We start from the raw sequence: 144179 nt of genomic DNA, 5'->3' as shown, positions 1-144179 counted from the left end.
ATGGTCTGATTGGGACCTGGTTTCTCTTTTACAGTGATTTAGGAAAATATCAAACAATGTCAGGCTATAGCATTGAAAAATGATTTCGTATTGCTTTAGTTTATCATCAAGGAGTATTAACCGAAAAAATGTAAACATATCGTCCCACGAAGGAAATTCCATCTCATTTCTGCTACTTCATCAAATTCTATGTAAAGGTTCTATTAATTCCTGTACTGTGTCGTACTTGCTTTTTTTCTAAACTTAATCAATCAAAATGAACTGAGCCTAGTATCTCCCATTGAATGAAAATAAACATTCTGAGAAGTACTTATGTATTTCACTCATGTCCTGATCTCAACTCTACCCAGGTAAACATTTCCGACTAGCGTGAGAATATAAATGATAGAAAATCATTAAGAGAAGAACTATTCACTTGGTGCTAATGTTTGGAAAATGCAACACTTTGGATGTACAATATATCCACTTACAAATGTTTCAATCTCTCAACATGCTGTCCACCGGAATTTTATTTTTCAAAATGTATCAATGCTGACTCCATATGAGGCTACTCTAGATGTAGGGGTATATATAGCGTGCAGTTGTGGTGTTAGTTATTTTGGATTTCAATTACATTCCAAATACAGCTGCAGTGCTGAACCTGCACTGTGGCCTGCAGCCTTCAGGCTCCTGGACTGGCAGCAGCGCCGAACTGCCTCCGTGGCTGTAGACTCACTTTCGAGTTATCTGCCGTTCATGTTCTGTGTGTTATTTGTTTACCTTTGTATTGTTTGCATAATTTGTTCTTTTTTTCCCCCCACGCATTGGTTGTTTGATAATCTTTGTTGTATGGGTATTTTTTTAGTGGGGTCCATTGAGTTTCTTTGTTTTGTGGCTACGTGCAAGAAGGTGAATCCCAAGGTTGCATATGGTATACATACTTCGATAATAAATGCACTTTGAACTTTAAACCTCAAAGAAAGCAGTTTATGCTATCATCAAATGAATAACTGAGAGTGAATTTCCATTACATGTATACTCTAATAATAATAGTCATAATTTTGTGGTAAATAGTTTTTAATTTTTCATAAATATGTTCCCCAGCATTATAAATCAATAGATTTAATTATAAACACTGATAGAATCAGAATCAGAATCAGGTTTATTATCACCGGCATGTGACGTGAAATTTGTTAACCTAACAGCAGTTCAATGCAATACATAATCTAGCAGAGAGAGAAAAAAAAATAATAATAAATAAAATAAAACATAATAAATAAACAAGTAAATTAATTACATATATTGAATAGATTATCTTTTAAAATGTATATTAAAAAAGTGAGGTAGTGTCCAAAGCTTCAAGGTCCATTTAGGAATCGGGTGTCAGAGGGGAAGAAGCTGTTCCTGAATCGCTCAGTGTGTGCCTTCAGGCTTCTGTATTTCCTACTTATGGTAACAGTGAGAAAAGTGCATGCCCTGGGTGCTGGAGATCTTTAATAATGGACACTGCCTTTCTGAGACACTGCTTCCTTAAAATGTCCTGGGTATTTTATAGGCTAGTGCCCAAGATGGAGCTGACTAGATTTACAACCTTCTGCAGCTTCTTTCAGTCCTGTGCAATAGCCTCTCCATACTAGATAGTGATGCAGCCTGTCAGAATGCTCTCCACAGTGCAACTATAGAAGTTTTTGATCGTATTTGTTGACATGCCAAATCACTTCAAACTCTTATTAAAATATATCCGCTAATTTCTAGCTTAGTTCAGAATATTTATATTTATTCAATTATGAATAAAAATAAATAAAGCAAGCAATCAGAGCTCTAGAAGGACCAATAGACCTTTGAGTTTTCTCTGCCATTGAATAAAATCATGGCTGTACTGATTATTAGACACAACACCACTTTCCTGCTGGTCCCATGGCCCTTGATTCTCATACAGTTCTGTTTGATACTTCTTACTGATATGACACCTGAAGCTTTCTGGCTGAAGTCCTTTCAAAGATTCACAGGCATCAGAGAAAAAAAATTCTCCCCAACCCAGTATTAAATCAGTATCCCTTTATGTCCCTTTAATTTAATTACTTCATAATGTGTGATGCTGAATATTTCCAACATTCTCTGTTTAAGCACCAGAGTTCCAAAATCTGTAGTTTTTTTTTTCATTCTTCAATGATTTCCTAGGTGTCCCAGCTTATTGTTCCTTTTTCCTTCCTTCAATTTTGGGAAATAGATCCTATATTTAAAGATATGAAACATAAACTTTTTTGTGGGGGGGAGAAAAAATATTAGTAGTTCACTCTCGTTTATCAAAGGAAACTTGTAGTTAGTGGATGCACTGTCAACTCAAAGATGGATTTGGATATTCTACATAAGAAACTACAGATTATAGAATTATTTTTCTATACTTTCTGTAGTTCTACCTCAATAGAAGTAGTTTGATATGATAGAATATGTTGATGTTAGGAAAGAGGATCTGCTGGAACTTTTGAAAAACATTAGGATAGATAGGTCCCCAGAGATGGGCAGGATATACCCCAGATTATAATGGGAAGCAATCTTTTGGTGATGACCTTTGCATCCTGACTGGCCATAAGAGTAGTACCAGATGACTGGAGGGTGGACAATGTTATTCTTTTGTTCAAGAAATGGAGAAGTGATAACCCTGGGAATTATAGACCAGTGACTCTTACTTGATTGGTGGGCAAATTATTGGAGAAGATTCACAGAGACAGGATTTATGAGCATTATTTATGAAACATGGACTGGTTAGGATAGTCAGCATGGCTCTGTGAGGGGCAGGTTATGCCTCATGAGCTTGAATGAATTATTTGAGTGTATGACAAAACACATTTATGAAGGTAAAACAGTGGAGGTGTTGTATATAGATTTTAGTAAAGGATTTGATAAGGTTCCCCATGGTAGGCTCATTCAGAAAGGAGGCATGGGATCCAGGGAAAATGCAATTTGGGTGTATTGTGTGGATTCAGAATTGGTTTGCCCATAGAAGGCAGAGGGTGGTTGTCGATGGAACTTACTCTGCCTGGAGGTCGCTGATCTGTGGCGTTCCACAGGGATCTGTTCTGGGACCCCTGCTCTTTTTATAAATGACTTGGATGAGGAAATGGAAGGGTGAGTTAGTACATTTCCAGATAACATTAAGGTAGGTGGCGCTGTGGATAGTGAAGGTTATCGTAACTTGCAACATGACATTGATAGGATACAGAGCTGGGCTGAGAAGTGGCAGATGGAGTTCAACCCAAAAAGGTCTGAAGTGATTCATGTTGAAAAGTCAAATTTGAAGGCAGAATACAGGGTTCATGGCATGTTTCTTTGCAGTGTGGATGAACAGAGGGATCTTGGGCTCCACATCCATAGTTTGCTCAAAGTTGCAGCACAGGTTGATAGGGTAGTTAAGAAGTCATATGCTATGCTGGCCTTTGTTAGTGAGGGGATTGAGTTCAAAAGTCATGAGATAATGTTGCAGCTCTATAAAACCCTGGGTAACCTACATTTGGAATATTGTTGCTATTTCTGGTCACCTCATTACAGGAAGTATCTAGAAAGTTTAGAGAGGATGCAGTGGAGATTTATCAGGATGCTGCCTGGATTAGAGACAATGTCTTATGGGGATAGACTGACCAAGCTAGGGCTTTTCTCTTTGGAGTGAAGGAATGTAAGAGGTGACTTGATAGAGGTGTACAAGATGATAAAAAGTATATATTGAGTAGATAGCCTGAGACTTTTTCCCAGGGTGGAAATGGCTTGTACCAGGGGATATAATTTTTAGGTGATTGGAGAAAAGTATAGGGGGTGGGGAGAAATGTTAGAGATATGTTCTTCAGACAGAGAGTGGAAAAAGCATGGAATGCCCTGCCAGGGGTGATGGTAGAGGCAGATAGATTTGGGGCATTCAAGAAATTATTAATATAGCCACATGGTTGATCGAAAAATAGAGCGCTATGTAGGAAGGAAGGATTAGATTGATCTCGCAGTAGATTGAAAGGTTGGCACAACATTGTGGGCTGAAGGGCCTGTACTGTTCCTGCTTCTAGAAATAGGTTTGTCAAAATTCTGGGACTTCCTACCTAACAGTTAAGATTGCAGTGGATTTATAAAGATATCACACCACCACATCACCCAGGTAATTAAGGAAAAACAATAGGTACTGCTCTTGCTATCTATACAGAGAAGAGTAACAACATGGAAAATATGACATTATTTTATTATCTGTGGCTTCCATATTTTTTGCTTGAAGCATTTACTTGTGATCCAACAGATTTTTGTTTTGGATTTGGCTGTATATTAATAAGAAGGAAAAATTTGCAGTACATTCTTCATAAATCATTCTTTCAGGAAAAAATGTGAGTTTTTCCAAAATAAACTAAAAGGCTCCTTTCTGCATTCATCCTTAGCACCCACAACTACACATGCTTCTCAAGTGTAGACAATTCTTTCAGTAGCTTCTGCAACCTGCAGCAAATAGTTTTCATTTATAATGTATCACACGAACAACTGAGCTAATGCTATAGGTGCTCTTGTATGCAGAATATTCTCAATCACATAACATTTAAAATTAACACATGATTATGATCTACACTTCCTGGGTAGCTGCAATTTCAGTTTATGATGACTGAGGGTGAATGTTAAGCTGATGAATATAAAAGTGTGTGGTTGTGCATTTGAGGTCATTACTATCTATAGTAGATTGAAATTAGGTGACCAACAGATTTTCTTTTCAGTTTAAAACCATAGTAAATTTACACAGATTTACATATTTAAACCTCTGCTGTTGATACAAATAATCTTACAACATTGACTGAATTTAAATTCTGTAACTGTATTCTGTAGAATTTCTATTCTGTTTCCATGCCCTGGAGTTATTATTCCAAGGTGCATTTTTCTAGGTTTTAATGTTGCCTGCTGATATGATTGGCAGATTATTACCTTGTGCAAAAGACTTAGCAGGTGTAACGTGTGATTAAAGAATTCATTGCTGCTGAGGGAACTCCATAATTTGGATCCAAATGAATAAGTAGAAGAGAACAGTTATGCAAGTTACATATTATACTGTATATTAAAGGATAGAAGGAGAGCTATCCAAAATATAATGTTTAAGGCAAAGTTTTGATGTAAGAAAAAAAGACAGATTGAAAAAGAATTGCTCAGTCTCTGGGTTTATGAAGACATTGAAATGAATGAACAAGAGCCTTCTGGAGCCTCTTCAGGCACCATTGCAACATCCAAAGGAACACCACACCCAACAAAAAGCAGATGATGTGTGATCTATTTTTGGTCCAGATTCTGAGAGAGCTCTGTGAGGCAAGGTTTACAATACTTGCTGTAAAATCAAAAAGAAATTTAGCAGAGAATTGAAACTGGTCTTTTATTGTCATATGTTCTTATGGTCCGAACTGGGTAACCAGAACTAGCAGAGATGACGTGGTGGTTGGTATGGATCAGTTGGGCCAAAGCGCCTGTCTCCGTACTATAATAAATAATCAATACAGCCTCCAATGTTCACCCATTGATCCCACAGTAGTATTTGGAACTTACATTAACAAAATACCATTAAGTTTCAGATTGTGAAGAGGGTGGCAACATTGTCCTTCTATTTGGAACTGCTACCTTCTTTGTTTAGAAATCTTTGAAGACCTGATTTTCCTAAACATGCTCAAAGACAATTACTCACAGAATGCCACTCCACCGGTGATATCTAGCATGAAGACCAGGAAATACACTCTCTGTCCATTCATGTTAGAGAGAAGAAACAAGTATGGAGTGAAGATTAAGTGGAAAGTAGTTTCCTTTCTTTTCATTTAATTGCATTATATCTAAGCATTATAACAACATTTAAAATATTTAGTACAGCTTATGATTTGTAATAGCCTTTGAAAACTTTTGAAATTTTAAGTATACCCTATACATTTATACATATAAATCTTCAAATTGCTAAGCATGGGTGCAGGATTATTAGGCTGTCAACATAATCTAACAGAGGGGCTTTCCACTCACAGGCACAGAATATATCTTTTCCTACCTCTTCCATCACAGCATCTGGTGCTGCATCCCGAAATCTTTGGTCTCTCTACCATTCTGAAACACACTACAGTCCACTCGCTCAGTAAAGGACAAATGAGACCCTCATTTATCCTGCCACAAAAACTACAGGCAAGAAATAATTGAATGGTAGCGTAAGATGTACTAGAAAAACTCTGAAGGTCAGGAAGCATCAATGGAGGGAAATGGACAGCTACCATTTCAGGTTGAGACCATTCAGCTGCACCTTTAGCACCTGCTGGCTTGTTAAATTTGTTAAAAGGCTTTTGACAGCATCCACAGGGCGAACGTCTGGTGAAATCTCAGATCATATGGCATCTCTTCCTAAATTGTCCAGCTTATCCAGAGTTCCTATGCTAACTTCACCTGCACAGTTGTGGTCTGCAATTTGAGCTTTGAAGTCACGACAGGAATTGAATTGAATTGAATTGACTTTATTTTTTACATCCTTTGTATACATGAGGAGTAAAAATCTTAACGTTACATCTTTGTTCAAATGTGCAAAGTGCAATCATAGTAATTTATAATAATTTATAATAAATAGAACAGTCAATGTAATATAGAGTACACCCAAATCAGCGTGAGTTCATCAGTCTGATGGCCTGGTGGAAGAAGCTGTCCCGGAGCTTGTTGGTCCTGGCTTTTATGCTGCGGTACAGTTTCCCAGATGGAACAGTTTGTGGTTGGGGTGACTCGGGTCTCCAATGATCCTTTGGGCCCTTTTTACACACCTGTCTTTGTAAATGTCCTGAATAGTGGGAAGTTCACATCTATATATACGCTGGGCTGTCCACACCACTCTCTGCAGAGTCCTGCGATTAAGGGAGGTACAGTTCCCATACCAGGCAGTGATGCAGCTGGACAGGATGCTCTCAGTTGTGCCCCTGTAGAAAGTTCTTAGAATCTGGGGGGCCCATACCAAACTTCTTCAACCGTCTGAGGGGAAAGAGGCGCTGTTGTGCCTTTTTCACCGCACAGCCATTATGTACAGACCATGTGAGATCCTCAGTGATATTTATGCTGAGGAACTTAAAGCTGTTCACCCTCTCAACCCCAGATCCATTGATGTGAATAGGGGTTAGCCTGTCTCCGTTCTTCCTGTAGTCCACAACCAATTCCTTTGTTTTTGCGATGTTCAGGGAGAGGTTGCTTTCTTGACACCACTGTGTCGCAGTGATGATTTCCTCTCTGTAGGCTGTTTCATTATTATTTGATATTAAGCCAATCAGTGTAGTGTCGTCAGCAAATTTAATTAGCAGATTGGAGCTGTGGGTGGCGACACGGTCATGGGTATACAGAGAGTAAAGGAGAGGGCTTAGGACACAGCCCTAAGGGGCTCCTGTGTTGAGGGTCTGAGGGACAGAGGTGAGGGAACCCACTCCTACCACCTGCTGGCGATCTGATGGGAAGTCCATGATCCAGCTACACAAGGCAGGGTGAAGGCCGTGGTCTCTTGAGTTTCTTGTTGAGCCTGGAGGGAATTATGGTGTTGAATGCTGAACTGTAGTCTAAGAACAGCATTCTCACATAAGCATCTCTCTTCTCCAGATGTGCAGGGACGGTGTGTAGAGCTATGGCTATTGCATCGTTTGTCGATTGGTTGTGTTGTTAGGCGAATTGTAGGGGGTCCAGTGTGGATGGCAGCATGACCAGCCTCTCAAAGCGTTTGCCGATTATTGAGGTGAGTGCAAGGAGTCAGGCAAGGCTCTGTGGTATCGACGATATTTAACCTGGTGATTGATTGGGTTATGAGGCAAACAATGAAAGATAAGCAGAGAAGCATTAGGTGGACTCTATTCTCTACTTTAGATGACCTTGACTTTGATAATGACCTCCCATTACTATCACACAAATAGCAGCACATGCAAGAGAAAACTCAGCACCAACATACCTTTGGTGGACAGGTTGAACTCTGTGTCAGCCAGATAAAGACTGAGACCATGACTTCGATGGAGAGTCTCCTCCTCCCATCAAGGCATATGGTGTCGACTTACATTGGCTGGTTCCCTTACCCAGGTAGTATCGTTCAGCAAGATAGTGGGAGCAAGGACAACACCCAGCGCAGACTCAGCAAAGCTAGAAATGTCTTCAGATCAATGAACAACATCAGGAGGTCAACCAAGTACAGCGTCCACTGCAAGGTGAGGCGGTACCAGAACTGTGTTCTGTCCACACTCTTGTACAGGTCAGAATGCTGGCACATGACAGAGAATGACCTTGCCAAGCTGTCATCATTCCACACCAGAGGAAGATCCTCAGTATTTTCTGGTAAAGAAAGATCTCCAACCATGCCCTACTCCTTCAGTGTCACCAGGAGGACATGGTCATGGTCATCATGAGGAAATGTTGGAGATGCATTGGTCATGTGATGGGAAGGTTGGCCAACTCCATCATCAAGACAGCACCTCATTGGATCTCTGAAGTACAGATGAAATACAGGAGGCCGAAGACAACTTGGTGCCGCACTACAAAGGCAGAAATGAAGACCCTGAACCACACCTGGGGCACACTAGAGAAGACGGCTAAGGACAAACAGAGATAGAGAACCTTCATTGTTGCCCTAAACACCAGTGGCATATGAGGCATTTGATTGATTGAATCAGAAATTATTGAATTGAATTGACTTTATTTCTTACATCCTTCACATACGAGTGGTAAAAATCTTTATGTTACGTCTGCGCCTGAATGTGCAATGTGCAATTTATAGTAATTTGTAATAAATAGTATGTACAACAGGACAGTCAATATAGCATTGAAATACAATTGTGTCAGCATGAATTAATCTGTCTGATGGCCTGGTGGAAGGAGCTGTCCTGGAGCCTGTTGGTCCTGGCTTTAATGCTGTGCTACCGTTTCCTGGATGGTAGCAGCTGGAACAGTTTGTGGTTGGGGTGACTCGGGTCCCCAATGATCCTTTGGGCCCTTTTTATGCACCTGTATCTGTAAATGTCTTGAATACTGGGAAGTTCACAGCCACAGATGTGCAGATGCAAAATTCGCAGGAAAATAATGTGCCAACTCCAGACTTCCAAGCAGATATTTCTTGTTATCAGAGTCTCTGTTTAGAACTTGTTTGGAGTCTTATTATATTGCATGATCAAATATCATGCAATTATTAACCATACTAAATACGTAGCTGATACAGCGAGTTGATTATGAGGGGAGGAGCTGGATGGTGCAGACCGTATTGCTGCCTGCTACAGAAAGGAGTCAGAGTTGCTGTGCAGAATAACAGTGAGTGATTGTCTTGGATGTTTTTCTTGATTGCAAGACCCTGTTGGACATTGGTAATATAAAATAATGCAAGTCCGGTTCACTGGTTTATTGCGGAGACTTATTGGAGGGGGCTGCGTGGCATCGGTTGCAGCAAGAACTAGGCCTCCTACTGAGGGGAGGTGCCGGAGGCAGTGTGGCACAGCAGCCATGCTGGATTGGTGGCTGGCCTCTCCCATCAGTGCTGCCCTCTAGTGTTTATTCGGTGGAAGGCAATCTGGATTGCATGCGTGCGTTGGTCTGCAAACTGCTGAGCACCTGTTCTTGCCAACAACACCCATGCACCATCAATTTACAGGACATGTCATTCAGGGACCTGAGCCATATATTTGTTTTTGTGTGACTGTATATTTACTGCTGTCTTTGATGCGCTATACTGTACGTTACTTGTGCTGTGCATGACTGTTGATACTGTGTTTTGCACCTTGGCCCTGCAGAAATGCTATTTTGTTTGCCTGTATTCATGAGTAAACATTCATGTATGGTTGAACTTGAACTTCAACAGTGATGAATCTTTCCTTTCATTAAAGATTCATCATTTTTATGTTAAGACTAAAAGCCACGATACCAAGTACAAGGAAACCTGGATACTGAAGGGTATTGAGGTCTGGGCAAAGAGACAAAAAAAGAAGCATGTAATAGGTATAGGGAAGTGAAGATGGGCAAGGCCCATCAAGGGTATAAATAGTGTAGGAAAATGTTTTAAAAGGACATTAGAAAGGCAGAGAGGGTCAAAAATATCATTGAAAGACAGGACCAAGGTAAAAGCAAAACAGTTTTATAGTATATTAAGAACAGGAAAAGGGCACTCACATGGTGAAGAAGTGCTTTGAGTGATTGCTAGAATTAGCTCTTGCCTGAGCAAGAATCTAGACCTAATGTAATATGTTGACCACCACAACAGGTGCAATCTCATTGGATCTCCAGTCAGCTTTGGAGCACCTGGATGACAACAATGCATACATCAGGTTGCCGCCTATTGATTACAGCTCCATCACCCCCTCAGTACCAATCAACATCCTAGGCCTCTGTACCACTCTCTGCAACTGGATCCTTGACTTCCTCATTGGGAGACCACAGACAAGTCAGATTGATAAAGTATCTCCTTATCATTGATAATCAACTCAGGCACACCTGAAGGATGTGTGTTTAACCCACTGCTCTACTCTCTCTACACTCGTGACTGTATGGCTTGACCATATGACTGTTCAAAGTTCAATCTACATTTACTATTAAAGCACGTACAGTGTATGTCACTGTATACTACCTTGAGATTCATTTTCTTGCAGGCATTCACAATAGAATGAAGAAATACAATAGAATCAACGGAAAACTAAGATTAACAAACAACCAATGCGTGAAAGAAGACAAACTACACAAATGCAAAAACAAACAAATAAATAATGCTGAAAACATGAGCTGTAGAGTCCCTAAACGAGGTTGTGTTCAGTGTTGAGGTGAGTGAAGTTGTCCGTGCTGGCTATGGCTCAAATGTCATCTAGAAATTTCCGAATGGCACCACTGCTGCTGGCAGGATTTCAGATGGCAATGAAGGGATGTGAGACAGATCAGCTGGCTGAGTGGTGTCACAACAACAACCTTGCACTCGACGTCAGAAAGATCAAGGGAATGATTGTGATCTTCAGGAAGGGGATGGCGAGAGAACTCACACCAGTCCTTTTTGAGGGGCCAGCGGTGGAAAGAATGAGCAACTTCAAGTTCCTGGGTGTTAGCATCTCAGCCGACTTATCCTGGGCCCAACACATTGATGCAATCATGAAGGAGGTATGCCATTGGCTCTACTTCATTAACAGTTTGAGGAGATATAGTAAGTTCAAAGTAAATTTTTTATGGAAGTACATATATTTTGCGATATATTATCTTGAGATTCATTTCCTGCAGGCATTTACAGGAAAAAATAAAGAAATACATAGAATCTATGATAAACTACAGATAAGCAAAGACCAACAAACAACTAATGTACAAAGGAAGACAAACTGCCCAAATAAAAAATTTATACTGAGAACATGAGTTGTGAAGAGTCCTTGGAAATGAGTCTATAGTTTGTAGAATCAGTTCAGAGTTGTGGTGATGAAATTATTCACACCAGTTCAGGAGTCTGATGGCTGTAGTGTAATAACTGTTACTGATCCTGGTGGTGTGGGATCTAAGGCTTCTGTATCTCCTGTCTGATGGTAAGTAGGGAGATGAAAGCATGTGATGTTCCTTAATGCTGCTTTCTTGTGGCAGTGCTCCATCTCAAGTGTACTCAATAGTAGGGGGGGCTTTTGTCTGTGATGGACTGAGCTCCATCCACTACTTTTTGTAGTCTTTCCATTCCTAGGTATTGGTGTTTCCATATCAGGCCGAGGTGCAACCAGTTTGGATACCATCCACTGTATACCTTTAGAAATTTGTCAAAGTTTTTGATGACGTACTGAGCCTATGCAAACTTCTAAGAAAGTAGAGGTATTGTTATGCTTTCTTTATGATGGCGCTTACATCCAGTACAGATCCTGTATGTTAACATCAAGGATTGTAAAGCTCCTGACCCTCTCCACCTCGTTCACCTATGAACGACATGCCTCATGGACCTTCAGCTTCTTCCTGTAGTCGATATATCAGATCTTCGGTTTTGCTAACGTTGTGTGGTTGTTGTTGTGGCACTCTATCAAATTTCCGATCTCCTGTTTATATGCTGATTCATCACCAACATTCATCATCATCATTTCTGAATGGCTTAGGAGTTCATGAACACCATCTCACTATTCTTATGCATTATCTATCTTTCTGTCTATCTGTTTATTTATTGATTGATTGGTTTTAACTTACAGTAATTTTTATATCTTGCACTGCACTGATGCCACAAAACAACAAATTTCACAACATACTGTATGTCAGTGATAATAAACCAGGTTCCAATTTGGAGTAGGTACCACGGGGAAAATACTTGCATCAAGCCAGATGGTATAAGTGAGATCTGAAAGTTCAAAGTAAATTTATTATCGAAGTATGGATACATTATACAACTTTGAGGTTCACCTCCTTAAAGGCAGCCACAAAAAAAGAAACCCAAAGGAACCCTTTAAAAAAAGTCTGACAAACGTGCAGAGAGAGAGAGAGAGAGAGAGAGAGAGAACATACCATGTAGGCAATAAAAGTAAGCCAATAGCAGTTAGAATGAAAGTGAGTCCTTAGACACGAAGCCCGGAGCAGCCGGACCAGGCCCACAGCCTGAGCCTCAGTGCAGTGAAGAGCAAAGTAAACATCGTGGAGCAGTGAGCAGAACTGGCCCGATCCTCGTCTCTGGTCCCGACACCCTGACTTTTCAATCCATCTGGCCTTCAATCCTTCTGGCCTGCCATTTAAATTGTCCAAACATCGGGTTGTTCCTTGCTCTAGGCCCCGGGCCTGTCACACTGATATGCTCTGGGCCTGGACCCCGCTGCCACATTTCACTCCATACCTGACCTTTCCAAATCTGCCTGGCGCTTAGATTGATCACACTTCACACTCGGTTTAGGCGGACGGGCCCTGAACCTGACACTCCTTCGCTCCGACTTTTCTCCGCATTGTTCACCCCAACTTAATTTCAAATATGCTTCGACCTCACACCAATTTTGCCTCATGCTTCGACCCTTGTCTCAGCCTTGCCTTTGCTCACCTCTCCATTGTTTATCGCAATCATTTACTATAATTTTTAACAGAAAAAGTTTTATTAATATTTAGTTGTGTTTCTTATCTTGGAAACCACCAGTAAGATATTGCTTGCCCTCAGCAGTGTCATCTTAAAGCAGAAGAAATGAATACTTTTCATCAGTATTCACAGAGGATGTGGGCTTGGAGTTAGAGAACTCAACAAAGCAGGTAGTGATATTCCAGTGCAGGTCTCCATAGATAAAGAGGAGGTGCTTGGTGTTTTAGCGAGCTTAAAGGGGGTAAATCCCCAAAGCCAGATGAGATTTATCCTAGGAGGCGAGAGACGAGATAAGTGGATGAGTTTTTTAAAATCTTTGCTGACTACGTAGGTACCAGATAGCTGAAGCTGAAAAGGCTGGAAATTATAGACTTGTGAGCCTAAAATCATCAGTAGGGAAGTTATTTAAAAAAAAATCCGAGACCAGGATCAGTGACCATTTTGAAAAGCAGAGACTGATCAGATAGAATGGTTTTATGAAGGGCAGATCTTCTCTGGCCAATCTGAGTGAACTTCTTTAAACAATGTGTATTGATGAAGGTAGTGCTGTATATATGGCTTACATGAACTTCAGTAAGGCCTTTGAAAAGGTTCCCCATGAGGGACTCCATGAGGGTTCAAAAGATAAGGGCTCATAGGATCAAGGCAAGTTAATAAAAGGAGAGAAAGTGAGTTTGTACAGAGCTGTTTTAGTGATTGGCTGCCTATGACTAGTGGTGCTTGAAAGGGATTGGTGCTTAGGTCTTATTGCTTGTAATGTACATGAATGATTTAGATGTGGATGTTGGTGACATAATTAGTAAGATGCGGTGGAGCTGTTGACAATGTGGAGAGTGGTCTTAGGCTACAAGGTGATATCAATATGTAGTTGATGATGGAGTTAATTACTGATAATGTGTGATGCTGCATTTCTGGAGTACTGATGTGAGTAGAGAATACGGGACACCAGAAATAGTGAAGTTCTAGGGAGCACTGAGGAGCAGAGAGACATTGGCATGCATGTCCAAAAATCTTTGAAGGTGATGTGATAGATATTCACTTCCTGGTCCAGGGGGCCTCTTGGTTTTGCCAAGCTTAGCTTTCTAAACACAGCAATTGCCACTTTTAAGATTTAGTTTCTGTCAAAAACGGAAGACAGTCTTCAGTTTCTACAGTGTAAATGGTAAGTAATAATCTGACATTTGAAAAAACAGATTTGCAAACAAGCTCTGTCTGTAGAAAGCAGGATGCTGGGTCACTGCACTTGGTTTATCGCTGCTTAGGAAGTGCAGAATAAGAGAATGGGTTATTTATTTTGTCTTGCTTCAAAATAAACAATGCTGTTTAAATTGCGTATTCATGGAAGCTTGCAAAGCAGATGGAGGCAACTACTTAGCATATCAGTAACTCCTCTACCAACTGAGTCCACGTACTCAGAGAAGTCAGCTTTACAACATTAGTTGTGAGTAGCTGGCAGTTGTGTCTCCAAGAGGCTTTTAGACTGTTAGTGTAAAAAGGATATCTGAGGAAGTATATGTGTGTGAAGTCACCCAAGTGGCAAAAACCTGTATAAATGTAGAAAGCAGTTCAGGCTTATTAGGAATAGCATAAAGAACATCAAGAAGCATGAAAGAAATATGGGATGAGCTAGGGTGCATTTCTCTGGCTTGATTTCTGCAAAGGACGATTTGTTTGTCTTCATCATTGGTATATCTTTTTAGCTTATAGGAATGTAACTGTGTTTGGAAAATCAGTCAAGCTTTAGAAATGGTTTGTAATTTTGAAATACTTTATACATGGAAATCCTTTGAGTTTTAAATGTTGTTTGGATTTATACGTGTATCACTGAAAGTAAATGAACTGTGTTTAAATTATTTTGTTCGCTGAAAGTATCTTCTCCTTGGGCGGGGTGGGGTGGACTCACTGCTCAAATAGTGAGTATGAGCAGCTGAACTCCACGTGCAGAATGAACAGTAAAGTGAACTAGTATTTGAATCAGAAAATCACCGGCATGTGTCATGAAATTTGTTCTTAGTAGCAGCAGTTCAATGCAATACATGATAATATAGAAAAGAAAAAAAAGTAAATCAATTACGGAAAGTATATATATGTATGTTGAATAGAATAAAAAGAGAAAAAACAGAAATAACATATATTTTAAAAAATAGGTAATGTTCATGGGTTCAATGTCCATTTAGGATTCGGATGGCAGAGAGGAAGAAGCTGTTCCTGAATCACTGAGTGTGTACCTTCAGGATTCTGTACCTCCTACCCGACAGTAACAATGAGAAGAGGCCTTGCCCCGGGTGATGGAAGTCCTTAATAATGGATTTCGCCTTCCTGAGGCACCAATCCTTGAAGATGTCTTGGATACTACCGAGTCTGACTAATATTCACGACTTTCTGCAGCTTCTTCCAGTCCTGTGCAACAGCCCCCCCTTCTACCACCTCCCCTCCGAAACTCCGGGACAGTGATGCAGCAAGTCAGATTGCTCTCCACGGTACATCTACAGAAGTTTTCGACAAACCAAATCTCTTCAAACTCCGAATGAAGGATAGTCACACTCTTGCCTTCTTTATAGCTGTATCGATATGTTGGGACCAGGTTAGATCTTCAGAGATTTTGACCCCCAGGAACTTGAAATTGCTCACTCTTTCCACTTCTGATCCCTCTATGAGGATTGGTTCATGTTCCCTGATCTTACCCTTGCTGAAGTCCACAGTCATCTCTTTCGTCTTACTGACATTGAGTGCAAGGTTGTTGCTACGACACCACTCAACTAACTGGTATATCTCACTCCTGTACACCCTCTCATCTCCATCTGAGATTCTATCAACAATGGTTGTATCATCAGCAAATTTATAGCCACACAGTCATGGGTATAGAGAGAGTAGAACAGTGGGCTAAGCACACATTCCTGAGCTGCACCAGTGTTGATCATCAGCGAAGGGGAGATATTGTCACCAATCTGCACAGATTGATTGTGGTCTTCCGGTTAGGAAGTCGAGGATCCAATTGCAGAGGGAGGTATTGAGGCCCAGGTTCTGTAACTTATCAATCAGGATTGTGGTAATGATGGTGTTTTCCCTGAAGTTGAGGAGGTTCAGAGGGGGCATGACTAAAAGATATAAATTTATGAGTGGCATAGATAGGTTTGACTGCAGGGAACCTTCAAAGCTGAATTCCAGAGACTTCAGGTCAGGGTAACAAATTTAGAGGGGTCTGAGGGGAACCCCTCAGCCCAAGAGTGCTGTCCCTGGAATGCATTGGGGAAAGAGTGGTGGAAGCTGAAATACTGACAGCATTTGAAAAATGGCCTTATTAAGGCATTTCAGATTTCTATTGAGTCTTTATATAAAAAGAAAATCACATATGTTATTGACAAAATTCAGCTATATGGAGCAATTTTTTGAAATGCACTTTCGCAGCAATAACACAGTTTGTAAATCTGCAGATATAATACAGGATAGAGATAGAACAACTTCAATGACTATAAAAGGAGTGGTGGCATCTTATCTTTTGTTGTTTGATGTTGCTAAGGAAAACCAACTTCCTTTCCAGCAATGATGTCTGGAATAGTAATCAGCAGAGAACAATGGTAATCACGTCAGTAACTAAACACATTGCTGGCAGATTCTGGGGTTTATTTGCATAATTTTCCTAAGAAACTCTTTAACTGGATGGACTGGTTTTATTTCCAATGATCAATACTGCATGAAAAAGATTTTGATGTCCCTAAATATTGTTCATTTTTGAGGCAGGTAATAGATCTGGAGGAATGGTAATGAGCATAGCCAGTAGAAGAGTTATGTTTATCAGAGGGTTATTGGATTAAGGAGGAAAATTAAACTCTGAATCTGGAGCAACAAACAAAATGCTGGTGAAATTCACCGGGTCAGTCACTGAGCTCTGGCTGCCAAGCCTGCTGAGTTCTTACAGCATTTTGCTTGTTGGAACAAGAAGAATTTGGGTTAAGTTAGGGAGATACCTCTAGGGTTGGAGGGTGGAGAATGAATGGTGGGGTGATGGAACTAGGGCAGGTTGAAGTAAAGGAGGGATGGGGATGACTTTGGAGCAGGGAATAGAGCAGGGTAGGGATTGTGGTGGGGTAGAAAGGAATGAGGCTGGCAGTGTAGTGGATAAAGAGTGTGGGCTATAGGTAGTGGCAACACAGGTAGACAAGATGGTGAAAAAGGCATTTGGCATGCTTGCTTTCATTGGTCAGAGCAGTGAGTACAACAATTGCTTCAACATGTTGCGACTGTACAACCGATTGGTGAGACCACATGCAGTATCTTATGCAGTTCTGGTCATCTGGTTACTGGAGGATATCATTAAACAGGAAATGGTGCAGAAAAGATTCACAAATATGTTAGGACTGGAAGGTTTTATTTATAGGGATAAGCCGTATAGGCTGGGACTTTTTATCTTGGAGCCTAGCAGGCTAAGGGTGATCATATAAAGGTATATTAAATAATGACGGGCATAAATAAATTAGATGACCACTGTCTTTTTAGGGGATCCAAAACTGGAGGATATTAATTTAAGGTGAGAGGAGAAAGAATGTTGAAAAGACTAGATAGGGTGGATGTGGAGAAAATCTTTCCTATGGTGGGGTATCCAGATCTCGAGGGCAGAGCCTCAAAACTTAGGGGCAACCGTTAAGAACAGAGGAAAGGAGGAATCTTTTTAGCCAGAGAGTAGTAAATCTGTGGAATGGTCTGCCACAGACTGTGGTGGAGACCAAGTCTGTGAGTATATTTAAGGCCGAAGTTGATCATTTCCTGATCGATCAGGGCATCAGAGGATACAGGGAGAAGACAGGTGTATGGGGTTGAGTGGGATCCTGGATCAGCCATGATGGAATGGTGGAACAGACTCGGACTGAATGGCCTCATTCTGCTCCTATGTCTTATGGTCTTAGAATCAGAATCAGAATCAGGTTTATTATCACTGGCATGTGTCATGAAATTTGATAACAGCAGCAGCAGTTCAATGCTATACATAATACAGCAGAAGAAAAAAATAATAAATAAATTACAGTATATGTATATTGAATGGATTAAAAATCATGCAAAAACAGAAATAATATATATTTAAAAACTGAGGTAGTGTTTGTGGGTTCAGTGTCCATTTAGGAATCGGATGGCAGAGGGGAAGAAGCTATTCCTGAACCATCGAGTGTGTGCCTTCAGGTTTCTGTACCTCCTTCCTGATGGTAACTGTGAGAAAAGGGCATGCTCCTTGAAGATGTCCTGGGTACTTTGTAGGCTAGTACCCAAGATGGAGCTGACTAAACTTATGACCCTCTGCAGCTTCTTTCAGTCCTGTGCAGTAGCCCACCCAGACCAGACAGTGATGCAGCCTGTCAGAATGCTGTCCATGGTACATCTATAGAATTTTTTGAGTGTTTTTGTTGACATACCAAATCTCTTCAAACTCCTAATAAAGTATGGATGCCGTCTTCCTTTCTTTATAGCCGCATCGATATGTTGGGACCAGGTTAGGTCCTCAGAGATCTTGACACCCAGGAACTTGAAACTGCTCACTCTCTCCACTTCTGATCCCTCTGTGAGGATTGGTATGTGTTCCTTCATCTTATCCTTTCATCTTACAGACGTTTAGTGCAAGGTTGCTGCTGCGACACCACTCCACTAGTTGGCATATCTCGCTCCTGTATGCCCTCTTGTCTCCATCTAACATTCTACCAATAAATCAGCAAATTTATAGATGGTGTTTGAGCTATGCCTAGCCACACAGTCATGGGTATAGAGAGAGTAGAGCAGTGGGCTAAGCACACAGCTCTGAAGTGTACCAATGCTGATCGTCAGCAAGGTGGAGATATTATCACCAATCTGCACAGATTGTAGTCTTCCAGTTAGGAAGTCGAGGATTCAGTTGCAGAGGGAGGCACATAGGTGCAGTTTCTGTAACTTCTCAATCAGGATCTTGGGAATGATGGTGTTGAATACTGAGCTATAGTCAACGAACAGCATCCTGACATAGGATGGAGGTCCTTAATAATGGACACTGCCTTTCCAAGACACCGCTCCTTGAAGATGTCCTGGGTACTTTGTAGGCTAGTACCCAAGATGCAGCCGACTAAATTTACAAGCCTCTGCAACCTTGTCTTTATGAATGTTTCTAGCATATGTTCTAATACATCCCAAAGCACTGGAGGTATCACCAGCACTGTCTCTACAGAATTCTTTAAAACCTTCGGAAGGATAAGAAAATAATCATCAGTGTTCTCTGAAGACAATATTCCCAGCACTGAAGCCCTTAATAAACAGTCAATGTCAACCTAAAATGTTAACTGTTTATTCATTTCCATAGATGCTGCCTGACCTGCTGAGTTCCTCCAGCATTTTGTGTGTGTTCATCTGGACTTCCAGCATCTGCAGAATCTTGTGTTATTGAAGCACTCATTACAGTCAGTCAACTCTGTTGGGTAGGTCACCTCAATAAAAAACCTGACTCCCAAAACAGACTCTCCATTCCAAACTCTGTCACAGGATGAGGTTGCCAAATGTACAGTGGAAGCAATTCAAGGATGCTCTCCTTGCCCCCTTCAAGGAATGCAATGTCCCAGTGACTTAAAAGACTGCAGATTTTGGTACCTGGAGTAACACACAAACTGCTGGAAGAGTTCAGTGGGTTAAGTAACATCAGTGGGAGGAAAGACTGACCACTGACTCCTGAGAATTTCTGGTTCTTGACTGCTCAAAGTGGCAAAGAGTAAGCACTTTAAACTTTGGGTTGATGTCGTCGGGTCACTGAGAAGACCAGCTAAAAAAGGCAGAAGTACACCATGTTCAAAGCTACACATCCACCCCACCAAGCACCTCCTGTCTCAACACTTCCATTATCTTTAACTGTGGGTTCCACATCAGCTTTATCAGTCACCTGTCAATCCACATAAGGGGAGATGAGGCAGGTCATCCTTGATCCTAACGGACCGTCTAATAGACAGAGACATTAATGAAAAACATTGTTTATGCAACTAAACTCCTGACAGTGCTGATAGAATTAAACTGGAGTACTTTGAAAGCAGTATCTAAGTTTTCTTACATTTAAGGATAATTATTATCCTTAATGCATTCAAAATCAAGGTCACTAGCTTGATACATCAGCAGCATCTGGAATTAAGAAGCAAAACTAAAAGCAAACCATTTACAGTCAATACCTCACAAAGAGTTTCCTGTGGAGTCTCTGTTCTTTAAATGATGAAACAAGTTGGATTTTGTGTGGTATAGTATGTTCTTTAGCATACATTCTGCAGCAGCACAAATAAACCAGCATACTAACTATAACAAAAATGTTCTAAAACTTGTGAATATTGTAAATTATACCAAATTTTGTTGAGGACCAGTCTATATTTTTGATATGTTGGTAACAATAGTGCACTTGAAAAGTTATGTTTTGGGTAGTACAATTTCTTTTGTTATATTTAACATCACATAGGGTTGAGTTTTTATGGTCTTTTACTCATTAATTAGTTGTAAATGAGGATAAAAGTTGCAGCTATCTGGATTGCTTTGCTTTCTCATTGTTTTTCTTGGTCTATTGCACTGGTTCTCTTGACAACATTTTGCAATCTATTGGTTCTTAAGTGACTTCTATTATCCTTAACTGCAACTTCCCCAACACTAGGGTTGATATGGCTCTCAATTGCATCTACCCCAAGTCCTGTAATTCTGCTTTCCACTTCTCCAAAAAGGATAGACTTCCTTTTGAACTTGCGTTCCAGCTCGATAGCCCTTCAGACACAAAGGCTCATACTCCACAATTTCCATCGCCAGGCACACTTCACATATCAGAATTCTGGAGCATAAGACATAGGAACAGAAATAGGTCATTCAGCCCATCGAGTCTGCTCCACCATTCCATCATGGCTGATTCATTATCCCTCTCAACCCCATTCTCCTGCCTTCTTCCTGTAACCGTTGACACCCTGACTAAGCAAGAACCTCTCAGTCTCTGCTTTAAACTTACTCATTGATTTGTCCTCCACAGCTGTCTCTGACAATGAATTCCACAGATTCACTCCCTCTGGCTAAAGCAATTCCATCTCATATCTGTCCTCAATGGATGTCCCTCTATTCTGTGTATACTCTCTGGTCCTAGACTCCACATCCTGTCCACATACACTCTGTCTCGGACTTTCAGTGTTCGACAGGTTTCAATGAGGTTCCTTCTCATTTTCCTGAACTCCAGTGAGTACAGGCACCACGCCACCTGATGTTCCTCATGCAATCATTCCAGGAATTATTCCCTTGACTCTCCTCTGGACTGTCAACAATGCCAGCACATCTTTTCTTAGATAAAGGGCCCAAAACTGCGAACAATATCCAAGTGCAAACTGACCAATGCATTAAGTCGCCTCAACATCTCAGCCTTCCTCTTGTATTTTAGTCCAACGGTCCCCAACCAGCGGGCTGCGGACCGGTACCGGGCCGCGAGGAAACGATATGATTTGGCGATATGAGTCAGCTGCACCTTTTCTCATCCCGTCACGGCCACTGTTGAGCTTGAACGCACGCGAGGTCATTAACAGCGTGTCATCCATGTCAGCGCGGGAAGAAGATCAACTCCTTGAGCTTGTAAATGACGGCGGGCTGAAAAATATGTTTGACATAATGTGTCTGCCGGCATTCTGGATCAAAGTCAAGGCTAAGTATCCTGAGATAGCTACGAAAGCACTGGAAACGTTGCTTCCATTTCCAACATATCTCTGCAATGAATGCAACGAAAACTAAATTGCGGAATAGACTGGACATAAGGAACCCCCTTCGAGTATCGCTGTCTCCCATCACCCCTCGATGGCACCGTCTTGTTGCAGGAAAACAAGCTCAAGGCTCCCACTGATTCAGCGATATTGGTGTGTTGCAATGATTTTATATGTTCATACGGGGAAAATATGTGCTGTGTGTTTAATATCCAAACATTATTTAAAATGATGCTATTGACTGATAAGTGACTTATATAACCATATAACAATTACAGCACGGAAATAGGCGATCTTGGCCCTTCTAGTCCGTGCCGAACGCTACTCTCACCTAGTCCCACTGACCTGCACTCAGCCCATAACCCTCCATTCCTTTCCTGTCCATATTCCTATCCAATTTTTCTTTAAATAATATCGAACCTGCCTCTACCACTTCTACTGGAAGTTCTTTCAACACTTACTTCAAGCTCCCCCTCCTCCCCGATGATTGACTTATCACTATATTCATGCGAGGAAAATATGCGCTGTGTGTTTAATATTAAATTCGTTAGATAAACTCTTTTAGAAACGAAATTGAGTGTATTAGCCCCTTATTACCAATATTCCGGTCGTGATGAACACTCCCCCCCAAACAGAATCACCAAAAACGATTTGCAGAGAATAATATCGGCAGGTACACACATGCGCACTGGTGCCCGCGCAAGGCTTCATGGTCATTGTAGACTTTCTCGGTGTAAACACAACATATTTTTTGACTGCTACCCTTGTCCGTTGGCAACCCTACCCCCCCCACCCCGCCTCCCAGGTTGGCTGGTCCGCAAGAATATTGTCAATATTAAACCGGTCCGCAGCGCAAAAAAGGTTGGGGACCCCTGTTTTAGTCCTTTCGAAATAAATGTTTGCATTGCATTTGCCTTACTTACTGACTCAACCTGAAAGTTAGCCTTTAAGGATTCCTACACAAGGACTCCCAAGTCACTTTGCACTAATGATTTTTGAATTTTCTCTCTGTTTAGAAAATACTTGATGCCTTTATTCCTTCAACCAAAGTGCCAAAGTGCATGACCATACACTTCCCTGCACTATATTCTATTGCCACTTCTTTGTCCATTCACTTAATCTGTTCAAGTCCTTCTACAGACTCCTTGCTTCCTCAGCACTACCTGCCACTCCACCTATCTTTGTATCATCTGCAAACTTTGCCATAAAAATCATCAATTCCATCCTACAAAGCATTGACATATAACATGAAAAGAAGCAGTCCAAACATCAACCCTTGCAGAACAACACTTGCCACTGGCAGCTGACAAGAATAGAACCATAGAACACTACAGCACAGAAACAGGCCTTTTGGCCTTTCTTGGCTGTGCCGAACTATTGTTATGCCTAGTCCCACTGACCTACACTCAGGCCATATCCCCTCTCATCCATGTTCCAGTCCAAGTTTTTCTTAAATTTTAAAAGTGAGCCTGCGTTTACCACTTCATCTGGCAGATCATTCCACACTCCCACCACTCTCTGTGTGAAGAAGTCCCCCCCAATGTTCCCTTTAAACTTTTCCCCCTTCACCCTTAACCCATGTCCTCTGGTTTTTTTCTCCCCTAGCCTCAGTGGAAAAAGCCTGCTTGCATTCCTTCTATCTATACCCATCATAATTTTATATATCTCTATCAAATCTCCCCTCATTCTTCTAGAATAGGTCCCTTTTATTCCAACTCTTTGCCTCCTGCTGATCAGCCAATCCTATATAGAAACATAGAAACATAGAAAATAGGTGCAGGAGTAGGCCATTTTGCCCTTCGAGCCTGCACCGCCATTTATTATGATCATGGCTGATCATCCAACTCAGAACACCACCCCAGCCTTCCCTCCATACCCCCTGACCCCCGTAGCCACAAGGGCCATATCTAACTCCCTCTTAAATATAGCCAATGAACTGGCCTCAACTGTTTCCTGTGGCAGAGAATTCCACAGATTCACCACTCTCTGTGTGAAGAAGTTTTTCCTAATCTCGGTCCTAAAAGGCTTCCCCTCTATCCTCAAACTGTGACCCCTCGTTCTGGACTTCCCCAACATCGGGAACAATCTTCCTGCATCTAGCCTGTCCAATCCCTTTAGGATCTTATACGTTTCAATCAGATCCCCCCTCAATCTTCTAAATTCCAACGAGTACAAGCCCAGTTCATCCAGTCTTTCTTCATATGAAAGTCCTGCCATCCCAGGAATCAATCTGGTGAACCTTCTCTGTATTCCCTCTATGGCAAGGATGTCTTTCCTCAGATTAGGGGACCAAAACTGCACACAATACTCCAGGTGTGGTCTCACCAAGGCCTTGTACAACTGCAGTAGTACCTCCCTGCTCCTGTACTCAAATCCTCTCGCTATAAATGCCAGCATACCATTTGCCTTTTTCACCACCTGCTGTACCTGCATGCCCACTTTCAATGACTGGTGTATAATGACACCCAGGTCTCGTTGCACCTCCCCTTTTCCTAATCGGCCATCATTCAGATAATAATCTGTTTTCCTATTTTTGCCACCAAAATGGATAACTTCACATTTATCCACATTAAATTGCATCTGCCATGAATTTGCCCACTCACCCAACCTATCCAAGTCACCCTGCATCCTCTTAGCATCCTCCTCACAGCTAACACTGCCACCCAGCTTCGTGTCATCCGCAAACTTGGAGATGCTGCATTTAATTCCTTCATCCAAGTCATTAATATATATTGTAAACAACTGGGGTCCCAGCACTGAGCCTTGCGGTACCCCACTAGTCACCGCCTGCCATTATGAAAAGGTCCCGTTTATTCCCACTCTTTGCTTCCTGTCTGCTAACCAACTCTCCACCCACACCAATACCTTACCCCCAATACCGTGTGCTTTAAGTTTGCACACTAATCTCCTGTGTGGGACCTTGTCAAAAGCCTTCTGAAAATCCAAATATACCACATCCACTGGTTCTCCCCTATCCACTCTACTAGTTACATACTCAAAAAATTCTATGAGATTCGTCAGACATGATTTTCCTTTCACAAATCCATGCTGACTTTGTCCGATCATTTCACCGCTTTCCAAATGTGCTGTTATCGCATCCTTGATAACTGCCTCCAGCAGTTTCCCCACCACCGACGTTAGGCTAACCGGTCTATAATTCCCCGGTTTCTCTCTCCCTCCTTTTTTAAAAAGTGGAGTTACATTAGCCACCCTCCAATCCTCAGGGACAAGTCCAGAATCTAACGAGTTTTGAAAAATTATCACTAATGCATCCACTATTTCTTGGGCTACTTCCTTAAGCACCCTGGGATGCAGACCATCTGGCCCTGGGGATTTATCTGCCTTCAATCCCTTCAATTTAACTAACACCACTTCCCTACTAACATGTATTTCGCTCAGTTCCTCCATCTCACTGGACCCTCTGCCCCTACTATTTCTGGAAGATTATTTATGTCCTCCTTAGTGAAGACAGATACTTGCTGGTATCTTTCCTGTAATACCATGGGCTCTTATTTGATAAGCAGCCTCACGTGAGGCAAATTGTCAAAGGCCTTCTGAAAAGCCAAATAAACAACATCCACTGACTCTCCTTTGTCTATCCTACCTGTTATCTTCTCAAAGAGTTCCAACAGATATGTCAGGCAAGACTTTCCCTTAGGAAACCATGCTGGCTTCGACCTATTTTGTCATGTGACTCCAAGCAGCCCAAAACCTCGTCCTTGATAATGGACTCCAACACTTTCACAACCATTGAAGTTAAGCTAACTGGTCTATAATTTCTTTTCTTCTGCCTTCCTCCCTTCTTAAAGAGTGGCGTGATATTTGCAATTTTCCAATTCTCCAGAACCACTCCAGAAACTCTCCAGAAGCTAGAGATTCTTGAAAGATCATTACAAATGTCTCTGCAATCTCTTCAGCTATGTCTTTCAGAACACTGGGGTATGGTCCATAGGGTGCAGGTGACTTATCTACATTCAGACACTTCAGCTTCGCAAGTACCTTCTCCTTAGTAATAGCAACTACACTCACTTCTGCCCTCTGACACTCTTGAATTTCTGGCATACTGCTAGTGTCTTCCACATTGAAGACTGATGCAAAAAACTTATTAACATCATCTGCCATTTCCTTGTCCCCCATTACTGCTTCTCTCGCTTAATTTTCCAGCAGTCCAATATCCACTCTGATCTCTCTTTTACTCTTTATAAGGCAGCGGTCCCCAACCACCAGGCCGCGGACTGGTACCGGGCCGCAAAGCATGTGCTACCGGTCCATGAGGAAACGATATGATTTGGCGATATGAGTCAGCTGCACCTTTCCTCATTCTCTGTCAAGCCCACTGTTGAGCTTGAATGCACGCGAGGTCATCCATGTCAGCGCGGGAAGGAGATCAACTCCTTGAGCTTGCAAATGACGGCAAGCTGAAAAGTACGTTTGACATAACATCTCTGCCGGCATCCCGGATCAAAGTCAAGGCCAAATATCCTGAGATAGACACGAAAGCACTGGAAATTTTGCTTTCATTTCCAACATATCCCTGCAATGAATGCAACGAAAACTAAATTGCGGAATAGACTGGACATAAGGAACCACCTTCGAGTATCGCTGTCTCCCATCACCCCTCGATAGGACCCCGTTGTTGCAGGGAAAAAAGCCCAGAGCTCCCACTGATTAGCGATATTGGTGTGTTGCAATGAATTTATATGTTCATACGAGGAAAATATGTGCTGTGTGTTTAATATCCAAACATTACTTAAAATGTTATGATGCTATTGACTTATAAGTGACTTATATAACCATATAACAATTACAGCGTGGAAACAGGCTACCCTTCTAGTTCATGCCGAAAGTTACTCTCACCTAGTTCCACCGATCTGCACTCAGCCCATAACCCTCCATTCCTTTCCTGTCCATATACCTATCCAATTTTTCTTTAAATGACAATATTGAACCTGCCTCTACCACTTCTACTGGAAGTTCGTTCAACACTTACTTCAAGCTCCCCTGTCCTCCCCTGATAATCGACTTACCACTATACTCATGCGAGGAAAATATGCGCTGTGTGTTTAATATTAAATTTGTAAATTGAGTGTAATAGCCACTTATCACCTATATTCCGGCGTGATTAACCCCTCCCCCCCCACTGAACAGAATCGCCAAAAACGATTTGTAGAAAAAAATTGGCATGTACATGCGCAAGTCACGCATGTGCACTGGTGCCTGCGCAAGACTTCATGGTCATTGTAGTTTTTTTGTGGTAAACAACGTATTTGACTGCTACTCTTGTCCGTTAGCAACCCTACCCACCCCCCGCCCCCAGGTCGGCCGGTCCACGAGAATATTGTCAATATTAAACCGGTCCGCAATGCAAAAAAGGTTGGGGACCCTTGCGGTATATCTGAAGGATCTTTTGATATTCTTTAATAGTTTTGGCTAGCTTATCTTCATAATTCACCTTTTCTCTCCATATGTGTGTTTTTAGTTAGGATAAGAAGATCTTTCTGAATTTCATCCTCTATGCATGTAGAAAGAAATTGCTGAAGTTTACCTGAGAAAGTTAAGCATGTGATGAAAAGATACGAGTCTAGATATGGATTTCACCATTTTTGGTATGTTAAGTGTGATCAAAAATTAGTTCTAAAGTCAAATAAGAAATCACTAAAAATACAATCACAAATTGGGACAACCGTATTTTAATGAACACAATTCTCTATAAATATGAATAGAAAAGTAATCTAGCCAATAATATTAAAGAGGATACACCAAAAGTTTCTTCAGATACTTAGATACTTAATGTGTAAAAGAGAGGTGAGAGTGGATATTAGAATGCTGGAAAATGATACTGGAGAGGTAGTAATGGGGGACGGGGAAATGGTGGGCGAACTTCATAAGTATTTTGTATCGGTCTTTACTGTGGATGACATTAGCAGTATGATGGAAATTCTAGGGGTCAGGGGTCATGAAGTGTGTGAAGTTACCATAACAAGAGAGAAGGTTCTTGGGGAAACTGAAAGGTTTGAAGGTAGATAGGTCACTAGTTACTGGAATGGTTCTGGAAGGCTGGCAAATTGCAAATGCCACCCCACTCTTCAAGAAAGAGAGAGGCAAAAGAAAGGACAATTAGTCTGACCTCAGTGGTTGGAAGATGGTGGAGTAGATTATTAAGGATGAAATCTCAGGGTACTTAGAGGCACATGATACAATAGGCTGTATGATTTGCATGGTTTCTTTAAGGGAAAATCTTGCCTGGCAAATCTGTTGGAATTATTTGAAGAAATAACAAGCAGGATAGACAAAGGAGAATCGGTTGATGTTGTGTTCTTGGATTTTCAGAATGCAAGGTGCCACACATGAAGCTGCTTAACTAGCTATAAGCCTGTGGTATTACAGGGAAGATTCCTGCATGGATGAAGCTGTGGCTGATTGGCAAGAGGCACAGAGTGGGAATAAAGGAAGCCTTTTCTGGTCGGCTGCTGGTGACTAGTGATGTTCCACAGGGGTCTGTGTTGAGACCAATTCTTCTTTCATTATATGTCAATGATTTGGATGATGGAATTGATGGCTTTGTTGCAAAGTTTGAAGACGATGTGAAGATCGGTTGAAGGGCAGGAAGTTTTGAGGAAGTAGAAAGGCACAGAAGGACTTGGACAGTTTAGGAGAATGGGCAAAGAAATGGCAGGTGGAATACAGTGTCGGGAAGTGTATGGTAATGCACTTTGGTAGAAGAAATAAAAGGGTAGACTATTTTCTAAATGGAGGGATAATTCAAAAATCTGAGACGGAAAGGGCCTTGGGAGACCCTGTGCAGAATCGCCTAGAGGTTAATTTGCCGATTTTGCTCACTCTCCTGCGATGTTCCCTCCTTTCTCCATGACACTGAGGCTATGAAGATTGTCCTGCTAATATGGTGAACTGATACTGTGGCTTTGTGCCTGCTCTGGGCTACTCTGGGATTCAGATCTAAAGACATTGTTGCTCGATCTATTGTTTGCATGATTTGCATTCCTCTTCCCTTGCCCTGCACATCAGGTGTTGGTCTTTATTTTATTTTTTTAAATTGGGTTCTTTTGATTTTCTTGCTTTGTGGCTGCCTGTAAGCAAACAAAGTCTCAAAGTTGTATAATTTTTACATTCTTTGAAAATAAATATACTTGAACTTTGAGGTTGAGTCTGTTGTGAGGAAGGTAAATGCAATGTTGGCATTCATTTCAAGAGGATGAGAATATAAAAGCAAGGATGAGGCCTCACCTTTATAAATCACTTGTGAGGCCTCACTTGGAGTATTGTGGGCAATTTTGGGTCCCATATAATAGAAAGGATGTGCTGAAACTGGTGAGGGTTCAAAGGAGGTTCACAAAAATGATTCCACATTTGAACACGCAAACAATAAGAATTCTGCAGATGCTGGAAGTTCAAGCAACACACATCAAAGTTGCTGGTGAATGCAGCAGGCCAGGCAGCATCTCTAGGAAGAGGTACAGTCGACGTTTCAGGCAGAGACCCTTCGTCAGGTCTAACTGAAGGAAGAGTTAGTAAGAGATTTGAAAGTGGGAGGGGGAGGGGGAGATCCAAAATGATAGGAGAAGACAGGAGGGGGAGGGATGAAGCCAAGAGCTGGACAGGTGATTGGCAAAGGGGATACGAGAGGATCATGGGACAGGAGGCCCAGGGAGAAAGACAAGGTGGGGGGGGGAACCCAGAGGATGGGCAAGGGGTATAGTCAGAGGGACAGAGGGAGAAAAAGGAGAGAGAGAAAGAATGTGTGTATAAAAATAAATAATGGATGGGGTACGAGGGGGAGGTGGGGCATTAGCGGAAGTTAGAGAAGTCAATGTTCATGCCATCGGGTTGGAGGCTACCCAGACGGAATATAAGGTGTTGTTCCTCCAACCTGAGTGTGGCTTCATCTTTACAGTAGAGGAGGCCGTGGATAGACATGTCAGAATGGGAATGGGATATGGAATTAAAATATTTGAACAGTTCGTCATAGGAACAACATTTGAAGGCTCTGGGGCTGTAGAATTCAGAAGAATGAGGGGTGACCTCTTTGAAACCTATCGAATGATGAAAGAGCTTGATAGAGTGGATGTGGAGAGCATGTTTCCTTTCTTGGGTTAGTCTAGGACCAGAGGACACAGCCTCAGAATTGAGTGGTATCCTTTTAGAACGGAGATAAGAAGGAATTTCTTTAGCCAGAGAGTGGTGAATCTGTGGAATTCATTACCACAGGTGATGGTGTAGACCAATTCTTTATGTATATTTAAAGCAGAGGTTGATAGATTCTTGATTGTCAGGGCATGAAATGATACGGGGAGAAGGCGGGAGATTGGGGCTGAGAAGAATATGCGATCAGTCATGATGAAATGGTGGAGCAGACTTGATGAACTAAGTGGCCTAATTCTGCTCCTATATCTTATGGTCTTATAAAATCGAATTTCAGATTTCATATATATATTTGATTGGTGGGAAGTAATAACAATGATATTTCTACATTAACTGATGGAAAATGGATCATTACTACTAAAAAGATCAAAGATGAAATGACGCAAACACAAGAAAATCTGCTGGAAATTCAAGCAACACACACAAAATGCTGGTGGAACGCAGCAGGCCAGGCAGCATCTCTAGGAAGAAGTACAGTCGATGTTTTGGGTTGAGACCCTTCGTCAGGACTAACTGAAAGAAAAGATAGTAAGAGATTTGAAAGTGGGAGGGGGAGGGGTAGACCCGGAATGATAGGAGGGGGAGGGATGGATCCAAGAGCTGGACAGGTGATTGGCAAAAGGGATACAAGGCTGGAGAAGAGGGAGTATCATAGGACGGAAGGCCTTGGAAGAAAGAAAGGGGGAGGGGAGCACCAGAGGAAGATAGAGAACAGGCAAGGAGTTATTGTGAGAGGGAAAGAGAGAAAAATAAATAAATAAATAAATTAGGGATGTGGTAAAAGGGGGGGAGGAGCATTAGAGAAATCAGTGTTCATGCTATCCAGATGGAATATAAGGTATTGTTCCTCCAACCTGAGTGTGGCTTCATCTCGAAAGTAGAGGAGGCCGTGGATAGACATATCGGAATGGGAATGGGATGTGGAATTAAAATGTGTGGCCACTGGGAGATCCTGCTTCCTCTGGCGGACAGAGCGTAGGTGTTCAGCGAAGCGGTCTCCCACTCTGTGTCGAGTCTCACCAGTATATAGAAGGCCACATCGGGAGCACCGGACGCAGTATATTACACCAGCAGACTCACAGATGAAGAGTCGCCTCATCTGAAAGGACTGTCTGGGGCCCTGAATGGTGGTAAGGAAGGAAGTGTAAGGGCATGTGTAGCACTTGTTCCACTTACAAGGATAAGTGCCAGGAGGGAGTTCAGTGGGGAGGGATGAATGGACAAGGGAGTTGCGTAGGGAGCGATCCCTGCAGAAAGTAGAAAGTGGGGGGAGGGAAAGATGTGCTTGGTGGTGGGATCCTGTTGGAGATGGCAGAAGTTAAGGAGAATTATGTTGGACACAGAGGCTGGTGGGGTGGTAGGTGAGGGCAAGAGGAACCCTATCCCTAGTGGGGTGGCGAGAGGATGGGGTGAGAGCAGATGTGCGTGAAATGGGAGAGATGCGTTTGAGGGCAGAGTTGATGATGGAGGAAGGGAAGTCCCTTTCTTTAAAATAGGAAGACATCTCCTTCGTCCTGGAATGAAAAGCCTCATTCTGAGAGCAGATGTGGCGGAGACAGAGGAACTGAGAGAAGGGGATGGCATTTTTACAAGTAACAGGGTGGGAAGAGGAATAGTCCGGGTAGCTGTGATGAAATGAGATCATATAGTGGTGGTGATAGGGAGTTGCAAATTGGCTTGCATTGGTAAAAATAGAAGTGGGAAAATGTAATAGTAGCATTTAGTGGGGAGTTCATCAAAAATCACTTGTACTGAGAAAAAAATCAAAAGTTCCATCAGATGTGTGTTTTTAGTCAATTGCAGCAATCTCTTCTAATTTGCGGTTTACTAATTTGTTCCGACCTCTCACATCATCCATGAGGAAAGAAAATAAGGTAACCTCAACTGCTTGCTATTATTTTCCTGTCCAAATGCTAAGTTTTCACTCTTTGCTGTAAAACATGAGGTGCATTTAAAAAAAGGCATTTAATTCAACTATTCATTCTAAGATTTTCGTCCACAACTCAAAGAAGAGACTCTGGGAGACAATTCACATCCAACACAGAAATATTTCTCTTATGATTTACATATTAATTATAAAGACAACTTGCTCCTTGTCTAAAGTAGTACAGGGGACCTTTCATATTCATGTTGAGGGCTTTGTTCCAGCCAGCTCGGCTTGATCCCTGCTGGAGGCTCATTGCAGCTGCTGGAAACAAAAATTTGTCTGACAGTCTCCCACACCAATGGACATTTCCGCCTTGAAAAGGAAAGTAATTGTTTTACAAGGAGCTTTGAAAGGAACCATTTTAATGATAAAAGATTTTCTGACTAAAGTAAAAATACTCCTACAGCTCCCAAACAGAGACCACATTTTGCTGCATTCTAAGTGTTTACAACTAATTCTCACCATTGCTACATGACAAATGTGTTTACTGGTTACATCAATTTTTTTCATGAGATTACTTTTCTTTTTAAATCTTTTTATTAATTTTCCAAAATTATAAACAAAATGACAATATTGATACAGAGAGATTGGAATAAACTTATTGTTGGTAAACATGTACAAAAAAGATTTCAAATAATACAGGTAATAGACTTCCAAACTCTTAATGTAATTAATCATAGAGAAAAAAAGAAATAAAAAGAAAAAAATACAAAGAACCCCCCCCCGCAAAAAAACAAGAAAAACTGAGACTAAATACTAAACCCAAAAAAAAGCAAATGGAACAAAACAAGGCTGGACCATTATCTTAAATCGAACACGTTCAATAATGTCCTCAACTCCGCTCCTCTATTAATATATTTTCCTCCTCTGCCACAGGAAACAGTTGAGGCCAGTACATTGGCTATATTTAAGAGGGAGTTAGATATGGCCCTTGTGGCTAAAGGGATCGGGGGTATGGAGAGAAGGCAGGTACAGGGTTCTGTGTTGGATGATCAGCCATGATCATACTGAATGGCGGTGCAGGGTCGAAGAGCCGAATGGCCGAATGGCCTACTCCTGCACCTATTTTCTATGTTTCTATGTTTCTATTTTAAATTAATAAGAAGGATTCGGAAAGGTCAAATTACATCATATGAAAATGTTGAAATAAATGGTTTCCAAGTCTCTTCAAATTTGACTGAAGGATCAAAAATGTCACCTGATTCTTTTCTAAATTTAAACATGATATAGTTTGGGGAAACCATTGAAATGTGGTAGGAGGGTTGGTCTCCTTCCAGTTCAATAAAATGGATCTTCTGGCCATTAAAGTAACAAATGCGATCATCTGACAGGCAACTTTTCATTTAAATTACAATTATAGAGAGGAAGTGGAGCGGCTGCTGGATTGGTGTGAGAACAACCTAAATCTGGAAATATAGAAGACAAAGGAAGTCATTGTGGACTTCAGGAAGGTGCAGATAAATCATCCCCCTCTGGGAATGCATGCTCCTCTGTCAAGAGAGTTAAGTGCACAATGTTCCTGGGAATTCACATCACAGCTAACCTCACCTGGTCCCTTAATATCACGTCCCTGAACAAGAAGGCACTGCAGTGCCTCCGATTCCTAAGAAGATTGAGGCAAGCAAGGCTCCATTGAGAACATCCGAACAGGTTTCATCTCCATCTGGGATGGAAGCAGTTGAGCATCGGACAACAAGTCCCTAGAAAGGACTGTGAGACCAGCTGAGAGGAACATAGGGAACTCCCTAGCATCCAGAGGGGATATTTATCAGGACCAGTGCATACGCAGGAACTTATTATTAGTAAGGATCCCAGCCATCCATCCAGCATCCTCTTTGACTTTCTACCATCAGGCAGGAGACTACAATGCATAAAATCAAGAATGGTCAGGATGCGAAGCAATTTCTTTGCCAAGGTGATTAGGCTTCTGACCTCCCTATCGTATTGTATTCAAAGTGTCACTGGTTCATCTCTTCCCTACCTTACAACATTTAATGTTAATGGACTTTAGCTTGTTTTTTATGTGTGATTCATCTGTAGATTTTAATCCTTACCTTCATAAGTTTTGTCTGTTATGTGTACTACTGTGCTTCACACCCTGATTCGCAGAAACATTGGCTCGCTTCTACAAACGTTATATGGTTATATATGTTATATGCACGTATATAGTTAAATGACAATAAACTTTACTTGACTACTTGACAATGTGGTGCAATAGCGTGCTGCTTAAAATAGGAAATCCAGTATGGTTTTAGAAATAACAAAAAAAATTCACTTACACTTCTCTGAACACCCAAACCACGTGGACTATGATAATTCCAGTTCTGCGAGCTCATTTCATGGCCACACAGACAATATCACAAGTATAAACTGTGTTAATTTCTAACCTTAATTTTCATACCACATTGTATACAGAAGGAGCCTATTAATTTTCACATGCATAAGATTTATTGTGAAGCAATAATCTTTAGTATAATGTCAATGCATTACCCCCAACTCACATCATTTGAAATTATGGAGCTATTTCAAGCTAGAATGTGGTTGACAGAAGGAAACTAGAAATACAAACCTATGGAAACAAAAACTGCACAAATATTGTGTATCACAGGCATCTTAGCTTTTTAAGTCAGCATTATACTGTACCTAAAATTAATGCCTGGACTAACAAAAAAAAATCAGGATGGATTGTGTAAGTGACATTAATATATTAAGCAAAAATGTTCTTGGAATCAACAGCTGTGATCCCACATGACTGTACTGAACTGATCCACACCCTCTGCACCAGTGGGAAGTTTCAGGGCATCAATCAGTCAGGCTGAGTTTTGAGGCCATCCATGGGAAGTCCCTGACAGCTTTTGATGCTGAGGATGGTGCTTTCTCTCCTATTATAGCAGCAACTGAATTTTAGCAGCTTTTAAAATGGTATTTAAAGACATTTAACATTTACTGTAATTAGAATAATGAATTTTTAAAACAGATCTTAAATCTTTAAAAAAATATAAAGTAACTTTATTAAAAGCAAAATTAATAAATAAATTAAAAAGATAAAAGATAATGTAACCTCTATGCAACCATGAACACCACAGTAGTGTAGCAGTTATGATGACAATATTGTAACTTGGGCCATTCTGGAGTTCAAAGTTCATTCCAGTGCTGTCTGTAAGGACATTCTCCCCGCGAACTGTGTGAACTCACATTTTATTCACTATTTTAAAATGATATTTCTAAAAGATTCAACAGTCTGAAGACCTACCAGTTGGTAGGTTAATTAGTCAATGTAAATTGTCCTGTGATTAGGCTAGTGTTGAATAGATGGATTGCTGGGCTGTGGCTCTAAATACATAAATACATAAATAAATAAATAAATAAATAAATAAGACCATAAGGAGCAGAATTAGGCCATTTGGCCCATCAAGTCTGCTCCGCCAGTTCATCATGGCTCATCCATTTTTCCTCTCCGCCCCAAACTCCTGTCTTCTCCCTGATAAATAATTTACACCACAAAGAATTTAGAGAATTTAGGAATAACTAAAATCATGACATTTATGTAAAATTAAAAACGCAAATTTAAAAATATTTAAAGATATAATTTGATTCTCCTTTTAACGTATAGAACTGGAATTCTGTCCAAACTCATTAGGATCTCAGTTTCTACCACAGGTTTGAAATGCAGAACTAGAGAGGTAAATTCCCAACATAATCCCCAGAAGATTAGTCCAACCACAAGTTTTCGTGTGGAATCCCACACATAATAAACGTGCTGCCAAATGTGACTCAGTAAATTTCAGACTTTGACGTGCAGATGTATGACCATTATAAGAGCCACTGGCTTAACTTGCCTCATTATTAATGATTACATTTTTGAGTGTTTCTTCTCATTAACATTTATTCTTTGATCTTGTGAATAGAATAGGCAAAAGGTGGTCAGAATAGTGGGGGGTGATTACAAAGAGGAGTTGGTAAAAGAAATGCTCTCTCCAAATATAACTCACAAGTGGATTTTCTGCTCATAATGCAAACTCACATTTTATCCACTATTTTAAAATGATGTTTCTAAAAGATTCAAGAACAATGCAGTTAGGTTAATTATACTTGTGATTAGCACACTTTAGGTTGAGATTTTTTTTCACCCCTCCAAGACCATACAGCTGGTAAGAACCGCAACATGTTTCATTCTAAAATTAGCAGCAGGGAAAGACATCCAAGTTATACAACTCATGCAAGTTTAATAATCATGACAAGATTGAAGACAACCCAAAGCAAATGTTTTCCTTTTCAAAACTCAGAAGATATATGCTATTCAGGTGAGTGACCCCGGCACAGCTCTTTCACAACATGTACTCAAAGCTTGTACAATTTGTTCCCAAGATTCTGCCAAAAATCATCTGGGCTCTTCCACTGCATCAGCAAATTCTATTATTTACAGCTGAAGTTAATCCTCACATGTTAATGAACAAAAAACTGATTCTTTACACATTTTAGATCTGTAACTGCAGTGGAAACTAATTGAGAAACTTTTTTTCCTGCTTATCTAGAACATGAATTCATAATACAGTAGCTCACATTGAAATACATTATTATGTAATTAAATGTCCACACCCTCAATGACTAGGTTTTTTTGGCTATCTAAACCAGAGTTCAGTGTTCTATTCCAATGAATTTTAACAAATGATTTCTGCTTTAAATATATTCATTTGTTTTCATACAGCTCCTCAGTTACAGCCTGTATGAAAATGAATCTCAGGGTTGTATTAAGGACATACATGTACTTTTTGATAGTAAATTTACTTTGAACTTTGAAGTGACAGAAAAGTTGTGTAACATCAAAATCCAATAAAGTCAAATTCAATGCAAACAAAACAACCTTGTAGAAGTCTACCCTTTTTTTTAAACAAGCAATGGAGAGTCATCCCTGTAGATCACTAAAATTAAGGAAGACAGGTAAGAATGCTTTTGAATGTGTATGCCAATGGAGCAAGGTGAGAATATTAATGCAGAATGTTTGAAGGGCTTTTGGTTTTGGTGCTAATAAACAGTGAGCATACTTGCTGGTGTGGCTCTGCAACTGGACTGACCTCATGGGATCTCCTGAGATCATCCACTTTGTAGCTCCTGGCACAGATTTATTCTGCTTTTGGGGATTGGTGCTAGGGTGGTGGAAAGGCCGGAAAAGGTTCAGGAAAATTGTATTGCAGTTGCAGCTCTTCAAAGGCAATGTTGCTGGGCAGAAAACTCAACATGGCTTGAATGTGAGGTAAGATAGGCCGCTTCCATTTTCAACTTGGAAAGATGAGGCAAGGAAATGAAGATATGTTAAGTAGTGGACATGACAAAGATATTTTGTGACGCATCAGCAGCAGCAAGCCATCACACCTGAGAGGTATACCCTACAGTTTAGTAATGGGGCTATTTCAATCGCTATATTTTAGGAGAGGCATTGACACTTAAAAATGTGTTTAACTGCTTCACTGGCTTTGAAATTTTTGTTGGAACGATCAAATGTTTTCATTATGCCTTGGGAATAGTCAATCCTTTTTTATTCCATAGCATACTATTCATGCTATTATAATTACAAAGATTGGAGTCTATGAATAAAATACTGAAGAAGTTATCACACTAGGCCAGAACCTGATTCAAGGGCAAATGAGGGAAGAGTTCTACTTCAGTTCTTTTGAGAGTAAACATATGTCAGAAGCCTATGAGGGAAAAGAGGGGAGAAATCCATTGGGTAAAGGGGAGAAAAACTGTAATGGGGAGAGAAAGAGAAAGAGGAGACAGAGAAATGGAGAGAGAGGGGAAGAGTAAGTGCTGAGGGACAGAAAAAGAGTGAGAGAGAAGAGAAGGGGTACAGAAATACAATATATTGAGGAAGATAGACATGACTATACCACGTAATAAAACCATGTGAATGCTGTTGAACACACATCCCCTATTTCTGGGACAATACTGGGCAAGATTCTCCATGCTGGTCTTAATTATCCTCAACTCACAAAAATATCATGGTGATTGGTAGGATCCCGCTGTCTTCCATCTTCAAGGCTGGACGTGCACTTGACTCTTGGTTGCAAATTCTTAATGAACTGAGGTACAGGAATAAAGACAGAAATATGGTGGGGTAGGAGTGAGAGAGAATAGGTAAAGCGAGAGTGGAATGAGAAAGGGGAGAACTAGAAGCAGGAATTAGGAGGGAGTCATGAAAGAAGGGGGAAGGGAAGGAAAGGAAAGGGATGAAAGAATGTAAAGGGGAAGGGAAGAGACAAAAAATCGTGGCTGATGGAGAAATAGACAATGAAAGGGGAGGAGTGATAGAGGGAGGGTGAAATGCTCTGGTTTGGTCATTGTTAGGCCCAGATTTGGGTTTTTGGATTTGTTCTGGAAACGCAATCATTGGATCTACTCAAAGTCAAAATATAAGGGTTTTAGTATATTAGAGAGTTTAGTATGATGGGGAACATGCTGGAACGTGGAACTAAAATTAAAATCCAGGTTTAAGAATAGCTTCTTCCCCTTTGCTAACAGTCTTCTGAGCCAATCGTCTCTTTCACATCCCCTTCTACCGTGTTCTTAAACTTTTAATTCTACCTCTCTCAATTATTTTATTAATGTCAATTTTGCATTTTTTACTACTTTACATTGAAATATGATTTTTGTACCATTGTGCTGTTTTACACTCAATTTATATATTTATTATTGTATTTATTGTTATCATGTATACTGTTTACTCTGTGAGCTTTATGCGAGTGAAGAAATTAATTTCACCCTGGTGTATATTACAATAAACTTATTTGAGATCACATCATCCACGATCTTACTGTATTATAATGCAGGTTCCAGAGGCCCTTGGGATTACTTCTGTTCCTATTTCTTATATGAATTCATCTGTATATATATGTTCAGTAACTTTCTAGTTCTGTTTTATGAAAAGAGAAGCAAAAGCCCAAAAAACTATTTTCAGCGCTTATGTCAGCTGGCTTATCAGCAAGTAGTTGTTTTTAGAGAGCAGGGTAAGTTATCTCCTACAGGTGCATCCTGTAGGCTTGCATTGTTTAAAGCACATACAATAACATCGGAAGGCCATCCGTCTAAAATCAGAAAGATTTGTTGAGTCATTCTTCCTTAGCAATTCCTCACATTGGACATCATTGGTTTGCCAAATAAGGTTTTGTTTCATTATTTGCTAACTTCTTCTGGGAAACCACACAGCATAAAACATAACAGATCAAGTTAAAATGCCAAAGTCAACTCCAGCCGAGATGCAAAAGGTGCTGCAGTACATCATTCAACTCCTTTATGGCCCAGTTTTGCATTGGGAGGCTTTTCGAATGTTATTTTGTTCCTGCACTCTGACGTTAAATGTACCCCCCATTTATCTTGCTTCCGAGTATCATGAGGCTAACTGTCATCTCCTCTGCTCTTGAAATCATGGAATTATGTTGCAGTACAGTTCCAAGAAAAACCAAAATGTCAAGCTTCATTTATATTAATGTCTGTCCAGGCGCCATAATTCTTAATGAGATGTAGATTCAGAAGTTCTCAGACACCTTGTGCAGAGGGCTTACCATACCTGGGGCATGTTTGCAAGAGGGAATTGTCACATCATTTCAGCATTAATCCAGCAGCCTGAAACTGCGTTCACCAAGTACAAATCCTCACCAGTTTCCATTCCTGTGAGTTGTTCATAACTTGAATAGTTTGCAAGTCAGAAATGTGGCTGCAAACAGAGTTCCCAGACAGCAGAAGATGTCTGCGTCACATGAAGCTGGTATAACTCAGTTCCAAGTGCTCCTGCCACGTTTTGTCACCCTGAAAACTTATCCTTTTTAATGTTTCTTAATTGTACATATGATTTTTTTGTGTTCTATCGCTGAGCCGCAGTGAATCATCTGATTGGCCTATCAGAGTTCTCTTTGAGAACTAGTTGACTTGATCAGCATTTCTGATCTACCTATTGTTCACCATTGCACTTAATAAAAAAAATCCATGCACTTAATTTAAAAAAATCCATTCCTTGAGTCTCGAAAACACTTGGTTCTATATACAATCATGTTGGCCATTTGTAGTCTGGGAAGGACCTGAAGTCATTGCAACACAAGAAAGACTGTGCATGCTGGAAATATGGAGTAGCACACAGCATTCTGGAGGAACTCAGTGAGGCAGGCTGCTTCTATAGAGGGAAATAGACAATCGACATTTCCTTCCTCTGGTTTCATTCCTCACTTTTGTCCCTTTATTCCTTGGTCCACTGATCTCTTTTATCAGATTCCATCTTCAACTATTTCTCATTTCCACCTATTGCCTCCCAGCTTTTGACACATTCCCAATCGCTCCCTCCTTCAGAAACCACTCATACTTGAGAAAGTTGTGAAGCCAGCAAACGGTAACAAATTTAATTTAAACTTGGGTGTGAAGTTCTGCTTTCCTTCCCCCAGCTAAGATTTTGGCATTCGATTTGAAAGACTAAAATTCCATTTGCAATAGAAATCCTTCCAGCGAACAAGAGGAAGAGGTAGCCAATCACTTCCCTTCAGTCTACTCCAAAAGACTACGTTCTGGCTGATCCAAATTTTAACTCCATGTATCTGCTTTTTGTCCTTATCATGAACTCCCACAGAGTGATGACTCTGTGATTTCAGTCTCTAAGGCTAACATGAGAGTATCCTTCATGAGACTGAGCCCACGGAAAGTATCTGTCCTGGAGAGAATACCCGGCCAAGTACTAATGACATGTGCTGATCATCTGGCTGGAGTGTTCACTGATATCCTCCACCTCGTGCTTAGGTTGTCTGAGGTGTACCTAAGCAACACACATCAAAGTTACTGGTGAACGCAGCAGGCCAGGCAGCATCTCTAGGAAGAGGTACAGTCGACGTTTCAGGCCAAGACCCTTCGTCAGGACTAACTGAAGGAAGAGCTAGTAAGAGATCCGAAAGTGGCAGGGGGAGGGGGAGATCTCTTACTAGCTCTTCCTTCAGTTAGTCCTGACGAAGGGTCTTGGCCCGAAACGTCGACTGTACCTCTTCCTAGAGATGCTGCCTGGCCTGCTGCGTTCACCAGTAACTTTGATGTGTGTTGCTTGAATTTCCAGCATCTGCAGAATTCCTCGTGTCTGGGTTGTATCCACCTGCTTTGAGCAGGCTTCAATTATACCAGTGCGTAAGAAGGACGTGGTAACCTGCCTCAATGACTATCATCCAGTAGCACTTACATCCACTGTGATGAAGTGCTTTGAGAGGTTTGTGATAAAACATATCAACTCCTGCCTAAGAAACAGTTTGGATCTGCTCCAATTTGCCCACTGGCACAACAGGTCAACAGCAGATGCCATTTCATTGGCTCTTCACTCAACCTTGGAACATCTGGAGAGTAAATATGCGTACATCAGGATGCTTTTCTGTTGGGGGCGGTCTTTTATTGATTCTATTGTGTTTCTTGTACTTATTTTGCATGCCTGCAAGAAAATTAATCCTAGGTTGTAGGTGGTGACATATATGCCCTTCGATAGTACATTTACTTTGAACTTTGAACTTTATTCTTTGATGTCATTGCCCAACAAGCATATCCCAGCCTTCGAAAATTTATTTGACTCAATATTCTTCATCTTTCAAGCAAACAATAGTTTCCAGTATCTTTTATGTGGAAAAACTGTTTCTTGTTGTACACTGGAAAAAAAACCCCTTTTATTTTGACTACTCAGAACAAGTAAATGATTATATATATTCTACTGATCAATTATGAGGACTTTGATCAGATTGCCTTTCAATTGTTTAGTCAGGTTATAAAAAAATATGGTTCTTATAACATAATGCTTAAGTCTGGAATCATTCCCATGTGCTCTTGCATGGTGTGATGTGAATGAAAAAGAAGCAAGAGATAAGAATAGGTTTGCTCTAGTCAAAGCTTAGTGAGTATACGGTGTCAGCTTTAAATCTTAAACTACACCATACTACTTTAATTAGTTCATGAGCTGAAGGGTGAAGGAGTTGTGGGGAGAAATCCTGTGTGAATGGTGATGCAGAGCACAATTGTACCAAAAAGTTAACTTGAAATCAGAATGAGATCAGGACCTTATACCACACAGGGAACATATTGAAGTTTTGCAACAACATGAATAAACAATAAAGGGCATAGTACAACACAAACAGGAAAGCGTACCAGACGAAAAGGGACGATTCTGTTTGTATGAATACCTCTTCACAGCAGTTTTTGGGGGGAGTAATCTACAGATGTCATCGACTGTGTCAGCCTATTAGATCGGGTTTCTGAGCAGAATTTTACTGAAGTTTTCTTATTTTTAAAAACTAGTGGGGGTGGTGTGGGCAGGAAACCGGCATCTCATTCATCTCTCCATGCATCCACTTCGACCTTCATAATTTCCACTGCTCCATTGTCAGCCCTGGGATTCCTCATGGTGTTTAACCACATTCAGACCACACTATTTCCAGCAGAAATTTCAAATGAGAAATGCTGCTTTAAGGGATCAAGCCATGAAAACTTTTGACAATTCTCCTATGACTCACGATATTACACAACCTTGCAATAGACTATAAGTCTTATTGTTCATGCACACGTTGCCTCACATAATGTACAAACATGAAAATCATTGCCAGTGACAAAGAAAAATTAGTATGGGACACGTGCATCTTCAAGTGAACATGAATTTCAAAGCCATTTGGCCATGCTCCACAAAAGCATTAAATTGAACCTTTAAAATAGAGCTATTGTTAGAATATTAACAAGCAAAGGAGTATTGATTTTCATAAAGTGCTTATTGTTTCTTTCTCTTAAAGGTTTTAATTCTGTCTGACTGTCCAGGTACCATATCCGATGCGGACTTTGGTGACCATGGTTTTCCATATAGATCTATCCTTCGTTTTTTGGATGTCTTCCATTTCCTCGATGTGTAGCCACCTGGCTATGTTTTTGATGTACATAAGCCGAGGTCTTCCTCTAGGTCTAGTCTCCTCAATCTTTCCAGAGAGTATGAGTTTTTCTAGTTCATCCTTCTGCATGATGTGTCCTAGGAATCTGAGTTGTCTTTCTCTTATTGTTGGTGTGAGTGATCGAACTGCTTGGGTTCTTCTGAGAACTTCTTCAAGGTTTTAATTATTTGCTTGAAAATAAGTTCTTGCAGTTCCAACTGACAATACCATCAAGCAAGTTTACCATGAAAGACATCACTGTCAAAGTCACCCTATCCTCACCACAGTAGTGGAAATGCTGTTCATCTTTTCTCGCTCCAGTCCAAGAGTGCTTTTGCCAGTAGCTCCAAATGGGGAACCATAGGAAAGTTCAGCTCAGAGTCTCCCAGGAAACTACATCTGGGTGAAGTGCATCCAGTTGTAGCTCCTTGAAGACCATGTTAGGGACCTGAGACAGCAGCTGGATGACCTTCAGCTTGTATGGGAGAGTGAGGAGATAATCACTCAGAGTTACAGGGAAGTGGTCACTTCTAAGTTGCAGGAGGCGAGTAGCTGGGTAGTTAGGAGAAGTGGAAATGTGAATAGGCAGTTAGTGCCCCTGCGGCCATTCCTCTCAATAATAAGTATTCTGCTTTGGATACTGTTGTGAGGATGACCTTCCAGGGAAATACCACGGAGACTGGGTTACTGGTACTGTGCATAGTTCCGTGGTGCAGAAGGGAAAGAGGGAGAAGAGGGGAGTGGTAGTAATAGGGGACTCAGTAGTCAGGGGAACAGACAAGAGATTCAGTAGTGGTGAAGAAGGCAAATGCAATGTTAGCATTCACTTTAAGAGGTGTAGAATACAAGAGCAAGGATGTGATGCTGAGGCTTTATAATGCACTGGTGAGGCCTCTCCTTGAGTATTGGAAAGAGTTTTGGGCTCCTCATCTAAGAAAAGATGTGCTGCCATTGGAGAGTGTTCAGAGGGGGTTCACAAGGATGATTTCAGGAATGAAAGGGTTATCATATGAGGACTGTTTGATAGCTCTGAGTCTGTATTTGCTGGAATTCAGAAGGATGAGGGGGGGGATCTCATTGAAACCTTTCGAAAGTTGAAAGACCTAGACAGAGTAGATGTGGAAAGGATGTTTCCCATGGTGGTGGAGTGTAGGACAAGAGGGCACAGCCTCAGGATAGAGGGGTGTCCATTTAAAACAGAGATGCGAGGAAATTTCTTTAGCCAGAGGGTGGTGAATTTGTGGAAGTGATTACCACAGGCAGCTGTAGAAGCCAGGTCATTGGTGTGTTTAAGACAGAGCTTAATAAGTTCTTGATTGGACATGGCATCAGAGGTTATGGGGAGAAGGCTGGGGAGTGGGGCTGAGGAGGGGGAAAAAAGGATCAGCCATGACTGAATGGCGGAGCAGACTCAATGGGCCTAATGGCCTAATTCTGCTCCTGTGGAAATAATTAGTCATATTCATTTGTCTCACTGCTTGGCTGGCCTTTTACTCCCCCATATTTGTTCCAGTTTTGGCTCAAGTCAGTATCATAAGAAAACCCAGTGTTGTGGGAGTCAGATATATCTTCTCTCATTTTCACTCATCACGTTGATCATTCCATGTAAATGATGTACCACGTTAAACAGTTACTTACTACCAAGTTCATGGCAATCAATGCCCATCCGCTCATTAGTACTTGCCGCATCAATATTTAAATGTCCACCCATCCAATGGACACGGACCCCAAGATTTCACTGATCCTCCACACTGCCAACAGTCTTACCATTGATATTGTATTCCGTTTTCAAATTTGACCTACAAAATGAACCACTTCACACTTATCTGGGTTTAACTCCATCTGCCACTTCTCAGCCCAGTTCTGCTTCCTAATAATAAAAATTTTATTTTTCTTTCTCTCTGCTAGATTATGTATTGCATTGAACTGCTGCTGATAAGTTCACAAATTTCACGTCACATGCCGATGATAATAAACCTGATTCTGATTCTGATTCTATCGATGTTGCACTCAACCTCTGACAACCCTCCAGATTATCCACAACACCCCCAACTTTTGTGTCATCAGCAAATTTACTAACCCACCCTTCTACTTCTTCATCCAGGTCATTTATAAAAATCACAAAGAGGAGAGGTCCCAGAACAGATCCTTGAGGCACACCACTGGTCACCGACCTCCATGAGAATACGAACCATCCACAACCACCCTTTGCCTTCTGTGGTCAAGCCAATTCTGGATCCACAAAGCAAGGTATCCTTGAATCCCAAGCCGCCTTACTTTCTGAATGAGCCTCACATAGGGAACCTTATCAAATGCCTTACTGAAATCTATTTCCACTACATCCACTGCTCTACCTTCATCAATGAGTTTTGTTACATCCTCAAGGAATTCAATCCAACTCGTAAGGCATGACCTGCCCTTGACAAAGCCATGCTGACTACCCCTAATCAGATTATGTCTCTCCAAATGCTCATAAATCCTGCCTCTCAGGATCTTCTCCTACAACTTGCCCACCACTGAAATAGGACTCCCTGGTCTATAATTTCCTGGGTTATCTCTACTCCCTTTCTTGAACAAGGGAACAATGTTTCTAACCTTCCAATTCTCTGGTACTTCTCCTGTCTCTATTGATGATGCAAAGATGATTACCAGAGGCTCAGCAATCTCCTTCCTCACTTCCCACGGTAACCTAGGGTATATCTCATCCAGTCCTGGCGACTTATCTAACTTAGTATCTTTCAAAAGCTCCAGCACATCCCCTCATTAATGTTTATACACTCAAGCATTTTAGTCCACTGTAAGTCATCCCCACAATTGCCTAGGTCCTTTTCACTGATGAATACTGAAGCAAAGTATTCATTAAGTACCTCCACTACCTCCTCTGGCTCCATGCACATGTTTCCACTCTCACTCCTGATTGGTCCTATTCTCAGAAGGCTCATCCTCTTGCTCTTCACTTACTTGTAGAATGCCTTGGGGTTTTCCTTAATCCCTCCTTCTCATGACCTCTTCTATCTCTCCTAATTTCATTCTTGAGCTCCTTTTTGGCACCCTTGTAATTTTCTAGAGCTCTAACAGTACCTAGTTTCTTGACCCTTTCATAAGCTTTTCTTTCCTTCTTAACTAGATTTTCTACATCCTTTGTACACCTGCCTCAATGGAACATACCTATAGGATTTAGAAAGAGATGCAAATCGATGCCAGCACCCTCCACCTGGCCCTCACCCACCTGGACGAAAAAGAAACGTATGTTCAAATGCTGTTTATAGACTTCAGTTCAGCATTCAACACAATCATTCCTCAGCACCTGATTGGAAAGCTGAAACTGCAGGGCCTGAACAGCTCACTCTGCAAATGGTGTCATGGTCCGGTCTGTGAAGTCCGTATTCCCGTTCATGGTCCGGTCCATCGACCCTTGCTCTAGGTTTTCCTGTCTACCCTGTTTCTGTTCTTGTTGAGCTCCAATTGAGCCAGCTGATGCTTGTTGGGGCTGGCTGCATAAATACCTTCAGAGACCAGGGCGTGGCCGCTGGATTGTTCTTGTCATTACCCCTTGTATCCCTTCCTCTGCCTTCTGTTTCCTCGCCTGAAGCCCTGCCTTGTCTTGCCAGTAACTCTCGCCTCGCCTGAAGTTCTCATCTTGCCTTGCATTGCCTGAAGCCTTGCCTTGTCTTGCTGGTAACTCTCGCCTCGTCCCGCCTGCAGTCTTGTCCTGGAGACTCCAGCCTCCTGTCTAGCCTCAAGCCTGAAGACTCCAGCCTACTGCCTAGCTTCAAGTCTGAAGACCCCAGCCTCCTGTTTCCTGCCAAGCCTCGCCTCAAGTATCTAGCCTCTAGCCTCAAGCCTGAAGACCCCTGCCTCCTGCCAAGCCTCACCTCGTCTCTAGCCTCAAGCCTGAAGACCCCAGCTTCCTGCCTCCTGCCAAGCCTCGTCTCGTCCCTAGCCTCTAGCCTCTAGCCTCTAGCCTGAAGAATCCAGCCTCCTGCCTCCTAGCAAGCTTCGCCTCTCACCTCAAACCTGAAGACTCCAGCCTCCTGCCTCCTGCCAAGCCTCACCTCGTCTCTAGCCTCAAGCCTGAAGACCCCAGCTTCCTGCCTCCTGCCAAGCCTCGTCTCGTCTCTAGCCTCTAGCCTCTAGCCTCTAGCCTGAAGAATCCAGCCTCCTGCCTCCTAGCAAGCTTCGCCTCTCACCTCAAACCTGAAGACTCCAGCCTCCTGCCTCCTGCCAAGCCTCGCCTCTAGCCTCAAGCCTGAAGACTCCAGCCTCGTCCTGCCTGCCTGCCAAGCTTCGTCCTTGCCTAGTTCTGGGGTCCGAGCCAGAGACAAGACCCAGGTACTGGATCCTTGTCCAGTCTCTGGTTCGGAGTCCAAGCCCAAGCTCCTAGCTCTCTCGTCCAGTCCTGTTCCGGGTTCCAGGTTTTCGTGTCCATGTCCTTTCCCTCACCCTGTATCCTAGTCCTGTCCCTAGTACTTCAGTGTCTGTGTCTTGCACTTGGGTCCATTCTCAGCCACCACCTTATGACAAATGGATCCTAGACTTCCTGACTGGGAGGCCTCAATCAGTCCGGATCGGGAGCAGTGTCTCCAACACCATCACACTGAGCACAGGGGCCCCCCAGGGCTGTGTGCTCAGTTCACTCTGCTGACTCACAACTGTGCAGCAATACACAGCTCGAATCACATCATCAAGTTCGCCGATGACATGACCGTGGTGGGTCTCATCAGCAAGAATGGTGAGTCAGCATACAGAGAGGAGGTGCAGCAGCTAATGGACTGGTGCAGAGCCAACAACCTGTCTCTGAATGTGAACAAAACAAAAGAGATGGTTGTTGACTTCAGGAGGACACGGAGCGACCACTCTCCGCTGAACATCGACGCCTCCTCCGTAGAGATCGTTAAGAGCACCAAATTTCTTGGTGTTCACCTGGCAGAGAATCTCACCTGGTCCCTCAACACCAGCTCCATAGCAAAGAAAGCACAGCAGCATCTCTACTTTCTACGAAGGCTGAGAAAAGTCAATCTCCCACCCCCCATCCTCACCACATTCTACAGAGGTTGTATCGAGAGCATCCTGAGCAACTGCATCACTGCCTGGTTCGGAAATTGCACCGTCTCGGATCGCAAGACCCTGCAGCGGATAGTGAGGTCAGCTGAGAAGATCATCGGGGTCGCTCTTCCCGCCATTACAGACATTTACACTATGCACTGCACCCATAAAGCCAACAGCATTGTGAAGGACCCCACGCACCCCTCATACAAACTCTTCTCCCTCCTGCCATCTGGCAAAAGGCACCGAAGCATTCGGGCTTTCATGACTAGACTGTGCAACACTTTCTTCCCCCAAGCCATCAGACTCCTCAATACTCAGAGTCTAGACTGACATCTACATCATTTAATATTATATTGTAATTTTCCTCTACTGTGCCTATTGTCTTGTTTATTATTTATTGTACTGTCCTGCACTGTTTTGTGCACTTTATGTAGTCTTGTGTAGGTCTGTAGTCTAGTGTAGGTTTTGTGTTGTCTTACGTAGTCTAGTGTAGCCTTGTGTTGTCTCACTTAGTCTTAGTGTAGTTTTGTGTTGTTTCATGTAGCACCATGGTCCTGGAGGAACGTTGTTTTGTTTTTACTGTGTACTGTACCAGCAGTTTATGGTCAAAATGACAATAAAAAGCGTCTTGACCTGACTTGAAATGTGAACCTTTGCCACATTTCTGTCGTGCATTTCCCTGAGAGCATCTGCTTCCAATTTATGTTCCCCAGTTCCTGCCTAATAGCATCATATTACCCCCTACCCCAATTAAATGTTTTCCCAAATTGTCTGCTCCTATCCCTCTCCAGTGCTATGGTAAAGGAGTTAGAGTTGTGATGACTACCTCCAAAATGCTCTCCCACCAGGAGATCTGATACCTGACCAGGTTCATTTCCCAATAAGCTGTACCAGATCAAGTACAACCTCTCCTCTAGTTGGTTTATCTACATATTGCGTCAAGAAACCTTCCTAAACACACGTAGCAAATTTAAAGCCCTTGCTCTAAGGAGGTGCCAGCCAATATTAGGAAAGTTAAAATCACCCATCACATCAACCCTATTATTATTGCACCATTCCAGAATCTGCCTCCCTATCTGCTCCACAACGTCTCTATTACTGTTGGGGGGCGTCTATAAAAAACACCCAGTAGAGTTATTGCCCCCTTCCTGTTTCTGACTTCCACCCACAATGACTCAGTAGACAATCCCTCCACGACTTCCTCCTTTTCTGCAGCCATGACACTATCCCTGATTAGCAGTGCTACTCCCTCACGTCTTTTGCCTCCCTCCTTGTTCTTTTTGAAACTTGTAAAGCCCGGCACACTCAGCAGCCATTCCTGCCCCTTAGTCATCCAAGTCTCTGTAAATCTCGAACCCTTGTGGGTAAAGTTGAGAAACTGCAAGGGTAAAAGAGCCCTGATAGGAGTTATGTACAGATCTCCAAACAGTAGCCAAGATGTGGGGTACAAATTACAGCGAGAGTTAGAAAGGCATGTAAAAAAAGCACAACACGACAATGTTCAAGGCAGATTTCAATATACAGATTTTGATAAAATTAGGTAGGAGCTGGATCCAAAGATAAGGAATCTGTAGAACACCCACAAAATGGCTTTTTCGAATGGTCTGTGGTTGAGCCCACTAGAGAAGGCCAATTCTGGATTGTGTGTTGTGTCATAGAACAGAGATTAATAGGGAGCTTAAGGTATAGGAAATCTTAGGAGACAGTACTCATAATATGAAAGCATTCAGTATGAAATTTGAGAGGGACATGCTAAAATTGGTATTACAGTCGAGTGAAGAGAACTACAGACGGATGAGAGAGGAGCTGGCCAAAGTTGATTGAAAAGGTCAATAGCAGGGATGATTCTAAAGATGCAGGACTGGTTCATTCCAAAGGAGAAGAATTCTAAAGGGAGAATGAAGCAACTGTGTATAATAAGTTGAATCAAAGACAGCATAAAAGCAAAAGAGAGGAGTTATAATATAGCAAAAAATGAGTGGGAAGTCAAATGATTGGGAAGCTTTTAAAAATCAACAGAAGGCAACTAAAATAAGGAGAGAAAAGATGAAATATGAAGAAACAGGCACAAACTCTGCTGGAGGAGCTCAGCAGGCAAGACAGAATTTCTGCTGTTTGTGATGAAGGTAAGCTTGCTAATAACACAAAAGTTATACCAGGAGTTTTTACTGATAAATAAGGAGTAAAGGTGAGGCAAGAGGCATTTTCAATTAGTAATTAAAAAGTTCACAAGAATGATCCCATGAATGAAAGGGTTATTGTTTGAGAAGCATTTGATAGCTCTGGGCCTGTACTCAGTGGAGTTTAAATGAATGAGGGGGATTCTCATTGAAATCTACTGAATATGGAAAGACCTTGATAGAGTGGATGTGTAGAAGATGTTTCTGATAGTTGGAGAGTCTAGGACCAGAGGGCACTGCATCAGAATAGATGAATGTCCCTTTAAAACAGAGATGAAGAGAAATTTCTTCAGCTAAAGAATGTTGAATTTGTGGAATTCATTGGCAGAGATGGTTATGGAGGGCAAGGTGTCTGGTATATTTAAAGCAAAGTTTGATAAATTCTAGCTGAAGTAATCCACTGTCATATTAAAATATTCAAAAACTTCCAATGTTGCAAAATGGAATTAAAAACAGAAAATACTGGAATCACTCAGCAGGTGAAACAGCATCTGTGTCGCATTACCGACTGTCCATCAGAATTTAGACATCAAAACCTGTTTTAAATTGCAGTTGTGGATAAAATAGTCCTTGAGAAAATCCTCTTTGTTCTCATTCTCCCTTCTCTGCAACTTAAAACACATTTGGTTTTTCAGTTTTTCTTAGCTCTTATAAACAATCTTTGGCCTGGAAAAATTAACTTTGTTTCTCTGTAATAGACTCCACTCCCTATTTTCAGTGCTTACTGGTTTTATGTTGGAAGCTTCAATTCCTGAAAGTAGCATGACTTTGTCACTTTATGAATAATACAGAAGCCTTGTCGATGTGAGCAAGTTGCAATTGCCCAGAATATGATTGCTGACCCCTATTTTGTACTCCAGATGCGAGGGCCTTTGTTGATGAGTGCTTACATCAAAGCCTGTTTTCATATTCATTGCACTTTTCTTCTACTGTGAACTTTCTTTTCAATGAAAGCTATGAATTCCTTTCAGAGGTTATCAGCTGGTGACCCATTTACTTCTAAATTCAGATACTGTGGATGCCATGCTGTTTCTTAAATCAAATGAATTTTCCAGACAAAGCATTAAAATTCTATTTCCCTCTTGTAAAACACTTATCTGGTTCAACATTAGGAACTGGTGTAGCACGTTTTTTGACTGAACTATTCCAGATTGCTCTTTAGAAATGGGCGTATGTTCACTGATTTCCTAATAGACACAATATGGGTCTCTATAGCATACCGCGGTATCTCACACATAGTTTCATGTTCAGACTGAGATACGGGTGACATTCTTCTGGAGCGTAATTGCTGTAGTTTGAATAGTTTCGCAATAATTTAAAGTGAATAATGTGACAGAAACATAGAAACATAGAAAACCTACAGCACAATACAGACCTTTCGGCCCACAAAGTCGTGCCAAACACGTCCCTACCTTAGAAATTACTAGGGTTACCCATAACCCTCTATTTTTCTAAGCTCCATGTACCTATTCAAAAGTCTCTTTAAAGACCCTATCGTATCCGCCTCCACCACCGTTGCCGGCAGCCCATTCCACGCACTCACTACTCTCTGAGTAAAAAACTTACCCCTGACATCTCCTCTGTGCCTACTTCCAAGCACCTTAAACCTGTGCCCTCTTGTGGCAGCCATTTTGGCCCTGGGAAAAAGCCTCTGACTCTCCACATGATCAATGCCTCTCATCATCTTATACACCTCTATCAGGTCACCTCTCATCCTCCGTCACTCCAAGGAGAAAAGGCTGACTTCACTCAACCTGTTTTCATAAGGCATGTTCCCTAATCCAGGCAACATTCTTGTAAATCTCCTCTGCACCCTTTTTATGGTTTCCTCATCCTTCCTACAGTGAGGCGACCAGAACTGAGCACACTACTCCAAGTGGGGTCTGACCAGGGTCCTATATAGCTGCAACATTACCTCTCGGCTCCTAAATTCAATTCCATGATCGATGAAGGCCAATACACCATATGCCTTCTTAACCACAGAGTCAACCTGTGCAGCTGCTTTGAGCGTCCTATGGGCTCGGACCCCAAGATCCCTCTGATCCTCCACACTGCCAAGAGTCTTACCATTAATACTATATTCTGCCATCATATTTGACCTACCAAAATGAACCACTTCACACTTATCTGGGCTGAACTCCATCTGCCACTTCTCAGCTCAGTTTTGCATCCTATCAATGTCCCGCTGTAACCTCTGACAGCCCTCCACATTATCCACAATGCCCTCAACCTTTGTGTCATCAGCAAACTTACAAACCCATCCCTCCACTTCCTCATTCTGGTCATTTATAAAAATCATGAAGAGTAAGGGTCCCAGAACAGATCCCTGAGGCACACCACTGGTCACTGACCTTCATGCAGGATATGAGCCACTTACAACCACTCATTGCCTTCTGTGGGCAAGTCAGTTCTGGGTTCACAAAGCAATGTCCCCTTGGATCCCATGCCTCCTTGCTTTCTCAATAAGCCTTGCATGGGGTACCTTATCATGAGGTACTTAATGAATACTTTACTTCAGTATTCACTATGGAAAAGGATCTTGGTGATTGTAGTGATGACTTGCAGCGACTGAAAAGCTTGAGCATATAGATATTAAGAAAGAAGATGTGCTGGAGCTTTTGGAAAGCATCAAGTTGGATAAGTTGCTGGGACCGGATGAGATGTACCCCAGGTACTGTGGGAGGCAAGGGTGGAGATTGCTGTGCCTCTGGCGATGATCTTTGCATCACCAATGGGGATGGTAGAGGTTCCGGAGGATTGGAGGGTTGTGGATGTTGTTCCCTTATTCAAGAAAGGAAGTAGAGATAGTCCAGGAAATTATAAACCAGTGAGTCTTACCTCAGTGATGTAGAAGATGAAGATGGACAACAGTCTCCGGGCAACTTCTTCCACCAGGCCATCAGACTGATTAATTCATGCCGATATAATTGTATTTCTATGTTATATTGACTGTCCTGTTGTGCATACTATTTATTACAAATTACTATAAACTGAACATTGCACATTTAGACAGAGACGCAACATAAAGATTTTTACTCCTTCTGTATATGAAGGATGTAAGTAATAAAGTCAATTCAACTCAGTTCAATTACAATGTACTGATACTGCAAAGTCAATATTTCATGACATATGCTGGTGATATTAAATCTGATTCTGATTTTAACCTATTGATCGGTTTCATGTCTTGTATATGTCATGGAACAAAGTTAAGATGGAGGCAGATTTCTAGGAGCACTTGAATTTCATAGAATCAGAGAAGCATTCGGTATGAAAATGGGCCATTCTGCTCAATAAGCCTATGCTGATCTGTGGACATCGTTCCTTAGTAACCTTATACGTTTAAGTAACTATCACACAAAGTACTGGAGGAACTCAGCAAGTCAGACATCACTTATGGAGAACAGTAATGAGTTGATGTGCTGATAGATGTCTTGGCTCAAAGCGTTAACTACTCCTCTCCGTAGATGCTGCTTGACCTGCTGAGTTCCAGCATTTTCGGTGTGTTACTCTGGATTCCAGCATCTGCAGAATGTTTTGTGTTTATGTCTAAATGATTGAAGTGTTCATTCAGACAATTCTTAAATTGCTTTCAAACTTCAAAGTTCAATATAAAATTTATTATCAAAATATGTTGACTATATGTTACCATATATTTTATACTTTATTGTCGCCAAACAATTGATACTAGAACGTACAATCATCTCAGTGATATTTGATTCTGCACTTCCCACTCCCTGGATTACAAATATTAAATATTAAAAATATTAAAAATAGTAAACATTAGTAAATATTAAAATTTAAATTATAAATCATAAATATAAAATAGAAAGAGGGACAAAAAGTGTGTTGGCTGGGTGGGTCGTGTCCTTGATTATCCTGGCAGCACTGCTCCGACAGCGTGCGGTGTAAAGTGAGTCCACGGATGGAAGATTGGTTTGTGTGATGTGCTGCACCGTGTTCACGATCTTCTGCAGCTTCTTCCGGTCTTGGACAGGACAACTTCCATACCAAGTTGTGATGCACCCTAGAAGAATGCTTTCTACGGTGCATCTATAAAAATTAGTGAAGGTTTTAGGGGACAGGCAAAATTTCTTTAGTTTTCTCAGGAAGTAAAGGCGCTGGTGGGCCTTCTTGGCAGTGAACTCTGCTTGGTTGGACCAAGTCAGGTCATTTGTAATATTGACCCCGAGGAACTTAAAGCTTTTGACCTGTTCCACTTGCGCACCACTGATGTAAATTGGGTCATGCGGTCCGCTACTCCTTCTGAAGTCAACAACCAATTCCTTCGTCTTGCTGACATTGAGGGATAGATTATTGTCTTCGCACCATGCCACCAGGTTCTTAATTTCCTCTCTGTACTCAAACTCATCATTACCCGAGATACGGCCTAGAATTGTGTCATCAGCAAACTTATATATTGAGTTTGATGGAAATTTGGCTACACAATCATGGGTGTACAGTGAGTACAGCAGGGGGCTGAGCACACAGCCTTGTGGGGCACCGGTGCTCAGAGTGATTGTAGAGGAGAGCTTGTCCCTTATTTTTACAGCCTGGGTCCTGTCCGTGAGGAAGTTGAAGATCCAGCTGCAGATCTGAGTGCTAAGGCCCAGGTTCCGGAGCTTAGGAATCAGTTTATTTGGAATGATGGTATTAAAGGCAGAGCTGTAGTCAATGAAAAGGAGACTTAAGTATGTGTCTTTATCCTCCAGGTGTTCTAAGGAGGAATGTAGGGCCAGAGAGATGGCAGCTGCCGTTGACCTGTTGCTCCGGTAGGCGAATTGCAAAGCGTCGAGGTTGACCAGTAGACTGTGGATGACGTGTGCCATAACCAATCTCTTGAAGCACTTCATAGCAATTGATGTCAGAGCCACAGGTCGATAGTCATTCAGGCATGCCACCTTGCTCTTCTTCGGCACTGGGATTATCGTTGCCTTCTTAAAACCCGAGAGGATCTTAGACTGAAGCAAGGAGCAGTTGAAGATGTCAGCAAACAGTCCAGCTAGCTCGCTTGCACAGGCCTGGAGAACCCGTCCTGGGACACCATCTGGGCCCCTCGCCTTCCTTGGATTTATCCTCAGAAAGGCCCTTCTAACGTCCTCCTCGGTGACGATGAATCTCGATGCCATCAGGTCCAGTTCATCCGGAGGGAGCGGGACACTCCTCTTTTGTTCGAATCTTGTGTAGAATACATTAAGTTCATCAGGAAGAGAAGCGCCGCAGTTGTTGATATTCCCAGCCTTTTCTTTGCACCCAGTGATCTCATTTAGACCCTGCCATAGTCTACTGGCATCCCTTTGGTTAGCCTGGGCTTCCAACTTGGCTCGATATTGCCTCTTGGCGCCCTTAATGGCTTTCTGGAGTTCACGCCTGGATTCCGTGTAGCGACTGGTATCCCCGGACCTAAAAGCTGCAGCTCTAGCCTTTAAAAGGGACTTGACCTCATAACTCATCCAAGGTTTCTGGTTAGGGAATACCCGGATCGTCTTGCGGGACACACAGTCCTCCGTGCATTTCCAAATAAAGTCCGTGACAGCTGAGGCATACTCATGGAGGTTAGCTGCGAAATCCTTGAATACTAACCAGTCCACCGATTCAAAGCAGTCACGGAGGACCTCATCCGTTTCCTCCGTCCAATGCGACACTACTTTTGACACCATGACCTCCCGCTTCAGTTTCTGTTTGTAAGCCGGGAGGAGGAGTACGGCCTGATGGTCCGATTTTCCGAAGTGAGGTCATGGGTCGGAACGGTAGGCATCCTTGACTGCTGTGTAGCAGTGGTCAAGTATATTCGGGCCTCTAGTCGGGCAGGAGACATGTTAGTATAACTTTGGCAGTGCCTTTCTGAGGTTGGCCTGGTTAAAGTCCCCGGCTGTAATGAGCAAAGCCTCCGGATACCTGGTCTCAAATTCACTGATGTTGGCATACAGTATGTTCAGAGCACACTCCACGTCCGCCTGGGGGGGAATGTAGACCGCTGTCAGTATGACCGAGGTGAATTCCCGTGGCAGATAGTAGGGACGACACTTCACCAACAGGTGTTCCAGGTCCGGGCTGCAGGAGTTTGTCACTGCCACTTTGTCTGAGCACCACGCAGTGTTGATCAGTAGGCAGACACCACCTCCCCCCGCTTTCCCCGAAGACGCCGTACGGTCCATCTGATGGATTGAAAACCCCTCCGGTCGGATGGCACAGTCAGGGGTGGCAGGGGAGAGCCAGGTCTCGGTGAAACAGAATACACAGCAGTTCTGCATCTCCCTGCAGTAGGTGAGTCTCCCTTTAAGATCATCCACCTTGTTCTCTATGGCTTGCATATTAGCTAGTAGGATGGTGGGCATAGGGACCCTGAAGCCCCTCAGCTTCAATCTGACCAGCAGCCCAGCTCTTTTCCCACTCTTCCTCAGTAAGTAATGCACCTTTCCAGGTTTCCATTGATGCAGTGTGTTGTTGTCAGCTCTTTGAGGTAGGTGGACGCGTCCCGCGGGAATCGATCGGCGGGTTGCTTCGTCGTGCACTCCGGGTCAGGCCGAGTAACGGGGGAGACTCCGCTGCCACTTCCAGCTGCCGGGGGCCCGGGCTGTCGATTGGGTCGGGCCCGGAAGCCGACACTTAATCCTGGATGGCTGGGCTCCTGGCTGAAACAAATCCTTAAGCCGAGTCACGGTTGCGGAGGCACTTTCAACAGGGAGCTACTGGCCCTGTACCTTGCCATGTTGCACTTCAGGTATTTCCTGGAAGGGAGAGAGTTCACAGTCTTCACAGACCACAAGCCCCTCAGTTTCGCGTTTGCCAAAGTGTCAGACCCATGGTCGGGCCGCCAACAACGCCACCTGTCGTACATCTTGGAGTTTACCACCATAATCAAGCACATCTCCGGGAAGAACAACGTGGTGGCAGACACACTGTCACGAACCTCCGTCCAATCAGCGTACTTTCTGGGGGTAGATTATGCAGCATCAGCTGAGGCGCAATGGCTGGACGGAGAGATGCCGGCGTACTGAACCGCAGTCTCAGGACTCTGCCTCGAAGACATACCCATTGGGCCCGAAGGTAAGAAGCTCCTTTGCGACGTGTCCACCGGGCAACCTTGGCCCATTGTCCTGACTGCTTGGAGGCGCCGCGTTTTCGACACCTTGCACCGTTTAGCCCACCCTTTCATTCAGGCGACCATCCGGAAACAGGTTTGTGTGGCACGGCCTACGAAAGGAGGTCGGGCACTGGGCAAGGACATGCACGCACTGTCAAACCTCCAAAATCCAGAGGCACGTGAGGGCCCCACTGCAACCCTTCCAGTCGACACATAGGAGGTTTGAACATGTCCACGTGGACATCGTCGGCCCACTGCCGGTTTCGAGAGGAGCGAGTATGTTTTCGTTCACCGAGGCACGCACAGACCACCCCTGCAGCCACCATACGAGGGACCCTACAAGGTGGTTGCCAATAATGGAGCGATCTGCGTTCTCGACATCGGCGGTCATGAAGAGACTTTTACCATTGATCGTCTCGAACCGGCGCATCCAGACCTTGATCGCCTGGTTGCGGTACCACCCCCACGACATCAAGGCCAGCCACCTAAAAGAGCTGAGAGTGTGCGGGCTGCGGACTCTGCCCCTCCTATCGCCGGTTCTGGGGTGGGGGGGGGGTGTCATGTGGCGGCTCACCCACGCAGCAAGCAAGCGAACCGGCTCCAGCAGTCGCTGGCGAGGCCACAGCCAGCGGCAACCGAAAGGGCTCTGAGTGTGGGGCAGCCCTCAGCCCGGAAGCCGACGTCACTTCCGCCCTGCAAAGGGCGGGGGTTGCTGGGAGCGGGTTACTTAAGTGCACGCCAATTCAAACAGTAAATATTTTCAACCAGACCCTGCTCGACTCAGAGTGTTGTTTTTGCTCGTCTCGTATCAGTACGATTACAAAATAAACGAAGAGTGACAAACTACCAAAGTGTAAAAGAAGACAAATTGTGGAGATAAAAAAATAATACTAAGAATGTGAGTTGTAAAGTGCCCTTGAAAATGAATCCCAAAGTTGTAGAATCTGTTCGAGTTGTGACTCTGGTTCGGGAGCCTGATTGTTCTGTGATGGTATTGGGTTTGTTGACCACAAAGAAAAGTACTTAATCCCTATCCAATATAGATATTTACAGGTACCCTCGCTAAAGGGAGGTTAACTTCAGCTACCTACTCTTTGAGCACCAGCTGACTTCCCCGCTTATCCTCCTCAGTCAGTTTAGCTGCCAACGCCCAATATTTGTGTGGTGGATCACACCTCCTCACCAAGGAGGAGATACTTCCAGCTAACAAAGTACTTTAAATACAGTTCATTTATTTTTAGTGATACACTTTTAAATTTGAATAAGATTCTTGAAACAGATTTAAAAGTCACAGATGATTTTCTACCTTATAAAAAAAGTTTTCTAAATTATAAACAATTTCTAAAACACGGGAGGAGAGAGAGCAGTGTACCGCACGCGTGCGCAGCCCTCCGATGAAAAATGATATCGTATCTGTTAAATAGGGGCTGTGGACAATTCTGATTTGATGGAGAATAGACGTGAAAGAACAGAGGAACATCTGGAGAAATTTCTGAAACGCTCATTCGCTGCTGTTGTTACTGCGTGGTCAGGAATCTTTTGGAGGGTAGGCCTCAAAATCCCAGGCTTTGCCTGCTGTTGGTGACCGAGATTGAGGTCGAATCATTCGGACAGAGATGACGCTCTGTACTCGGTGTCGGAGAGCTGATCAGAGCTTGAAGATTTCGGATGACTCAGAGTCGGACTGTGGTCGGCATGGCAGGGAGAGTTCTCCCTTCTCCCATCTGCGTGAGATGTGGGACATTTGAGAGATTTTGAACTTTTACTGTGCTCATGGACTTCTTCATCAAGTTATGGTATTGTTGCGCTGTTGTAACTATATGTTATAATTATGTGGTTTTGTCAGTTTTTCAGTCTTGGTCTGTCCTGTGTTTTGTGATATCACACCGGAGGAAATATTGTATCATTTCTTAATGCATGCATTACTAAATGACAATAAAAGAGGACTATGAGTCTTCATAATCTAATCTAAACACAAAGGATTTCCAAAACACAGCTACAATTCCTTTAAGTTAAAAAAGAGATACCAATGAATTGCAGATGAATTGAACGTCTATTGCAGAAACTGAAGGCAGGGAACAGATTCTAATTAAATCTGTCTTTCTGTCATTCTTCTTGATCTTCCTGGACCATTCCTAACAAACCTCACTGCTCTCTTATGTTTATACAATTTTTTTTGCCACTTGCATGACTTCACACAGAGACATTTTTTTCAAATATCTTTTCACACAGGTTTCAAAGCTTCTGAGGACAGAATTTCCAGATACCCACAATTAATACTGTGAAGCTAACTCTCTGAGTGCACAAATCTTCCAACTGTTAATTGATCGGCTATTTGATGTGCTAAGTGATTGTGTCAATCAGGTATACAAGCTCATAAATATGAGGAAGTCTGCAGATGCTGGAAATCCAAAGCAACACACACAAAATGCTGGAGGAACTCAGCAGGGCAGACAGCATCTATGGAAATGAATAAACAATTGACTTTTTGGGCTGGGACCCTTATTCATGTCTGGAAAGGAAGGGGGAAGAAGTCAAAATAAAAATGTTGGGGGAGGGGAAGGAGGATAGCTAGAAAGTGATAGGTGAAGCTGAGTGGGTAGAGGAGAGGGGACAATAGGAGAAAGGGAAGGAGGAGAGGACCCGGGGGAAGATGATAGGCAAGTAAGAAAAGGTAAAAGCCGGAGTAGGGAATTGAAGCAGAGGGCAGTGGGAAGGAAAATATTTTTACCAGAAGAGGAAATTGATATCAATGTCATCAGGTTGGAGGAGTTCCGGACACAGTAGATTCACAGGTGAAGTGTGCCTCACCTGGAAGGACTGTTTGTGGCCCTGATTGGAGGTGAGTGGGGAGGTGAATGGACAGTTGTAGCACTTCGGCCATTTGTAGGGGTAAGTGCTGGGAGGGAGATTGTTGGGGAGGGATGAATGGACAAGGTAATCATGACCGCGGAAAGTGGAAAGAAGAGGTTCAGAAGAATATGGACCAAACACAGGCAAGTGGGATGAGCTTGGATAGACCTCTTGGTGGGCATGGATGACTCGGGTTGAGAGGTCTTTCTGTGCTTTGTCATTCTATAATTCTGCATCATTGACAATCAATGATTCAATGGTTCCATTTAATATCAGAGAATGTATACATATACAACTTGAAATTCTTACTCTTCGCAGACATCCACAAAACTGAAAAAAACCTAAAGAATGAATGCCAGAAAAATGCTAGATTCCCAAAGCCTCACTTGCCCTCCCTCGCACAAGCAGCAGCGAAAGATTCACCCCCCCCACCAATCTACATGTAACAGTACCAAAACCCTCAAAGAGACCGTGATCTAGAGTCCATCAAAAGCTACTGTCTATCCCAACACTTTTACATCTCAGACAGGCTCTCTCTCTCTTTCTCTCTCACTAGTGGGGGAGGGAGAGATATCACTCTTGCAGCAACGAGAGGGGAGACCAACATCTCACTGCTTTGTTCTGATAGCTTGCCACATTGCTTATGTGAGTTCCTCGACTCGAGGACCAACAGGCTCTCACTCAGCATCAACAGAAAGAGAGGGAGAGGTCACTCAAGTGCAGGGGCCTTCTTTTGACAGAAGAATACACTACTTGCCTTCTCGATGTTTCAGTCAGTGACATCGGTGAGGAATCATTTCATCCATTCTCTTGCTGAGACATACCAGAGGATGGGACAACATTCAAAATCTGTAAGACAAAGATCCTTTACTAACCTACTCCCACTGCACTGCACTGCCTGCTGACAGAAAAGCTTATAGCAAGACCCTGAGAGTTGTAGATCACTTGTTATGTCAGTAAAAGCCGAATTCAGTGATGAAGTTTATATCCCTCTGCACTCCCCCTCCCCCACCCCTATAATGCACCAATATGAAATGGATTCAAAAATGTGTTCAAATCTCCTTGAAAAAGTGCAACGTTATAAACACAAGAGATTCTGCAGGTACAGGAAATCCTGAGCAACACAAACAAACTGCTGAAGGAACTCGGCAAGTCGGGCAGCATGGATGAAGGGAAATTAATAGTTGACGTGATGTTGCATTTCGGGTTGAGACTCTTCATCAGAATATTCCCATTAGCTCCTGGGAACCTCTGGGACATGACTGCTCGAAATGGGGATGAGCATCGAGGCCACTGCATCAGGAACTCACTGAAGAACGGAGTGAGCAGCAGCAAGAATACACCTCACCATCAAATGCATTCCGTTGTGGCTTGTCCACTACCTCCTGCCCTATCTGTCCAAGGGTCTGCAGTGCCTATTTTTTTTGCCTCATTTGCCACAAAACCAGATTGAGAGCAAATCATCCATGATCCTGAGGGCCCCATATCTAAGGAAGGATGTGTTGGCATTGGAGAGGGTCCAGAGGAGGTTCACAAGAATGATCCTGGGGCATGAAAGGGTTAACATGTGAGGAGCTCTTGATGGCTCTGGTCTTGCATTCATTGGAGTTTAGAAAGATGGGGGTAGGGGAATCTCATTGAAACCTACCATATATTGAAAAGAACACACACAAAATGCTGGAGAAAATGCTCGAGTTCCTCCAGTATTGTGTGTGTGTTGCTTGGATTTCCAGCATCTGCAGATTTTCTTGTCCTTGTGCATAAATTGAAAGGCCTAGATAGAGTGGATGTGGGCAGAATGTTTCCAGGACCAGGGACCAGTCTCACAATGTAAAGACATCCCTTTAGAAAAAAGGTGAGGAGACATTTCTTTAGCTAGAGGTTGGTGAGTCTGTTGAATTCATTGCCATAATGGCTGTGGAGGTTAGGTCATTGTGTATGTTTATTTCAAAGATTCAAAAGATTCAAGATTCCAAAAACTTTATTGTCATTCTAACCATACATCAGCTCTGCAGGGCAGAATGAGACAGCGTTCCTCTGGGGCAGTGCAATCATAACATAACAAATGCAACACTAAATAATAAACATAACAATAAATAGTAAAACACAACAGCCACATGTCAGTTAAATCAGTTATAAGTGTCCAGTGCAAGCTAAAAGTGTCCAAAGCAGAGTCAAGTGGAGCAGCTATTTAGCAATCCGACTGCCTGTGGGAGGAAGCTGTTTAGTAGTAGCCCTGTGGTTTTAGTTTTGATGCTCCTGTAACGTTTGCCTGATAGCACAAGAACAAACAGTTCATGGAGAGGGTGTGAAGGGTCTTTAATGATGTACCTTTTCTTCTGGAGGCATTGACTCTGAAAGAGGTCTTGGACAGAAGGTAGGGAGACCCCAATAACCTTCTCTGCTCCCCTAACCACCCTCTGCAAGGCTTTTTTGTCGACAGCACTGCAGCTGGAGTACCAGGTTGTGATGCAAAAGGTCAGGACACTCTCAACCACGCCTCTGTAGAATGTAGTTACGAAGTTAGTGGGGATGATGCCTGTTTAAGCTTCCTCAGAAAGTGCAATCCTGCAGAGAATCAAGAAAGCTCACCTCTGTCCCAGGGTAATGTCGGAGTTTTACCGCTGTACCATTGAGAGCATACTCACCAAATGCAACTCAGTGTGGTATGGCAATTGTCCTCTATCAGACCGCAAAGCACTCCAGCGTGTGGTGAAAACTGCCCAGCGGATTATCGGCACCCAATTGCCCACCGTTGAGAATATCTACCATAAGCGCTGCCTGGGCAAGGCGAAGAGCATTATCAAAGGTACATCTCACCCTAACCATGGACTCTTTACTCTCCTCCCACCCAGTAGGCGCTACAGAAGCCTCCGCTTCCTCATCAGCAGGCACAGGAAGAGCTTCTTCCCTGAGGCTGTGACCCTGCTGAACCTCACATCACAGCGCTAAGCAGTATTGCACCCATATTGGACTGTCTCAGTACTTTTATATCTGGGTACTGTAGCACTTACTTTTTATTTGTAGTTATTTTGTAAATAACACTATTCTTTGCATTTCTGGTTAGATGCTAACTGTATTTCATTGGCTTTGTATGTGTACTCGGCATAATGACAATAAAATTGAATCTAATCTAATCTAATCTAAAGTGGAGGCTGATAGAGCTGCAGAGGAATGGGGTTGAGAGGGAATAATAAATCACCATGATCGAATGGCAGAGCAAACATGATGGGCCAAATGGCCCAGTTCTGCTCCTATGTCTGACGGTCTTATGTTCTAAAAAGACTGTCCTCGCTCTACATTATCTAGAGGTGGCCTTTTAAATTGGAAGCACAGGCTCGTTAAAGTGATAACATTAACTGGCATGGTCCATTTGCGAAACATGGAATCGGCCGTTGGTAAATACTAAAACACACTGTGATTGTATTCAAATAGACTGTATATTTAATAGAAAACGTCTCAAACTCAACATCCTGATGGGATCCAGGGGGTTATCACCCACAATCTCTGAACACACACAAAAAAAAATCAATATTTGCCAATGTTACAGAAATTGAAGCAAAAATACGGCAGAAATCCATTTCTCTTGGGTTGAACTATGACTGACCTTCTAACTATCACCATTATGCTGCCTGTGAGTGAGTAGGTCTGTAATTAATGGTAATAGCAGGAGATAAATCCTGATAACAACTCTCCAGAGGCTGCAGGCCTACAGCAAAGCCATTAACCTAGATAGGAAGCAAGCCTACATAAAACATATAATCTTTTTTTAAACCCTTTAGAGAATGCTGTATTGGATTTCAGCAGATTCACAAATTAATATGCTGATTTTATTCAAATTACTTTCTTGTTGTTAATTTGATTTCTTTCGTTGGATTTATGGACTTATTTACCAAGGCAGCTTTTCCCTATAGCCTTCACCCATTCCGCAAATGTTAAGAGAAACAGCAATTTCCAGAGAAATCATCATTACTCATCTTTGTCCATTTACACCGGAGCTCACGAATTTTAATGTCATTGTGAGAAGGAAAGGAACTGTTACATACTTCACAGAATGAAGTATACTTTAAAGTATTGTGTGCCACACAATCTTTTGCTTGATTCTGAAATGAGTTGCAAACATTTGTGAAGGATTCCCTTCCTTTGGCAATTGCTTCAGCCTGTCTTTCAACACCTGCCCAAATAGTAGGCTTGGAACAGGTTTCAATTCAAATGTAACACAATGTAAATATGTGGAGATTTTAACAGACAGCAGGATTAAATAAGGATAAGCGCAATACTCTTTGTGTTCCTATCAGGAAGGATGGCTTAAAGCGTTTACAGCTTATGAAGCATTTCTGAAGTGTAACTGCCATTGTGATTCATAAAAGTGGCACCAGTTTGACCTTTCTCAACTTTGGGAGGTCTGTCATTCTATTTAGACACAAGGGAAAGGTGGAGAATCATTCATAAATTTGGCTGGTCTCACAATGTACATCTGCAATTTGGTGATAGGAAAACTTTGATCTTAATCAACAGCTCCACAAAAGATCAAATCCCTGGGCAGTATGGAGTCAGTCCTATGTGATTACACAATCCATTATCCCATTTTCCTCACTGCGACACTGCTTATCACCTCCAACAAGCATCCCACTGGAAAAGAGTTATCGACAAGACATTCAGCCTTCACTTCTGAACCAAAATCACATTATTCTCAGCCACTGGATCAGAATCAGGTTTGTTTTCAATGACATATGTCGTGAAATCTGTTATTTTGCAGCAGCAGTATGGAACTACTATAAATTACAATAAGTAATACAGTAAATAGTGCAAAAAGTGAGATAATCTGATGGTGGAGGAGAAGAAGCTGTTCCTAAATGGTTGAGTGTGCACCTTCAGGTGCTTGTATCTCCTCCCTGATGGTAGTAATGAGGAGAGGGCATGTCCTGGATGGTGAATAACGTACACAAAATGCTGGAGGAACTCAGCAGGTCAGGCAGCATTTTCTTCATCATGCTGGCTGGCAAGCTGAGTTCCTCCAGCATTGTGTGTGTTATTCTGGATTTCCAGCATCGGAATCTCTTGTATCCAAATCAAGTATAGCCACCGGTATTTCTTCTTTTTTTTATGATTTAATTTTTATTGAATTTGTTTACAAATTTTTCCCCGAACTCTTGAGTCAGTGTTGAAATTATGTAAATCATAGCTTACAAAATATAAAATTATCCATAAAATTAAAAACAAACATGACAGAAATAAATGTCAATATAATAACTACGTGTGTCGATTTAGACCTCTAATTACATAAAAGACTGCCATTCAGCAATATGTTTCACCACACATTCACCACTATTTCCCCCCCAGGAAACCTAAATATTTGCCCCATTTTTGTGTATAGATGTCCAATCTATCAAACTGTTTATAAGACATGCGTTCAAAAGCTGCCACTCTGGCTATTTCTGTGGCCCACTCCTGAAGTGATGGTCCCCCCCAAGTTCCTGCAACCTCAAAGTATAATTTGTCTTCCTACCATTATACTTGTCTGGATTCAATTTTGAGAGCGTTTATCCCCAAGTAACCCAAGTGTGTCTCCTAAAACAAAAATTCTGGGGCAGAACGGGAGTTGAATATGCAAAACTTCACCAAAATACCTATCTATCATAATCCAAAATTCTTGATTTCTGGGACAGGATCAGAGTGCATGTACTGAGTCCCCTTCATCCAACTCACAGAGCCAGTATTCAGGGGTGTTTTTCAACCCTAATCTATGTAACCTTGCTGGAGTCCAGTAAAAACGGTGTAGAATCTTAAACTGAATAAGGTGCACCCTCACGTCTCTTGACATTGTTTTGACATTTTTGCAAATTTTGTCCCACTCCCTTGTCTCAAAAGTCATACTCAGGTCTTTTTCCCATGCTCTTTTAAGACCCAACAGAAATTTGTCCCCGGAGATTTGTGTTAAAGCTGAATAATAAATTGAGGCTTCGTGACCTTTACCATCTGCAGCCAGTACAGTAGACAGTATCGTAGCAACTTGTGGGGGTTGCTGTGTAGAACCAAAAGTTGTATGTAGCAAATGACGCGGTTGAAGATATCTCCAAAATTGTGACCTAGAGATATCGTACTGTTGGGTTAATTGATTAAAAAATTTTAAACTGTCATCATTATAAAGGTCTCCCAATTTAATCATACCTTTCCCTTGCCATTCCCTCCAGAAGAAAGGGGACTTATCAATGCACAATTTTGGATTCATCCAGATACTCGAGGCTTCATTCAAATATGGATTAAATTTAAATAATCTGGCTAGCTAATTCCAAAACAAATGCATATGCGATATAATTGGGTGAGACCTTGCCTCAGCAGGTAACTTAATAGACAAACATTGTAATGGAGGGATGGGAGGAAGAGCAGAACACTCAATACAATACCAAGGAGGCACTCTCTCCAGAGGGAGAGACCAATGTGCTAAATGCTTAAGGGAGAGAGGAACATCGACTCAGACCATGAGAGGCCTGCGTCGGGCATTTTCATGCCTTACAAGGCGCAGATAGTAAGTCTGTGTGGGGCGCCACTCCTCACACAGACACTAGAGCAATATGTGGTTAAGTGCCTTGCTCAAGGGCACAAACACGCTGCCACAGCTGAGGCTCGAACTAGCGACCTTCAGATCACTAGACGAATGCCTCAACCACTTGGCCATGTGCCCAACACACTTAAATGCTTAAGGGTAAAGGCATAGTAATAATATATTAACTTCGGCAAACCTAAGCCCCCCCTTTCAACTGCCAATTGTAATTTGTTAAAGTTTAAGTGTGGGCGTTTACCATTCCAAATAAAAACCTTAATTATTTTACCAAATTGCTTAAAATATGTTAATGGAATTTGAACTAGTAACGATTGGAACAGATAATTAACCTTTGGAGTGCTATTCATCATCAAGGCATTTACTTTTCCTGACATTGACAAATACAATGATGACCATCTGTCTACATCACATGAAATTCTCTGCAATAGTGGATCAACATTTACCTTTACTAAATCCTTCAGCTGAGGGGGAAGATTAATACCTAAATATCGTATCCCCTTCTTTGGCCAGTGAAATTGGCCTGGGTAAAAAGCAGACGCAGGGCAGTGTGCAGTCAACGGTAGTGCTTCTGATTTTGTCCAATTAACCTTATAACCTGAGAATCTAGAGTAAGACTTTATAATGTTAAAAAGACATGGCACCGATCGACTAGGGTCGGACACAAATAATAAAATACCATCCGCATAAAGCATCAGTTTATGAGCCTGTCCTCCCACAGATACCCCTATAAAGTTCTCATTCACTCTGATAGCTGCTGCCAGGGGCTGCAAAGCTAGACAGAACAACATTGGGGAAAGCGGGGAACCCTGTCGGCTACCCCTTCTGAGAGAGAAGTAAGGTGAAACGTAACCACTAGTTTGAACCGTTGCTTCAGGGTTATTATATAATAGTCTAATCCATTTTAAAATCATGGGGTCAAATCCAAACAATTGAAGAATCTTAAACAGATAGCCCCATTCCACTTGATCAAATGTTTTTTCAGCATCGAGAGAGATACCTGCTATAGGTGACTGATTATCGGCCAGCGACCACATAATATTCACAAGACGCCTTATGTTATCAGGTGTGCTGCGGCCCCTGATAAATCCCTCCTGATCACTATGTATTAACCGCGTTATTACTGTGTCTAAACGGTTTGCAAGGATCTTTGATAAAATTTTCACATCTATTGGGATTAGGAAAATTCTTACATTCACACGGGTCTTTACCCTCTTTCAGAATCAATGTAATTAGTGCTTGTGATAAAGTAGGGGGTAAATTAGACTCATTGTACATATTCAGCAGTAGTGGAGCTAGCTCCTCCGCATAACATTTTAAAAATTCCGCTGTAAATCCATCTGGAGCAGGAGCTTTCCCAGTAGGTAAGATCTTAATCACTGATATAATTTCTTCCAATGTTATAGTGGAATCAAGGTATTGTTGTTGTTCTTTTGTCAACTTAGGTAACTCTAATGCCCTCAGAAAGCTATCAATTTCTTCCTCACTACAGTTGGAGGTTGATATATATAGGTCCTTATAAAACTCTTACTCTTAGAGTGTGTTTTTGGGTAGATGATTCATTTACAATTCAATGACTCTGGCCACCAGTCTTCTGTTTGACAAAGTACTGTGGATTGATTTCACAACAATGCATTTCCTAAAAGCTGTGAATACCGGACGCTGGCTGTAGTTTGACCAGATACTGTAGTTTCAAAGACAATATTATCTATACTTTATAAATATGAATTGTCCAATGTCAGCACGTAAAATACCAAATAAATGTATTGTGGATTTAACTTGCATTCCTAAAGGCTGTGAGTACCAACCCAGACATGCGGGTGTCAGGAGGAAGGGATGAAGTCAGAAGGTATGATGTTTTATATGTTGCTTCAAAAGAAAGCATTGTCTATACTTTGTAAATGGAGATTGCCCTTTGTGTTTAGCAAATACATATTGAACTTGTCTAGCAGACCTTGCTACCAAAAGCGTCTCTGTCCGTATGATGCCTGCTGTACCTTGTTGTGTTGAATAAAGAAGCTGCATTGTATCTACCAGTAACTCTGTCTCTCTGGTGATTTCATCCACGTTATAACACTTGGAATGCACCATTAATATCTTTAGGTGCCGTCATAGTATCACCTGTTGCCGATCTAATAGCTGGGATGGTAGATATTGATTCTTTCTGTTTTATACATCTTGCCAGAAGTTTGCCAGCTTTCTCTCCCGATTCAAATTGCCTTTGTCTTGCCCTGAAAAGCCGAAATTCTACTTTCTGGGATAATATTAGATTGTATTGTTATTTCAGCCATGTTAGTTCTCTCAAATCTTTGGATAACATCCACTGCTTCAGTTTTGTCTCAAACTCTTTGATTTTATTTTCTTGGTTTGTAATTTTCTGATTATTCTGTTTTTTTATATAAGAATTATGTTGAATAGTATATCCCCTCAAAACTGCCTTCAGGGCTTCCCAGTTAGTCCCTGCTGAGGAGGCCGTAGGTGTATTTATCTCTAAATACTTCTTGATTTGTTGTTTCATAGCTTGCCTAAATATTGAATCTTGTAACAAGGATGAATTAAATCTCCATCTATGTGACTGCATTCTCTTGTACTGAGGTATTGTCTCCAGACAAACCCAAGCATGATCTGATATTATAATCTTACCACTTGCACATTGAGACACAGACTGAATAAGTGACTTGGATATAAGGAAGAAATCAATCCTTGTGTATATTTTATGAACTGCAGAAAAAAATGTGTAATCCCTCCCACTGGGATTCATAAAGTGCCAAACATCCACAAGCCCGAGGGCTTTACACATTTTTTGCACCGTCACAGTGAGCTTTGAGGTTCTATATGACAACATCTTACTACGGTGGATGATTGGATCCATTGCCAAATTACAATCTCCCCCAAGTATGATAACATAAGCTCCAAGGAATGTAACTTTCCTTCAAGATCAACAAAAAATCCTCCATCTTCTATATTAGGTGCATATATGTTTGCTAAAATAATATGTTGCTTCTGTACTTCTGCCAAAATAATAAGAATTATCCCTGCTTCATCTTTGATCTGTAAACTAAACTGCAGCCACCTATTCATAAGTGTGATAACACTCCTGCTCTTAGTTGACCCTGCACTGTAAAAAACATGATCTGTAAACCCCCCCCCAGTAGCTTTACTGATTCCTCTGCTGATAAATGTGTTTCCTGCAGAAATACCACATCCCATTTTTGTCTCTTAAGCTTATTCATTACTTCTCTCTTTTTTATAGGATTCTTCAGACCGTTAACATTCCATGTGGTGAAAGATATTTTATCTGAATTAAGGAAAGTCATAGTTAGGACAAACAAACAAATACACTTCAATATTTTGACACTGACTCATAAACCCCCGTTTAAACTGAAAAGTAACAAAATGGCGCGTAAATCTCTTCCGCACGCAGTAGTGGCCACTGAACACGGCCAAACGTCCCTACCACAAAGGATTATGGTCCACGAAACGCCCAGACCAGTTTTAACTGCTCAGAAACAAGGTCGGTGCAACTTCACAGTCAACATAGCACACTTAACAGTATGTCAGCCCTAGTGAGATTAAGGTAGCTTCAGTACAATACAATCCGGCAATATTTAAAAAAATAACAAACGCAACCCGACTCACATCTTGCTCAACTTAATGAGCGTAGTTAAACTCCCCCATCCCCTCAATAAATTTTCTTGCTTTACGTGGGCACTCAAAAAACTTGAAACCGTCCTCTATTCTTACCTTGGCTGGGTAAAATAGCGCAAAGCTCATATTCCATCCCTGAAGCATCTTCTTACATTCTTTAAACTTTCCTTGCTTTACTTGCGTGGGTCTGGAGAAGTCCAGGAAGATCATAACATGATTGTTGTCCCAGGAAAACTTGCCCTTGACCCTCACCGCTCGCAGCACAAAATCGCGATCCTTTGACCTGAGGAACCTTGCGAGGGTAGGCCGAAGCCTATCTCCGGTTCTGGGTCTAGGGCCCAGCGCTCTGTGTGCGTGTTCTATTTCAACCTTTTCCTCCCAACCGCAGACAAGCTCTGAGACTAGTTTATCCATGAATGCAATGATATCCTGCCCCTCTCTTCCCTCTGGAATGCCGATTACGGTTCTCCATGTCCTCCAGTTTATCTGTTAGCTGGTCAATATCCGCTTTGGTCGCCAATGGGTTGACTTCTCGTTCCCTATCCGCCGCTTCTAGATAGTCAACCCCCTTCTCGACATCAGCAAGCCTGGTTATCAGTGATGACAGCTTTGACTCCACAACGATATAGATCGGCATATATCTTCAAGGCCTATCAGGTCATCCAAGATATTTTACAAAGCCGCATATATGTCAGCCAAGTCATGACTCACCTCATGTTGGTCTCCCTCAGACAATGGTCCTCCGCCATTTTGATCAGAGGCTATCTGCTCGGAGCACTGCAACCTCAAGTGCCTCTTAATATTTCCGGAAGCCTTCGTTTTAAGTTGTTTTGGCATCTTACATGGACAGTAACACTTTATGCTGCAACAGCGATAAAATAGACTGTGAAAGCAAATTTTTAAAGGATAATTATATACCACCAGCGCGGAACACTGTTTATCTATTGTATCTAGTGTAGTGGAATTAATCATCTAAATCTTCTTAACTCTAATATTAAAGAAAATAGAAAGCTTCCTTTGGTTGCAGGAACACCTTATATTCAGTTTGTGTAGCCTCCAACCTGCTGGCATGAACATCGATTTCACAAACTTTCAATAATGCCCCCACCTTCACCATTTCCCATCCACTTGTCCCTCTCTCATGTTATCTCCTTGCCCACCCATCGCCTCCCTATGGTGCTCCTCCCACACCTCCTCTTTTCTTTCTTCCATTGCCTTCTGTCTCTTTCACCAATCAACTTCCCAGCTCTTTGCTTCATCCCTCCCTCTCCAAGTTTCACCTATCACCTCATGTTTCTCTCTCCCCTCCCCCCACCTTTCAAATCTACTCCTCAGCTTTTTGTCTTCAGTCCTACCGAAGGGTTTTGGCCCGAAACTTCGACTGTACTTTTTTTCCATAGATGCTGCCTAGCCTACTGAGTTCCTCCACCATTGTGTGTGTGTTGCTCCTATACCCGAGTATGGAAAAGAAAACTAAAATTGAAAAGAGATGATTTGTGATCGAGACTGGAATTTTGCAGTACTTCTACCCACCATGAAGAGTTGTCTGTCCATTCCATCCACGTTTCTTATACATCTGTATCAAATCACCTCTCATCTTCCTGTACAGGGTCTTTCTTTTGTTACATTTAAAATGGCGATTTTGTTATGTTAATCTGTGGAATGCGGCTTTGTTGTGTTTTAACGCTGCAGAGAGTTTGCGCTAACAGTTTGTTTTACTTTAAATGAGATAACCAGATTCTATTAGCCAATGGGTGGTTATGTATCGTTTTGTTTTCGGATGCCATGCTGTATGATATGACTGTGGACTGAGTTTTGGCGGGGAGTCGGAGGAGAGACGAGGAGGACGGCGGACGTGCGGAGAGGCTCCAGTCGATCACTTCGGGTGGTCCCGAGCCGTGGGTCGACGGAATTCGGGTGGTCGTCTGACGTCGAACTTGAGCTCCAACGGTAGCGCGTGAAGAACTTGGACTTTGATAAGTGTTGGCGCCTTTTTTTCCCCATTACTTTCCTCTCTGTATCAAATGTATATTAATGCCCTAGAATTAGTAATATCTATAAAGTGTATGTGTTAAAATTTACTGGATGTGCTGGCTGATGATTGATGTTTGTGATTGATTCGGGCGACGATTGACCCTGAGGGGAGTGTTGAAGCAGGTGCTGGGCGGGATTTCCACTAGACATTCACGAGCCAATATAACGGAACGTTACATTCCTTTACCCTGAAAAGAAAAGCACAACCTTTCAAATTTAAATGGTTCCCGTACTTCATGGCCCTGTGGTGACCATTCAGTCTACTGAGCCTGTGCCAGCTCAGGGTATTCCCCTAACCAGTTTGTCCACCTATTTGATGAGAGACTTTCCCTGCAACCTTTTCACTCTCACGTGTGTTTCAGCTCCAGCCCACCAGCCAACCTCCATACTTCAATAGCTTTATCAGTCACAACAAGTCAGCAATTAAAGTATCACATTTCTCTGAGATGTGGTGGGAAACCAGAAACCTGCGTGGTCACAGGTAAATCTACAATTTCCACTGAGGTCATGATTGAACCCAAGTTGCTAGAAGTGTGCTCCATAAATTCTTTATGTTGCTTTGTGATGGTCATGGTTGAACTTGCAGTGACTGGTTGGGCACCATATTCACTGAAGTCCACAGACCTCAGATCTCAGGTATTGAAATTACATGTCAGAAGCAATGTAGAATGCTTGCCCAAACACACATCTGACTTAAGACATCATACCAATTGCAGCAGCCTTTGATATTCCTAATCAAACTGATTCGTAATGATATCAATATTGTTTCCGTATCACAAAGATATGCAGAAAATGAGATGACTATATTTATGGATAATATCTATTAACATACATAAAATTCTATCAGCTTTCTTAATTTTTTTGCGATGAGAACAATTGACCTTCCGTAATTGGGGCTAATCTCTTTTTATTTGACAAGGATTGTCAGGACTGATCCCGCTGACACCTCCCAGTCAGCACATATCGGCACATCCTAGACTCCACCCAGTGAATAGAATTCATCTGCCGCTCATTCCAGGCTCATCACCTGCAGCCTATTTAACCCCCATTCTCATCCACTCATCAAACCAGCCGGCCTCAACCAGCAGCTCCTAGCTTTCACTCTCCCTGCTATAAGTGTACCTTGTTGCCTGTTGTGCTTTGTTTTGTTTCTGTCTTGTTTTGTGGTCCCTCATGGGATGTTGTTTTGTGGTCTATTATTAACATTATTTTTCACTGCTGATAGTTTCCACTGCTCTGCTTTTGGGTCCAGTCTCCTCTACATTTCCTGGCAGGATGAGTGAAACAATTGACCCAGCAGAGTTTGATCATCTCAAGGAGGTCATCTGCTGACAGAAGCACACAATCCAGAAGCAGCAGGAAACCACTGACCATCTTTCTGCCACTTTCATCTAATTCACTGCCCTGGTGAGGCAACTCCGCTGCAGTCAGCCTCCTCTCTCTGAGCTTCGGATTCCTGTATCCGAACACTCCAAGGGATTTACAACCTGATGCCACAACTTCATGTCCCAGTGCTTTGAGGAAATTACCTGTAGGCTAGACAAGGGAGATGCAGTGGATGGTGTATATTTGGATTTTCAGAAGGCCTTTGACAAGGTGCCACACATGAGGCTACTTAACAAGATAAGAGCCCATGGAATTACGGGAAAGTTGCAAATGTGGATAGAGCGTTGGCTGATTGGCAGGAAACAGAGAGTGGGAATAAAGGGATCCTATTCTGGTTGGCTGCCAGTTACCAGTGGTGTTCCACAGGGGTCCGTGTTGGGGCCGTTTCTTTTTACATTGTACATCAACGATTTGGATTATGGAATAGATGGCTTTGTGCTAAGTTTTCTGATGATACGAAGATAGGTGGAGGGGCCGGTAGTGCTGAGGAAACAGAGAGTCTGCAGAGAGACTTGGATAGATTGGAAGAATGGGCAAAGAAGTGGCAAATGAAATACAATATTGGAAAGTGTATGGTTATGCACTTTGGCAGAAGAAATAAACAGGCAGACTATTATTTAAATGGGGAAAGAATTCAAAGTTCTGAGATGCAACGGGACTTGGGTGTCCTCGTACAGGATACCCTTAAGGTTAACCTCCAGGTTGAGTCAGTAGTGAAGAAGGCGAATGCAATGTTGGCATTCATTTCTAGAGGAATAGAGTATAGGAGCAGGGATCTGATGTTAAGGCTCTATAAGGCGCTGGTGAGACCTCACTTGGAGTACTGTGGGCAGTTTTGGTCTCCTTATTTAAGAAAGGATGTGCTGACGTTGGAGAGGGTACAGAGAAGATTCACTAGAATGATTCCGGGAATGAGAGGGTTAACATATGAGGAACGTTTGTCCGCTCTTGAACTGTATTCCTTGGAGTTTAGAAGAATGAGGGGGGACCTCATAGAAACATTTCGAATGTTGAAAGGCATGGACAGAGTGGATGTGGCAAAGTTGTTTCCCATGATGGGGGAGTCTAGTAAGAGAGGGCATGACTTAAGGATTGAAGGGCGCCCATTCAGAACAGAAATATGAAGAAATTTTTTTAGTCAGAGGGTGGTGAATCTATGGAATTTGTTGCCATGTTTTGCCACGAATTTGTTGTGGAGGCCAAGTCATTGGGTGTATTTAAGGCAGAGATTGATAGGTATCTGAGTAGCCAGGGCATCAAAGGTTATGGTGAGAAGATGGGGAAGTGGGACTAAATGGGAGAATGGATCAGCTCATGATAAAATGGCGGAGCAGACTCGATGGGACGAATGGCTGACTTCTGCTCCTTTGTCTTATGGTCTTATGGTCATGGTCTTCTTACACTTCCATCTCTGTATTCTACAGACTGGGCTAAAATCACCTTTTTCATCTCTCTCTTAACTGGGTGAACTCTGACCTGCCAGGTCAAGTCAAGTGAGTTGTCATTCAACTATACACATGTATGTGACGTGTATAACCCTATAATGCATACAGAAATGAGACAACGTTTCTCCAAACCTGGGTGTGAAGCATAGTAGTACACATACACGATAACTTATGAAGGTGATGAGAATCAGAAACAGAATCAGAATCAGGTTTATTATCACCGGCGTGTGACGTGAAATTTGTTAACTTAGCAGCAGCAGTTCAATGCAATACATAACATAGAAGAATAAATAAATAAATAAATAAATAAATCTGATTGAGTACTGTATACGTATACTGAATAGATTAAAATCATGCAAAAACAGAAATACTACATATTGAAAAAGGAAGTGATGTTGTGTCCAAGGGTTCAATGTCCATTTAGGAATTGGATGGCAGAGGGGAAGAAGCTGTTCCTGAATCACTGAGTGTGTGACTTCAGGCTTCTGTACCTCCTACATGATGGTAACAGTGAGAAAAGGGCATGTCCTGGGTGCTGGGGAGGTGGGACATTACCGGAAGTTTGAGAAATCGATGTTCATGCCATCAGGTTGGAGGATACCCAGACGGAATATAAGGTGTTGTTCCTCCAAACTGTGTTTGGCCTCATTGCAACGGTAGAGGAGATCATGGAATGACACATTGGAATAGGAATGGGAAGTGGAATTAAAATGGGTGGCCACTGGGAGATCCTGCTTCTTCTGGCGGATGGAGTGTAGGTGCTTGGTGAAGCGGTCTCCCAATCTACGTCAGGTCTCGCCGATATACAGGAGGCCACACCAGGAGCACTGGACACAGTATATGACCCCAACAGACTCCTGGTGAAGTGTCGCCTCACCTGAAAGGACTGTTTAGGGCCCTGGATGGTAGTGAAGGAGGAGGTGTAGGGGCAGGTGTAGTACTAGTTCCGTTTGCAAGGATAAGTGCCAGGAGGGAGATCAGTGAGGAGGGACAAATGAACAAGGAAACCACTAAGGATGTGATCCAGGTGGAAAGCAGAAAGTTGGTAGGAAGGAAAGATGTGCTTGGCGGTGGGATCCTGTTGGAGATGGTGGAAGTTCCGGATGGAGATGTGCTGGAAACAGAGGCTGGTGGGGTGGTAGGTGAGGACAAGAGGAACGCTATCCCTGGTGGGATGGCTGAAGGATGGGGTAAGGGCAGACATCCATGAAATGGAAGAAATGCAGTTGAGAGCAGATGGTGGAGGAAGGGAAGTCCCTTTCTTTGAAAAAGAAGGGCGTCTCCAAGGGAGTCATGTGATGCAATGATAGAGAGTGATAGTGTAGTGTATTCCACTACACTTTTTCTACATATCACCATGGAGGGCTTCCCATATTCCTGACCATTCTGCTGCAGCTTCTGTCCAATTTGTCACCTGGACCTCAAAAGGCATGTCTTCCTCAGCAAAGCAATTACATATTACTTTGACTTTCCCATCCAGTTCCATGCTCTTACACACACAATGAATTTTACCTATCCATTTTGTTTTACAGACATAATCAGTGGCTCGTTTCAGAAATTAATTTTCATCCTCACAGTTTCTACAATCTTGGCGGCACTCAGAAAAAATTCTGGTTTTCTGATAGCCAACCTCTGCCTGTCATTTATGCGGGTTTGCAGACTGCAAAGATCATGTGCAATTGGCATTTAATTAGTGATTACACGATCAGTAGACACATAATCAAAGCTTCTGGAATACATTCAATCAGAGTTTACAACTTTAATTTACTCTAGAATTTTTATGCAAAATCTTCTGTTCGTTATATTACACACAAGCTTCCACAAAACATATCTTGTTAATCTTTGAAATGACCATATCCCTTAAATCTTCCACTTGATAATCAGGGTGTCCATCCTTCACCAAGGACTTTTAAAAGTTAACTTGGTATAATTAAAGATCATATATAAATGTAAATTATTGCCTTCTTGTTAAAATGATTGTATTAGTGAATCATATGAAAAGAATGAAGTTCTAAATCTGACCCACTGAGTTCTCCAATAGTTTGTTTAATTGCTCAGTTTATAAATCCATGGTTTGACTATTACAAACATGATCACTTTTTATTCTACTATCTTAGAAATATGCCTGATATAATGCCACCTTTTCCTGGGAATTCTCAAGCCCATCTGAAGAATGTTTGAGCTAATGTGCAGCTTTTGGAAAGTAAACCATTGTTTGCTTTTGACAAGAGCATTGTGTTTTTAAACATCGATTGCTGTACTCCATTAAACAAGGTTAATGTAATTGTCAAGATGTAATTATAAAGATTGTGTGGTAATTACTAAAACTACATTCTTGTTTGCAACTATTGTGACAGTTAATTGATTCAAGTGAAGCAAAAAGCTTTGTTTATCAAGAGTCTTTATTTGAAACAGATGTAAACTTACATTTCAAAAACATTCAGTCATTGTATCTAATTTTATCTATTTTTCTGAGCCATTTCATTGGTAATCATATGTCTACAAGAGAAAAAAATCGTCTTTATTAGCAACCAATTTATTAAATTACTTCAGTTAGTTAATAGTTTGTTCTTTACGAAATGTGCCATATTCAAAATTGTCACTGAGTATAACTCAAATGCTATTTAGAAATTGCTGATGATGCAATTACTTTTGGCAAAATTTCAAATGGTGATGAGGAGGCATACAGCAGTTAGGTAGATCAGCTGGTTGAGTGGTGTTGATTGAATGGCGGAGCAGAAACGATGGGCCAAAAGGCCTAATTCTGCTCCTATGTCTTACGGCCTCATAGTCTTATGGTCTTGTGTTTAAAACATTGGAATTCTCATATGGTAAGCCAACATTGGTGGGGGAAATATTGTTTCTAGTTTGGTCTGGTCTAATTTTAATTTAATTTTATATTATTTAGCAATATTATTATTATTATTTAGCAAATAATAATTATTATTATTTAGCAATCCCTGACAAACCCCATTAACCCTAACCTAATCATGGGACAATTTACAACCAGCAATTAACCAATCCGGTACATCTTTGGACTGTGGGAGGAAACCGGAGGACCCGGAGAAAACCCATGCGTTCCATGGGAAAGGTGTACAGAGACTGTTTGCAGAATGGCATTGGGATTAAGCTCTGGACTGCAAGACGCCCTAACCTGTAATAGTGTTGTGCTAACCACTACACTGCTGTGGCGCCTCAATTTTACAGCAGCCAATGAACTTCCCTTGTGAGGGTCAATTCTCGAAACTAAGCAACACTCACAACACACCAACGCTCACCATCTTCTACGTATGCGCAGTAGAACATGCTGCATCACTGCATGGTATGGAAACTGCACTGCAGTGGACAGGAAGGCTCTGTGACAGGTAGTCAAAAATGCCCAAAACAGCACCGCCACCATTAAAGGCATAGGTACAGAAAGGTGCCAGACGATGATCCCACCCACCCTCCTCATGGAATATTTCCATCACTCTCATCAAGGATGAAGTTATGTAGCTTCCATGCCAGAACCACCAGACTCAAAAACAGTAACTTTCCTCAAGCAGTGTAGCTGATCAACATCTCCGCTCACTAACTCACCCACCTCCTCTACTTTTATCATTTTCTGTCATTCATCTTACATGCAGACACTCCTGTACCTAGCACCACTTCATGTACATACAATCAGTGTATGTACGCACAGTATATAAGCAATCGTAAGGATTTATATTATGTTCATCACCTTATTGTGCTTTTGGTGCTTCATGGGGTCTGGAGTAACAATTATTTTGCTTTCCTTTAAATTTGTGTACTGGAAATGATATTAAACAATCTTGAATCTAAACATAGAAACATAGAAAACCTACAGCACAATACAGGCCCTTTGGCCCACAAAGCTGTGCCAGACATGTCCTTACCTTAGAACTACCTAGGCTTACCCATAGCCCTCTATTTTTCTAAACTCCATGTACCTATCCAGAAGTCTATTAAAAGACCCTATCGCTTTCGCCTTCACTACCGCCACCGGCAGCCCATTCCACGCACTCACCACTCTCTGTGTAAAAAACTTATCCTGACATCTCCTCTGTACCTAAGCATTTAGCATTTGAGTTATTTCGTTCAGCCAACTATTGCAAATGGTCCTGAAGAAGTGTCTCGGCCCGAAATGCCAATTATCCATTCATTTCCATAGATGCTGCCTGACCTGTTGGGCTCCTCCAGCATGTTGTGTGCGTTGCTATTGCAAATGGTGCTCCAAAGAGAGATATGTGCACGGACTGGAAATGAGAGAAGTTCATAATAATATTTGACATGCAAGGCTTATAAAGGACAGGATGTGTACAATGAGGTGTCAAAAAGAAAATTTGTTATAAGGTATGCTGAAGATCAATGGCAAACCTGCTGCTGCCAGCGTACAGTCCAGAGTCAGACATGAGGATCCAGGAAAGCAAATCAAGCAAAACAGATACAGGAAAACTTACTGTCTGTCATTTTGAAAAGGTACTTTCATTTTGTCTGCTTTTCTGAAATAGAGAGAAGTGTAGATAGAGCCCAAGAAGTGGAGGTTGGTTTCTGTGATGTACTGAGCTTTGGAGATATACTGACTTTGATAAAGAATTGGGTCTCAAGCAGAAGTGAGAATAAACATGCCTTAGGCAGGCAGCACACACCAAATACTGGAGGAACTCAGCAGGCCAGGCAGCATCCATGGAAAAATGTACAGTTGACTTTTCAGGCTGAAACCCTTTGGCAGGACTGGAGAAAAAAAAGCTGAGGAGTAGATTTAAAAGGTGGGGGGGGGAGGGGAGAGAGAACCGCCAGCTGATAGATGAAACCTGGAGGGGGAGGGATGAAGCAAAGAGCTGGGAAGTTGATTGGTGAGATGAGGTGAGAGAGGGAAATGGAGAAGGAGAGATGGGGGTTGGGGAGCATTACTGGAACTTTTAGAAATCGATGTTCATGCCATCAGGTTGGAGGCTACCCAAACGGAATATCAGGTGTTGTTCCTCTAACTTAAGATAGGCAGGCTGTGACTACAGGTGTATTGGAGGGACTATGCTTGAGCTCTAGCTATTTAGCTCCCAGCTTTGGCAGATGAGGCTCAATGTCATATTTCCAAGATTACTGATGATACTGAACTAGGTGGGATTGTGGGTAGGGAGAAGACTGTAAGGTTTAGAAGAATATCAACAAGTTGAGTTATGCGTGTGAATATGGCAGATTAAATAAAGTTTGCTGTTCAGTCACTAAGTCGAGTCTGACTCTTCGTGACCTCATGGACTCCTGACACCAAGCACGGAGGGACATCTGGAGAAACTTCTGAAATGCCCGGTTCACTGCCGCTGCTGCTGTGCGATAGAGAATCTCTGGAGGGAAGTCCCCAAATCCTCGGCTTTGCCTGTTGCTGGCAGCCGGGGCTGGGGTTCAAGCACTCGGCAGAGATGGTGCTCGGTGCTCGGTGTCGGAGGGCTGGTTGGAGGCTCGAAGTTTTTGGATGACTCAGAGTTGGACTGTGGTCAGATGCTTCCAGGATGTTGCATCGGCAAGTTTCCGGTGCTGGAAGCTCATGGCAGGGAGAGTTTTCTTCCTTCAACCGTCTGCGTGAGATGATGGGACTTCCAAGAGACTTTGAACTTTTTTTACCGTGCCCATGGCCCGTTCTTCATCAAGTAACGGTATTGCGTGCACTGTTGTAACTATATGTTATAATTATGTGGTTTTTGTCAGTTTTTCAGTCTTGGTCTGTCTTGTGTTTCTGTGATATCACACCGGAGGAACATTGTATCATTTCTTAATGCATGCATTATTAAATGACAATAAAAGAGGACTGTGTGTCCTCATAATCTAATCTAATCTTGTTGGAAGATGCCTCTCTAAGATCCCCCAGGGTCGTATGCATTGTCCAAGTAATACTATCTATCCATGGTAGCCTCTGTCATAATCTCCATCTTTTCCCTTCTGTTTTACCTAACATGAGAGTCTTCTCCAAGGAATCCTGTCTTCTCATGATGTGGCCAAAATATTTGAGATTTTGTCTCCTCGTGAGCAGTCTGGCTGTACTTCTTCAAGTATTGACTTGTTGGATCTTGTACAGTACAATAAGGAAAAATGCTGAACACTTCCCCACATGAAAGGTATGCCATGCAGTCTTTTCAATTGCTCTGCCATTCAAAATGATCATAAACAGACCGAGGTACTTGGATCAGGGATATAGTTTGAGAATAAGGGGTAGATTGCCAAGCCCTGAGATGAGGAAATCATTCTTCACTTAGTGTCGTGGAGTCATACAGCATGGAAAGAGGCCCTTCAGTCCAACTGGTCCATGCTGACCCAAGTTTTCATCTCAGCTTGTCCTATTTGCCCACATTTGGCCTGCCTCCCTCTGAACCCTTCCTATCCATGTCCGTGCCTCCTAAATGAGGTAATGTACCCATTTTAATGACTTCCTATGACAACTCATTCCATATACTGATCATGCTCTGAGTGAAATCTTGTCCCTTGGGTTCCTATTAAATCTCTCCCCTCTCACTCTAAACCTTTAGTTCTGGATTCCCCAACACTGGAAGTAAGTTTGTGCATATTCAGCTTGCCCCTCAATGACTCTCATGATTTTATGCACGTCTATAAGGTTACCCTTTATTCTTTGATGCTCCAATGAATTAAGTCCAAATCAGTTCAAGCTGTCTCCATAACTCAATTCCCGACAATATCCCTACAAATCTCCCAAAAGGTGGTGAATCTTTGGGTTTCTCTATCCCAGATAGCCTTGGAGGATAAGTCAACCATAATAATTCACAATGGAGGTCAGTAAATTTCCAGATATTAGAGAATCAAGAAATGTGGTTGAACAATCTACTGACGGAATTCAGTAGGTCAGCCAGACTCTGTGGAAGGAAAGGAATTGTCAACATTTCAGGATAAAACACTGTGTCATTGAGGGTTTAAAGAATATGGAAATTGTACTGGAAAGTAGTCAGTCAGTCAGTGGGCGCCGTCCCAAATCCGGGGCTGGCGGCTATGCACCTCCATCTTCTTCGATCTTGCGACTGCACGGAGTACAGCCTCTCCTCCAGTTTGTTCTCGCTGGCCACCTTGGCACTGCCCTCTGCTGCCCCCGCTGAACTCGAGCCCGAGGCCGTGTTGGCCTCCAGCCGCGGCTGCTTCTTCGAGCTCAGCCCTTCCTTAGGCGGAGGCCTTGGGCAGGTCCAGGCACACGGTGCAGCGCCCAAGTTCATCATGTCTCTTCTAACTAAGTGCATAGCATACGATTCGTAGATACGTGGTGAGGCTTTAATCTCTTCCACGGAAGATGGCCGTTGGCTCACAAGGAGCTCATGCAACCTTTGTCAGGTCTTGTTTTCTTCTAGTCCTGCTGGGTGTCCTCACACCCTCCTCACCAGACTAAGTCCGGTGGGGGAGCCGGCCCAAGTCACCGACCACTTGACCACGGCCCCCGGCCGAGCGCCAGGTGCCCGCCCCCCGCCAAATCTCTTTGAGTGTTCGGCACCCGACCGAAAAGCCATGGTCGAGCGGCCGGCGACCAAATCAGAAGTAGTACTGAAATAGAAAATAGCACATAATCTTAATGAATATTGGAGCCAGTTTATGATCTTATTGAATGATCATGCAGTCATAAGAGGTCAAATGACCTACTTTTAATGTGCAGAAGTGTGAAGTAATATGCTTCAGACAGAGAAATCAAAAACCAGATTATTCTCTAACTGGAGAGAGAGGAATCTAGGTATTCTAATGCATTAATCACAAGAAGCAACTCAACAGGTCCAACAAATAGGCAAAGTGCAGTTTGACCTTTACTGCAAAGTGTTTGGAATTTAGAAATAGGCTTTGTTGCATTTATGCAGGGTGTTGGTGAGACCTAACCTAGAATCTTCACCTTCTCCCACTCTTTGTTTTCCGCAGGAATTACTCCCTCCGTGATTCCCTTGTCCACTCGTCCTTCCCCGCTAACTTCCCACTTGGCACATAACCCTGCAAGCAACAGAAATTTTACACCTGCCCGTTCACCTCCTCCTTTGCCTCCATTTAAGGCCCCAGACAGTCCTTCCAGGAGATGAAAAAATTCACCTGTCAATCCACTGGGACCGTCTATTGTATCTGATGGTCCTCCACGTTGGTGAGATCCGATGTGAAGTGGGAGACCGCTTTATTGAGCACCTCCACTCCATCTACCAAAGCGGAGTTTCCCAGTGGCCAACCATTTTAACTCCTATCCCTATTCCCATCCATGGCCCCCTCTTTTGCAGTGATGAGGTCACGCAGGATGGAGGAGCAACACCTCATATTCCATCTAGGCAGCCTCCAACCTAATAGTATGAATGTCGATTTCTCCTTCTGGTAATTTTTTTCCCTCCCTCTTCCCTCTTCTTCTATTCCTCACTTTGACCTCAACTCTATTCCTCTCCTGACTATCACCTTCCCCTTTTACCCCTTCTTCTTCCCTTTCTCCCATGGTCCAATCTCCTCTCCTATCAGATTCCTTCTTCTCCAGCCTTTTACCTTCCTCACACTGCCTGGTTTCACCTATCACCTTCTATCTAATCCTTCTTCCTCTCCCCCACCACCTTTTCATCCTGGCATCTTCCCTCTTCCTTTCCAGGCCTAATGAAGGATATGTTCCTGAAACGTCAACATTCATTTCCATAGATGCTTCCTTATTTGTAGAGTATGTGTTGCTTAAAATTACATGCTCAGTTTTGGTCTTATTTCCAAAAAAAATATATATAAATATTGAAGGCAGTACAAAGGAGATTTACCAGGCTAATCCTTAGAATGAGAGTTACCCTACCAGAAGATATTAAATTAAATGGACCTGTATGCCTTGGAGTTTCGAGAAGCGAGATGTGACCCAAATCAAACATCCTAAGCTGGCTTAATGGAGTAGATATTGAAATGTTTTCACTGGTGGGAAAGTCTCAGACAGGGAGACATAAGTACAAGGGAAGGAGATAGCTATTTAACACTGAGGTATGTAAACATTTCTTCTCACAGAGAGTAGAGAATTTCTGGAATTCTCTGGTAGATACTGGAATGTTAAAAGTATATAAAATGCAGATGGATTTTCTCAACATGATAGATTGAGAAACAGAGGGTTGTGGAAAAATGGCAGGGAAGAGGTTGAGGTGAGTCTTTCAGCTGTGACTGTATTAAATGGAGAAGCAGGCTGTGGAGCCTGATATCCTAATCCTGCTCCAATTCCTAGTGTTCTACTTCTGTACTTTACAATTGATTAAATGGACACATGTCTGCCATTGCAAACCTCTCTCTTACTCTCTCGCAACCTTACACCACCATCAAATACCCTGCCTATTCAACTCCAACCATGGGCATCCACCACTGCATGTGTTTCCTTTCCTGAATGAAACTATTTTGGATCCAGTGACTAATTCCTGATGTAAATTCCTGGCATCAATTCAGGGGCCTACATTTTAATGGATTGATACTGCCTGTTTATGAGTTGCAATCTTGGTGATCTATTATCCTCCTGTGGTTCAGGCACTGCTGGAATAAATTCAATGAATGGATATCAGAGATGCTTATATGATACTGTCAGCAGCAGTCTCCATGTCCACTTATGGCTGATCACAAAGTGCATAGGTACTTCACTTATTTCCACAATATCCTTCTCTACATTCTTGAACTGGATTATTTATGGCTCCCTTCTCCCCTGAGGGTCAAAGAAACATCTGTGAGGGTGTGATATTTATTTACCTACACTGTACGTTTGGAGCAAGTGACTAAGAAACAGATTTCTTCTAGTGTATAAAGACCGGGCTGATTGCTAGCAGCGGATGAATAAACGAAGCAGGGGGTGGAATGCACAGGTGCAGCTGAATGTGTCATGTGATGGAAAACACCGGCAAAGACAGAAGGAAGTGGGAGAGACCTTTGAGAACAGGATGCAGTTAAATCGGGAAAGTCACTTACTTTTTGACTTTGTTAGGTCATTAAGCCACGTCCTGCCCTGCTTCCAGAAGCTGCACATCACCCCCTTGCTGTTGACTTCCTTAGCTACTTCATGGAGATACCAGAGGCTGCAGATGCTGGAATCTGGAGCCACAGGCTATCTGTGGGAGGAAAGGAAGTCCATGTTTTGTGTCAGACCCTGCTTAGAACAGGACAGGGTTTCAACCCAAAATGTCAGCAATTCCTTTCCTCCCACGGATACCACTTGACCCACTGAGTCCCTCCAGCAGATTGTTTGCAGCTCCAACATCACCATTTTGCAGAGAGCTGTATAATCTGTCCTTCTATTGCGAGGTAAAAGGAAGCCTCTTCTGCCCTGAGAGTAACTCCAGCAAGTAATCATTAAATCTGGATGTTGCTGTTGTTTTTGTCCATGAAATTTCCACCTGTGTAATACGGGTGCATGTTAGGCTTGATGTACAGAGATCAAACTTGGACCAAACTTGATGTATGGAGAGATGTTAAATTTGGAAGTCAAAATTAATTGGTACAATTATATTACTTCCACTGTTAACAGTCTGTGTAACTTCTGTGTCCAATCAAAATATGAATTTTATTCAGTGTCTGGTGAGATTGGCTGGATCAGCACAAACTGGGAATCAAATCTGGTGCCATTCTGTCCACATTGTTATTGTCTCACCATTTCTGCCTTTACTCACAAAATGTGATGAGTGCAGCTTCAGGCATTCATTTATGATAATAATACACCATATCATTTTTCTAAAGTAAATGCGAATATTGATTTCTCCAGGTTTTGTTCAGATGTACACAACATGCAGCCTATGATCCTGCTGCTATGATGTTGCTGCTGATTGGTATTATTACCCCAATATTTGAACAATCAAAACATGCAGCCATTTTAGTTATTTCACTCCATTGAAGCTGGTGGATTGCTAGAATTTCAGGGGTATTAATAACTTGGACAACGGATACTGCCTAATGTGTTGATTACTTACTGTATTTTCTGTTTCATTAGAACTGAACATTATGGACATCAAGTTTAAAAAAATCAGTTACTCTCAATTATCGTGAAGAAGTAAACAGGTTGAAAGACTTTCAAGATATCTAATGGAAAGTTATTAGATGAGTTTGGCTTAAACTTTGAAGCCACTGTCCAGAGCAAACACAAGATTCATCAATCAGCTATCCATAGCAAGTCATCTCAGTGAGGAAATTGAAAGATAGGAAATAAAATGTAATCACAGAAGGTTGACGGAAAGGATAAATACAATATGAAGCAAAATCAATTTTCTCAATTTAAAGAGTGCAAGAAACTGAACACACACTCAATGATTTAGGAAAAGCTTCCTCCTCTCTGCCACCAGATATCTGAATGACTCTTGAGCCCATGAACACGACATCACTAGTTATTGTACTGTTTATTTATTTCATAACCTGGAGAGTAATTTTTATACCTTTTCACTGTACAACTGCTCAAAACAACAAGCTTCATGCCATATAAATCAATGATTCATGCCTGATTCATATTCTCTTGTCCAAGCCTACCCAATGAGGTACTATTTCTGGAAAAATAGTAAGTGGAAGATAGTTGTATACAAATCATCACTGTCACTAAAACCATCTCAGGCACTTTCAGCAGTACAACTCCTAGGCCTGATTTATGGGGTAAATCAACCAATTAGCTCCAACATATTTCGGAATATTAACATCAGGTGCACCCCAGTGTTAGGAACAAACCAAGATTTAGAAGATTTAAATGCCGGGCCAGATTGAGAAGGTCGAGGTGTTGGGGCAGGTCTTCAGCTTGCTACCCTGCGAGGTGAGGTTAACTCGTCTCTGCGTTGAACTGAGGCTGTGGCGTGCAACTAATGGGCTCCGGCATCGGCTGCTGGCTGCGTGTCTCTGGACTCACTGACATAAACTTCAGTTCTAAATGCCATTTGGTTACTTCTATTGTTTGCACGGTTTGGTTTTTTTCTCTCTATGTATTGGATGTTCGATGGTCTTTTTTTATGCGTTCAGTTCAGATTCTTTGTTCTGTGACTGCCTGTAAGGAAGCAATCTCAGGGTTGTATATAGTATATATACTTCGATAATAAAGGGACTTTGAACTTCAAACTTTTTGATCATAAACTCTTGCGCACACCTTTTGGGACTACTAACAAAATATCATCAAAGTCCAGGCCAACAAACACTGCCTTTTCCAAATATTGCAAAACTTATCTAGTGAAGAAACATTAGGTAAATTAGTTAAAATACTGTAAATGTTGCTGTGAGCTCTGTTTTTCTACAGTCCTGCTGCAAGATGATCTGTGCAATTGGGCATTTAGCCCAGTGTTGTTCCTTTTGATATTCACATCACAATGCGACGCTGTCAGAAGCATTTTATCCACAGTGCCAAGAATTAACACAATGAAGCTGATGGCAGGCAGCCTAAAATGTAGATCGGAAACCATGACCAGAGAACCAGTTTTCACAATTATCATGTTGGATTAACAATTTACATTTAGAGTAATTTTTAAAAGGTTCTAAGCTACCTGAAAAGATTTTTAATTTACAAAGAATTATTTCCATTCTACCCACACCCTGACCTTCGTCCTCAGCCTCCTACATCGTTCCTAATGAAGCCCAACACTTCTTCAAGGAACTCCACTTCCACTTCTAATTAGGCACATTACAGCTATCTAAACTTAATATTAACATCATCAGTTTCAGATAAACATTTCAGCATTTTCTGTTTATATCTCAGAGTCTGACTTCTATGGTATTTTCCTTCAGTAATTTCAGATAACAATTCAGTTTCTGCATTTATAACTCATCAAGTGCATCTTTTATTTTTTCACATCATGTTTCAGTTTCTATCATCATCCCACTCTGTCATTTGATCCTACTCGTCTTCCACTCTATTATAGACTTTCCGTTTAGTTGTCTCCCTTCACTCCTCACTCTCCCCTTCCTCTACATTTTAAAACTCATTTACCTCCATTGGATTTAAAGCAAAACCTGTTTTTATGCACAGATGCTGCCTGGATGAGAAATTCTAGCTTTTTTATTTTTCAAAATTTCAGATTCCTTTTATCAGCAGCATCTTTACACTATTTATTTATGAAATTTGCAGATTTTTACATCTTTACACTATACTGCTGCCTCAAAATAAATTTCACATATGTCAGTGATAATAAATCAGACTCTCACTTTGATTTCCCTTTTGGAAGAAATCTATAATTTCTTTTATATGAGCAAATCAGAAGGTCTGATTTAATCAAAATATTTTTGCAATACCTTAGAAAATGACATTAGCAACACACAGCTCAGCAGGTTAAACAGCAGCTACAGAACTGAATAGACATTGCAGACTGTGTACTGTGGAGAGTTGGTGCAGACAAGTGCAGGAGTCCATTCTATTTGCTGCTGTGGACTATAGAAGAAGAAGATGAATTATCCTTACCTCAAGTATAGAGCATGGGCAACCTCCCAAATGCAGAAGGAAGAGGGACATTATGTGATGTGGCAGAGATCAGCAGCAACAAACTGGAATGATTGATGTTAAGAAACTGAGAATAATTGTGACCCTGTTCCTCACTTGCAGACAGTTAAGATATACATGATGCTGACAGGAGGCCAGAGTTGTAGGTGAGGACAGAACGCAGTCTGAGTATCTTTCCATTAGTTATCATGGTGTTAGGGAAAGGGGATTAGGAATATACAGTTGTTCAGTAGGTAACAATAAGATGTGGTGTTATTTTGGGATAGTGAGACAATAGAAATTTGTTGGCACCCAGGTTTGACTACAGCATTGCAACCAAATTGAAAAGTCTGAGTGTAGTCAGAAATTTAAGTTCAAGGGTAAGATAAATGAACTCGATAAAATGTCTCCACAGACAGCTTATCGTTCTGCAGGAAGGGTCTTTCAACTGGTGATATTGGCAGCAGAGGTCTCATGTAAGGGTCAAAGAGGAGCCGGCAGAAGGGAACATGATTTTGTCCAGAGTAACCTTGGGGAATGTTGGAATGTTGCGATAAGTGGTTGTAGGCAAAATTTATATTCACGGGGCGATCATGGAAACTTCACACACAAAACAGAAGAAAATTGGATCTGTAGGAGGTCACCAGGCTCCTCAAACCTTGCCACTCAATATAAACTTGAAAGATTTATGTTGGGCTCAACTCCTCTTGTGTAACAATTTCCAAAGACCTTGAATGCCTCAATCTTTCATATAACATCTATCTCCATCTAAATACTGTATAGCTAATGATTAGGCCCCTACAACCATCAGGAGCAGAGAACTCCAAAGATCCACTACTGACTGAGAGAAGAAACCTCAATTTTAAACAATTAGTCCCTTATTTTGAAACTTTGTCCCTTGCTTATGGATCTCCCACCATTGAAATCTCAAACTCTATTCTACCAATTGTTCTTAAATAAGATCACTCATTATAGAAACATAGAAAATAGGTGCAGGAGTAGGCCATTTGGCCCTTTGAACCTGCACTGCCATTTATTATGATCATGGCTGATCATCCAACTCAGAACCCTGTACCAGCCTTCCCTCCATACCCCCTGATCCCCGTAGCCACAAGGGCCATATCTAACTCCCTCTTAAATATAGCCAATGAACTGGCCTCAACTGTTTCCTGTGGCAGAGAATTCCACAGATTCACCATTCTCTGTGTGAAGAAGTTTTTCCTAATCTCAGTCCTAAAAGGCTTCCCCCTTATCCTCAAACTGTGACCCCTCATTCTGGACTTCCCCAACATCGGGAACAATCTTCCTGCATCTAGTCTGTCCAATCCCTTTAGGATTTTATACGTTTCAATCAGATTCCCCCTCAATCTTCTAAATTCCAACAAGTACAAGCCTAGTTCATCCAGTCTTTCTTCATATGAAAGTCCTGCCATTCCAGGAATCAATCTGGTGAACCTTCTTTGTACTCCCTCTATGGCAAGGATGTCTTTCCTCAGATTAGGGGACCAAAACTGCACACAATACTCCAGGTGTGGTCTCACCAAGGCCTTGTACAACTGCAGTAGTACCTCCCTGCTCCTGTACTCGAATCCTCTCGCTATAAATGCCAGCATACCATTCGCCTTTTTCGCCGCCTACTGTACCTGCATGCCCACTTTCAATGACTGGTGTATAATGACACCCAGGTCTCGTTGCACCTCCCCTTTTCCTAATCGGCCACCATTCAGATAATAATCTGTTTTCCTATTTTTGCCACCAAAGTAGATAACTTCACATTTATCCACATTAAATTGCATCTGCCATGAATTTGCCCACTCACCCAACCTATCCAAGTCACCCTGCATCCTCTTAGCATCCTCCTCACAGCTAACACTGCCGCCCAGCTTCGTGTCATCCGCAAACTTGGAGATGCTGCATTTAATTCCCTCATCCAAGTCATTAATATATATTGTAAACAACTGGGCTCCCAGCACTGAGCCTTGCGGTACCCCACTAGTCACTGCCTGCCATTCTGAAAAGGTCCCGTTTATTCCCACTCTTTGCTTCCTGTCTGCTAACCAACTCTCCACCCACACCAATACCTTACCCCCAATACCATGTGCTTTAAGTTTGCACACTAATCTCCTGTGTGGGACCTTGTCAAAAGCCTTCTGAAAATCCAAATATACCACATTCACTGGTTCTCCCCTATCCACTCTACTAGTTACATCCTCAAAAAATTCTATGAGATTCGTCAGACATGATTTTCCTTTCACAAATCCATGCTGACTTTGTCCGATGATTTCACCGCTTTCCAAATGTGCTGTTATCACATCTTTGATAACTGACTCCAGCAGTTTCCCCACCACCGACATTAGGCTAACCGGTCTATAATTCCCCGGTTTCTCTCTCCCTCCTTTTTTAAAAAGTGGGGTTACATTAGCCACCCTCCAATCCTCAGGAACTAGTCCAGAATCTAATGATTATTCTTGTAAACTCCAAACCATACAGTCAGCACTGGAGGCCAGGAAGAGACATGAGTCACTGAAGCTGTGAGGCAGCAGATCTCCCAGTGCAACCAAGTGTATCCGTCTGAATTCGACCAGCCCACATTCTCAGACAAGTCGAGCCTCTTATTAGTACATTTGTAGACACAATTGGCAAAAAGCAGTATGATTGAGTTGAATTGCATGCTCAAATGGTTTTGTACGTTGGACCCACAGTGCTTCCACTGAGGTTAGAGCATTTCGTCCCAGGAGTACGCACAGTCTATATAAATATTATGAATTCTGGAAGTTCAGAGTATTTACGCATAATTAATGCACATAAGTATTTGGAGTCAAAGTAGATATGTGGACTTTACGTCTGATCCTGTGCTACAGAGGGAGTTTTAAAGTCATCATTCTCAAAGAGGACTGCCACTTCAGTTAGTGTACCTTAAAGTTTAAGGTACAAATAGTGATTCACCCCTACCACAGTGAAGTCCTTGAGTCTCTTAAAGTTAAAGGGAGCGGGTAGAGGGAGGAGTATGCTTCATAATTAACTCATTGAAATGCACAGAAGTGGCAGTTCTGCCTCAATCCTGCTCACCCAACCTAGACCACCTTGTGGTTAAATGACATCCATTTTATCTGTTGAGAGAGTTTTCTGCCGTCATCCCCGTGGTGGTGTAGATTCCACCCTGGCCAACGTCAGGCATACACTGCAGGAGCTGAGTACCATGATCAGTAGTCACAAAACAGTGCACCCTGATGCCTTCCCATCCATTGCAGGGCCAGCTTGAAAAAGTCTCTGACCAACTCCCACCAGCATATTGCCTGAAGCTAACACACTGAACCGCTGTTACACTACAATCAAGAGCGCTTACTGTGCCACTCCATGCATGCACTTTGGCATGTCTGATCCTTACCCCGGCATACAGGCAGAGATTGAGCACTTAGCACCAGTGTTGAGGACCATGAAAGTCAAGGAAGGAGGAGAAACGTTTACAGGACTGGTTTAAATTGGTGGACTGGACAATATTCAAGGATTCATCTTTGAATTTAAGTGAATATGCCACAATTCTCATCGATTTCATTCAGACCTGTGTGGATGACCTTCAAGAACATACTGGATATACCCAAACCAAAAGTCATAGATGAAGCAGGAGATTCACAGTCTGCTGATGGCTAGAACTATGGTGTTCAAGGCTGGTGATACAGAACTATGTAAGACGTCCAGAGTGAAGGAACAATTCTGATTGAAGTTACAGACAAAATCAGGTGCAAGTGAGCTCTGGCAGCATTTGCAGGCCAATACTTCCTACAAGGTGAAACTTAACATCATGAATGGCTACGATGCATCGCTCCCAGATGAGCTCAATGCTTTTTCTGTGCACTTTGAAAGGGAGAATAAAGCTACAACTGTGCGAATCCCTGCAGCATCTGGTGACCCTGTGATCTCTTTCTCGGAGGCTGACATCAGAACACCCTCCAAGATGGTAAACATTCGCAAGGTGTCAGGCCCCAATGGTAGGCACTGAAAACCTGTTCCAACAAGCTGCTAGTGCTCAAGGACATCTTCAATCTTTAACTGCTGCAGGCGGAGGACCCCTATCACCTAACGCATACCCTCTTTTCATTATTACCGTCAAGGAGGAGATACTGAAGATACACACTCAACATTTTAGGAACAGCTTCTTTCCATCTGTTGTCAGGTTGCTGGAGAGACAATGAACCAATGAATGAACATTATCTCACTATTTTGGCTCTCTTTTTGCACTACTTAATTATATATATCATATTGTAATTTATAGACTTTTTGTGCATTGTGCTGTACTGCAGCCACAAAACAACAGATTTCATGACATACAGTATGCCAGTGATATTAAACCTGATTCTTATTCTAGAAAGTTGGATATGGGAGTGACCATCCACCACTGGTCATCTCTGCTAAATCCAGGATTTGTTTTATATGAGGGACTCCTGTGGTTTTTTCTTGTCATGTTCCATGTCATTTTTAAAATTGCCTCATGATTTTATGTCTGCGTCTGTGAAAGGAATCAGATTCAGATTTGTTTTAGATTCACAGGTCTAGAAAGTCAATGACCCTGCACTAGTCGTTGAGTCCAAGCGTGCTGAAATCACCAATATAGTAGGCAGGATATGCACTAATATAACATAAGGTGTCCAGAGCCTGCATTATGCTGCTACAATTGCACACACGTGGCTGAAGAAACACTTAATAGTCTAACTGTACAATATTGGTCAGCTGTGAATGTGACTGCTAAATCGATAGCAAGGATTTCTGCACCCACTTTCCAGCCAACCCCAGCTAAATCCCATCAGCACTAATCTTCGAGAAGATAAAAGAAAGTCTTTTGGAAGAGGATTTAAGGAGAGAGAATGGAGAAATTCTTATTATCCATGGATTTGTTTCATTTTAAATTTTAAAAATGTTCTGTCTTGATCTGGTGGCTGCTAAAATTTTTAGCATTTGCCCTGACTAATTTCAGGATTTCACAATTATCCTAGGTCTCTGTAAAGGGCTCACTAATTTAGCCATGGACAAGTCCTATTGCAGACTTCTATGAGGCAATTCTATACTTATATTGATATGCTTGGTCCTCAGTCAAAAAGACACAAAGGCAATTGCCTACCCACATTATTTTGCCTTCTTCCAATAGGCCTTTGAAACCCTCTTTGGCACTAATCTGCAGTTTGCAGGTGAGTGAGACACTCCCCCACATTTTGGTTATCTTAATCTACCTATCAAATTAGAAGTTCATTACTGGTTACCTTTCCTTTGTTGTGTTTTATGCCATAGTTTCTGAAAGTTGAACTCACTAAAATGCCATGCATCCCTTTTCTGTTTTCTGTCCCCTACAAGGTGCCCTGCACTTTTCTGTCCCCTACAAGGTGCCCTGCTCTTTTCTGTCCCCTACAAGGTGCCCTGCACTTTTCTGTCCCCTACAAGGTGCCCTGCACTTTTGAGTTTCCCCTGTCTGCTTCATCACTCTTTCAAAATGTCTTAACAGTTTATATGAGTTGACTGCAGGAGTCACCCACCACTCAAGGCTCAATGCATCTCCTCTTTCTGTCGTGGTAACTTTCCAACATGCTGGAAGGTTATCGTCATGATAACTCAGCAGTCTTGTTCTCACTGTGGAGCTACCCTGTTTGACAGGATTTGCAATCAATAGAGACCACTTCTGATTTTATTCTTATCCATCCATACTTAGAGAATTACCAAGATGGCTTCTCTTTTTGGCCCTGCATTATTCCCCTAAGGATTTATCATGGGCCCCTTCTCAGTTAACAGGTAAATTAATTTAAAACATTTTGTTGGTTTCCACAAACAAGCTCATAACATCAAGCTCTGTTCAGAATGACTCTCAGCATCTCCCTTCTGTCTGCTTGTCATATATATAGTACCAGATGAACAGAAATTTCCTCCATAAAAATATTAGAAAGACTTTGGTTTTGGTTCTTATTGAAAACTGTGTCCCCTTGACACTGTCTCTATCCCTTTGGCCATAAATTGGCCTGGATCAAAATAAATTGCTTGTATACTGGGTGGTTAGACACAGCATGAGCAGGTTGACTCTGTGGTTAAGAAGGCATATGGTGCATTGGCCTTCATCAATCATGGAATTGAGTTTAGGAGCTGAGAGGTAATGCTGCAGCTATATAGGACCCTGGTCAGACCATACTTGGAGTACTGTGCTCAATTCTGGTTGTCTCACTACAGGAAGGATGTGGAAACCATAGAAAGGGTGCAGAGGAAATGTAAAAGGATGTTGTCTGGATTGAGGGGGGCATGCCTTATGAGAATAGGTTGAGTGAACTTGGCCTTTTCTCCGTGGAGTGACGGAGGATGAGAGGTGATCTGATAGAGATGTACTAGATGATGAGAGGCATTGGTCGTGTGGATAGACAGAGGCTTTTCCCCAGGGCTGAAATGGCTAGCAGGAGAGAGCACAGTTTTAAGGTGCTTGGAAGTAGGTACAGAGGAGATGTCAGGGGTAAGTTTCTTTACACAGAGAGTGGTGAGTGCATGGAATGGGCTGCCGGCGATGGTGGTGGAGGCGGATACGATGGGGTTTTTTAAGAGACTCCTGGACAGGTACATGGAGCTCAGTAATATAGAGGGCTGTGGGTGAAGAACAAGATTCTTCATCAGTTTATGTTCAACCCTATTTTACAATGTTATAACACTCTATCTTTGCTTCTTCCAAATTAAACATTAAACCAGGAGGTTGTAATTTCTTACCATGACCGTGTAGATTTCTTCTGGCTACACAGGTGAACTCCTACATTCTAAAGATTCTGGATGAGCCCACTTTTGGGCACCACAGTAATATAATGGCTAGCGTGGCACTATTAAGGCTTGGAGATTGGAATTCAATTTCAATATCATCTGAAAGGAGTTTGTATGTCCACTCCGCAGAATACGTGTGTTTTCTCTGGGTGCTCCAGTTTCCTCCCACAGTCCCAAGACATACCAGTTAGTAGGCTAATTGGTCATTGTAAATTGTCCTGTGATCAGGCTAGGGGTAAATTGAGGGGTTGCTGGGTAGTGCGGCTCAAAGGGCCAGAAGGGCCTATTCTGGACTGTGTCTTACTAAGTAAGTAAGTAAATAAATAAATATGTATGATTTGATACATTAATTAGACACATGGGTGTTACTGTGCTGTTTCTCTAAATTTAAATCTAATAAACCATGTGCAAATATAATTTTTTAGCATTGCTTTGATCAAAGCTTATCAATAAAAAAACAAAGAGAATCTCTGTCATGATCCTACTTTATGACATTCCAAATTGCTCTGCAGCCAGTTAAGAACCTTTGAAGTATCACAATATTATAATGTTCGGAACAAGAACATCCAGTTTGATAGTTTGGATCTTGTGCCAATGACTACTATTGTAGTAAAGAAATGAAATAGAAAAGAAAACATGCAGTTAAAATAAATTTTGCCTTCTCAAGACACATAATCTAAGAATGAGGTCACTTTTCCCATATTTCATTCAGGGAAAAACAAGTCAAAGTTTGGAACCATTGTAATGCTTTGTATTTCTGTTGGTGCACAGTGACATAGAATGAATGCAGAACACTCAGCTAGCTGCTGCCTTTGTTTTTTCTCTCTCTCTCTCTCTCTCTCTCTCAAAGACAAATCAGAGCATGGTTCAGAATGTGAAAAATGGGGAATGCTTAAAGTAAAAATGCACATGAATTTACCCAAGAGAGGAACGATTGAAAGGGGTCTGGAGACAAAGGCACACTAATTAAATATGGCTTAGATATTGGGCAACAGGCTATCAAAATAGAACTGCCTTTGCTTTCTGGAAAGAATATTTACCACCAGAATGCAGATGTGAGATAATAGTTGCCCCATTTGTTTCATGTAACCTTTTCTCTTGAACATGATCTTCAGTGCCCTCTTCATCTCCCAGATTCTGCTAACATCCATGGAAAAATATACAATAAAGAAAAACAAGTACATATTTGGGATGTGGGCAAAAATCAGAGCACCCAAAGGAAGCCTGTGTGCTCACAGGAAGAGTGTGCAAACTCCACAGAAACAGCACTGAAGCTTAAAATGAGAACAGGGTCACTGGAGCGGAGACAGCTGCATTACTTGCAGCACAACTCTAGGTAGCGGTAACTGTGGAAAAATATCCTTCTTTAGCATATTACACCATTGACACTATTGTTAGGCTCCTCTCTCATCTCTGTGGAGGAAGCTAGGGAGCAAGCTTACAATTTATGCAGACGGTTACCGAGGTTACTAGGGACTGTATTGACTCCCTTCCTATTTACCCTGTCTACCTCGGAATTTAGATACAACACTGTGTCATGTGTTCTGCAGAAATTCCCTGATAACTCAGCAATAGTTGGGTGTATAATGGGAGGATGGGAGGACGAATACGGGGCCCTGTTGGAGGACTTTGTCAAATGGTGCAAGACAAATTATATGCAGCTCAACATCAGTAAGACAAAGGAAATGGTGATAGACTTTAGGAAGACTAAGCCTGTATCGGTCCCTGTTACCATTGATGGTGAGGATGCGGATGTGGCAAGGACCTACACGTACCTGGGGATGCATTTGGATGACAGACTTGAGTGGAGCACTAATACAGAGGCAGATATGATAGGGTCTTTTAAGAGACTCCTGGTCAGGTATATGGAGCTCAGAAAAATAGAGGGCTATGGGTAACCCTAGGTAATTTCTAAGGTAAGGGCATGTTTGGCACAGCTTTCTGGGCCGAAGAGCCTGTATTGTGCTGTAGGTTTTCTATGTTTCTATGAGCACCATCTATAAATTTTCCAATGACACAACTGTTGTTGGCAGAATCTCAGATGTGACAAAGATACATACAGGAGTGAGATAGATTGATGTTGCCAAAACAACTTTGCACTCAAGTCAGTAAGACCAAGAAATTCAAGTCAAGTCAAGTCAAGTCGCTTTTATTGTCATTTCAACCATAACTGCTGGTACAGTACACAGTAAAAACAATCCTCCAGGACCATGGTGCTACATGAAACAACACAAAACTACACTAGCCTACGTGAAACAACACAAAACTATATTAGACTTCAGGCCTACACGGGACTACGTAAGGTGCACAAAACAGTGCAAGACAGTACAATAATTAATAAACAAGACAATAGGCACAGTAAAGGACAAATTAAAATATAATAATAAATGATGTAAATGTAAACAATGTTTTAGCAGGAATTGAGAAAAATTGATTGTGGATATCAGGAAGGGAAAGACAATCTTCAGAATGGAACACACACCAGTTGTCATTGACGGGACAGCAGCGGAAAGGGAGAGCAGTTTTAAATTCTTGGGTGTCAGCATCTCTGGACCAACATATTGAACAATTACGAAGAAGTTCTGAATATCTATACTTTTTAGCCAACAAACAAAATGTGCCTTTTTCTAAGACTTGGTGTCAGCTTTTGTGTTCTAACTATTCTGTAGAAAACTTTGCTATATTCTGCTATGCTAGAGGTGTTTGTGCTAATGAAGGTCTTGCCTAACAATGTACAGTTGGAACAATTAGTACTTCAGAATATAGGAAATGTTACAGATTGTGCTTCCATTGGCAACAACTATCCTCTGGTACCTTGCCCCATGAGTAATCCTCTGTAAATCTAGATAGCAAATGACAGCAAGTTATTCAAGCAAGGGGACATGATGGTCAAACCCAATCTGGTTCCCAGCCAGTATCCATGTTTGGATTAGGGATCAGAATTCCTGGAACTTATTTTTCCCCCTGAATAGATCGTTGTGGCTAATTCACAATTACATTCTCATCTAACACTATTCAGAATCAAACCTAATGCCACCAAGTTTTCCTTTACTCCAGAATCCATTGACAAAATGGCCATAAGACCAAGAAATTACTCTACATATTATCTTCTATCACTGATCTGACCATTTGCCATTGTAAATTCCATAATGAGATCTTCCACACTTGGCAGCACATGGCATCAACAATATAAAGTAGTTTTTGAAAAGAACATTTATATTCTTGCATCTACATTTCAATATAAAGATAGGAATCAAAAGGGCCATACAATCAATCCCCAAATTTGTTTCCTCACATTTTAATTTCTTTGAGGATTACTCTTAAACCAACAATCTACAAATGCAATGAAACCTAAGAACAAATGGATAATGTATTATGAATTCATTACTTGAACCTCTGCAGTCTTTGTTTCACATGAGAAGGCAGAAATATTTTCAAAGTATTCTTATACTGCCAAGTATGCATAACAAATTCCAAATAAATTCCTGAAACAGGGACCTGCAGATGTACGTACTTAGATTATTATTGTATTCAGGTGACACCTGTTGGAACATAAAAGAAGGCAAATAGAACACTTTGATAATATTTACTGAAGAAGGATCACCAGGATCCTGAAGAAATACCAGATTAATACCATCTGCAAACCTGTAAGGAAGCTCAACTCACTGCTTATGCACTGCAAAGATGACCTGGAACTCAGGTTGAATAGTGTTTACTGTGAATGCGGAGCAGCGTACATCAACCAGACAAGACGCATGGTGGAAACCCACATCAAGGAGCACAAAAGGTTTACCTGTTTGGGTTATCCAGAGAAACCGGTGGTAGCAGAACATAGTCATAGTCATAGTCATACTTTATTAACCCCAGGGGAAATTGGTTTTCGTTACAGTTGCTCCATAAATAATAAATAGTAATAGAACTATAAATAGTTAAATAGTAATATGTAAGTTATGCCAGGAAGTTATGAAATAAGTCCAGGACCAGCCTATTGGCTCAGGGTGTCTGACCCTCCAAGGAAGGAGTTGTAAAGTTTGATGACCACGGGCAGGAATGACTTCCTATGACGCTCAGTGCTGCATCTCGCTGGAATGAGTCTCTGGCTGAATGTACTCCTGTGCCCACCCAGTACATTATGTAGTGGATGGGAGACATTGACCAAGATGGCATGAAACTTAGACAGCATCCTCTTTTCAGACACCACTGTGAGAGGGTCCAGTTCCATCCCCACAACATCACTGGCCTTACAAATGAGTTTGTTGATTCTGTTGGTGTCTGCCACCCTCAGCCTGCTGCCCCAGCACACAACAGCAAACATGGTAGCACTGGCCTCCACAGACTCGTAGAACATCCTCAGCATCGTCCGGCAGAAAAGGACCTCAGTCTCCTCAGGAAATAGATACGGCTCTGACCCTTCTTGTAGACAGCCTCAGTGTTCTTTGACCATTCCAGTTTATTGTCAATTTGTATCTCCAGGTATTTGTAATCCTCCACCATGTCCACACTGACCCCCTGGATGGAAACAGGGGTCACCAGTACCTTGGCTCTCCTCAGGTCTACCACCAGCTCCTTAGTCTTTTTCACATTAAGCTGCAGATAATTCTGCTCACACCATGTGACAAAGTTTCCTACCATAGCCCTGTACTCAGCCTCATCTCCCTTGCTGATGCATCCAACTATGGCAGAGTCATCTGAAAACTTCTGAAGATGACAAGACTCTGTGCAGTAGTTGAAGTCCGAGGTGTAAATGGTGAAGAGAAAGGGAGCCAAGACAGTCCCCTTTGGAGCCCCAGTGCTGCTGATCACTCTGTTGGACACACAGTGTTGCAAGCACACGTACTGTAGTCTGCCAGTCAGGTAATCAAGAATCCATGATACCAGGGAAGCATCCACCTGCATCGCTGTCAGCTTCTCCCCCAGCAGAGCAGGGCGGATGGTGTTGAACACACTGGAGAAGTCAAAAAACACAACCCTCACAGTGCTCGCTGGCTTGTCCAGGTGGGCGTAAACACGGTTCAGCAGGAAGATGATGGCATCTTCAACTCCTAGACGGGGTTGGTAGGCAAACTGGAGGGGATCTAAGTGTGGCCTGACCATAGGCCGGAGTAGCTCCAGAACAAGTCTCTCCAGTGTCTTCATGATGTGGGAGGTCAATGCCACCGGTCTGTAGTCATTGAGGCCGCTGGGGCACAGCATCTTCGGCATAGGGACGAGGCAGGACGTCTTCCACAGTACAGGAACCCTCTGCCTCAGGCTCAGGTTGAATACATGGTGAAGTACTCCACATAGCTGAGGGGCACAGGCTTTGAGCACCCTGGTACTCACACCATCCGGTCCTGCAACCTTGCTTGGGTTGAGACGCTTCAGCTGTCTTCTCACCTGTTCAGCTGTGAAGCCCACCGTGGTGGTTTCGTGTGGGGAAGGGGTATACTCATGAGAGCAGGGTGAGGGACTGTGAGGAGGGGTAGGAGGGGAGAGTGGAATATGTGTTGGTTGGGGGCCGACAACAGATGGCTCATGTGGGGGATGGGCAGGGGCCACAATGTCAAATCTGTTAAAGAACAGGTTAAGTTCATTGGCCCTGTCCACACTGCCTTCTGCTCCTCTGTTGCTAGTTTGCTGGAACCCAGTGATGGTCCTCATCCCCCTCCAGACCTCTGTCACGTTGTTCTGCTGGAGTTTCCACTCAAGCTTCCTCCTGTACCTGTCTTTAGCCTCCCTGATCCTGGCTTTCAGGTCCCTCTGTATTGCCCTCAGCTCCTCCCTATTTCCATCTCTAAACACCCTCCTTTTAGCGTTCAGGATGTCCTTAATGTCCTTTGTCACCCATGGCTTGTTATTTGAATAACAAAGGACAGTTCTTGTCGGAACATTGCAGTCCACACAGAAGTTGATGTAATCAGTGATGCACTCTGTGAGCCCATCAATATCCTCTCCATGTGGCTCACAGAGCGCCTGCCAGTCTGTCACCTCAAAACAACCCTGGAGCGCCTCATAAACATTATGTTCGGAATGGCTGTAGAATTGACTTCCGCACAAAACTACTGTGCCGTGCCAATGGCTTTAGGGACAACCTGATGAAGGAAGCTATTGAAATAAAACTAGAGGAAAAGAATTTTAACAAAGAAGAAGGTCTTGTTCTAAGTAAGAACTGGAATTTGATTGTAAACAAGGTGGGAGAGTGGAAACCTGATAGGATGAGGACTAACTAATCAGGTGAGTCGGACTACGTGGGTATAAATACCACTGGACTAGACATGCCCAGGCATCATCCCCGAAGAAGATGGCTGAGTTTGTCATTGAAACATCGGTTATAATCAATATCTGTACCAGGCTGGAAGCCGAAGAATTGCTTATCCATCGTACTTACTGAAGATTTGCAAATAAGCAGATCTTGGATTCACAATAGTACTAATGGATTGAAAAGGCAATTACTAACAAATGAACAGAGTGAGGAAGCCATAAAGAGACAGAAATTGAGTCATATTTTATTTCTATATTCAGTGGCATAACATATGAGATGCAGAAAGTTGACTTGTTCGGAGCAGGAGAAGCCTAACAATGATCCTTTCGATAGTACAACCCATATTATTTAGGGAAGGAAGGGGGAATGTTTGCTTTGTTTCTGAGAAGTGTGTTTTGAAATATGTTTCAGATTTGTAATTGTATCGGATGTGGCTTATTGGGTCGATTATGATGTTATTTCCAGATTGATTTTATTCCGAATTTCCTCAATTACTGCCGGTTCAATAATATGCCAAACTCAATGAACCTTAACTATAGTTTAAGAATCTTACATTCTCCTCCGTTTAAATTGGCTCAAAGAATTTTGGAGGATTGGGTGCAGGTGGGTGCTGCAGGGGAGACCATTGCTTGCAAAACAATACAAACAGCTGCACTATGTTCATCTAGCAATAATCCCTGCATTGATATTCCCTTCCCACCTGCAATCAGATCAAAAGTGGCTCCTGGTGTTTTGGGCCAAAAAATGTGGTGGAAATCTTTTACTGCTTCAAAACTACAGGTCTAAAATTACCTCAAAGTTACTTTCTGGAAGAAGTCCAGCCAATATGCATTTCAAACAGTTATTACCCTTCAACCATCAGGCTCCTGAACCAGTGTGGATAACTACATTCTCCTCAACACTGAACTGATCACTGAACACAGCCTATGAAGTAAAGAGCTGGGAAGTTGATTGGTGGAGGAGATAAAGGGCTGGAGAAGGTGGAATCAGAAAGGAGAGGACAAAAGACCATGGAAGAAAGGGAAGGGGGAGGAGCACTGGAGGGTGGTGGTAAGCAAGTATGAAGAGAAGGTGCGACAGGGAAACAAGAATGAGGAATGGTGATGGGTGGGGAGGTAATTACCAAAAGTTTGAAATATCCATGTTCATGCCATCAGGTTAGAGGCTCCCAGATGGAATATAAGGTATTTCTCCTTCAACAGGAGTGTGGCTTTATCATGGCAGTAGAGGAGGCCATGCACTGATGTTGTTGCTTGTATAGGTCATATTGCTTCATGTTCAATTTTTTAACAGCACACATGGAGAACAGAGATTGCAGATTCATATTAGATACATGCCCCTAATTGTTATTTCTCTGAAGACAGGACTTTTGCAATTTGGACCTTGAGTCAAGTTTTCAGTTCATCAACTTTCAGTGAAGAATTATACTTTCTCTTTCTCCATTGCCAAGCTTTTAAATTTAATTAGTCGGTACTTGGCCTAGTTAAAATCTTCACTGCAAGTTAACTAATGCTTCCATCAGATACACTCCTCTATATATTTGATTGGGCAGTTTGCAGTTTGTTATTCTTGTGCCATGATACAATTTCTCTTACTTAACCGTCCCTTGACCCCATTATCATTGCACTAACCTCCCCAATGTTGTTCCTAATTCGAGATCTTGATACTCCCCTGATCTCTAAGGAACATGCCACCCAATCATAGTTCTTCTTCCTTCCTCCAAAGCTCAAAGAAAAAGGTCTCAAATGTTTCTGTCCCTCTCTGTCCCACTCTCACACCCACACCACTGAAACAATTTGGGCAACATCTATCATCAAAAATCCTCACCAACTGGGCCATGCCATTTTCTCCTAACATTGTGCCTGAAATCCCACACCACCAAGTTCGACAACAGCTACTGCCCTTCAGCCATTCAGATCTTAAACCATCCAGCATAACCCTAATCTCTATAGCTCAGTGATAAAATGATGACTCAGATCACCTTGCACTATAATGGACTTTGTTGTAGTTGTGTACTTCCTTGTAAAAACTGAGTAGAATTCATGTTTTTCTTGTGAATGCTACTTAACTGACCACATATATCTGTGATCCTACTTACTGCCTGCTACTCTGCTGGTATTTAGGGGAGCAATGAAGGTTCTCCATCTTTGGTGGTGGTCAGGCTTCATCATGTCAGAAGTTTCCTCTTGGCCTTCGCTACTATCAGTCATGCAAGTCCCAGGTGAAGACTCAGGAATACCATTGCACTCAGATGTAGCAAATTCTTCATTGCTGTTTCTGTAACAATTTTGTCTTACCAGTCAGGGTTGTTAGCCCTCAGCTGAACCCCCGAACCTAGTGGACCACTATTAGTATGGCCTCTACCCTTTGACCTGTTTGGCAAGGTGTCCCTACCAAGAGACAAAGCATAAAGCTCTAACTCCTGCCAACATGGCTCTCTGGGTCATTGAGGCATGCAAGCTTCCAAACCCTATGTCAAAGTTGTGGTACTCTTGAAGGACTTGTGATCCTAAGGCAAGTAAATGTGTCATTACATCTGTTGCATAAATGCACTTGTGCATATGACAACAAACTCAGCTTTGATTTTGCTGCTTCTATTCATACCCTCCTCCAACAGCATAGGGCTCCAGTGTCTATCACTTGCACACTTTTACTAATACTCTCACAGCCAATTCCATCACAGTGCTGGGCACCCATCCTAACATGACACACCTCCCTAACACAGCTACCCATCTTTCCTCCTGCATCACCGCCACAGGAGTCTTGTCACCATGCTCTCTGACTCGCCCCTTCCCCCACCGCTCTTTGAGCTCCAGTTCTTTCTGTTCTTCAGGGAGGCTGCAACCGATGGTGACTCTACCAGCTTAGAGGAGTACATGGCATCAGTGACAAGCTACATCAGCAAGTGCATTGATGATGTCACTGCGGCTAAGACCATCACTACACGCGCTAACCAGAAGCCATGGATGACTGCGGAGGTGCGTGCGCTGCTAAGGACCCGTGACTCTGCCTTCAGAACAGGCGACAAGGCAGCCCTAACAACAGCGAGGGCCAAACTGTCCTGGGCCATCAGAGAGGCAAAGCGTGCACATGCCCTGCAAATCTACAGCCACTTCCAGGACAGCGGAGACATGCGGCACATGTGGAAGGGCATTCAGGACATCACCAACTACAGTACAACATTACCTGACTGTGCGGGTGATGCCTCCCTCCCAGATGCGCTGAAAAACTTCTAAGCTCGGTTTGAGGCGGATAATGATGTGGCGGCGAGGAAAACCACCCCTCCTCCATATGGCCAGGTGCTATATCTTACCGTGGCCAATGTGAGGAGAATCCTGTGCAGGGTCAACCCACAGAAGGCTGGCAGAGTGCTTAGAGGATGTGCAGACCAGCTAGCAGATATTCTCACTGACATCTTCAACATCTCCCTGAGCAGCGCTGTCGTTCCTACGTGCTTCAAGGCCTCCGCCATCGTCCCCGTGCTGAAGAAGTCTTCAGTGTCCTGCCTCAATGACTACCATCACGTCGCACTCACATCCATCATCATGAAGTGTTTCAAGAGGCTCGTCATGAGGCACATCAAGACCCTGTTGCCCCCCTCACTGGACCCCCTGCTGTTCGAGTACCGTCCCAACTGTTCAAACCCACCTGGACAAAAAAGACACGTACGTTCGAACGCTGTTCATAGACTTCAGTTCAGCATTCAACACAGTCCTTCCTCAGAAACTGATTGGAAAGCTGAGCCTACTGGGCCTGAACACCTCCCTCTGCAACTGGGTCCTAGATTTTCTGACTGGGAGACCTCAGTCAGTCTGTATTGGAAGCAGCATCTCCAACACCATCACACTGAGCACAGGGGCCCCCCAGGGCTGTGTGCTCAGTTCACTCTGCTGACCCACGACTGTGCTGCAACACACAGCTCGAACCACATCATCAAGTTCGCCGATGACACGACCGTGGTGAGTCTCATCAGCAAGAACGATGAGTCAGCATACAGAGAGGAGGTGTAGCGGCTAACGGACTGGTGCAGAGCCAATAACCTATCTCTGAATGTGAACAAAGCAAAAGAGATAGTTGTTGACTTCAGGAGGACACGGAGCGACCACTCTCCACTGAACACCTCCTCCGTAGAGATCGTTAAGAGCACCAAATTTCTTGGTGTTCACCTGGCGGAGAATCTCACCTGGTCCCTCAACAGCAGCTCCATAGCAAAGAAAGCCAGCAGCATCTCTACTTTCTGCGAAGGCTGAGAAAAGTCCATCTCCCACCCCACCCCCCCACCCCATCCTAACCACATTCTACAGAGGTTGTATCGAGAGCATCCTGAGCAGCTGCATCACTGCCTGGTTCGGAAATTGCACCATCTCGGATTGCAAGACCATGCAGCAGATAGTGAGGTCAGCTGAGAAGATCATCGGGGTCTCTCTTCCCGCCATCACAGATATTTACACCATACGCTGCATCTGCAAAGCAAACAGCATTATGAAGGACCCCATGCACTCCTCATACAAACTCTTCTCCCTCCTGCCATCTGGCAAAAGGCACCAAAGCATTCAAGCTCTCACGACCAGACTATGTAACAGTTTCTTCCCCCAAGCCATCAGACTCCTCAATACCCAGAGCCTGGCTCGACACCAACCTACTATACCCTCTACTGCGCCTACTGTCTTATTTATTATTTATTATTATTTATTGTAGTGCCTGCACTGTTTTGTGCACTTTATGCAGTCCTGGATAGGTTTGTAGTCCAGTGTAGTTTTTGTGTTTTGTCTTACGTAGTTCAGTGTAGTTTTTGTATTGTTTCATGGCCCTGGAAAACGTTGTCTCATTTTTACTATGTTCTGTACCAGCAGTTATGGTTGAAATGACAATAAAATTGACTTGACTTTCTCTGTGGAGGAACGCTGTCTCATCATGGACGAAGCACATACCAGATTTGGCCTACAGACACCGGTCATCCTGAAACTTCCCCCAACAACCACCCCCCAACACCACCCATGGTCTTGAGATCAACACAGCTGAAGTTTCCAGCAATGGGTCAAAGACTGAAACACCCTGGGGTGTCCAGATGCAACCATGGCTGACCTGCTGGATGACTGAATTTGTGTATGACTGACTAAATAATGGCATTGAGAGTTTGCATGGATGGTAGGCTTTTAGTTCTTATGACCTCAGGATGTTTTAAACCAGGTCAGTTTAAGGTCTAACTTTAAGCATTCATGCATCTGCTGTATTTTTAGATACAAATAAATAGGTTATCAATTTGCAATGGGGCACCAAATCTCAGGTTTTCCACAATCTGTCAATATTTATTTACAGGGTAAAATTAGTTTGTATTCTCAGTTATTTAATTTCTAGTATTCATGATGGCAGGGCATTTAATAGAATCTTTACAGACCTTACTTAGTTAATTTTCAGCATGAGAGTCCTCACCATCTCCCCCACCCCCCCCTTATGTGATCTTATGTGTTCAGTACTTTCTTTCATCAAAGAAATAGCAATTAGGAAACGCCTCCAGATGCATGCTGAGTTCTGAAACACCCACACAGTGTTTCCCATTAAAACTGATGTGCATGAAATTGAACACTATAGAAAGTGCCCAACTGACTTACACAGTGAAAAGCAAATTAGACATAGAAAATTTCAAAGCATTTCAAATACTCAGTGGCATTATCCATAAAATTGTTTTAAATCTTTCCTTTACTGCTTTAAATTTGTCTCCTTTTACAATATTTGCTCTTTTACTTTGTCCCTTCCCACCGAGCCAGTGACCCAAACAGTCCTTCCAGTGGAACTATGATCCACTTACACTTACTCCGATCTGATGCAAAGTATTTGATGCTCATGATGTGGCCTCCTGACTGCTTCACTCAAGCTGATTGGGTGACCACTTTGAGGACTACCATGAATTTGAAACTGTCCCATCATTTGAGCTTTCCATCCAAATCCCACTGTCCGGCTGTGGCCTCCTATGCTGTTCCAATGAGGTTTGAGGAACAGCATCTGATCGGGCATCGTGACCCATGGGTCTCACTATTAAACTCAACAATTTTTTGGAACTATGTCAGAAGCTTAAGGAGATGTGGCAGGTCACCAGGTGCTCTGACAAACTGCAGCAGATGCAGTGTTGAAAGTTCCTTGACTGGTTGTATCATAGCCGGGTACAGCACCTCCAACACGCAGGAATGCAATGGGCTGCAGAGAGTTGTGGATCACATCCCTCCACACCACTGACAGCATCTACAGGAGGTGCTGCCTGAGAAAAGGCCGCATCTGTGTTCATGCATCCCTACCATCCACGTCAGCCATTCTTTTTGCTGCTAATGTCAGGCAGGAGGTGCGGAAAACTGAAGTCCCCCACCATCAGGTTCAGGAACACCTACCTTCCTGCAACCATCAGGTTCTGATGTATACTTATATTCTGTATGCTGTATGTATCTCTATATCTATGATACAGTACCTCACCATACTTGTGCATGTGACAATAAACTCAACATGTTTCACTTTCTCTGTTTATATCAAAACTGACCAGTTAGTCCATCTGTACCATTAATCTAGTTTGTTCCTGCTTCCCATATGCTGGGTACTGCCAAAGTTCAAACTACATCTTTTATCAAACTACACATAAGTCACCATATACAACCCTGAAATCCACTTTCTTGCAGACATACTCAATAAATCTATAGAATAGTAACCATAACACAATCATAGAAAGATCTCACCAACTTGGGTGTTCAACCAGACCAGAATCAACAAACTGTGCAACTACAAAAAGAAAGAATTAATAATAAAAGCATCCAGTCTGTGGGCAAAAATGCCTTGTTAATGAGAAAATGGTCAGATGGTTCAGGCTAACAGGAAGGCAGCAGGTAACTCAAATAGCCACATGTTACAACAGTGGTGTGCAAAAGAGCACCTCTGAGTGCACTCACGTTGAATCTTGAGATACAGCAGCAGAAGACCATGAACACACACTCAATGGACACTTTACTAGGTACAGGAGGTACCTAATAAATCGGCCACTGATCTTATCTGTTCTCTTACGTTCATCTTTTGCATTACGAAAGATACCTCAACACAGAATGAGCTTGTGAAATGTTGGTCAAAACTTGTTCAAGCTATTCCTTTTGAAAATACAGTACATTCTTAAAAATTGAGAATGGAAACGGTGTTTAGAATTGCAAAAGGGATTAATAAAGCCTTAAAAGAAACAAAGACCATAAGATGGTCTTATGGTCTAAAAGAAAATAAAGTATTCTGGCTCCCTCCAAATGACCAAACTGAATTCTCAAGCAGTTTATTTCAAATCAAAAGGACCTCTTCATCTGCTTCCTCTACCCTCTCATATCCAACCCAAGCCCCATACTTCAGCACATTTTAGACGATTTACTGTTGCCAATTGTAGGCCAAGTTTTGAATGAGATCTACAGCATAAGAATTCTCAACTTAATGAATAGCTAGTCCTTTCAATCACTGCTTTCGTAGAGAAGCCGAAACACCCACTGTTGTTAAACATGGCAAGATTGTGAAATGCGTGGTATCTGAGTTGATTTTTTAAAATTTCTATTTACCAATGAGATTTTGCTTGGTGACAAAGAATGCTCTATTGATAAACCAAAACTAAAGAGAAATCAAAAGCATTATTTTTTCCTTCTTTGGAATGGAAATAGAGTATTGGGTTTGTTGCCAAACCAATCAAAATCCACATGAACTTCAAGGTTTTTAGCTACAGCCAGAGTTACTGCATGAGAAACTCTCTCTACTGCTCTGCATGACAGAGGAGATATTCTGTATCCTACTCTCCCCTGCTCTATGCAGTGCAGACATTCTTAATCCCCCTAATCAAACCAAAACTGTACAGAAAGCCTGGAACAAATCTTTAGCTTGTCAGACTAACTTTAAAAGGAAGGAACTAATTAGGACAAAGGAAAAGGTTAAAGACCTCAAATATGTAAGAAAAGCTACAAACAGGAAACTGCTGACAATGATGTAATGTTGCCAAACCTTGCAGCCATCTAGAGATTTCAATTTGCTTGTTTTGAGTAGTACACTATGAAACAATATGTCTGAGCATGGGACAATTAGACTTATTTCTTGAATCACAAAACCTTATTTAATGCAGAAATTGTGATCATTTAACAGCAAGCATTTACTGCCTCATCAACACTGTGGGATAAATTCAATAATCCTACCTTGAGGACTGTTATTGATATCCATAGATGCCCACTATTGTGCACAATCTGGATAAGGTCCAGGTGAATTCTAAGCAATAGTTGGGCTGAGATTAATCCACGCCGGATGAATGTACTAACAAATTTTTAAAAGCTGAAATGGACAGAGATTTTCAAGAAATTGTAGCCACAAATATTTGCAGCTGTTCTGGGGACTGTAAACTTCTTGTCAGCCTCTTCAATTTGCAAGCAACTTGCAGGTTACTAGTCAAAACTTAATGCATGTATGCATTTCTAAATGACAATAAACGAGGACTGAGTGTTCTCATAACCTTAAAAAACTCAAAGTTCGAAGTTCAAAGTGAATTCTATTATCAGAGTACATACATGTCACAACATACAACCCAGAGATTCTTTTTCCTGCGAGCATGTTTAGCAAATCTATAGAATAGTAACTGTAAACAGGATCATTGAAAGAGCAAGAGTATAGAAGATAACAAACTGTTAAAGTGCAACTATAAGTAAATAGCAATGAATGACAAGAGCATGTAAAAATAAGGTAAAGAATCCTTAAAGTGAGATCATCGGTTGTGGGAACATCTCTTTTGTTCAAGAGCCTGATGGTTAAAGGGTAGTAACTGTTCTTGAACCTGGTAGTGCAAGTCCTGAGGCACCTGTACCTTCTACCTGATGGCAGCAGTGAGAAAAGAGCATGGCCTGGGTGGTGAGGATCTTTGATGATGCATGCTGCTTTTCTATAGCAACATTTCATGTTGATGTGCTCAGTGGTTGGGAAGGTTTTACCCGTGATGTTCTGGGCTGAATCCACTACCATTTGTAGGATTTTCCGCTCAAAGGCATTGGTATTCGCATACCAGGCCATAATGCAGCCAGTCAGCACACTTTCCACAACATATCTGGAGAAGTTTGCCAAGGTTTTTGATAACATGTTGAAACTCCACCGACTCCTGAGGAAGCAGAGGCACTATTGTGCTTTGTTTGCAATAATATTTATATGATGGGTCCTGGTTGCAAGAACGTGGTGAATTTGAGGAATTTGTTACCACAGGCAGCAGTGGAAACCAGGCCGTTGGGTGTATTTAAGGCAGAGGTTGATAGGTTCTTGATTGGCCGCGGCATCAATTGTTATGGGGAGAAGGCTATGGAGTGGGGCTGAGGAAGGGGAAAAAAGGGGGATCAGTCGTAATTGAATGGTGGAGCAGACTCGATGGGTTGAATGGCCTAATTCTGCTCCAAAGTCTTATGGACAGGTCTTCTGAGATAGTGACACCCAAGAATTTAAAGTTACTGCCCTCTCCACCTCTGATCCATGGATGATTACTGGTTTCCTTCTCCTGAAGTCTCAGTTCCTTGGTCTTATTGACATTGAGTGACAGCATCACTCACAAAGTTTGCTGAGATACAGGTTCTGAGAGAACTTATTGAGGAACTAGAGCTGTAGCTCGATAACCTTCAATTGATACAGGAGAATGAAGAGGTGATAGACAGGAGCTGCAGGGAGCTAGTCACTCCTAGGTTGCAGGAGATGGGTAACTGGGTGACTGTCAGGAGAAGGATGGAAAATGCACAGCCAGTGCAGGGTACTCCTGTGGCTGTTCCCCTCAATAATAACTTTAGATACTGTTGAGGGGTTGACCTCCTGAGGGAGCCACAGTGACCAGATCTCAGCACCGAGTTTGGTGCTCGGGAACAGAAGAGAGGTGAAGAGGACTGCAGTGTTGATAACAGATTCTTTAGTCAGAGGAACAAAGATGAGGTTCTGTGGGCACGATAGAGACACCTGGATGTAATGTAGCCTCCCTGGTGCCAGGAATGTCTTGGACATATTGACACCAATGATGTAGGTAGAAAAGGTGAAAAGATCCTGAAGAAAAATTTTAGGAAACAAGGTAGAAAACTAGGAAAACAGGACCTCCAGGGTAGTAATCTCTGAATTGCTGCCTGTGCCTTGTGCTAGTGAGGGTAAGAATTGGATGATTTGGCAGGTGAATGTGTGGCCAAGGAACTGATGCAGGGGTTCAGATTAATGGATCTTTGGGATCTCTTCTGGAGATGCTATGATCTATACAAAAGAGACAGGTTACACCCAAACCCCAGAGAGTCCAATATCCTTGCGGGCAGGTTGGCTGGAATTGTTCAAATGGGTTTGAACTAATTTGGCAATGGAATGGGAACTGGAGTGATAGTGCTGAAGACGAGGTAGTTGGTTTACAAACAGAAGCAATATGTAGTGAGACTCCTAGCAAGGAGAGGCTGATGATGAGGTAAAATTACAGTCAACAGGATGAGTTGCAATCTAAAAGATGGACCAGTTTGAAAAGGATGAATACAGGACCAAAGGTGTTATATTTGAATGTGCGCAGTATATGGAATAAGGTCGATGAACTCGCAGCACAGTTACAAATTGGTAAGCATGATGTTGTAGCCATCACTGAATCATGGCTGAAAAAAGATTATAATTGGAAGCTTAATGTTCAATGTGTAGCATGGATACACATTGTATCGAAAGGACAGGCAGGAAGGTGGGGGGCGTGGCTCTGTAGGAGTTGACCAGAAAAGAACACTAGCAGGGACAATGGCAGAGCAGAAATGGCTGGAATTTCTGGAGGCAATTTGGAAGATACAGGATATATACATCCCAAAGAAGAAGAAGTATTCTAAAGGAAAGATGACATAACCATGGCTAACAAGAGAAGTCAAAATCAACATAAAAGCCAAAGAGAGGCCATATAATAGAGCAAAAATTAGTGGGAAGTTAGATGATTGGGAAGCTTTTAAATACAAACAGAAGGCAACTAAAAAAAATCATTAAGAAGGTAAAGATGGAATATGAAAGTAAGGTATCCGATAAAATTAAAGAAGAAACTAAAAGTTTCTTCAGATACATCAAATGTAAAAGAGAGGCAAGAGAGGATATCGGACCACTGGAAAGTGATGCTGTAGAGGTAGTAATTGGGATCAAGGGAACGGCAGACTATCTGAATAAGTATTGTGCATCAGACTTCACTCTGGAAGACACTAGTAGTATGGTGGAAGTTCTGGGTGTCAGGGATCATGAACAGTGTGAAGTTACCTTAACTAGAGAGAAGGTTCTTGGGAAACTGAAAGGTCTGAAGGTAGATAAATCACTAGTACCAAATGCTGTACACCCCAAGATACTGAAAGAGGTGGCTGAAATGGAGGCATTAGTAGCAATCTTTCAAGAATCACTAGTTTCTGGGATGGTTCTAGAACACTGGAAAATTGCAAATGTCACTCCACTCTTCAAGAAGGGAGAGAGGCAGAAGAAAGGAAATCATAGGCCAGTTAGTCTGACCTCACTGGTTGGGAAAATGTTGGGAGTCAATTGATAAGGATTTGGTTTTGGGGTACTTGGGAGCACGTGACAAACAGGCTGTAGCCAGCATGGTTTCCTCAAGGGAACATCTTGCCTGACAAATCTGTTGGAATTATCTGAAGAAATAATAAGCAGGATAGACAAAGGAGAATTGGTTGATGTTGTGTACTTGGATTTTCAGAATGTCTTTTTGACAAGGTGCCACACATGAAGATGCTTAACTACCTACAAGCCCGTGGTATTCCAGGAAAGATTCTAACATGGTTAAAGCAGGAGGCAAAGAGTGGGAATTAAGAAAACTTTTTCTGGTTGGCTGCTGGTGACCAGTGATGTTCCACAGGGGTCTGTGTTGAGACCAATTATTTCTATGTTATATGTCAATGATTTGGATGATGGAATTGATGGCTTTGTTGCAAAGTTTGCAGATGATATGAAGATAGATGGAGGGTGTAATTTTTGGAACAGATTCACTAGTCTGGCAAATAAGACAGAAAATGCACTAACTTTGAGTAGGGATATTAATCATTCATTTACAAAGAGTAAAAATTTGACCAAACATTCATGTTCCCCAAGTTACAGATACTACAAAACTGTGTATTCAGCAAACATATGTACATACAAAAAAATATACCTAGCTAAAAGTTCACACAGAGCATACCTTTCCAATGGTCATGTGCACCACTGAGAGAGTAAGCCTCTTCCAGATGTTATTTTATTTAGCCAGGATATTTGAAATTGGACGCCAGGCAGCTAACCAATGAGAAATGCAGCTGGAGTTTCTCGGCTAACCAATCACAACGGAAGCGACTTTTGACAAGCAGAATAAGGCACACCCTTTGTACTTTGCACTTGGTAGAAGCATGTCTGCCAAGCTTGGTCATGCACTTACACAGAAGAAATGAAAGGATAGACTGTTTTCTAAATGGAGAGAAAGTTCAAAAATCTGAGGTACAAAGAGACTTAGGAGTCCTTTTCAGGATGAATCTGTGGAGAGGAAGGCAAATACGATGTTATCATTCATTTAAAGAGGACAGGAATATGAAAGCAAGGATGTAATGCTGAGACTTTATTAAGCACTGGTGAGGCATCACTTGGTGTATTGAGAGCAGTTTTGGGCCGCTTATCTCAGAAAGGATGTGCTGAAACTGGAGATGGTTCAAAGGAGGTTCACGAAAATGATTCCAGGATTAAACGGCTTGTCACATGAAGACCATTTGATGGGTCTGAACCTGTATTCACTGGAATTCAGAAGAATGAAGAGTGACCTAAATGAAATATATCAAATGGTGAAAGCCCTTGACAGAGTCAATGTGGAGAGGATGTTTCCTATGGTGGAAGTGTCTATGACCAGACGATGCAGCCTCAGAATAAAGGGGTGTCCTTTTAAAATGGAGTTGAGGAGGAATTTCTGTAGCCAGAGAGTGGTGAATCTGTGGAATTCATTATCATAGGCAGCTGTGGAGGTCAAGTCTTTATGTATATTTAAGGCAGAGGTTGATAGATTCTTGATTGGCCTGGGCATGAAGGGATATGGGAAAAGGCAGGAGACTGGGACTGAGGGGAAAAATGATGAGATGACTGAGCAGACTCAATGGGCCAAACGGCCTTATTCTACTCCTATATCTTATGGTCTTGTGATCTTATTATGCTTCTTCTACAGTGCAATTCTCCATGCGCAATAATGAATATTTCCTCTATAATCCGATACAAGGAAATAGGACAGTGAATAACATTTTCAAAGATCTCTTGACATTCAAGTAATCCCAATCTTAAAACACAAGTAAAATAGAACAGCACTATCAGTTCTCACAGAAGGCTATGACTGTAAATGTTAACTATTCCTCTTTCCAGAGATGTTGCCTGATTTACTGTTTTCAACACTTTCTGTTTTTGCTTTTCTTGCTTTTATTGATGTATTATATAGTGAGGAAAGGTCAGCACTATATAGTGCGTCAATAGAGTTTTGAGTTGGTGTGTGGTCCGCTTTCCAAAGTCTGAGATTTCCTGTAGCACATGGCTGTGCCATATTGAATGAGAAGTTCAAAGGAACCATACAATATGCAATTCAGTTGTAAAGATCCATCATTTATAGCAAAGCATGCCTTTTCCTTAACTTCAAAGATATGTACATTGGACATGAATATAAATACGTACTTCGAAAGTTATAGATTTTATACATATGTGGTTTGAATATGTTAAAGCTGGACTGGAATTTAAGTGTTATCACTATTGTCTCTGAATCCTCTCTACTCAGATTGTTGTATCAACACTTGTCTTTAACTCCACCCCCCCCCCCCCCCACCGCTTTCCACGGGGATTGCTCCCTCCGTGATTCCCTTCTTTATTAATCTCTTCCTGGCTCTTATCCCTGCAAGTGGTCAAAGTGCTACACTTGCCCATTCACCTCCTCCCTCTGAAGGTAACACTTCACCTCTGGATCTGCTGGGGCTGTCTGTTGTATATGGTGCTCTCGATGTGGCTTCCTCTACATTGGTGAGACCCATCGTAACTTGGGGGACAAATTTGGCGAGCACCTCTGTTCTATCTGCCAAAAGTAGAAGTTCTCAGTGACCAAACATTTTAATTCCTTTTCCCATTCCCGTTCCAACATGGCCTCCTCTTGTGCCACGATGAAGCCACCCTTAGGGTGTAGGAGCAATACCTTATATTTCGTCTGTGTAGCCTCCATGCCAATATCGATTTCTCCTTCTGATAAAAAAGATTTCCCTCCCCCTCCCCTCTTCTTCTATTCCCCACTCTGGCCCCAAGGAACTCTTCTCACCTGCCTATCACTCTCCCTGGGTCACTTTCTCCTATGGTCCACTCTCCTCTCCTATCAGATTCTTCTCCTCTAACCTTTTACCTTTCACACCCATTTGGTTCCCCCATCCCCTTCTAGCTATCCTCTTTCCCCTGTCACCACCTTTTTATTCCGTCTTCTTCTGACTTCCTTGTCAGTCCAAAAGACCCAAGATGTCAACTGTTTATTTATTTCCATAGATGCTGCCTGATCTGTTGAGTTCCTCCAGCATTTTGTGTGTATTGCTTTGAATTTTGAGCATCTACAGAATTCTTTGTGTCGATCAACACTTGCATTGTTTACTGGAAAGGAGGTTTATAACAAGGCCAGATTTTCATTTTTTAATGGGTGAAAATACACTGTGCAGAGTAGATCACTGTCCACATCTGCCAGGAACAATTTTGTGGAGAGGATAAAAATACAAAATCTATCAGCTGTTCTATAACTGTTGGATACAGCCTTTTGGTTTTAAGGGAAACTACAGAGTCAAGTTACTTATTATTCACTAATGTTGAGCTCAAGGAGCTAATATTGGATTATGAAACAGAGTCAGAAAGCTCATATATAAATTTCTATGACCTCATGGCCAGATGCCCAGCCCCTCCCACTCCCTAGTTACCAAAATAACAACTCCTCTCTCCACAGTAGTTCACACTCTGCCTATGTGTTATACATACTATATTAGCACATCTCTGTTACCAATAAAAAAAGATGCACCCCAAATCTTTCAGTATTATTAAGCAGAGGATCAAGGCTCATTGAAATAACGTAGTCATTTCTGGGTATTTAGTGTAATTATCCATCACCAGGATTCTTGCAATGAGATGAAAAGCAGAAAAGTTGCTACCCCATAATTACTACAGAATGAGAGAGGCATATCAAATGAGCATTATTAGCTAAAGGGCAACCAAACTCAGAAACTATCCTGGCAATAATGTCCCTCACTTTAGTAAGTGGAAACAGAAACTAATGTTCTCTTGGTGTTCATTGTGAGACTCTATTAAAGTTTATGCATTATTGCACAGCCTTAAGGCTGACCTATTTCCGTTCTGATTTTGTGAGTCCTGAAATGACTAGTGAAATGTGCAATTACAGTAATTTATAATAAATATTATGTACAAGATAGTCAATATAACATAGAAATACAGTTTCGTCAGCATGAATTAATCAGTCTGATAGCCTGGTGGAAGAAGTTGTCCCAGAGCCTGTTTGTCCTGGCTTTTATGCTGCGGTGCCGTTTCCCGGATGGTAGCAGCTGGAACAGTTTGTGGTTGGGGTGACTCGGGTCTCCAATGATCCTTTGGGCCCTTTTTATGCACCTGGCTCTATAAATGTCCTGAGTAGTGGGAAGTTCACCTCTACAGATGCGCTGGGCTGTCCGTACCACTCTCTGCAGAGTCCTGCAATTGAGGGAAGTACAGTTCCCATACCAGGCAGTGATGCAGCCAGTCAGGATGCTCTCAATCATGCCCCTATAGAAAGTGCTTAGAATTTGGTGGGGGGGGGGGCGGGTGCCATACCAAACTTCTTCAACTGTCTGAGGTTAAAGAGGTGCTGTTGTGCCTTTCTCACCACACAGCCAGTATGTACAGACCACATGAGGTCCTCGGTGATGTTTATGCCAAAGAACGTAAAACTGTTCACCCTCTCAACCCCAGATCCATTGATGCCTATAGGAGTTAGCCTGTCTCCATTCATCCTGTAGTCCATAACCAGCTCCTTTGTTTTTGCGACATTGAGGGAGAGGTTGTTTTCTTGACACTACTGTGTCAGGGTGATGACTTCCTCTCTGTAGGCTGCCTCGTTATTATTTATGTTCCTGAGTCATGAACCTGAGGAGCTCGTGATCCCGTATGCTCATTTGCCACCTCAAGTGATGATTGATCTGAGATTCCTAGCAGTCAGTCAGGAAGTTGCAATGCACTCAAAATGCTGGAGGAACTCAGCAGGTCAGGCAGCATCTATGAAATGAATAAACAGTCGATATTTCGGTTTGAAACTCTTCAGGTTTCAGCCTGAGACGCCAACTGTTTATTCATTTTCATAGATGCTGCCTGGCCTGCTAAGTTCCTCCAGCATTATTTATGCGTGCTCTGGATTTCTAGCATCTGCAGAATCTCTTGTGTTTAGGAAGTTGCATTTTTACATTGAGGCTTTGGGTGCATCAAGAATCTTACCTTTTGCCCATCTGGTGATCTTTTTCCACAACAGAACTTGGAACAGAGTATCTCCTTTGGGATTCTGGTGTCAAGTTAGCAAACCATGTGCCCAACATATCTAACTGACTGGGTCCTTGATACCACAGAAGCTGGCTTAGTTTGCTTGTCCTTCCAATGAATTTGAAAGATTTTGTGGAGACGATATTGGTATTTTGTTTCCATTGCTCTGTTAGAAGCATGGATCACCAAGTGCCAAAAGACTGACTTTTTTGACAGATCTGAGGTCTTGTCTTCATACAGCCTTTTCCTCAATTGACCAAACGATATGTTGGTGCATAGTGGGTAGTGTGATGGTCTGTGATGGCTGACAGAGAGGATACTCTTGGGATATAGGAAATAGTCTATGTTTTCGTGGTCCTGCCATGAAACTTTATTGTTGGTGGGTAGGATAGTACAGGAGGGGCATCTGGTAGAGAGCCTTTGCCTTGTGGATGTTGAGTATAAGGACATTGTCAATGAGTCTCCTACTAAGAGACAATATAGAAACAGCTGACTTATTATGTGATTCCTCTATATTGAGAATTTTAATAACAACTGTAAAGCAAATTATTTATTGACTAAACTGCCAGGTTGGAACCAACATCTGCTTTTAGCAGTGTTGTGGCTGTGTCAAAGGTGGTGATGAATCAGCATACAGGATGGAATCTGAAAGTTTTGCTGAGCGGTGTAATAACAACAATTTCTTATTCAATGTCAATACCATTATTATGATAGGCTGATTGTAGACTTCAGTGGTCCATGAGCCAGGATCCGTCGGAGGATCAGAAGTGGAGAGGGTTAGTAACTTTAAATTCCTGGGTGTCACGATCTCAGAAGGCCAGTCCTGGACCCATCATATGAAGAGAGCATGACAGCACCTCTACTTCCTCAGGAGTCTGCGGAGATTTGGCATGTCATCAGAAACCTTGGCATACTTCTATAGGTTTGTGGTGGAAAGTCTGCTGCATTATGGGCTGGTATGGAAGCAGCAATGTCTTTGAGCAGAAAATCCTACAAAAGGTAGTGGATTCGGCCCAGTACATCATGAGTAAAACCCTCCCATCCATTGGCATATTTACAAGAAACGTTGCCGTAAGGAAGCATCATCCACTATCAAAGATCCTCGCCACCCAGACCATGTTCTTTTCTTACTGCTGCCACCAGGTAGAAGGTACAAGCATCTCAGGACTTGTACCACCAGGTTCAAGAACAGTTACAACCCCTCAACCATCAGGCTCTTGAACAAAAGAGGATAACTACACTCATTTAAGAACTCTTTAATCTTGTTATTTCATGTTCAATATTTATTGCTATTTATTTATATCTGCATTTGCACAGTTTATTGTTCATTGATCTTATTACAGTTACTGTTCTATAAATTTGCTAAGTATACCCAAAAAAACATCTCCGGGTTGTATGTGGTGACATGTATGCTAGTAAATTTCACTTTGACTTACTTAGACTTTGACTAGTATGAAAAATATTTGAAGCCCCATTGTGTTAGCAGCATTCAAAATATAGTTTTATTTGTAAAATGTTAGAATTCCACTTTGAGCATGTATTCAATATAAATATAGTCTTGCCCTTAGAACAGTAGTCCAACAATTATGCAGTGAAAGTACATTGCTGACGAAATACACTGATGTGCATAAACAAGCTCAACAAATGATTACAATGTGTGAGTGAGGATGTACCTTTCACCCATAATGAGCTGCTTGAAGCCTGCTTCTGGCACTTGGTTATGTTCTACTGAATTCAAATTAGTCAGTTCATGAGATAAGCAAACGGAAAAATAACGCCTCGAACAGCACTCATCATAGATAACAAATGACCTGTTTATTTATAATCCATGCTACAAGCACAATCTCGAAAGTCAAAGCTAATAACAGCATATATATCCGGGCCATAATCAGGTGAATTCAGGTGAAATTTCCTCCTTTTAATGATCAATGTTAAGGCAGGTTTGTGAATTGTTCAAAAATATCAAAGCATCCGGTGGAAAATTTGATGTTTCCCTGTTTATTTGTGTTTTCCGGTAAATCAAGTGATAACAAAATGGTTTGTAAAATTGAAATGAACAAGACAACACACACCAATTGAATAAGGGATCTCTGCAATCTGTACTTTTCCAATTCTCCCTTCATCTCTTTTGCATTCTACAAGGACAATGTCAGAACAGATGGGGGGAGGGGGTGGTTGTAGGCGAAGCAATATCGAATTCAAAGCCTGAATTAACCGTGGGCTTTCATAAATCACATAATTGACTGACTGTTTGAAAACAAGATCTGTGTCTCATTGAACTGTAATGTCACCATCTCAGCTTCAATAATCAGCTCTGCTTTCTGCTTGTTAACATGGCCACTTTCAACAGCTGCTAATTCTTTCATTAGTGCTCGGTATACAAGTCCAAAGCGTCAGTCAAATTTTCAACTCTTCAGATAACGAAGCAATCCATGTATTAGGATGTCTAAATACTATAATTTTGCCCATTTAATATTTCACACCATAGAATCTACCAGCAATGCCCTAGGGAGTAAATGGCCAGAAAATTAACTCAAGTCAGTTAAATAAATGCAGGCATTCAGGCACAGGTCAATGGCTACGTTTTCTAAGCACGCAATGCAACTCCCACCTTTTCCATCATGTTAGGAAAGGTGATGTAAAATATTTGGATAAACGCATGCAGAAATTTGTTATCATGAAGACAAAGCATCATACTTTCCTGGCTCCCTATTCACCGGATCAAAAATTCAGTCCCTCCACCACTCATTCATTTGGAACAGGAGTGATTGAGCTGGGGATGGGGCAGTCAGTTTTACAAACGGAGGCAGTATGTAGTGAAACTGCTGGCAAGGAGAAGCTGATGATAAGGCAAAATTGCAGTCCGTGGGATGAATTGCAGTGTAACAGGGGACAAAGTGACAAGGGTGATGAAGGTGGTATATTTGAATGCACGCAGTATACAGAATAAGGCAGATGAACTTGTAGTACAGTTAGAGACAGGCAGAAATGATGTTGTGAGCATCACTGAATCATGGCTGAAAGAAGGTTAAAGCTGGGAGTTTAACATCTAAAGATTGAAAAGACAGGCAGGTAAGCAGAGAGGGTGGGTTGCTCTGTTGATGAAAATATGAAATAAAATCCTTAGAAGGAGGTGACATAGGATCAGAAGGTGCACAATTGTTATAGGTAGAGCTAAGAAACTGTAAGGGTACAAAGATCTTACTGAGAATTTCAGTATATATAGGCCCCCGAACCATAACAATATAGTGGGTTGCAAATTACAAGAAGAGATAGAAAGGGTAAGTCAAAAGGGTAATGTTACAATAATCATGGGGGATTTCAATATGCAGATACATTGGAAAAAGTAGGTTGGTGCTGGATCCTACTCAAGGGAATTTGTAGAATGCCTACAACATGGCTTTTTAACGAAGCTTGTGATTGTGATCGAAGCTTGGGGATAAGCTATTATGGATTGGGTGTTGTGCAATGAACTGGAATTGATTAAGGTAAAGAAACCCTCAGGAGGTAGTGATCATAATATGATAGGATTCACCCTGCAATTTGAGAAGGAGAAGTAAACTCAGTTGTATCAGTATTACAGTGGAGTAAAGGGAATTACAGAGGCATGAGGGAGGAGCTAGCCAAAGTTGACTGAAAGGGGACGTTATCATAGATGATGGTAGAGCAGCAATGGCTGGAATATTTGAGAGCAATTCGAAAGGCATAGGATAGGTACATCCCAAAGAAAAAGTATACTAATAGTGGTACAATGCAACTTGACTGACAAGGGAAGTCAAAGTCAACATGAAAGCCAAAGAGAGGTCATGTAATAAAGCAAAAATTAGTGGGAAGTTAGAATATTGGGAAGCTTTTAAAAATCAACAGAATGCAACGAAAAAATCATAAAGAGGGAAAGATAAAATACGAAGGCAAGCTAGCCAATAATGTTAAAGAGGATACCGAAAGTTTCTTCAGGTATATAATGCATAAAAGAAAGATGAGAGTAGATATCAGAGTGCTGGAAAATTATGCTGGAGTGGTAGGAACAGGGGACAAGGAAACGGTGGATGAAATGAATAAGTATTTTGCATCAGTCTTCACTGTGGAATACATTAGCATTATGCTGGAAGTTTGAGAGTGTTGGGGGGCAGAAGTGAGTGAAGTTGCCATTGCTAGGGAGAAGGTCCTCGGGAAGCTAAAAGGTCCGAGGATAGATAAATCACCTGGACCAGATGATGTAAACACCAGAGTTCTGAAAGAAGTGGCAGAAGAGATTGTGGAGGCATTAGTAATGATCTTTCAAGATCAATAGATTCTTGTGTGGTTCCAGTGGACTGGAAAATTGCAAATGTCGTTCCACTCTTCAAGAAGGGAGGAAGGCAGAAGAAATGATAAGCCAGTTAACCTGATCTGAAGATGATGGAGTCGATTGTTAAGGAGTGGTTTTGGGGTACTTGGAGGCAAATGAGAAAATAGGCCAAAGTCAGCATTGTTCCCTTAAGTGACAATCTTGCTTGTCAAATCTGTTGGAATTCTTTGAGGAAGTAACGGCGGGATAGACAAAGGAGAATCAGTGGATGTTGTGTACTTGGATTTTCAGAATGCCTTTGTCAAGATGCCACACATGAAGCTGTTTAAGAAGAAAAGTGCAATGATATTATATGAAGGAAACTAGCATGGCTAGAGCATTGGCTGATTGGCAGGAGGCAAAGAGTGGGAATAAAGGGATTCTCTTCTGATTGACTGCCAGTGACAAGGGATAGTCCACAGATCATGCTGATGAAGCAGGGAGGCTACAGAAGGACTAATACCTATTGGGGGGATGTGAAAAGAAATGGCAGATGGAATACAGTGTCAGGAAATGTATGGTCATAACTTTGGTGGAAGAAGTAAAAGTGTAGACTATTTTATAAATGGAGAGAAAATTACAAAATCTGAGGTGCAGAGGGACTTCAGAGCCCTTGTACTGGATTCCCTAAAGGTTAATTTACAGTTTGAGTCAGTGGTGAGGAAGGCAAATGCAATCTTCGTATTTATTTTGCGAAGACAAGAATGTAAAAGAAAAGATGTAAAGTTGAGGTTTTATAAGACACTGGTAAGTAAGGTTGCCAACTTCCTCACTCCCAAATAAGGGACAAAAGTAGCAGTCAAATACAGGACTCTTGTGTTTACCCCGAGAAAGACTACCATGACCATGAAGCCTTGCGCAGGCACCTGTGTGCGCATGCATGACGTGCCGATTTTTTCTACAAATCAGTTTTGGCGATTCTGGTCAGTGAAACTACACTGTACATACATTATTTCTACTTTATATAGGCTATGTATTTATTATATCATTCCTGCTTTTACTATATGTTAGTGTTATTTTAGGTTTAATGTGTTATTTGGTATGATTTGGTAGGTTATTTTTTGGGTCTGGAACCGCTCAAAAATTTTTCCCATATAAATTAATGGTAATTGTTTCTTGGCTTTACGCCATTTCAGCACAAAAGGTTTCATAGGAACGCTCTACCTTAGCGGGGGAAATACAGGACAAGGGCAGTCCCATATGGGACAAACCAATTTAGGCCAATATTCGGGATGTCCTGGCTAATACAGGACAGTTGGCAACCCTACTGGTAAGACCTCACTGGTGAGGCCTCACTTGGAGTATTGTGAACAGTACTGGGCCGTTTAAGAAATAGGGCCGCTGTTGGTGTAGTGGCATCAGCACTGGACTCCAAGGTGGATGGTCTCTGGTTTTGAAACCAGGTGGGTCCCAACATTGACATCGGCAGTATCTGTGCAGAAGAAAGACCTGGCAATCTACTTTATAACAGGAGAAAATCTGCAGGTGCTGGAAATCTGAGCAACACACACAAAGTATTGGAGGAACTCAGCAGACCAGGCGGCATCTACGGAAAAAAAGTACAGTCAACGTTTCGGGCTGAAATCCTTCAGCAGGACTGGAGAAAAAAAGCTGAGGAGTAGATTTAAAAGGTGTGGCGAGGGGAGAGAGAAACACAAGGTGATAGGTGAAACTTGGACAGGGAGGGATGAAGCAAAGTGCTGGGAAGCTGATTGGTGAAAGAGACAGAAGGCCATGGAAGAAAGAAAAAGGAAGGAAGGAGCACCAGAGGGAGGCAAGGGGTAGGCAAGGAGGTAAAGTGAGGGAGGCAAAAGGGGATGGGAAATGGTGAGGGGGGGTGGTGGGAGGCATTGCCGGAGGTTTGAGAAATCGATGTTCATGCCATCAGATTGGAGGCTACCCAAACGGAATATAAGGTGTTGTTCCTCCAACCCAAGTGTGGCTTCATCACAACAGTGGAGGAGGCCATGGATGGACATATTGGAATGGGAATGGGAAGTGGAATTAAAATGGGTGGTGACATATTGGAATGGATTTTCTGTCTCTTTTACCAATCAACTTCTCAGCTCGTAATGTCATCCCTCGCACTCCAAGTTTCACCCATCATCTGGTGTTTCTCTCTCCCCTCCCCCCACCTTTAAAATCTATTTCTTGGCTTTTTTTCTCCAGTCCTGCCAAAGGGTCTCAGCCCAAAATGTTGATTGTATTTTTTTCCATGATGCTGCCTGGCTGCTGAGTTTCTTCAGCATTTTGTGTGTGTTGCTTGGCAATCTCTTTCTGTATCTTGCCTGGAAAACCTATGGACAACTACACTATCCATAGAGTCGCCCTGAGTCGACGATGACTCAGTGGCACTCAACAGCAACAACATCTAAAAAATAATGTGCTGACATTGGAGAGGTTTCAGAGGAGGTTCATAAGAATGAATCTGGGAGTGAAAGCATATGGCAATGAGGACCAATTGATGGCTCTAGGCCTGTACTCACTGGATTCAGAAGAATGAGGGGAGATCTCATTCAAAGCTATTGAATGTTTAAAGGTCTCTATAGAGATGATGTGGAGAGGATGTTTCCTGTGGTAGAGGACTCCAGAACCTGAGGGTATAGCCTCAGAATAGCGGGATACCCATTAAGAATGGAGAGGAGGAGGAATTTCTTTAGCAAGAGAGCACTGAATCTGTGGAATTCATTGTCACAGGTGGTTGTGCAGGCCTGGCTACTGGGTATATTTAAGGCAGAGGTTGAAAGGTTCTTGACTAGCCAGGGCATGAAGGGTTATGGGGAGAAGGCAGGAGATTGGGGCTGAGAGACAAATGGATCAGGCACGACGAATTGCCAGAGCAGATTCGATGGGCCAAATGCCCCAGTTCTGTTCCCATACCTTATGACCTTATTGACCACAAAATGTAATGAATTAATTAGTCGAAACATCATTGACTATGCTTCCTAAGCCTATGACTAGTATTGAGAAGATCAAAGTAACAGGGACTTTGGGACGCAATCACCTGCTAGTGACTTTTGAAGTCACACTTCATTCTAGCTTGGAAATGCTTCCATTCAATTCATCAGTAGGTCTGAATCCTAACACACCCTTACCCAAAGTGATTGTGAGAATACCTTCACTTGCAGGAATGCATGGGAATTATTCACTACCAATCTACTTAATGGTCAATACTGGGTGACGAATGCAAACATCACTTGCTGCTGGCAGATCATTAACTTCAGTGAAAGATGCTCTTTGGATGGCTTGGAACCTGTTGGTCTACCAGCACATTGATATGTCCATGAAAAATGCTGCCGACTAGCACCTTCCAGGCTGCAGGAGTGCTTACTGAGGGATGCACTGAAGCTTGGTGCAGCCACTGCAAGGGCTCGGTGTAGGGTTCTTCTCCTATTAGAGAAGGAAAGAGGGGTCGGGTGAGGAGAGGAATAGTGTGGAAAACATTGACCATGTGTGTAAAGAATGGAACAGCTTACTCTTGTAAATCTTTTTTGTATGTGAATAAAATTCATTTTGTTTTGGTCTGACATCAGTAGAGAAGTGGTTATTGGTGAACTCACAGTCCCCTGGGAAGACAACATCGACAAAGCCCATGAGCGCAAGTTAACCAAGTATGCAGAATTAAGATCAGAGTGCAGAGACAGAGGGTGGAAGGTCTCATGCTATCCATTCGAAGTAGGCTGCCGTGGATTTATTGTGTTCACTTTCCAGAAGTGGCTGCGTGACCTTGGCTTCACTAGAAGAGAGATCAAGTCAACCAGCAGGGCTGTAGCTGAGGCAGCAGAGAAAGGATCAGCATGGGTGTGGACCAAGTATGTCCAGAGGGGTAGATAGTCAGACAGTGTATACCTATCTTGTAAACCCTTCAGTAGTTGCATAGACACCTGAAGAGCAGACTATCTGTTGGATGGAAGTGACCAACAACTCTGTTAGAGGCAGATGCCAAGTTTTTAAGCTCACCAGTGGGAGGTGGTGCTTTAGCACTGCTGGCCCACCACCTCGAGGGAGTCTTGATCATAAGCGGGCCGAAACTCCTGAAGACAGGTGGCAGATCAACTGATGATCCCACTGGTGATAGCACAGGACAATTAACATCTTAGTCCATGTGTATCTTTAATTCTAAAATAAATGTTGGGCTTAGTCAATAATGTCCAGATAAAATGCTTACAGTACTTCAAAACAGGTAAGGAAGGAAGATGGTGCCCCTAACCTGTTTTAAGTTGTTATGGAACTTCAAAGTTCAAAGTAACATTTATTATCATAGTACCTACATGTCACCACATACAACCCTGAGATTCCTTTTCTGCAGGCATACTTTCTACAGGGGCACAATTGAGAGCATCCTGACTGGCTGCATCACTGCCTGGTATGGGACCTGTACCTCCCTTATTCGCGGGACTCTGCAGAGAGTGGTGCAGACAGCCAAGAGCATCCGTAGATGTGAACTTCCCCTATTCAGGACATTTACAGTGACAGGTGCGTAAAAAGGGCCCAAAGGATCCTTGGGGACTTGAGTCACCCCAATTACAAACTGTTCCATCTGCTACCATCTGGGAAACAGTACCGCAGCATTAAAGCCAGGATCAACAGGCTCCGGGACAGCTTCTTCCACCAGGCCATCAGACTGATTAATTCACACTGACACAATTTTATTTCTAAGCTATATTGACTGTTTTGCTGAATATCTCACTGTACATACTGTTCATTACAAGTTACTATAATTTGCACATTGCACATTCCGATGGAGACGTAAAGATTTTTACTCCTCATTTATGTGAAGGATGTAAGAAATAAAGTCAATTCAATATGTGTTTTGATTTTCTTTCACACTCTGGCCAGATTCTTCAACACTGCAAGCAACACACATAAAAATCGCTAGTGAACACAGCAGGCCAGTTAGCATCTCTAGGAAGAGATGCAGTCGACGTTTCGGGCTGAGACCTTTCGTCAGGACTAACTGAAAGAAGAGCTAGTAAGAGATTTGAAAGTGGGAGGGGGAGATCCAAAATGATAGGAGAAGACAGGAAGGGGAGGGATGAACCAAGAGCTGGACAGTTGATTGGCAAAAGGGATACGAGAGGATCATGGGACAGGAGGCCCAGGGAGAAAGAAAAGGGGGAGGGCTGAAGCCCAGAGGATGGGCAAGGAGTATAGTGAGAGGGACAGAGGGAGAAAAAGGAGAGACAGAAAACAATATAATTATATATAATAATAATAATAATAATAATAATAATAATAATAATAATAATAATAATAATAATAATAATAATAAATAAATAAATAAATAAATGGATGAATGGATGAATGAATGAATGAATGAATAACTAACTAACTAACGGATGGGGTACGGGGAGGTGGGGCATTAACTAAATTTAGAGAAGTCAATGTTCATGTCATCAGGTTGGAGGCTACCCAGATGGAATATAAGGTGTTGTTCCTCCAACCTGAGTGTGGTTTCATCTTTACAGTAGAGGAGGCCGTGGACAGACATGTCAGAATGGGAATGGGACATGGAATTAAAATGTGTGGCCACTGGGAGATCCTGCTTTCACACTCCTTTTCTTTTATTGTTCCTTTTCTTATTTTCAATTATATTAATGAGATTATTTGATTGTCATGTACGGTACATCAGGGTACAATGAAGCTCACAGAGTAAACAATATCTATGATAATAATAAATGCAGCAACAAATACAATGATGAGCGCAAATCAGGATGGTGCAAACTGAGAAAGAATAAATCAAACAGTATTAAATTGACAGTAACTTTATAACCGAAGAATATTCAGCTATTGTCAAGGTAGGGGTAGAATTAAGGGTTTGAGAATTTGACAGCACTGATGCTTGGGCATTTGGGATCCTACATCTTTTTCCAGGAGACTGAAGAGAGGACAGGAAACAGCCAGGGTGATAGGCATCCTTGACGACACCATTACCCTTCCCTGAAGCAACACTCCATGAAGATGGACTGGATGGGAGAAAGTGATGAGTCTGTGAGGGACAGGACTATTTACCACTCTCTGCAGGTTTAGTCGACCAAATGCAGAGCCGATACCATAACAGGCTCCGATGCAACCTGTCAGAATATTTCATCTTCCTATAGAAATCTGACAAAATCCTCATAGGCACGCTGAATCTTCTAAAAATGTAAACATACTGATGTGCTTTCTTGATCACCACATCAGTTTGAAGAGAGCAGGCGATGCTGCTGGTGATATGAATGCCAAGGAACGTGAGGCTGTTGACAGCTTCATCATTACTTGTTTACTGTTCTCTGGGCTTCCTTTTTCCTCTCACTTTTTCTTTGCATTTCCTCATGTTTATTCAGAAGACATTCCAGTCTGCGCCTCACAATGGCTTTTTTCATCTATAACACTGCATCTCTGAGCCACCCTGAGGCATAAGGTTGCTATCTTCTCACATGAGTGCCATATGTTGGTCATACCTGCAACTTAAACAGCCAGACGGATCGGTATCCCATTCACTGGGTGAGAATTTTTAAATTCATTGTGGAACGTTACTTTAGTGCTCTGCAACATAATGTTTAAAGTGTCAGCAACTTTTCACATCAATTGTCCTCAAAGCACCTGGGCAACATAGGGCAGAGAGGGTTGCTGGGCTCCAGCAGATGCAGTGAGCTGTTGGCCTTTTAGTGAAATGTATTATTATTATGATTATTTCTATCACTATCCAGTGTATGAGGAGATTCATGAAAGCAGGCTTGATACTCTCAATGGCCACTTTATTAGTTACTTCCTGTACCTAATAAAGTGGCCACTGAGTGTATCTTCATGCTCTTCTGCTGTGATAGCCCATCCACCTCAGATTCGAAATGCTCTTCTGCACACCACTGTTGTAACAGCATTGTAAAATATTATATTTTACTTGATCTTCCTGTCAGCTTAAACCAATCTGTCCATTCTCCTCTGATCTCTCATTAACAAGGCATTTTCACCCACAAGACAGCCGCTCACTGGATGTTTTTTTTCACGTCATTCCCTGTCAACTGTTGGGTGTGAAAATCCCAGGAGGTCGACAGCTTCTCACATACTCAAACCATCTTGTCAAAGCACCAACAATCATTCCGTGGTCAAAGTCACTTGGATCACATTTCTTCTCCAATCTGATATTTGGTCTGAACAACAACTGAACCTCTTGATGATGTCTGCATGCTGAATGCATGATGTCACTCACACATGATTAGCTGATTAGATATTTGGATTAACAAGCAGATGTACAGCTGTACCTAATGAAGTGGCCACTGAGTGTATGTCATCATATATACCTTGCAGGCATTTACAGGAAAATAAAGAAATACAATAGAAGTCATGAAAAATTATACATTAACACAGACTGACAAATATCCAGTAAGCGAAAGAGAGTAACTCATGCAAATAATAAATTTAAAAAGTAAATAAATAATATTGAGAACATGAGTCATTGAGTCTTTGAGAGTGATCTTCAGTTAGCTGAGTCAATTCACATCGATATACTCTCCACTATACATCTACTAAGGGTGACAAACAAGGCATATGGTATACTGTACTAGACTTCATGGGTTGGGGCATAGATAATATAATTGGAATGTTATGTTGCAACACTACAGAACACTGACTGGACCTCCCTTGAGTATTGTGTACATTTCTGGTCATCAAACTGCAAGGAATGATATGATGGCAGTGAGAGAGTGTGCAAAAGAAGGGTCTCAACCGGAAATCCGAGCATACAAACAAGAGAAAATCTGCAGATGCACAACCAGAAATGCCAACTGCTCATTCATTTCCATAGATGCTACATGACCTGCTGAGTTCTTCCAGTATTTTGTGTGAGTGGCTTTGGATTTCCAGCACCTGCAGACTTTCTCATGTTTATGATTCACCAGGATTTTGCCTGGATTTAAGGGCTTCAGCTATGGGGAGAGATTGGATAGCTGGACTTGTTTTCACTGGCATAAAGAAGGCTGATAGGTGACCTGATAGAAATATAAAAGATTGTGAGAGGCATAGACAGGGTAGAGAGTCAAAACCTTTTTCGCATGGTAGGGTATTGAAAGTGGAAGGTATTACAAAAGTTTTAAAGGTGTTTTGAGAGGAAATTTTATTTTAAAGACACAGTGGTTGAAATCTGGAATATGCTTTCAGTGGAATAAATACAGTTACTATATTTAAGAGGCATTTAAATGGACACTTAAATAGGCAAAGCATAGAATGATAAGGCTCAGCAGAGGTTGTATTTCCTACGTCAACTCAGGAAGTACAACCTGCCTCAGGAGCTGCTGATTCAATTCTATTCAGGAAGAATCCAGTCTGTTCTCTGTTCGTCCATCACTGTCTGGTTTGGATCAGCTACCAAACAAGACAAGAATAGACTCCAAAGAACCGTCAGGGCTGCGGAAAGGATTATTGGTGTGAAGCTGCCCTCGATCCAGGACTTATATGCATCTGGAATCAGGAAGCGAGCAAGCAGCATCATTGTAGACCCATCACACCCTGGACATCACCTGTTCCAACTTCTTCCTTCAAGTAGGCGCTTTAGATCACTGTATGCCAGGACAAATAGGTATAAGAACAGTTTCTTTCCGTATGCCATCAGTCTTATGAACACTTGAATTTTAGTCTATTATAAACCAAGTCCACCTGTACATACACAGGTATACCTCGTTGCATATAGTTCACGATTATTTGCACTATTGTTTTGTTTGCTTTTTGATTCTGTACAGCGAGAGCTATGGGAAACTGGCATCAAATTCCCTGTATGTGTCCACATACTTGGTGATAATAAAGGATTCTGATTCTGATACTAATGTGGGTCAATGTGATAAATGTAGATAGGCAAAGGAGGTCAACATGGACAAGGTAGCTAGTGGACCTGCTCCTGTGATGTATGACTCTGTGACTCAATAACTTCAACCGGAAAGTATGTGTGCGGATAGCAGTAGGCTCAGCCCCAGTTTGAAAGAGAATAATCTGCTGGTTTCCATCATCCAATTTAGCACAAAGTAAAATGACTTCCCTGTGAAATACTGACCCACCCTGCAGCTGGCACTTTAACTACTGCACTCAAGCACAATTTAAAAAATAGTCTGATATATCCTCATCCACAGAGGATCACTGGCTTTTAGAAAAGGCAGTGAGAAAACAAATGACTGACTGAATTCTCTTGTGCAAAGTAACTTCCTTCAAGCAGGGATAGAAGAGGACTCACACAGGAGGTGATGTTGTCACACAAATCAAGGTCAAATTTTCTACATTGCCTGAGGGGGTTGGAATGGATATTTCCAGAATTCATCTCCTCACCAATCATCCCCCCCCAAACATTTACTCTCAGCTTCTGTCTTCTTTTCTTCCATAAACACAAGAGGTTTCACACATGTCTACAAAAATATAAATTAAAATTTTTCAACATGTTCAAGCATTTTTAATATGGAACTAGTTGAAATGTTAAAATTAATTTTCAGACTAGAATACCCAAGAGGGAGAAAATAAACCATCCCTGAAGAGCAAGCTGTACAATTGCAGTGATCATGGAAGTGAAGAAGTATAAATGGATGTTAAATTATAGAAAGGTAAAACTACATCTATGAATAAAATGATCTATGAATCAAAAGTCTCACTGGAAGTATATTTGGTCTTATAGTGTATAACTGTATCAATTCTGGATTTCCTTCTTTAATTCAGTTTACACAGTCATTATACCCACTAATTAGCTGAGAAGGTCAAAACTTTAGAAATTCTAGCACAATGTGGTGCTAATGAAGTGTTGCAACAAATGCATATCCTCTTGATCTTTTTAGCAAGGAAAATATGACACATACTGAAGCATAGATGCAAGGTTCAAGTCTTGTGCTGGACCACACCACAGTTGGTATAAATCTACATCTCGAACCAGCAGCAGCACAGCCTACAACCAGTATTTAGCAACTTCCGCTGGCACTTTAGAGAAGTGCAAATGATAAGCAGGATGGTATATCAATCTCACTTCCTGGTTGCAGACTTTAAGAATTTTCTTTAACCCTTTCATACACTTTACTATATCTTTGGGCTGATTTGCCCTGGCGGCAGACTGCATTTTCAAGCATTAGCCTGCTTCCTGGTGGGTACATCCCAAACTCGTGCAGGCTCACTGCCAGAGGGAGGGGATTCAAGAGGGAGACCAACAGCAGAACCCTGAACTGCTGACATTTTTCAGCATCATCTAGAGGATTGCCCTTTAATCTTATGGCAGTTAAACCTGGAGCTGGGATTCACTTAGAAACAAAGAAACATAGAAAATCTACAACACAATACAGGCCCTTCGACCCACAATGCTGTGCCGAACATGTACTTACTTTAGAAATTACCTAGGGTTACCTATAGCCCTCTATTTTTCTAAGCTCCATGTACCTATCCAGGAGTCTCTTAAAAGACCTTATCATATCTGCCTCCACCACCGCCGCCGGCAGCACATTCCACGCACTCAACACTCTCCGCGTAAAAAAACTTACCCCTGACATCCCCTCTGTATCTATTTTTAAGCACCAAAAAACTGTGCCCTCTTGTGTTAACCATTTCAGCCCCGGGAAAAAGCCTCTAACTATCCACACTATCAATGCCTCTCATCATCTTATACAACTCTATCAGGTCACCTCTCTTCTTTGTCGCTCTCAGGAGAAAAGGCCGCGTTCACTCAACCTTTTCTCGTAAAGCATGCTCCCCAATCTAGGCAACATCCTTGTAAATCTCCTCTGCACACTTTCTATAGTTCCCACATCCTTCCTGTAGTGAGGTGACCAGAACTGAGCACGGTACTCCAAGTGGGGTCTGACCAGGGTCCTATAAAGCTGTAACATTACCTCTTGGCTCTTAAACACAGTCCCATGGTTGATGAAGGCCAATGCACCGTACACCCTCTTAACCACAGAGTCAACCTGCCCAGCAACTTTGAGTGTCCTATGGACTCGGACCCCAAGATCCCTCTGATCCTCCACACTGCCAAGAGTCTTACCTTTAATACTATATTCTGCCATCATATTTGACCTACCAAAATGAACCACCTCACATTATCTGGGTTGAACTTCATCTGCCACTTCTCAGCCCAGTTCAGCTTCCTAATAATAATTTTTTTTCTTTCTTTCTCTCTGCTAGATTATGTATTGCATTGAACTGCTGCTGCTAAGTTGCCAAATTTCATGTCACATGCTGGTGATAATAAACCTGATTCTGATTCTATCGATGTTGTGCAGTTATGCATCCTTTCAATGTCCCACCACTGTAACCTCTGACAGCCCTCCACAATATCCACAACACACCCAACCTTTGTGTCATCAGCAAAGTTACTAACCCATCTCTCCACTTTCTCATCCAGGTCATTTATAAAAGAAATCACAAAAAGAAGGGGTCCCAGAACAGATCCCTGAGGCACACTACTGGTCACCGACCTCCATGCAGAATATGACCTATCTACAACAACTCTTTGCTTTCTGTAGGCAAGCCAATTCTGGATCCACAAAACAATGTCCCCTTGGATCCCATGTCTCCTTACTTTCTCAATAAGTCTTGCATGGGGTACCTCATCAAGTGCCTTGCTGAAATCCATATACACTACATCTACTGCTCTACCTTCATCAGTGTGTTTAGTCACATTCTCAAAAAATTCAGTCAGGCTCGTAAGGCATGAAACTGCCTTTGACAAAGCCATGCTGACTGTTCCTAATCATAGTATGCCTCTCCAAATGTTCATAAACCCTGCCTCTCAGGATCTACTCCATCAACTTACCAACTACTGAAGTAAGACTCACTGGTCTATAATTTCTCTGTCTATCTCTACTCCCTTTCTTGAAAAAGGGGAACAACATCTGCAACTCTCCAATCCTCTGGAACCTCTCCCATCCCCAGTGATGATGCAAAGATCATTGCTAGAGGCTTAACAATCTCCTCCCTCACCTCCTAAAGTAGCCTGGGGTATATCTCGTCCGGTCCCAGTGACTTATCCAACATGATGTTTTCCAAAAGCTCCAGCGCATCCTCTTTCTTAATGTCTACATGCTCAAACTTTTCAGTCCATTGTAAGTCATCCCAAGGTCCTTTTCCATAGTGAATACTGAAGCAAAGTATTCATTAAATACCTCTGCTATCTCCTCTGGTTGCATACACACTTTTCCACTGTCACACTTGATTGGTCCTATTCTCTCTTGTCTTATCCTCTTGCTCTTCACATACTTGTCGAATGCCTTGGGGTTTTCCTTAATTGTGCTCGCCAAGGCCTTCTCATGGACCCTGCTGACCTTCCAAATTTCATTCTTCAGCTCCTTCCTGCAACCCTTATGATTTTCTAGATCGCTATCATTACATAGTTTTTTGAACCTTTTGTAAGCTTTTCTTTTCTTCTTGACTAGATTTTCAACAGCCTTTGTACACCATGGTGCCTGTACCCTACCATCCTTTCCTTGTCTCATTGGAATGTACCTATGCAGAACTCCACACAAATATCCCCTGAACATTTGCCATGTTCCTGCCATATATTTCCCCAAGTACATCTGCTCCCAATTTATCCTTCCAAGTTCCTGCCTGATAGCTTCATATTTCTCCTTACTCCAACTGAACATTTTCCTAATTTGTCTGCTCTTATCCCTCTCCAATGCTATGGTAAAGGAGATAGAATTGTGATCACTATCTCCAAAATGCTCTCCCACTGAGAGACCTGACACATGACTAGGTTCATTTCCCAATACCAGATCAAGTACAGCCTTTCCTTTTGTAGGCTTATCTACATATAGTGTCAGCAAACCTTCCTGAACACACCTAACAAACTCCACCCCATCTAAACCCCTTGCTCTAGGGAGATACCAATCAATATTTGGGAAATTAAAATCTCTCATCACGACAACCCTCTTATTATTGCACCATTCCAGAATCTGTCTCCCTATCTGCTTTCGAAGTCCCTGTTACTATTGGGTGGTCTGTAAAAAACACCCAGTAGATTTATTGACCCCTTCCTGTTTCGAACTTCCACCTATAGAGACTCAGTAGGCAATCCATCCATGACTTCCTCCTTTTCTGCAGCCCTGATACTATCTCTGATCAGCAGTGCCACATCCCCACCTCTTTTGCCTCCCTCCCTGTCCTTTCTGAAACATTTAAAGCCTGGCACTCTAAGTTGCCATTCCCACCCTCGAGCCATCCAAGTCTCTGTAATGACCACAACATCATAGCTCTAAGTATTGATCCACGCTCTAAGATCATCCGCTTTGTACTTGATACTTAAAGTAGAATTACAGAACTGAAGATAAAAGATAAATAGTGCTAATTATCTTTTACTTTTGAAACACACAGAGGGGCTGAAGGAATTCAGCAGGTCAGGCAGCATTTTTGAAAGGATTAAACAGTTTAGTTTTTAAGGATTAAACAGACACTTCATCAGTTCCTAAAGGGAAAATTTAAGAAGTAAGAAGGCTGAAAAGCAGTACCTCCAGGGTAGTAATCTCTGGATTGCTGCCTGAACCAAGCAACAGTGAGGTTAAGTATAGGATGACTTTGCAGATTAATGCGTGGCTGAGGAATGCGTGGTGTAGGAGACAGGGTTTCAGTTTTACAAAACATAGAAAATCAAAGCTGTGCCAAACATGTCCTTACCTTAGAAATTACCTAGGGTTATCCATAGCCCTCTATTTTTCTGAGCTCCATGTACCTGTCCAGGAGTCTCTTAAAAGACCCTATCGTATCCACCTCCACCATCGTTACCGGCAGCCCATTCCACGCACTCACCACTCTCTGCATCAAAAAACTTACCCCTGACATCTCCTCTGTACCTACTTCCAAGCACCTTAACACTATACCCTCTCGTGCTAGCCATTCCAGCCCTGAGAAAAAGTCTTTGACTAGCCACACGATCAATGCCTCTCATCATCTCATTCACACATTCTGGAAGGTACTACTTGTACAAAACGGACGGATTATACCTGAACCCGAGGGAGACCAATATCCATGTGGGCAGGTTTGCTCGAGCTGTTGGGGAGGTTTTAAACTAATTTGGGACAGGATAGGAACCAGAGTGACAGGGATGAGAATAGGGCTTTTTCGTTTTTCCAGCAGTGGCAGTGTGTAGTGAGACTGTCTGGAAGGACAAGCAGATGATAGGGATGAGTTGCAGTCTAAAAGGGGGACAAAAGCAAAATGTGTGACGAATACAGGACTGACGGTGTTACATGTGAATGCTCGCAATATATGGAATAAGGTAGCACAGTTAGCGATTGGTAGGTATGAGGTTGTGGGCATCACTGAAATGCAGCTGAAAGAAGAATACAGTTGTGAGCTTAATATCCAAGGTTATGCATTGTATCGAAAGGACAGGCAGGTAGGCAAAGTGGGTGTGTTGGCAAAAAATATATAATCAAATCCTAAGAAAGAGATGACATAGGATTGGAAGACGTAGAATCTTTGTGTAGAGTTAAGAAGCTGCAAGTGTAAAAAGACCCTGATGGGAGTTATATACAGGCTTCCAAACGGTAGTCAGGATGTGGGCTACAAATTACAATGGGAGATAGAAAAGGCATGTCAAAAGGTAACATGACATAAAGATTTTTACTCCTCATGTATGTGAAAGATGTAAGAAATAATGTCAATTCAATTCAATACAATATTATGATAGTCATGGTGGATTACAATATGCAGGTATATTGGGAAGCTCAGGCTGGTGCTGAATCCCAAGAGAAAATTTGTAGAATGCTTATGAGATGTCTTTTTAGAGGTGCTTATGGTTGAGTTCACTAGGGGATCAGCTATTCTGGATCAGGTGTTGTGCAATGAACCTGATTGGATTAGGGAGCTTAAGGTAAAGGAACCCTTAGGAAATAGTGGTCATCATATGATAGACTTCACCCTGCAATTTGAGAGGGAGAAGCTAAAATTAGATGTATCAGTATTACTGTGGATTAAAGGGAATTGGAGAGGCATGAGAGAGGAGCTGGCCCAAGTTGATTGGAAGGGGACACTAGCAGGGATGATAGCAGATCATCAATGCCTGGAGTTTCTGGGGGGGGGGAGTAATTCGGAAGGAACAAGATAGAACAGGATAGATACATCCTAAAGATGAAAAGGTATTCTAAAAGCAGGATGATGCCTTTACTGACAAGGGAAGTCAAAGCCAACATAAAACACAAAGAGATGGTATATTACAGAGCAAAATTTAGTGAGAATTTAGAGGATTGGGCAACTTAATAACCAACAGAGGGCATCTATAAAACCATAAGGGTGGAGAAGATGAAATATGAGGGTATCAAAAAGGATACCAAAAACTTTTTTCAGATTTATAAAGAGTAAAAGAGAGGTGGGAATAGATATTGGACTGCTGGAAAAGTATGCTGGAGAAATAGCAATGAGGTCAAAGAAATGGTGGACATACTGAATAAGTATTTTGAATCTGTATTCACTGTAGAAAACATTAGCAGTATGCTGAACGTTTGACAGTTTCAGGGGGCATAAGAGACTGCAGTTGTTATTACTAGGGAGAAGGTACTTGGGGAATTAAAAGGCTTGAAGTTAGATAAGTCACCTGGACAAGATGGACTACACACCAGGGTTCTGAAAGAACTAGCTGAAGCTATTGTGAAGGAATTACTGATCATCTTTCAACAATCAATAGATTCTGGAGTGGTTCTGGAGGACTGGAAAATTGCAAATGTCACTCCACTTTTCAAGAGACGATGGAGGCAGAAGAAAGGAAATTATAGACCAGTTAGTCTGACCTCAATGGTTGGGGTGATGTTGGAGTCGATTGTTAAAGATGTGGCTTCATGATCATTGGAGGCACATGAGAAAATAGGCCAAAGTCAGCATGATTTCCTGAAGGGAAAACCTTGCATGACAAGTACGTTGGAATTCTACATTAGTTCAGAATCCAGAATGATGAGGACACCTGTACTTCTGGACCCAACCCTACAGTGATCAATTAGTTAAGTGCAGGTCAATGTCTGAAACTGAATTGCATGCAGTACTTTGAGTCTAGTGTTTAACTGGGTGTGTTTTCATGGTATCCTGGTCAGTGGTTGCTCATTATTAATGTTTGTCCTTGTGTGACATTTTTTTTCTATTTTTGTATTCAGTTTATGCTGTATGTAAGACAGATTAACAATCAAACCTGGCATTATACACTTAATTCCTATAAAACAAGTCCTGATTCCAGGCATTTCAAGTGAACTTGGAGGGGCAGGGGTATGTCTTCAATAACTGACCAATCTCTTGAATCACAATACTTCATAATAACTTATCACAATAACTTTTCAGAGATGTAGTGCAGCCTGACTTCAGAACCTCACATGAAAGGAAAATTGAAGCACGATTGTTAATCCAACCATAAGTAAACATAATAAAAGGAACATTGTTGTTTAGAACTAATCAGTCTGAATGTTCTCTGCTGTAAGTCCTGAGTTGGCAACAACATAAGAAACAGAAATCATGGGGCCTTTGATATGTACTGGTCAGTATTAGATTTTGGAAATACATAATACAGCACTAAGTTGTTAGCACACTGATGTCCATTCCTGCAGCAAAGAGCTTAGCAGGCAGTCCTCGTCTTTTCAAATGATATTGGCAGCAAACAAGTTTCTTGGTAGATATTGTGAGCTATTTCAGCTTGAAGCAGAGAGCCATGCACAGATACAACCGGCAATTCTGTGTATAAAGAAGTTATGAAAAACCAGATGACAAGAAATAAATACTTATGTTTGTACTTCTGGCTGACCCAATAAAACTCTACACGACAATGCCCCATGACTATTTTTTCTGTCAACATTCAATTACATTTTCCTTGACTTGCACATGTTACCCCTCAGTAATAATGATCAGATAGGCACAGAGAGAATATTTATTTACCGATAAGTAGTTTTATTTTCTGAACTAAAAAGCACGTGAATTTACAGGAGCGGGTACCTGTGTGCAGACCTACTAAGTTTCCCTGACCCTCCGTGAATAATCAAAGAATAGAAAAGATAATACCTAGGAAAGAAGTTTACCCTGGCCGGGTGTTCCCAATCTAATTTCTACGTGTCCAATGTGGGGTTATTTATTTCAGCAATCTGCGATGGTTCTTTTCCGGAGAGTTGTCACAGCTTTGCATTTGAAGCTCCGTACTGTTAAACACTTCTTAGCAGTTCAAATGCTGCATTTCAATCTCTTTGGCTCAAGGTCACCCTACGGACCTGTGTCATCTTCTTACTGAACCTGGTCCAAACCAGCATCCATTTTTTGCCTTCCTCTGCAAGTGACAACTGATAATTTATGGCTCTTTGTTCCAAGTCAGTTACCAAATCAGTAAACACGAGGAAATCTGCAGATGCTGGAAATTCAAGCAACACACACAAAATGCTGGTGGAATGCAGCAGGCCAGATAGCATCCATAGGAAGAAGCACAGTCGACGTTTCGGGCCGAGACCCTTCGTCAGGACTAATTGAAAGAAGAGATAGTAAGAGATTTGAAAGTGGGAGGAGGAGGGGGAGGGGGAGATCCAAAATGATAGGAGAAGACAGGAGGGGGAGGGATGGGGCCAAGAGCTGGAAAGTTGATTGGCAAAAGCGATACAAGGCTGGAGAAGGGAGAGGATCATGGGACGGGAGACCTAGGGAGAAAGAAAGGGAGAGGGGAGTCCAGAGGAAGATGGAGAGCAGGCAAGGAGTAATTGTGAGAGGGGCAGAGAGAGAAAAAAAGAGAGAGGGAAAAATAAAAAATAATAAATAAATAAGGGATGGGGTGAGAACGGAGGAGGGGCATTAACGGAAGTTAGCGAAGTCAACATTCATGTTATCAGGTTGGAGGCTACCCAGACGGAATATAAGGTGTTGTTCCTCCAACCTGACTGTAGCTTCATCTTGACAGTAGAGGAGGCCATGGATAGACATATCAGAATGGGAATGGGACGTGGAATTAAAATGTGTGGCCACTGGGAGATCCTGCTTTTTCTGGCAGACAGAGTGTAGGTGTTCAGCGAAACGGTCTCCCAGTCTGCTTGAATCCCTCACGGTAGACACAGACCCTTCCATTCACAAACCTGCACGTTACATCACACCGAAGAACAAAGTTACAAAGGTTTGCACATGGCTCACAGTTCTCAGCCACCACTTGATTGTTAGGGGAACTGCAAATTCTGACTCAAGAAATCACCTTGGGTCCATCCTAGGCACCTATCGATCACAATCCTTGCTCTAGGTGAAGTCCCAAGAACTGAGTGAAAGGTGCCTTAATAGATAGAGTTTCAATCCTCAAGCATTGAGAGACAAGCTGAGGCAGATAAATTCTTTGGCTTTTTGTTCTCATGCCAGTAGTGCCTAAGGCTAAGAAAAAATCCGGAGGCTATTAGTAAACATTTAGTAAACCTATGGTGTAAGAAGACACGCTATTAATAAAGGTTTAACAAATTTACAGTGTTTAACTTGTACAGTACAAACACTTTACATGATGCAAGCTCACAGAGCTAAAGTGTTACTTGGAATTGTTCAGACTTTCATCTAATATTTTTACAAACTTTAATACACCACAACACACCACCACACTTCCACTTCTATCTTTTGGAATGAAGCAAGCCTGTGCTTGGTTTTGTACAACCTACATCTTAACTGCCAGTACATAAATTATTTATTTTCCCATCTATTTTACATGGCTATCCACAATTTCTTGCATCATGTCTCCTGTTACAGAAATACTTCTTAGTGCAAACTTTTACCTAAGTTTTTCTCAATTGTTACTTTCTGAGGTATAGCTCATCTTGACTTATGCCCGTAGTTTTTTGCATTCAGTTATTTGATGTTACTCATGTTGTTACTACTTTTTCCTTGTTATTGTAGAAGAAATATTTGTATCACTCTATTTACCATCACCACTTCTGTCATTTAGTTCCCCCTTGTCCAGCCAACAATGCCCATTCCTATTCTTTCCACATTCAATGATCCTCGTAAGATCCTGACGCCCCTTCCCCAATATTCATACAGGTCCAGGAACAAGAGGTTGGAGGCATTTGTTTGTTATGTTCATGGCAGAGTGAGACCACGGTTTCTTTTTGGAGCAGCTTTTTATAGTCAGTCAAAGTAAAATTTATTATCAGAATACACGCATGTCACCACGTACAACCCTGAGTTTCTTTTTCTGTGGCATACTTAGCAAATCTATAAACTGTAACTGTAAACAGGATCTGTAAACTGCAAACACCAGGAACAGTAAACTGTAAACAAACAGTGAAAATGCAGATAATAAATAAACAACAATATATAATGAGCATGAACTAACAGGATAAAAGAGTCCTTAAATGAGTGTAGTTTAGTTCAAGAGCCTGATGGTTGAGGAGTAGTAACTGCTCTTGAACCTGGTGGTGTGAGTCCTGAGGCATCTGTACTTTCTACCTGATGATGGCAGCAAGAAAAGAGCACGGCATGGGTGGTGAAGATCTTTGATCTTTGCTTTTCTATGGCAACGTTTCATGTAGATATCTAGGCTATCTACAAGAAGGGTCAGCGCCGTCTCTATTTCCTGAGGAGACTAGGTCCTTTATCATCTGCCGGACAATGCTGAGGATGTTCTACAAGTCTGTGGTGGTCAGTGCTATCATGTTTGCTGTTGTGTGCTGGGGCAGCAGGCTGAGGGTAGCAGACACCAACAGAATCAACAAACTCATTCATAAGGCCAGTGATGTTGTAGGGATGGAACTGGACTCTCTCACGGTGGTGTCTGAAAAGAGGATGCTGTCTAAGTTGCATGCCATCTTGGTCAATGTCTCCCATCCACTACATAATGTATTGGGTGGGCACAGGAGTACATTCAGCCAGAGACCCATTCCTCCGAGGTGCAGCACAGAGCGTCATAGGAAGTCATTCCTGCCTGTGGCAACTCCTCCCTTGGAGGGTCAGACACCCTGAGCCGATAGGCTGGTCCTGGACTTATTTCATAATTTACTGGCATAATTTGCATATTACTATTTAACTATTCATGGTTCTATTACTATTTATTATTTATGGTGCAACTGTAACGAAAACCAATTTCCCCTGGATCAATAAAGTATGACTATGACTATGACTAGATATACTCAATGGTTGGGAGGGTTTCACCAGTGATGTACTGGGCCAAACCCACTACCTCTTGTAGAATTTTCTACACAAAGGTATTGGTGTCCCCATACCAGGCCATAGTGCACATGTCAGCACACTTTCCACCACATATCTATACATTTATATGGTTGGCTGTTTAATTTTAATAAGTTGGCTTGACAACTGGAGTAACAATCATTCCCTTCTGCCATCTAATTCCTAAATGGACATTGAACCCTTGGACACTACCTCATTTTTTTAAAATAGATGGTATTTCTGTTTTTTGCATGTTTTTAAAATCTATTCAATATACATATACTGTAATAGATTTACTTATTTATTTATTATCTTTTCTATATTATGTATTGCATTGAACGGCTGCTAAGTTAACAAGTTTCATGTCACATGCTGTTGGTGATAAATCTGAGTCTGATTTTGTTTTCCTTTCACTTGTGTATTGACAATAAACAATCCTGAATCTTGAATCTTGAAATGTTAATCCTAAATTAAGGTTGAATGTCACGGATAAGATTTCTTGAGTAAAATTTTGATTCAGTATAGGCAGAGATTCAAAGGCTGCTTTTCAGACAATTATGAATTCATCACCTATGATTTTCTATTGACACAAAATAATGAAGAGAAAATCATGATCAATCCAACGACATTCCCCAATGGACTTATTCATCTGTGGTATGGGACCTTGGAAAAATGTCCTCAATGCTACCACTATACCTGATTCTTCTTGATAACTCTTGACAAGTTTCCTGCAAATATTTTCAAGTAGAAGAAATGTTCCGGCATGGCTTGACTTACACTTTGGGGTAATCAAAGTCCAACTCAAACAAAGTCAAATGATCAAGATGACTGTTGAATCATTGTATGTCTGAAAATTAATTTATCATCAATACTAAAACTTCACATTATTAAGTTATCCAAGTTGAACTGTTTTACCATCTCTTGTCAAGATTAAACGATTATAGAGAAAAAGTGCAGATGAAGATTCTTTTGACCTAACGTAGTTTTCTCACTCAACCTCCTCCCCCACGATTAGAAATTGTTACACAGAAGCACCAACTACTTTATGGTTATGGCAAGAAATCTTAATAAATGATGTGCAACTTTATTTATAATTAAAGGCAGTTCTAACCTGGTACAATTTCACCTTCCGATGTAAAGGCTTCACATCTCAACTGGATGCATACAATTCAATACTGTTCTGCTTACTTTCATACTTGTACTTGAGATTATCCCTTCAGCCTTGTACTTCTCTAGTACTGACTTGTCAAACGGAAAAAAATATTTGTGATGATTTCAACTAGATCAGTCTGAAATCCCATGTCATGAAGATGAACATCCTTAACGTCTCCTTCTATCTCCATTTACTTATTTGAATATGTTGAAGCAACAGGGATAAATACTAAGAAAACTAATTTTTGTTGCTTAAACTGTCTTCGCCACCCTGAGATACCTGCCAGCCTAGTCATCGTATGGGATCCCAAGTATGGGAAGATGGACCCTGGGCACCCGCCAAAGACTATGGTCAACATGCTCTGAGAAGACAGCGGTGCAGCTAATGTAGATGAATTGAACACACTGATGAGGGAGAGGGAGAAGTGAAAAGTCCGTCATTGTGCCCAACGGCGGCCCCCTAGGCCTGAGTCAATGTAGTAGTAGTAGCAAACTGGAACTCTAAGAGTGATCCTTGCCACAGGAAACAGTTGAGACCAGTTCATTGGCTATATTTAAGAGGGAGTTAGATATGGCCTTTGTGGCTAAAGGGATCAGGGGGTATGGAGGGAAGGTAGGTAGAGGGTTCTGAGTTGGATGATCAGCCATGATCATACTGAATGGCGGTACAGGCTCGAAGGGCCGAATGGCCTACTCCTGCA

Source organism: Mobula birostris, chromosome 2 (assembly GCF_030028105.1).
Source record: "Mobula birostris isolate sMobBir1 chromosome 2, sMobBir1.hap1, whole genome shotgun sequence".
Classification (NCBI taxonomy): domain Eukaryota; kingdom Metazoa; phylum Chordata; class Chondrichthyes; order Myliobatiformes; family Myliobatidae; genus Mobula; species Mobula birostris.
The sequence above is the reverse complement of the archived record's forward strand: the minus strand, read 5'-3'. Positions refer to the sequence as shown.